This window comes from Lepisosteus platostomus, chromosome 2, assembly GCF_059453375.1.
Source record: "Lepisosteus platostomus isolate fLepPlt1 chromosome 2, fLepPlt1.hap1, whole genome shotgun sequence".
NCBI classification, from domain to species: domain Eukaryota; kingdom Metazoa; phylum Chordata; class Actinopteri; order Semionotiformes; family Lepisosteidae; genus Lepisosteus; species Lepisosteus platostomus.
Window position 1 is genome coordinate 78,535,362 of NC_142612.1, and position 112,523 is coordinate 78,647,884.

A 112,523-nucleotide genomic window follows, 5' to 3' on the forward strand; every position below is an offset into this window, starting at 1 on the left:
AAAATTACAACTTAAATTTTAATTGAGGATGAATGTCAGCAGACAGACTGATCCACAATTCCAGATGTTTACAAAGTGCATCTCCCACCCAGTGTCTCTGGTCTTGGTAAGGGATTGAAGTCTGGGCTGTGTCACGAAGCTGTGCATCAGGAGCATCTCACAGAGGTCTGCGGATCTGTGAGGACTGCCTCATGCAATAAGCCTTGAGTGGGTGAAACTTACAGCCCTTGTCCTCCGCGGCTGGACTGCAGCGTCCTCTACAAACACTGCTGGACGCTATGGGGGGAAATCAGCTGGGCACAGATGCAGTGGAAATTCCAGCACCGACCTTTGGAGTTAAATCGTTTTATACCTAATCTTAGTGGAGGGGGCTGTCTCTCTCTCTCTCTCTCTCTCTCTCTCTCTCTCTCTCTCTCTCTCTCTCTCTCTCTCTCTCTCTCTGTTGTTTGAAAAGCAGAGCCAAGAGTTCAGCTTGTCGGGTCAGTGATCCGAAGCCAGGTTTCCCAATCCTGGTGCTGGATCTAACGCCTCTGTATCTTCTCCTTCCTGGCCCCGAATTCCAGCGTCTTCCTCTCTTCCTGCCAGTCAAGCCCTCTGTTGACTCAAGCCTTTAACTGAGCTACTAATTCATTCTTCGTCTCCTTTATTTGCCTAGATCTCAGGTGGGCAAGCCCTGTCTTCTGGACTTCCCAGCCCTGTGTTCTGGCAACACCTCCTCCTGTGAATTACTGGAAGCTCTTCTGGCTTTCATCACTGGTCATGCATCATCACTGGCTTGCTTTGTATTCTCATTCTTGTGCAATATTTACAGGATGGCATTTTCCGTAATGTTGAGCCCAGTCTCGGCACAATCAGTTCTGATGTTCTCGGCACAATCAGTTCTGATGTGTTAAAGTCCGGTGTGAGTAACAATTCTCAGACCCCTCACAGTAGGGTGCTTTTGAGCAGGTTTTATTTGTGACTGGCCTGACGTAGGTAGGTAACAAGTGACGGTTTCAGCAAAAAGTAGATTTTTCAAATTTTTCCAGAGATAATCTTGCTTTGGATCTTTTAAAGAAGCACCTTTGGTAAGCGTAAAAATGTGTTAACTTCCAAAGGTTTTTAGAACTTTCAGCTGATTTTATTCAGCAATAAGTGAAGACACTTTCCTCCACAAAGTCTTTGGAAGTGATCTAAATACTGGCTAATTCATTCAGGGTTTTTAAAACATTCTGTTCTTATTCCATACAGCAATTTTCTAACTGCTTCTTGCAATTCAGGGTTGCAGGGGAGCCAGAGTCTATCCCAGCAAGAAACAGACACAAGGCAGGGTACATACACCCTGGACAGGTCACCAGTCCATCACAGAACACACACACACACTCACACAACCTGGACAGGTCACCAGTCCATCACAGGACACACACACACACACTCACACACCCTGGACAGGTCACCAGTCCATCACAGGACACACACACACACTCACACACCCTGGACAGGTCACCAGTCCATCACAGGACACACACACACACACTCACACACCCTGGACAGGTCACCAGTCCATCACAGGACACACACACACACACTCACACACCCTGGACAGGTCACCAGTCCATCACAGGACACACACACACACACTCACACACCCTGGACAGGTCACCAGTCCATCACAGGACACACACACACACTCACACACCCTGGACAGGTCACCAGTCCATCACAGGACACACACACACACTCACACAACCTGGACAGGTCACCAGTCCATCACAGGACACACACACACACTCACACAACCTGGACAGGTCACCAGTCCATCACAGGACACACACACTCACACACCCTGGACAGGACACCAGTCCATCACAGGACACACACACACACACTCACACATCCTGGACAGGTCACCAGTCCATCACAGGACACACACACACACACACACTCACACACCCTGGACAGGTCACCAGTCCATCACAGGACACACACACACACTCACACAACCTGGACAGGTCACCAGTCCATCACAGGACACACACACTCACACACCCTGGACAGGACACCAGTCCATCACAGGACACACACACACTCACACACCCTGGACAGGTCACCAGTCCATCACAGGACACACACACACTCACACACCCTGGACAGGTCACCAGTCAATCACAGGACACACGCACACACTCACATATCCTGGGCGGGACGCCAGTCCATTACAAGAGACACACACACACACACACACACACACACACACACACACACACACACACACCCTGGGCAGGTCACCAGTCCATCACAGAACACACACTCACACCAGAAACTAGCCTACCAGTATGTTTTTGGACTGTAGGAGAAAATGGGAGCACCTGGAGGAAACTCCCGCCAACACAGGGAGAGCATACAAACTCCATACAGATAGTACCCAAGGTCCAGAATTGAACCCAGCAGTGGGGAGACAGCAGGGCTAGCCACTGAGCCCCCATGCCACACTCGTTTGTTATTGTTCGTTTCAATTTTTGGTCACCAGGATATCACCAAACTTTCACAGGAATAAACTTCCGGGAGGAAACTTCCTCACTCTGCTCCTGCGTGTGGCAATAAGGAGCATAAAGTGGTTGTGCCAACTTTTTCTAAATTTACAGGGGGTGACCTGGAGGTGAAGACTCCTGCCTCACATCTCCAAGATCATGGGTTCGATCCCAAATTGGGGCAGATGTCTGTGTGGAGTTTGCATGTTCTCCCCAGATTCATGTTGTGCTCTAGGTTCCCACCTGGCTCCCAAAGACCTTATTTGCTGCTCTAAATTCTCCTGTACTTAGATACAGATAGAGAGAATCAATGAGCCCAATGGGGTGAATGGATTTCTTCGTCTGGCCCTTCTGATTACATTTTACACTGTGTTTCCTCTCCACACTTCTCCTTTCTAAAAGCAGGCTAAAGAGCATTCCAGCTGTGGCTCTCCAAGAGGTCACAAAAGAGCTTGGTCAGGGAAAGTAATAACAAAACGCAAATGAAGGAGATAGCGTGCACAATCACTCCAAGGTCGGTCACAATGGTCTCCTACCAGGCTGTCTCCTGTTGCTAATTTCCCATCGATTAGATCATTTTGGAAATGACCACAGTCCTCAGCCTGCTGACATTTGGCCAGGTTAGTAATCTCAGCGGTTTCGTCTCCTAAAAAGCTGAGTCTGCAAGAACTCTCACACACAGAAACTTTCCAAATCAGTTCAGCGCTCGCTGAATGGAGCGTTCTGTTTGCCGAGTCCTGGCCAGCTCCTGGGCTCTGATTGGATGAAGCACACAGTGGTCACTGGCTGACCTGATAAATGCCTTGTGGGAGCTGCACCTCGGATGCCACCCCAGGCTTGTTCCTTCACTCAGCAGAATGACCTACTTGGGGAATGTTCTGTCCCTGCTGCTCTGCTTAACCGGAGCGGTGTGTGGAGTTCAGAGGGAGTACTTTATAGGCATCAAGGAGGTACAGTGGGATTATGCACCAAGTAAAATGAATTTGATTCTCAACCAGTCTTTGAACGAGGATGAGTAAGTATGCATGTCGTATTTATAAAAAAAAAATCTCTTTAACATGGTTTCCTGGTCTCTCTTACAATAAACTTCAGAGGCATTATTAGACAATTGATTTAAAGGTCATTACTTATTAAATACTGTAAATGGCATACGTGTTTGGTTGTTTCCTTCAGTGTGTACATATAAAAGTGGGAGAATTTATTTTAATCCGAGAAGTGACAGTAGCCATAGTCACCGTATTCTCATTTTACGACAGATGTCAGAGGTTCTAGTACAATAAAAATCACCAGAGCTCTAAAGTAAAACGGTATGTTGTGCCGTGCCATATTACAATGAGCACCCTTGATCCTTTCTGGTGTGGTCGTGCCTGGGGTCTGTACAGCTCTGCCTTTTACCTCATTCGTAAGGGCAAAACTTCCAGCTACAGGTTTCAGCTCTGCTTTGAGCTTGTGACACACACACACTGCCTCAGAGCTGCTTCTCCGACATAGCCAGGACAAACTCCCCTTAAACAAGGTACTGTGATGACTCCTCCAGTCTCGGAGCCTGTTATCACGTTGTATAGAAATTGTCGTCGCTGCGTACAGTAGCTTCGATATAGGACGTAATAGTGTAGAAATGAGCCCCGTTGTGTGAGGAAACAATAATTAAGATGCAAACTTCATCGGGCGCCAGCCTGACACCGTTTTAAACCAGCCAGCGGGGCAGGGGTTAATAAAGCATGTTAGCACAACGCACCAGGCTAAAGGAAACGCGACGCGTCGGACAATCGTATTATTGCGCGGCTTTGAGCAACAGCGAAGCGACCTCGGTTGTTTGCGCAGACCTTTCGCCTGGCAAAGACTGGCCTCTGAGTAACCCCTGTGTCGGACTGGGGGGGCATTTGTAGGGGCAACATTTCTTCGGGGAATCTTGGGATGGTGTAAATGAGTGTGGAGATATTTTATCCGAAAAGTTACAAACGGGGCGTTCCCTACATAGACCTATATAGAGTCGACTCCTCAAGTTTGTAGTTTTTAAATTTGTAGCTCTCTTTCAATCAAAAATTATAAGAGATAACAAAAAGTATTTTGGGAAGAATGTTGTTCTACGGCTTGCACAACAGATCTTTCGCCGGTGTTTTGCCTTGTGGTGAGTGTTGTTGAAACCGGAGTGAAAAATACGTTTATTGTGGAAGGAAAAACATTTTCTTAAAAACGGGCTTCTTGTTCGCTATATTTTGCAATGTAGAGTTTGTTTCTTTTGGAATATGAATTAAAAAAAATTAAAGCGCCACTTGCGATCGTAAATACAAAGCGATTATTGAAGATGTCTGAGAGGAATTAGAAAAGTAAAAAAACAGAAAGTTGCAAATAGAATAATAATGATAAAGAACTTGTGTGTATAATACTAAACTGATCTAAAAAGACCCTGCGGGACATTATCCTGCCTGTTTCAGTTAAAGTAAATTAAATTAAGATGCACTACGGCCTGTTCATGTGAGAGAGTGACTCATGGTCAGGTTTGTAATGTTAAGAAATTCAAGTTTTTAATTATGCACAGGTACGGAGCTGGAGGTAAAAATAGAAAATCAGTGGTTTGTATTACTGCACGGCTGCCTTCATTTGAGCTTGAAGCAGCAGGTGGCCCGGCATGAAATGATAAAACCGACCAATGAATCAGTCAACCAGTCGGTCGGTCAATCTGTCGATCAATAATAATAATAATAATAATAATAATAATAATAATAATTGCTTACACTTATATAGCGCTTTTCTGGACACTCCACTCAAAGCGCTTTACAGGTCATGGGGATCCTCTCCACCACCACCAGTGTGCAGCCCCACCTGGATGATGCGACGGCAGCCATAGTGCGCCAGAACACTCCCCACACATCAGCTCTCAGTGGGGAGGAGAGCAGAGTAATGAAGCCAGTTCATGTTTCGGTGGTGTGTCTCAGGCACGTCGCCACGTTTCTGCGGAGTGGGGAGGACCGCATCGGCAGCGTGTACAAGAAAGCCGTTTACCTGCAGTACACCAGCGCCACCTACAGGGAGGAGGTGGAGAAGCCGCAGTGGCTGGGCTTCCTGGGGCCCCTCATCGCGGCGGAGGAGGGGGACACCGTGGTCATCCATCTGAAGAACTTCGCCTCGAGGGCCTACACCCTCCACTCCCACGGCATGAAGTACACCAAGGACAACGAAGGTACGGGCCGCAGGCCGAGCCCGGGCCCCGCTCTCCCCAGCGTGGCCCTGGACGGGGCGCGGGGCAGGTGTGGGTTCACATCCCAGCGGAGAGGCTGCAGTAGTGCCCTCGCACGAGATGGTGCTTCCTCACCGTGAGATGAGAAGTCTGTCTTTTCTGTTTGTCCTCGGTCTTTGAAAGCATCTTTTCCGTTCCTGCTTACCTGTCTTCTTTCATTTCTCCTGCTCCGAGGGCACCTCGCATGCTTTGATAAAGTCATGGAGCTGTTCCGACAGCTGGCCTTATTAACAGTTTTCTTCCCCACGACATGAGCCAGTTCATAGTTCAGAAAGTCCTAGAAAGCCTCCAGGAGCTCAGGCTTTGAGGTCTGGAGTTTTATAAAGCCCAGACTGAAATGAAAGATTGAAACTCCTTCATTGCTCTTGCTCCTGCGGCTCCTGCTTAGGTGCGTTTTACCCTGACCACACCAGCAGCGGGGACAAAAGGGACGACCACATTCAGCCTGGAGCGAACTACACGTACGTGTGGGAGATGACCGCGCCCCACGCGCCCGCCAAGGACGACACCAACTGCCTCACCCGAATCTACCACTCGCACATCGACGCCCCCAGGGACGTGTCCTCCGGCCTCATCGGACCCCTCATCATCTGCAGAAAAGGTAACAGCGGTGAAACTCGGAATTACAGCTCCGAAAGGTGGAACGTGACGTTCTTAGTGTCTGAGAGAGTTCTCCTTCAGTGGTCCCCTCTAAGAAAAAGACCTTTTCCTGCAGATTTCTCATACCGTCTTCAATGCAAATGGAAAAAGGTGTTTCATTAAATACCCCTCTGTCTCTGTCTTTCTGCCTTTCCGATTTTCCGATTTGTTCCCGAGTTGCAGCTCCTGGGGCGTCCCTGCTCTTCTCTGCACATAACCCTAACCCTTACCCTCCCACACCCCCTGGCCTTACCACATGCCCCACACTGAGTGGTCTGCGGTCCGCTCAGTCCACTGTGTGGACGTTCCCAGAGGGTTTTTAAGCAGATCGGTCAGCTGTCACAGTCCCTCTGGCTCTGCTCTTCCCTTCAGGCACGCTGGACGTGTTCGGCGACAGAGCGGCCACATACCTCTACGCGCTGTTGTTCACGGTGTCCGACGAAAACCTCAGCTGGTACCTGGATGACAACATCCAGACGTACTGCTCTGCTCCCGACAAAGTGGACAAAGAAGACGAAGACTTTCAGGAGAGCAACAAGATGCACTGTGGGTACCTGACACACCTTTCCAGCTGCTGACGTTGTCCCATTTCAGGGAAACACTGTCCCGGCAATGGCCTTTTTAACCAGTCTGCAGCGCAGGGCACTGGATTGAAAGTGAAGTAATATTGGGATGCATCTAATAAAACTGTCATCGTTTGGATGATACAACATGTTACTTTTGGCTCAATGGCCTTTAGCACATTAAAAACGCATAGAGACTTGGAGTGTTTTTGAACATCGGAAGACCAACAAAAGAAAAACACAGTTTGCTATTTACAACACCAACTAGCACTTTATATACCAACCATTCTTAATCATACCCATGTGAGAACGGCCCTGTAAACCAATAATTCCATTAATTCACAATAATCACCCAGTGTGTCTATTTACAGTGATTCTAGAGTCCTTTAGTGGCCTCTAGTGGCAGGTTGAAGTAACATCTCTCTCTCCCGACCCTGCTGGCCCCTGCATTGTTGTCATTTCCTTTCTTCCAGCCATCAATGGCTACGTGTATGGGAACCTGCCGGGCCTGACGATGTGCGTGGGGGACAAGATCCACTGGCACCTGTTCGGGATGGGCAACGAGGTGGACGTCCACTCCGCCTTTTTCCACGGGCAGATCCTGACGGAGAGGAAACACCACGTCGACACCGTCAGCCTCTTCCCGGCGACGTTCGTCAATGCCGAGATGGTGCCTGCGAACCCGGGGAAGTGGCTGCTCAGCTGCCAGGTCAACGATCATGTGGAAGGTAAAGTGGACGGACCTCCCCGGCGCGCCTCTGTCCTCTTACACCGCGTCTCCCCGCGCTGGGCCGCTGCTGGGCCAGGAAGGGGTTCCTGCTAGAAGGGGCACTATTACTGCACGGTCTGTTCAGTACATCCTTGTTTGGCTCATGGCTTGCCTGGCATTTGAGAGTGTAACATGAGGGCTGAGGTGTCAGTAGGCTAGAGCTGACCGGCAGCACACAGCAGGTCAGCGCGCGGGAGGAGAAAACGCCAGTCGCCATCCTCGCGGCCAGCGAGACCTGGCCAACAGGCAGTGCAGCGGCGGCAGTGTGACCGTTGTGCGTCACGTGCGGCCAGAGTCTGTTTAACACCAGTTGTTTGATGAATCATTCCGGACTGAAATGAAGGGGTGACGCTTAAAAAAAAGCATTTCTTTTTCGATCGCAGGTGGGATGCAGGCGTTTTTTGAAGTCAAGAACTGTTTCCCCAAAGTCCACCCTGGCAAACCCCGAGGAACAGTCCGGCAGTACTACATCGCGGCCGAAGAGGTCATCTGGGATTATGGGCCCAGCCAGATTAACCAGTTCACAGGAAACCCCTTAAAATCCGACAGGTGCGCCGAACAAACCACAACTTCCGTTCTTCAGTTTTAAATCTGAAATTTCCAAAACAGCAACCTAAAAATCGTTTGGCTCTGACATCTGGGCAGTTCAGGCCTCAGAGGAGGCCTGGCGTTTGGGCTGTGGAGCCTTCTTTACATGCCTGAAGGTGCCTTCACACCTGAAGAAGCTCCACAGCCAGAATGTTTTCTTTTCCTTTCAGCATTGGAACAAACCAGTACTTGTTTGTTGGCAGCCCCCGCATGCTGCTGCAGCTCCCTGCCTGAACCTCTCAGAGGAGAGGAGACTGCTGGCAGTCAGGATGCAGCACTTTGCTCTGCAGCACTTCATAGTCCCAGACCTGGGCATGTTCGACTTTCAGAGCCACTTGTGTGTTTATCCATGTTTCCATCCACTTACTGTGTGGATAAACGGGTCTGCTAATCACACAAATCGTGTAACGCGAACGATTTCAGCCTTAGTTTGCTGTACTTCTGCGGGATCGTTTTTTTTTTGTTCAGAGTAAAACCAGTGCTGACCAAAGCTCTGTCTCACCAGAGATTCGGAGCCCTTCTTTGAAACTGGGAGCGACAGGATTGGAGGAAAATACAAGAAGGCAGTCTACGTGGAGTACACAGACCACAGCTTCACAAAGCGCAAGGAGAGGACCCCCGAGGAAGAGCACTTGGGAATTCTGGGTACTGACCCACACGCTTCTCTCTTTTAGAGGAAGACCGCATGTCAGACACAAATGGCACAGATGTTTGACACAGACCGCATGTGCCCAGTACAGTAATGCACATAAATATCACATGTAGACATTTATGTTTTTGCAAATAGTTTTGCGGGTTTTGTAATTAAAGAGCGATGGACTCTTAAAACAGGGAAGCAGCGTGATCTTTTGTGACTATAGAGAGGGAGAAAAGCACTTTACTTTGGAAGTGTGACAAGAACAACAAAAGGAGCAAACATATTTTCTGATTCTGTATCTCAGTCGATAACTGTTTGCCCGTTATGCCTTCCAGCAGGGGCAGTAACATCCTGTTGCGGTTTCCGTAACATCAGGTTTTTACGGCTCAGGGTTGTTAGCCTTGAATTTAAGAAGAGAATGTTTTCCGTTAGATATTTGATTTACTTAATTGGTCCAATCATTCTTTGTTGTTGAGTCAGGGAGAAGCCTCCTTCTTATTATAGACTTTTTAATTGCAGATAAACTAACCGGCATTCTATTGCTGGTACCACTTCCCTGCTTAAGCAAAAAAGGTGTTTTTTAGCAATGCCCTCAGAGGCTGGAACAGGAGGTTGTATAGTTGTATGCTTACACGTCTCTCATGCCTCCTGAAATGTCCACTTTCCCCAGGAAGGACGCAACTGGAAGCTTGCATCTCTTTCCTTTTTCAGGAGTACTACCGTATTAAAACCATGGAAGTCTTTTGTGATACAGTGTAGGTCACGTGCTGGTAAACCTTCATTAAGAATGAACTCTGAACTCTGGTCCCTTTCGCAGGTCCCGTCATAAGGTCTGAAGTTGGGGACACCATCCGGGTGACTTTCCGGAACAAGGCCAACCGTCCTTACAGCATCCAGCCACACGGGGTGCTGTACACTAAAGACAACGAGGGGACTTTGTACAACTCCATTCCTGGAGGTAAACAAGCAGGAAGAGCATTGATCTGTGAACACTCTGAAGGCTTGAGTAAACACTGAGCCTCTGTTGGCTGACTAACACCACCTGACAGTTGTTCAGACACCAGCTGTAAGAAATAAGCAGTGCTTAATGTAGCGTCAATGCTTTGTTTTAGCAAATGGTTACAGAAAAGCAGCATAAATAAGGAAACTTACATTCATTTTCTATTTCAGCATGCAGCCTGTGTTTTGCTCACACTTGACCGAGAATGAAATTGTAGTGCACTGGGGCGTGTTTTAAGCAGAAGGGTGCAAACCTACGCAGACAGCACTTGGGTATGCTGTCTGCCTGGAGTGTGACCTGCAGCCTGTAAATAATGACATATTTTAAAAATATATAAAGGTATCCACTAGAAACTGTGGAAATCCGGTAGTTCTGCCGTGTGAATGCCTTGGGCCAGTCGCAAATGTGTTCGTGCAGCGTTGAAGGTGTTGTGAGGAATGAGTCTCACTCCCAGGTCACGTGACGCCTTCCTTCGCCGCCCACGTGCTTCCTGGCTCCAACGTGACCTACGAGTGGACAGTTCCTCTGGACAGCGGGCCGGCCGCCGATGACCCCGACTGCATCAACTGGCTCTACTTCTCTGCAGTGGACACCGTGAAAGACCCCAGCTCCGGGCTGGTGGGACCGCTCCTGGTCTGCAAGCGCAACACCCTGAAGTCAGGCAAACAGGTAGGGATCCAGACCCCCAGGTCCACACAGGCCCAGAGCTCAGACCTGGTCCCGCCAGCGAGAAGGTTTAAGCACCCAGCGCATAGCTCAGCTCCCTCTTGTCCACGTGCAGTAAGCGCGCGCGTGCTTTCAGAGCTCTCAAGTGTGCTCAGCACCTTCGCTGCTTTGAAATCCCAGAATTTAAGGGAAATGACATCAAATGTTACTGATCTGTGTTTTTACACCGATATGTTTAATTACAACTCGCGTGTGCGTACGTGCTGTTTTTTAAGGGAGCAATTTACAAGTTGTTTGCTGTTGAGATATGGAACGCAGCTGTCCGAAACGAACCCCACCTTTCCCTCACACTCAGGTATTTGCCAAACGCGGTGGTTTTCAGGAAAGTAACCCCTGGAAGTTGGCGAAAGGAGCTTGACACTCGACTAACATACTGTAGTCGACCCCCTGTGCAGCCACAACGATGCCTGTATATTTACAGCTTCTCTTGAATCTTTCAGAAAAACATCGACAAAGAATTCCATCTCCTCGCCACCGTGTTTGACGAGAACCTGAGCTGGTATTTGGATGAGAACATTAAGATGTTTGCCGGAGCTCCTGACACAGTGCAGAAGGAGGACGCGGACTTTGATGAGTCCAACAAGATGCACTGTGAGTTTGGATCAGACTGACCACTGACCAGACAGCTGAGTCCTCGCGCACTGAGGTGTAGCCGTGTCCAGTAAACACTTGTATGCATTCACCGCAACGCACATATCCAGGCATACCCAGGAAGAGACGTTTTTTAAAACAAGCATTAAGTTGCCCGATTCCTGTCGAGTAATCACAGCCAGGTTCGCGTTCGGACAGTTGTACTAAAAGTATATAATGCATTGGTGCAACTGCATGTATAAGATTTTAAAAAGATTGCAACTCAAACATTTTTACATGGAACAGAAAGAAAACAGTTTTGAAGGATACGTTGTTTGGTATTGACACATGAGAGAAGTTTAATCTTCTTAGTCTGGAGCAAATACGTCTTGAGAGGGAGATTTGAAGCACAGTTAGAAAAGGGAGAGACAATGCCAGCTCACATGGTCAGTTCAGATCCTACAGACCAGAGACACAGGGGAGAGGAGAAAATGAAGTTCAGTCATTCAGTCACTTTTGTCACACAGAAGGTTATAGTGAGGTGGAATGACCTGCAGAGACATGCCGTGGCTGTTGGGTTACTAGGAGGTTTCAAGGTGAGTCTTCACAGGTTCAGTAATCTCTACACATCCAGAAGAACAGGACAGGCCACAGAAGATCCTCTGTTGTTTAACCTTTCTTGTTGAAAGTATTGTTTAATTACACAAAGTGTAGTATGGATGACTCCCAATGTCTCTGATAAACTTTTTGCTTTTTTTTAATTCAGCAATCAATGGATATATGTATGGCAACCTGAAAGGACTGAAAATGTGTTTAGGAGACAAGGTGTCCTGGCACCTCTATGGCCTGGGGTCAGAGGTCGACATGCACGGTATATTTTTCAACGGCAACACCTTCATTACCAAGGGGACCAGGAGAGACGTCGTTAATCTCTTTCCACACATTTCTCAGACTCTCATCATGCAGCCTGATGCCATAGGTAATGTTTCTCCCTTTCCGTTCTGAATATGGACGTGCTGTGTTTTCAACATTGTGCACATTCTCGGACTTCACCTTGTACAGCTCACGCACAGCAGCAGCTGTCAGAGAGAGCAGAGGTTGTGCACACCGTCGAGGAGCTAAATGAAACTACAGAAGCTCTTTGAAGCCTTGCTCTGATCACATTCACCCACAGCAGAGGAAAAATTCCACACTTGCATATTATTTTATTTAAACAGGAAAACATTGCATTGAAATAGGACTAGTCTGTTTGTTGAAGGCTTGAATTACAACATTACAACCAGGTAATATTCTGTTAGGACAGCGTGCAAACGCCAGGTCGTGGAGTTGAATTACTGTATGTTCTTTTAATACATGACCAAACAAATGCAAAGCCGTCGCGGGCGTGCAGTACGAGTCCGTGTCTCGGCTGACCGTCCGTTGTGCGCTGTGCGCAGGGGAGTTCGGCGTGGTCTGCAGGACCACGGACCACTACAGAGGCGGGATGAAGGAGAAATACACAGTGGAGAAATGCAGCTGGTGGAACAGCGGCAAAGACCTCACGTTCTTCTACGACAAAACGTACTACATCGCGGCCGTGGAGACGGAATGGGACTATTCTCCGAACCGCACGTGGGAGGAGGAGAGGCACATGTTTCACGACGAGAGGTACCGTTTGGGCCGGGCCCCCCCCAGCCCGGGCTGCGAGCGAGCCCGGAAGTCCTTGGTTCGGCGTGCAACAGCGCCTCCCTGTGGCTGCGAGCTTGCAGCGCAGCTGGTGAAAGCTGAGCACCCCTGTCCCTGCAGTGCTCAGAGTGCAGAGTGCAGCTCTGTAAAGTCCTGACCCTGGTGTCTCCTGCGCTCCCAGCGACGATCCCTGCGGGGCTTCCTCAGCTGAAGAGCGATAACAAACGTAGGAAGACTTGCAGTCGAGCCTGCATAATTCCAGGAAAGCTCTAGAGGTCAAGAAATGACCCAGTATCAATTAAATGGTATAGAACATGGAATATGAATCTTCCGTTTTATTATAACAAAAAATCCCTACTGCACAGGTTATCGCTAAGAGAAAATTGCTCTCGGACGAGCATTGTTTCAGTCTACAATTTGCTGTTTTGTTGTCCTCAGCCCTGGAAATACCTTCATTAACAAGGAGGACAAGTTCATAGGCTCCAAGTACAAGAAGGTGTTGTACAGGGAATTCACTGACCGCACCTTCACCACACCCAAGACGAGGGGAGAGGACGAGACGCACCTCGCGATCCTAGGTGTGTGCTGGAAAGGTTGCTTTTATGTCGGTGTGTCCGGCTGATGTGAAATGTTAACGCATGGAGTGTAATGCAGTTGAGATCTTCAGTACAGACAGGAAGGTCTGCAATGACTAATGATGAAGAATATAGTCCAGCATCAATTTCTTATGGGTCCGTGGTGGACAACACAGTAACTTAGCAGCTTTGAAGCTTAACTCCTAGGCTGAAAACCTCTGGAAATAACCGAGCGTTCAGCTGGGCTGTATGAGAATGCTGATGTGTGTCTGAATGCGTCTTGAGTGGTGTGGATACAGAGATTGTAACGTCGCTCAGAGCGCGGGCAGGAGGTGGAGACCCAGTGCAGCTGCTTTGGCCTTGTACCTTGCTCTCACTGGGTCTCACGGCTTCAACAGTGAAGCAACAATGAAAAAAATTTTTGTTTTTCCCAAGGTCCTATCATCCACGCTGAGGTTGGCAACAAGATAAAAATTGTGTTCAAAAACATGGCTGGGAGGAATTTTTCCATCCACGCGCACGGAGTGAAGACCGAGAGTCCCAGGATTAAAGAAACTGCACCGGGTAAGGCAGCGTGTCTAGACCAGCCATCGCGCCCTGCGTGGTCTGGATCTGACTGGAGCAGGCCCAGGGCCAGCTCCCGGTCGGGAGACTGCCGGGCTCGTCCACTGCACCTTGGACAGGGGTCTGCGAGGGGGGAGAAAGCCGCCCTGAGACTCGCACAGCCCTGTCCTGCGCGGAGGTGTTTCACTGGGTTACAGGGTTTCCTGTAAAGCTAAAGCAGACCTGTCTCGTCTCAGGTGAGATCCAGGAGTACACCTGGATCATCCCGAAGAAAGGCGGGCCCGCGCCGGGAGAGGCAGAGTGCAGCGTCGCAGCCTACTTCTCCACAGCGGACCTCATCAAGGTAACCCAAGCAGCAGCACGGTGACGGCACCGCGGGAATCGCTGCCTTGCAGACAACCATGCCCTGAACTAGGAGGTACTTTACAAAACCACTTCTCCTAGCCAGCTGTTATATCACCCTGCAGCTCAGCAGTGTGAGCCTGGCCAGTACCTGGATGAGTGACCTCCTGGGAAAAACTAAGGCTGCTGCTGGAAGAGGTGTTAGTGGGGCCAGCAGGGGGCGCTCACCCTGCAGTATGTGTGGGTCCTAATGCCTCAGGATAGTGACGGGGACACCATACTGTAAAAAGGCACTGATCCCGAGGTCTCGACTCTCTGGGGCCATTAACAATCCCAGGCTGTTTCTCTGCAAGTGGTCTTACCCCGGTGTCCTGGCCAAATTCCCCCCTGGCCTTTACCAGTCATGGCCTCCTAATGATCCCCATCTCTGAACTGGCTTCATCACTCTGTTCTCCTCCACACTGAGAGGTAGTGTGCGGGGAGCATACTGGCTCATCCAATGATCACCCGGGTGGGGTTGTGCACTGGCGCTGGTGGATGGGAGTTACTGGCAAAGCACTCTGCGTGGGGTGTCCAGAAAAGCACAGTCTGTTGACCGCTGGGCGGTCACTCCCTTCCAGGACATGTACAGCGGCCTGATCGGCCCCATCGTCGTGTGCCGGAAGGACTTCCTGAGGAAGGTGGGGCTGAAGAAGCAGATCGAGGAGTTCGTCCTGCTCTTCCTGGTGTTCGACGAGAACGAGTCGTGGTACCTGGATGAGAACATCAAGACCTACGTGAAGGAGCCAGCGAAGGCGCGCAAAGACGACGAGGAGTTCATCGAAAGCAACAAGATGCACGGTACATCTGCGGAGCAGCTCCGTGTGCCTGATCGATCTAGAAATAGGATCATTTCCCATTGCTTTCAGGTCCTGAACTGAAGAGAGCTCGCTTTCCAGCTGTCAGATTTCTTAATTTAAAATCTCTTGGCTTAGTGTAGAACAGGTCCGAATCAAGCAGCTTGTTATTTTAATGAAACTGTTAATGAACTGAGCAGGTGTGTGTCATCAAGACCAGGGCTCTAATTAACATGCACACTACTGCTCAGTCCAATCCTGGTCTGTTAGGATTTGTTGCAGCTGAGTTCTCAATCACAGGCTGATCGATTTCAGTTTGCTAGTTGGGACAATTGATTAAATCAGCTTTCAGCTCCCGAAGGGTCCAGTGGGATTCGTAATTTTGAGTTTTTCCTGACGCGTCCCTGTATCTTGCAGCAATGAATGGCAGGATATATGGAAACGTGGAGGGCCTGACGATGCACGCGGGAGACCACGTGTACTGGCACCTGATGGGAATGGGCAACGAAGTGGACATGCACACGGTTCACTTCCACGGGCACAGCTTTGACTACAAGGTAACTGCGCTGCCACAGGCTGGCCTGGCAGAGCACTGGTACCATCTCAACACCGGCCCCCGTCCAGCACAGATCCCACCACAACACCGGCCCCAGCCCAGCACAGATCCCACCCATCACTGGCCCCAGTACTGGTCCTATCACAACATCACAGCACCAGCCCCTTCAAAAGAAGTATTGTATTATCTTCCAATTAATCAAATAATCAGAAGAATGTGCTAAACTCCTACTCTGCACAGAAAGCCCCGTGCCCATGACCGAGTCTCACTGTGGGACTCTTAATCCTTAATTAAAATCTGCCTTCTGACTTGTGCCAGTCGTCCGTCTCGTCTGGGAAACGTGGCGTTTGACTCTCGCTCTGTCCCCCTGGGTCTAGCTGAGCGGCACCCACCGCACGGACGTCTTCGACCTGTTTCCCGCCACCTTCCAGACGGTGGAGATGAGGCCCGAGTACCTGGGCACCTGGCTGATCCACTGTCACGTGACCGATCACATCCACGCGGGCATGGAGGCCACCTACACCGTGCTGGAGAAGGGGGGTGAGAGAGGAAGCAGGGATGGGGGGGACTCTCCTTGGGCTTTAGTTTGGGAGTGTGGGTGTGGTAGAAACGTTCATCAGGCTCTGCAGTGGTTTCACAGGGTTCTATTCGTGCATTAGTGCTAAAATCACATTACCTCCCCCACTGGCTCAACTGGTAAAGGTGCCGGGGCGCAGGTTGAACTGCCTGACTGTGGGTTCAAGCCTGGGTAATGTCAATAGCCGACTGTAACTGAGATTCCCCAAGTGGTGCCGCACAGTTGGCTGAGTACAATCTGTGATACAGCGATACAGCGCCCCCTGTGGACTCCAGGGCACTTGCAGGCTTGGGGTGCGGTCAGTGAGGGACCCGGTTCTCCTCCAGTCAGCGCTGACGCCGCAGGATGGGAGACTCGGGTGCAGAAGAGTTCTGCTGTGTTTCCTAAGCTCCCCATGTGCGGTTGTGGGGTTGTAGCTGCAAGCCAAGATCAGAAAAACAACTTGCTGCTCCACTCCGCGTGGGGTGGCCATGAAAAAAACAAAACTAGCGATTCTGAAATGTAAAAAAAAATCATACAGTATACGTCATCACATCGCCTTATCAATCTGTGTTTAATGGACAGTTGTGCTTTTTTATGCTGTAATTATTGTACGCTCCAGCTTCACAGAGGATTAATAACACTCTTTTTGATTTGCAGAGCCCCGCGGTCCCCTGCAAGGCATGAAGGACTTGCTAAAGAAACATTTAGGATTCAAATCCCCATTGTAAATCCCCGATGTTGCTGTGGTCACTGTATTAAAATTTATTACTTTTAACATTTCTGGACTACTGAAGTGCACTTTCGTGTTACGGTGAGCAGTATCTTATTCCTACCCAGAAAGGCCTCCGTTATGAAAGTACTTTGTAACGCCGCTGCAGAAGCTGATTGGCACTCGTGTTTAAAGTGGGCACTCTTCCTGGTGGGCAGCAGGCATGGGCACAGGCTGGCAGAGGACAGGGTGGCTCAGGAGGAACCAGATGCTGGAAAGTGGCGCGCTGGACGGGTCTCTGTTCCTGCCCCGGAGGCTCTACAGCTGCAGCTTGTGTGCTGGCCACTCAGGTCTTAAACCAGCAGTCTCACTCAAGCGGTGGAAGGCCAGCTGTCCCTGTCTGGGTCTTTGTTCTAACACGAGCAGTCGATTAAACAATTAACCTAATTACTGGATTTTCTTAAGATATAAATAGTATTTTCTACTGGTGATTACTCAAATCTTTCACTTAACTGCATCCAGGTTAGAAGCGTTACAGTTATGCTGCTAATTACTGTGAACAATTAAAGCTCCCCCAGGAATTGTGTGTAAGACTTCTGTTTTAAAAACAGATACGATTTCTCTTCACATTAAGATCTTTGTACAAAGCCTATCACACGTTAATGTAAATCTCATATGATCTAGTAAGTAACTGTACTCAGAATGCACACATCATGTATTCTCAACACCTGCTCTTGGACTGCAGTGCCTGGATAAAGACTCACGGATTCCCTACCTTAACGCACCCATCAGGTTTAAAAAAAAAACCCATAGCTGCACAAATAGAAAACAATCTCTCAGATATATTTGTTACTGATTCCTTCTATGAGTTAGGTGCTCCTGGGGAAATCAACATTCATCCGTTATGGGTAACTCCTGCCTCTTTAAACAAGACGCTGGCTGGATTACCTTGTTCAGATAACCTTGTCTAGATTCCACAAGCCAGCTGCCACTTCCCTGCACTGCCCTCTGGTGGCTCAAATACAAACTGTTCAGCCCACTCCAGGTACTGTACGTCGAGTTACAGGACAGGCCTGTATGGACCCACTGAAGGAAAGGCGCAGGACACCGTGCTTTCAAGCCCCGAAGAAGAAGCTGGAACGTCACTCGGCAAGGAGGAGAAAAAAGAAAAACCCGCGGCTCGTAACGGCATAGGAGTTCAAAGCCAGCCACATTTCACAGTCATAATCCAGGGCCCGTTTTCAGTGGGTCTGCGGAGAGTTCACCACGTCAACACTGAAGGCGAAGCCCAGTGAGGATTGAGAAGATGGCGTGCCCTCTGCCCTCTCCTCCAGCCCTAGGATAGTGCCAGCCTCACGCCGCCGAGCCCCTCTGGCTGCACTCAAGCAGGTAGGGCAGGAAGAACTCCGCTGAGCCGTCGCTGGGCAGCACCTGAAGGAACTCCAGTGGGCCCAGCTCCCTGGACACCACCTGCAGCGTCTCTGTTCAAGACAAGGAGGAGCTGAAATGAGATTCCCCTGTTGCGGAGGGACACGTGTTCAGCGCAGCGCAGCGTACCGCAGGCAGGTGTAAATGTCACGCCTGCTCGTGCAGAAACGGAGCCAGCCTGACCTCTCAGCGCAGACAGCAACACCGCGCCTGCAGCCCCACAGGACCTGCTTCTCCGGCACAGCTCGGGCAGGAGCTTCTGCCACCAGAGCACCTACAAGAGGGGAGCACAATTCAGGACTGTCCAGCGTGGAACTCTGTTACCTTCACCCATCAATGAGCAGAGCTCTAGCAAGAATGTGAATTCCTCCTACTGTATGTAACTCACTTAACTGAAGGATTCAATTAAGTTGATTTGGTGGCTGGGTGCATCAAATATAATTTTTTTTTTTCTCCCTGTGCGAAGACTACCACCTCCACAGTGCTATAAATGAATTATACAGATCCTCTTCCCAGCACTCAGCCTCCAGGGAATACAGAGAGTATGTTTGCCTCATTTCCAAGATAACACTCCAGCAAGCATGAGAATTTCTCCCACTTAATTGACTTAACTGAAGAATGCAATTAAACCGTTAATGTGCATCAAACAGAACTGAGAACGCAACTTTCTTTTTTTTCCCCTGTGTGAACAGATTACTGCCACCGGACTGCTGTAAATGAATTATACAGACCCTCTTCCTTGCACTGGGCCTACATGGGATACAGGGCAAATCTTTTCCTTATTTCCAGATAACACTCCAGTCGTTTGGGTGCAGCCAGCCTCAGTAAGGTACTGGAACTCTGGGCGAGAACGTTCCTGCTGGCCCTGCGCGCCGTGATCAATACGAACCGTTTTCTCGCTCTGCAGTTCCTGGTGGGCGTAGGCCACGATGGCCTCTGGGCAGCTGTCCAGGAGCTTGTCGATGCAGCTCTCGTGCTGGCCCAGCTTGGTGGCGCATAGCAGGTGCACGCTGAGCCCGGCGCCCTCGCCGTCGGAGAGCTGCTCCAGCAGGGGCAACACAGAGGAGCCGCCCAGGGAGGGGCCGCACAGCAGAGACTGCAGGGGCCAGTCGAGAGGGGAAAGGTTTCAGAGAGGAGCTCAAAGCACAAGATCGAGACCACGCCGGGCACAAACAGGCCGCAGCGACACCCGTCCTCAAGACTCGCCTGTAACTTCTGCAGATCTTCCTGGTAGTCGTGGGCGATGTCGAACCGGGCCGGTGCGACGATGCTCACCCATGGGAAAAGCAAGCCGTAGTGGGGACAGGAACTGATCTGCAGGAATGAAAAGGGGAGGGGAGGAGGGGCATAAAACGGGGTTTCGTTTTTTCGTGACGCACGCAACGCAACGGCGCGCGGCCCTGCAGCTGCTCACCAGGTCCTCGGCGGTCTTCAGGGGCTTGGTGCTGCACCTCTCCCTCCTGGCGACGCGGTCGATGTACACCGAGGCCAGCCTGAACAGGAGGTCCTGAATCACTGCTTCCTGGGCTGACGCCACCACCAGGGCTTCCCAGAAGTCCACCAGGAGCTGCGGCCCGCTCTCCTCGTTCCTGCTCTCCTTGCACAGCTCCTTAACGGCCACCAGGAGAGACGGACCCAGCGGTCAGCCACCTGAAACTGTCCTCCCCTGAGCCACGGCCCCTTACTGCCCCAGTCCTCGACGATCCGACATCCAACCTCACATTTGACCATTTCTCAAGTTCAACAGATACACCAATTACCCCTTCACATCTACTGTAGGCCATCCTCGCACCAGCACACCATACACTCAGGACGTTTGCAATCTCCCACACGTGTGTGGCAAGCCCCAACAGGCACTGAAAGCACATGAAGACTGAAAGCGAAGGAAACGGCGGAAACATTCACTGCGCTGTTAACCAGGGCTGGGAACCCTTCAGCCTCACGGCTCCAGGGCACTGGGCGAGAGCCCAGTTTAAGGTGACTATCTGTGGGGAGTCTGCGTGTTCTCAGGTGGGCCTCCATACGCATGAACAGCAGTACAGGGGCCTGCTGGCGCTACGCTGCCATCACCACCCTGTACCGGAGTGGCACTAGCCCTGCCGGGCGCCGCCGGGAAGCAGGACGGGGGGGGACGCACCTGGAAGAACGCGTCGGCCTCCTCCAGCTTCACCTTGCCGTTCTCGTGCAGCGCCACGGCGGCCGCCACCAGCAGCCCCTCCTGCGTGTCCCTCAGCCAGAGCGCCAGCTCGGTCGGCGCCACGGCCCCCCCGGCGCGCCGCAGCAGCAGCAGCCTCGGCTCCTCCAGGAATCCGTACACCTGCAGCATCTAGCGGGAGACGAGCCGTACTCCAGTGGGGGGCTCCGCTGGGCCCGGGCCACAGACCGGCTGCCCTTCACTACCGCACTGAAGCCTCCTGCGCCTAACGAGGTGCTGCACGGTTTTCAGCTCTTAAAACATGCTGGGGGGAAGTGCCAGTGAACCATTGCATTTGAAAAGGAACAGAAAATTCCAAGATTTTGAGCAGAAACTGATCAAAATTAGTTTGACTCTTAAGCCAGTTAAGGGTTCAGTAGTGTAACTGAGGGCTTGGCTGAACCCAGAACAGAACCCAGCAGATGTGGGGTCCTCCTGCACCAGGGCCGGGAACCCTCTTGCCTCACGAGTCTGGGGCCCTGGGTTACAGCTCAGCTCCGCTAAGGGTGACTTTCTGCATTGGTGGAGTCTGCATGTTCTCCCCGTGTTCAGATAGGCCCTCGCCAGGTACTCCCCCACCTCCCAGGGCCATGCAGGGTAGGTCTAACTAGCTGTGCTAGACCTGCCCTTTCTCAGCTGGTGTTTAAACTTGGCGGCTCGCTCCCAGTACACCCGTACACCGGCTACAGGGCGACAGACGATGCAAACCCAATCGAGGACGACCCTTGGACAGGCTGGGTACCATGCTGTGTGCATTCTGACGAGACCCCTCCCCCTGTCCCAGCCTGCCCGCCCTTGCCCCGCCCTCGCCCCGCCCCCGCCCGCCCCCTACCTCTGCATGGCGGTCCATGTGCTGCTTGTACTGCTGCAGGCTGCCCATCCGCAGCGCCACAGCCGCCTTGGAGAGGGACACGGCCACGGAGGGCACGGCCGCCTCCAGCCGGTCCAGCAGGGCGAAGGCGCCGGCGGCGCTGGCGTTCCTCATGGCCGGGCTGCACACTGCGTGGGGCAGCTGGGAGGGCTCGGCCGCGCCGAGGACCTCCAGCACCTTGTCGGCAGTCTCCTGCCGGGAAGCAGAGGCTTGGATTGGGAAGCAGCCCTTCTGTCAGGGACAGGCACAGGCTGGCGCGCCAGGGAGAAAAGGGGGCGTTGCTGCTTAAGCAGAGCACAGAAGAACAACAATAAATAATAATTCCTTGCAATTAAATAGCTCTCTTCTGGACACTCCACTCAAAGAGCTAGGGAAAGACCTAGCAATCCAGGTAATCACCTGGACGATGCGACGGCAGCCACAGTGCACCAGCGCTCTCCCCACACACCAGCTCTCAGTGGGGAGGAGAGCAGAGTGATGTTCAGAGATGGGGATTATTAGGAGGCCATGATTGGTAAAGGCCAGGGGAAAATTTGACCAGGACTCCAGGGTAACACCCCTACTCTTTTCGAGAAACTCCCTGGGATTGTTAATGACCACAGAGAGTCAGGATTTCGGTTTTACGTCTCATCCGAAGGACGGCACCTTTTTTTACAGTATAGTGTCCCCGTCACTATACTGGGGCATGAGGACCCACATAGACCACAATTCCTTGAAGAAATATTTTATTTCAGATCTATAATAGGGAAGTGGAGCATCGCGGGTATCAAGTACTTAGTAGTTACTACTATGTAGTAGGTAGTGATTAGCAGGAAATCACTAGAGGAAGTTTTAGCTTTGAACAGCACTATACTGTGGACTGTGAACCCTGGTCTTGCTCAATGTCTGTACTGTAAACCACCCTCCTAATTAGTCATTTTTCATTTTCAGACCTTCTGTTACACTGCCGCAGCTGAATTGTGCTTTTCAGACAGGTGATGCTTGGAAAGCACCTGAGCTACGTTTCACAGTGCGACAGAAGTTTTGAAATTTGCTCAGGGAAAATCAGAGATGCACGAGGATGGTTCTGTGAAACTGCTGGTATCCCCTGTGTGTCTGACTTAGTGTAGCACTAAACACAGTCGCGTTTCTCGCTTACTGTGCTCAGCTCCTCTGTCGTCTCCTCGTCGAGCGCGTGCTTCAGAAAGAACAGGAAGCCTTTTCCAAAGCTTTCGCTGCTGCGTGGAAACTCCAGGTTTCTGTTGATGATCTCGGTCATGGACAGGCCAGACATCTTGTAGTAGGGCAGGGCGAGATGAGAGTCCCTCTTGTGAAACCTCGAAGACAAGAGACACTGTTAACTCGGCTTGCTCGTGTGGCACCCAGAACGGGGAACCCAAATATCCATGTGTGGTACTATCCACCCCCTCTCCATCATCTACACACCCTCACAAGAACAGGCCTGAAAATGCAGAAGAGCTAGAAGGATCCCCACCTGCTGCAACCATCTCCCAGCAGCACACAGCTCTGCTGGTGTCCCACCTGTGTAACTGTCTCTTAGCAACACAGAGCTCTGTTGGTGCCCCACCTGCTGCAAGAGTCTGCCAGCAGCACACAGCTCTGCTGGTGCTCCACCTGCTGTAACAGTCTCCTAGCAGCACAGAGCTTTGCTGGTGCCCCACCTGCTGTAACAGTCTCTTAGCAACACACAGCTCTGCTGGTGCCCCACCTGCTGTAACAGTCTCCTAGCAGGGCGCAGCTCTCCTGGAAAGCAGCCTGCAGCTCCTCTTTGTCCACAGGCCCAGACGCAGTGGGGTCCAGCAGTGCCGCCCGGAGCAACAGGTGGGCCTCGCTCAGCAGGTGCAGAGAGCTCTGGGAATGCAGGTTGGCCGACTCGTGCTTCTTACTGTACTCCACCTGGACAAGAGCACACTAGGTCACCGCTCGGCTGCCACGCTCCCACGCCAGAGCACACCAGATTCTCACTGTAGGGCATCCCATAATTCACTTCCTTCACCTTCACCTTTCCTGGAGGTCCTACTGACATTAAAATCTTACGCCCAGGGAGATGCGGTGACGCAGGGCCGTGGTAGCATTCAGGGTCTACTCCAGTTAAGTTAGACTGGACCTTTAACTTGTCCAGAGCTTATGCAGTCTTTCCAGATTTGGCTCAGAATGCGTGATCAAACTCTCCTGCGACTACAAGAAGTGTACCCAGATTCCTAACTTCCCTGTTCCCATCCCTGCATCTTGCCAAATTTCTGGGCTTTTCACATCCGTGTTGTTCATCCTGGTAGACTGATGATAAAGCCTGGCTCTGGAGTGAGATGCGCTGTTGGTGTAGCTCTTCGTGTGCTCAGTAAGCTGTGTATCCCTACCATCTCTCTGTACAGCTGCACAGCGGGAACAGTGCTGATCAAGTACAGGTTCCAGCCGTGGCTGGTCTCCTCCGGTTCCTTCGGCCTGGGGGCTGCCAGCTTTTTTGACCTGCAGGGCAGTGAAGCACAGAGCACGGTCAGCAGGGGAGAGAGTGACCTGCTCTGGGGTCAGGCTGTGTTTCACCACCCCACTGGGCAGAGCACCACCCTGGCTGCACTTTCGAGACACGCCAGTCTGCCTGCATCGCCTCCTCCCTCCACCCGGGGGAGCCCCTGAGCCACGCAGACACAAGCCAGGTGCCCTTCCCTGCTGTGGCCCTTTCCACAGGCTCCAGCTGGGGACCGGCCCCGTCTCCACTGTTCTCCAGCAGTATGACACTCAGTGTTTCTGTGCAGAGAGAAAGGCACTTATTCCTTGGCAGGATCACAGCACGGCTACACCCCTGGAAGGGACCTCCACCTGTCACAGCTGGGGGGTCTCTAGCTCGGTTAAAAGTGCCTGGATTTCCCAGCTTCCAGAGGCTCAGAGAGGCAACCCCTTTCCACCGCCTTCTAACACTGCGTCTCCAGAGAACAAGAGACAGGAATCACAAAGCAGCCTGGGTCTATTTCATTATGAAATAGACTGAAACCACAGACTAGTTGCAAATGACAAACCCTAATTGCTCAACTGGCTGTTCTTAACTGGTTGCTGAAAAGCTAAAACTGATGATGCCTTGGAAGAACTATTCAGCACAATCCAGAAGCCAAGTGGAATCCAAGATCTGCCCAGTCCCATTCTGTTAGCCCTGGAGGGAGTTACTGTTCAGCTAGGATTGTCTGCAAAGCAGACAAGTAAAATCACCCTTGTAATCTAACCCAGTGGGGTAGCCAAACAGATGTGCCCAACTCTCCCAGCAGCAGTGTTAATGATGTCGAACACAGTATATCAGCTGTTAAATCGCACAGGGCTGAGGAAGGTTGCCGACGCTCACGAAAATGAAATATTCGATTTGATCTTACACATCCCGATGGTTAGAAAGGTTAGTGTGGATTCTGGGGAAAAAAATTGGATTGTTTTAGTATCTCAGTGACAACGAATCTCACCCAGGAGCTGCGCAGTCAGTCCATCCTGCAACACTTAGTGCGAACCGCTGATCAGGGAAGAGATTTCCGAAAACGTGCTTCTCAACCAGCACACAACTGGACACTCTTTTAAAAGAGCGAACACTGCTCTGTGTTGTAAGATGGATCAAGAGCATCACTGGGGGTTTGCTTTTATTTTTTGTTATGCTTTTATCGGTTGAATTTAGTTTAAATTTGTATCTACTGAGCTACACCTTCTACACACTCCCCCCCCATGATCAAGGCTGGAAAATTAGGTCCCCAATAAAGGAGAGCCAACTGGTGTGGAATGCAAGCATCGCAGTGGCGCCTCCAGGCTGCTGTCTAACAAGCCACTGAAATCAATTTACCGTACATCTGTTAAGCATTGGCGCCGTTTGATTGACAGGCCACAGTCCACACAAGATAGCAGGAGAAAAGAATCAGACGGACGTTCAGGTTTAGTTGAGTGACAGCACAGAGCCTAGTCTGGAAAAGCTGACCCACAGAAGAAAAGCAAATACAAAAATCACAGACTATTAAAGCCAGGTGAGGCAGTAACTTACAAATACGCTTTTGACAGCAGGCTCTCTAATCCTGGTGAAGACGACGGCTCTATGCCTACAGCTAGGAAAATCCCTGAAAGGATTTTTTGATCTTTTGATTCACTACAACAAAGTTACAAAATGTTTATATCGCAGGTGCACAAATCAGTAAAGTTACACAAAAATGCATTCAAAAAGCAAACTATAACACTGTAAATAATTCATTCCCAGTCACGATTCACTGAGTCTTGTCCCAATGGCAGACTGTCCTTGAGAGAAAAACTGACAACTGCAGTTAACAGAGTAGGCCACCGGGGGGAGCTCTTTACAAGACAAACCATTACTTGGAAACCTCATTAAAGTCATTGGGCATTACTGCTGGCTTAACACAGCACCTGGGGTGGTATCCTGGGGGGGGGTGCATGCTTTTAAGATCAAGATAAAAGGCGAGGCTGTGCGTCTACCTTAAATCAATCCACGGAGACTGATTAGTTATTTAAAACTACGTTTCGGGCCTTTCTGATCAGATTTCCTTTCATCTCTGCATTTTAACAATGAGAGAGCGACTTGCGGCTTCTCTGCATTTCCTTCCCTGCTGATGCAGACCGAAGGGGTTCCGTCTGCCCTTCCTCTGCAGGCCGGGGGGATACTGGACCCACTGCGGCCTGGAGTTTCAGCCCAGGAACCTGAGAGTAAATACGTCCGAGCAGAACCTTGCTTCCTGAACGCAGCCACATGGACCAAACGTCTCAGAACGCCAGTCTTTCCAGCCCCGAGCCCCACAGTGCACCCCGAGCCCCACAGCGCACCCCGGGCCCCACAGTGCACCCCGGGCCTCACACCCCGAGCCCCACAGCGCACCCCGAGCCCCACAGCGCACCCCGAGCCCCACAGTGCACCCCGGGCCTCACACCCCGAGCCCCACAGCGCACCCCGGGCCCCACAGCGCACCCCGGGCCTCACACCCCGAGCCTCACAGCGCACCCCGAGCCCCACAGCGCACCCCGAGCCCCACAGCGCACCCCGAGCCTCACAGCGCACCCCGAGCCCCACAGCGCACCCCGAGCCTCACAGCGCACCCCGAGCCCGGACACGTACTGCGCCCTGCGGGAGGCCCTGGCCGCCTCCTCCTCCGCGCTGTCCATGTCGGCCGCCGTCAGCAGGAAGACGTGGCCCTGGGCCTGGCACAGCGCCCGCAGCCCGATGAAGAGCTGGATCCGCAGAGCGCTCACGTCCATGGTGGGGGGGGGGCAGGCCTGCGGGGAGAGAGGTCAGCCGAGCTTCACCGGGACAGCCAATCATAACGTCACATCACTTTATCACCCCTATACCATTTCTTGCATTTGGAATTTGTCTTTTCGCAGACCCCAGCTTGCTCTCCATGAGACGCACAGACAGGGAGAGAAGCTGGGGGTCAGAGCGCAGGGTCAGCCATTTATACGGCGCCCTTGGAGTAGTTGGGGTGAAGGGCCTTGCTCAGGGGCCCAACAGAGTAGGATTCCTCTGCCAGCTGCAGGATACAAACCGGCAGCCTTCCAGTCACAGGCGCAGATCCAGAGCCACCGCTCCGCCCCAAAAAAGCCGCGATTGAAGCCGCCCGTCACAACCGCCCTGGCGGATGAGCCCGTGTCGGACCGCTCAATCGCATCGGGCAACCTAGTGGTGGAACCTATTCCCACAACAGAAAATGGGGGATCTCCTCTCTTCCGCCACTCGGGATGCATCCACACAATCGCAGGCCTTTTTCAATACGTTCTTTTTCCGCGTCAAGAATCGCCGACTGTTTTCTGGAAACCAGCGCAAGCCGCAGATGAAGGAGTGGGAACGAGCACAGGGGCTTGAGCCCACAGCACCGGGGCCCCACGTTCCCTCTCATTTTTAATGGCCTGTGTGCGCAAACATTTCAAGTCCTGTGAATTTTTCCCCCCCAGTGACAAAAACTGGTGCGCACTAAAGTGAGTGTGTAAACCTGAAATTATATTTTGTTAATATAGTCATCCTCATAGAAGCATAGAGATCCGAAAGACCGGAACAGCGACTCAGCGAGCCCAGTCCTGGAGACTGAGTGTGGAGCGAGCAGGAGCAGGGAGGTACGAGACCACGAGAGCAGAGATATCGATGATCGAGCAGCAGTGATAACGCACACAGCCAGGCTGGGCCTCTCGCAGACAGTCTCCCGTGGTCAAGCTAGCATTTCTCAACTGACGACCGTGTTTGTTTTATTATAACTTTTTTTCATTTCATTTTTCGTGCGCAGTTCAATTTCCTATGTGTGCTGATTTCACAACCTGGGCGGTGCTCAGTCCTGGTCCTGCTGGTGTTCTCTCAGTTCCACAATCAAACCCTTCATTCACCTATTATAATAGTAAGAAGAAGAACGTGAACTATTTGCTATCAGCTCTTACACATGCTGGAGGTTTAACTCTTATATTTTGTCAGTGAACTAAAATCCCAAACTAGAAACAAAATGCACATGTTGAACTGGAGCAGCTCCTTGCTGATCCAGTAAGGCCTCAGTTATCTGCTGGAGGTGGGAGGGTGTGGGGCTCGCCAGGACCAGCACTGGGAACCCCTGCTTTATGGACAGGAGTAAGAAAACGGCCATTTAAAAAAAACACACGAGCTGGAGGGAGACAACCTAACGGACTAGTTGGAAGCGACGGCAGGCACGTCGCCACGAGAGCGGCGCGATCTCGCGGTCTTGCAAACCCCCGGCTCCGCGTCGGCGGCTCAGGAGATGGGGCGCAGGGGTCGCACCTTCAGCATCGTGTCAATGTAGGGGTCCAGGCAGCGCGCCGCCACCGCGCCGCAGCGCACGCTGAAGCACATCAGCGCATTCCTGCGGGGAGACAAGAGAGGCCGTTCTGTCTCCTTCTGCACGCCGATAAATACGAAACAGCCCGGGCTCTAGCGCCAACGTTCATCCCCACGATGCACAGCGGCAGCACATTCTTAAAAAACCACCACAGCCCTGGAGTTTCTCCTGCCCTCCTAGTGTCCTACCCTTTAGAAAGAGCCTTCTGGAAACGAGCACCCCTGCTGTAGAGACAGCCAGATGCCCAAAGAGCAGATCAGACGGGCAGCAGTGTTGGTCACAGGTCTCCGGCAGGGCCTGACACTGAAGTACTGGGGCCTCACCTGGTGATGACGTGCAGGAAGAGGCCAGTCAGGGACGCCTGCTGGGCCTTCTCAGGGTACAGGTAGGTGGAGACCAGCTCCACGCTGCTCTCAATGCTGTACAGGTAGCCGGTGTTGGGCAGGGAGAAGAAACAGAACACCGAGATGGGCTCTCTGTGCTTCACCCCATCAGCTACGTCCTGATCGCCTGTGGACAGAGACACAAGGCAGGAGCACTGACTGACGACCCCAAACAACCACCTGCACTAGAGCGAGCACGCTGGCCTGTGAGCATCCATGCTGTCCACATTTCCCATCTGGACAGTCAAACCCAAGGCCAGCTGGGCCGGAACTGGGCGACAAAGACCAAGTGTCCCTCATACTGTCTCCCCTGTCCCTGCGTCCCCCTTTCTCTACTGTCCCCACTATCTCCCCTGTCTCCTCTGTCCCCCCATCTCTGCTGTTTCCCCTGTCCCCGTTGTCCCACATTCTACCCCGTCCCCACTGTCTCCCCTGTCCCCTATATCTCTGCTGTCTCCCCTGTTCCCCCTGTCCCAGTCAGCCCACTCATACTCACTGGGCCCAGCGAAGATGGGGAGCAGCTGCAGGGAGTGCAGACGGGTGTCCTCGACGCTGCAGCCTTCACTGAAATCAGGAGCAAAGCGCCTGTTCCAAGAAAAAAGCAACAACAGAAGGTGAAGTCGCTACCCTGACATCTCTCAGAACATAAAAACCTGACTTTGCTTGAACACAACGTTGCATTCCGAGCTTCAAACACCATCTTCCGGGTTTACTTCCATCAACACAGCTGAACCACTGCGACATTACATGACCTCTCTAGGTCACAGTCAGGAGGCACCTCAGTGCAGCATTTGTGCCAGTTCCTGCTTTCAACACGCCCTGCGTTAACTACTAGCTCTCTCTCTGGCAGTGAGAACGGTGGAGAGCACTCTCTCTGGCAGTGAGAACGGTGGAGAGCACTCTCTCTGGCAGAGCAGTGGCACTGTGGCTAAGGATCTGCGCTCTGACCCCAAGCTTTTCTCTCCCTGTCTGTGCATCTCATGGAGAGCAAGCTGGGGTCTGCAAAAAGACAAATTCCTAATGCAAGAAATTGTAAATGGCCAATTAAGTGATCTTATCTTACCTCCTCACTGACGCACTGCGTTGGCACTGTGTAAGACACGCTGGGCCAGCTCTTACCCTGTCAGCTCAGCGCATGACCCTTGTACGGGAAAGGAACAGCAGGTTTCCTCTAGCACAGATATCGCAAATCGTCTGCCCAACACAGCTCTGCTCAGGTTCCCAAACTTGCACTCTGAACGGCTGAGGCCAGACCAAAGCCCGACAGACGACAGCCGCGGGGACACACCTTCTAACGGAAGGAGTTCGTATTTCTTGCACGGCGTATCTAAAACCGTACACTGGCTCGTGTCTCGGGCTGTTTCCGCACCTGTAGAGCACGTAGGTCACCCCCAGCTCGGCCCGGGACTCCTGCTCCAGGCTGGTGCTCTCCAGGGTGACCGAGACCCCGCAATCGCGCGCCTCCTCCCCCAGCAGCTCCTGGTTTCTCGGACACAAGTAGAAGTCCTCCGGATCCGGGAGAGATCCCCCCGTGGGACCGCCTTCTGCCCCCAGATCTAGGCGACAACACGGGGCCTCCTCAATATTTCGGGTTACAGAGCAGGTGCAAAGCCAGTCTCAAGCAGTGAGACTGGCGAACACATTTAGCCATCCCCCTCGGACCACACCTACACCATCACCATCTACCTCATTGTAATTTATTTATTGTACGTCTCCAGTCATTGTTTACACGTCTGTATTGTTTACATTCAAACTGTCTGCATGTTTACTTGCACATTGTCTATTGTTTGTTTGTACATTGTCTTGATGCACTGTTTGCACTTTGTTTTGTTTTTTACACTTGTTTTACAATCGAGAGACTTTCTGTAAGTAAGAATTCCATTGTACCAGTACCGGTTACATATGGCAATAAAGTTCAAGTTCAAGTTCAATAAAGTTCAAGTTCAAGTTCACTGCGAGCAGCACTCACAGTGCCGCACTTCCCACTGGCTAACAGGGCTGAAGCTGATTGCCGCTGTGGGGTCAGGTACACAACAGTAACTCACAATAACATCACCGAGCGGCACAGGGGAAATGTCAAGACAACGGCCAAACCTAAGACAGGGAGGATTCTGGGAATCCGGAAGCTTCAGAGAACGGACAAGCCATGGGTGGCATTCTGGGAGCAGCAGCACATGAAAGGTGCAATTTAAAAGAGGTGCCAGCCCACCTGCCCCGCCTCCCGCGGCGGTATCCGCGGGCACCAGGGTGCGGTCCGGGCGGGGCCGGAGCCGCCGCAGCCTGACCACCAGCACGTCCAGGTCCCGCTGCAGGGCCACGTGGTCCCCACAGAGCGCGGCCCGGGAGGCGGTCCAGCCCGGCGTGTGCAGGACCAGGACGCGCTCGAAGTCCAGCACGGCGCGCTGCTCGCCCAGCGCCTGCCCGCGCAGGCCGAAGACCACCGCGCTGTCGGCGCAGCCCACCAGCAGGCCGCCCGTGGCCCCGCAGCACGCCACGCAGGCCGGGGGCTCCCGCAGCGGGATCTCGATGATCTCCATCTGCTCCCGGGGGGCCGCCCGGACGGAGGGGCCCCGCAGGAAGTGGCCCAGGAGCCGCACCCCGACCCGCGTCCTCTCGGCCGCCTGGTGGCGCCAGTTGGTGTACGCCCGCAGGTAGGTGGCCTGGTTCTTCTCCTCGATGGTGACGAGGTAGTCCCCTGGGGGAGCGAGCAGACAGGGCAGGCTGCTGAGCTCTCGAAAACGCATCACAAAGACCAACAACAATACTGGTGGGCAGCTGCGTCAGCATGCACGGGCTGCAAAGGAACAAGTGGAAGGTTTACTCCCTGCTGGAAGGAGAAGACAGAAAACACAACGTTTCGGGCCTTGGAGCCTTCTTCAGGTGTGTGAAGAAGGCTGAAGAAGGCTCACACCTGAAGAAGGCCCCACGGCCGAAACGTTGTGTTTTCTGTCTTCTCTTTTCAGCAGGGAGTAAACCCATTACTTGTTCCTAGTAATAATACTGCCTCACACTTATATAGTGGTTTTCCGGATTCTCCACTTTACAGGTAACGGGGACTCCCCTCCGCGCTCACCAGTGTCGTCCCCACCTGGATGATGCACACGACACACCAGCTCAGACACTCTGACGACACGAGGAAATGTATCGCCCGTGTTAACAGAACAAGCGCAAAACTAACAGCGACGCATCAGTAACTTCGCTGTCAACGTACTGATGCGGAAGATCTGTAAGCCGTTTTCAGTCAGTAAGCGTCCTGCCTCCCCCTCCCCCGATAAAACATCATTAAACTTGCCTCAGCTGACTCCAGAAAGCGCACAAACTGACCAGTGACCCCGCCCGTACCTGTCTCGCAGTAGGCGATGGTCTGCACCTTCCCCATGGCGGAGAACCTGCAGATCAGCGTGCAGCCCTCCTCCCGCACCTGAAACGCCTCGATCTTGCACCCGCCGCCGGACACCACGAACAGCGCGTCCCCGCCGCAGCAAACCAGCCCCGGTTCCTGCTCCGTGGGGACGATTTGCTGGGACGCGAACGGGTGGCAGTTGTAGACGTGCACCATTTTCTCTGCAACAGCCTTTCCCTACTTTTCTTTTTTCTTCTTTTGCTGGGGAGGCGGGCGAGGTCGCAGGAGCTGGGGGTGACACCCGCCTGGGGCCAGCTGGATGATCCCCGTCACATGCCGGGCCGCCTCGGGACGGACAGCGGCGCCGATGCGTCTGCCGGAGACCGCCGCTGAGTCCCGCTGCCCCCCGCTCCCCAAAACGCCCTTTTCCCAAAACACTCGGTGAGTGCGCGTGTAATAGGCCGGCAGGAACACAGAAAATTAATAACTCGTGACGACCAACCCGCAAAAGCGGACCCCTGTTTACCAAGATGTCAAAAATGAGAGGAAGCCCCGCCCGACCTCCCTCTCATTGGCTCAAACAAGACAGGAATTCGGCTGCGACTTTGTCTGCACTTTTCATTGGTGTGTGGGGCTGTCAGTTGAAAGGCACGCCCTCGTCGTGAAATAACGTGCTCCCCTATTGGCTATCTACGATAAACCCGCCCCCCTACCGCAGCGTTCACGTGTTCCCGAGTGAGAAGGGTTGTTGAGAGCTGAGCTCGTTCTCGTCTGACGGTCTTCAGGTCTGGTCCTTTCGTGGAAGGGAGGGTGACGAACCAGCACCATGTAAATGGTCGAGGAAAGTTTGGGTCTCTTTTTTTATCAGTAATTATTTCAATCACTTATTTTATCAGTAATTATTTGAATCACTTCTCTGTCACAAATCACAAATCATGTACGAAATCAAGCCTTTCTGGTGGAACTGATATCTGATAATGCTCTTGATAATGCGCTGCTGAACTTTGGAGCAAACACTCTCGACATGAGTAGTCCAGCACAGGTTACTGTCTATGTGTACACCTAAGTACTTATATGGATCAACCTGAGTGATAAGTTCATTCTGGATTACTACATGTAAGTGATCACCAACTGCTCTGGGATCAAAAACTATTTCTTTTGTTTTTTTTAACATTCAGAATGAGGCTATTGTTGTCACACCATTGCACAAACCTTTGGATTTCTGACATCTATAGTTGAGCTGCTACCTCTTTGCATTAAGCCAAGAACAGCTGTATCATCGGAGAATTTGAAGTTTGAAGTTGCTTTGACTACTGCTTGTACAATCGCTTGTATAAAGTGTGAACAGAACTGGAGAGCTCACACAGCCCTGAGGGGCACCTGTGCCAATAGATCGTGACTCAGAAAGAGTTTTGTTGACCCTGACATACTGTGTACGATTTGTTACAAATGAATGGTATCATCTTATAATGTTATGGTTAACGGACATTTGCTTCAACTTGCTTATCAATAGATGGGGCTTCAGCGTATTAAGTCCACAAACAGCATCCGAGCGTAGGCACTGGGGTCCTCTAGGTGTTTAAGAACCAGATGCATAATGCTGTTGATTGCATCATCGGTGCCCCACCGGTGTTTATATGCAAACTGATATGGATCCAGTACAGTGTTCACTTCTGAGCACAGCATGGATACCATAATCCTCTCGAAAAGCATTTAATCACAACAGATGTCAGTGCTACCGGCCTGTAGTCATTGTCATAATATTCCCCCTCTCTGAACGGGCTCCATCACTCTGCTCTCCTCCCCACTGAGGGCACATCGTCCAGGTGGGGCTACGGACTATATTAATTTTATTGTTATCATTGTTGTTATTAAAGAAAATGTCAGAAGATGCCCTGCTAGCGTGCCATTCACTACTCTTGACTCGGATACCAGTGCGAAATGCTTTATTAAACCAAGATCTGGAGAGCCAGATGGAGACCAGTCTGTTCAGAGGTTTCTCATCTGTTTCAAAACAAGGAAATTAATCACATTGTTTAAAAAACAAGGTAGCAGCTTTTCAAAGAAATACATTGGTCTTTCAGGTCTACCCTTTCACTCGATCCCTTGGGAGATAATACTGGAAATAGTTCTGCGCTATTAAAATGATTTCCTCGCGTAGTTTTGTACTACCTTGCGCCTGATTTCTGACACAATCTTGTGCACCTCAATAGGGGCAAAGTCACTTCATGCTCGCCCAGAAACGTCGCCGTGCAGGGACGTTTCACACAAACACGTGCTTCTTTTTTCCCGGACACTGGTTGGCGGCGGTGTGGTGGTCCGCGGGCAGGTGGAAGTCTCTGGGCTGGCTCTCGTCCGGGGGCAGCTCCTGCACGGTGCCCAGCGGCCCCGGGTGCGGCTGGGTGCCCGTGTCGCTGGCGTTGTGATGGTGGTGCTCGTGGGCGTGCAGGTGCTGGTGCTCGTGCAGGTGCTGCTCGTGGCTCTCGTGCTGCTCCCCGGGGGCGTGGCCGTGCACCCCGTGTCCCTGCGGCGCTGCTTCCTTGTGCCGCTGCTCCTCCTTCCGCGAGGCCTGAGCAACGCACACGCAACACACACGCGCATACGTGCAAAGCACATGCGCACGTGCACAACACAAGCAACACACACACGGACGCCCAACGCACGTGCACACACAAGCAACGCACACGCAATGCACAAGCACACACAAGCAACACACACGCAGACGCCCAACGCACACGCAATGCACATGCACACACAAGCAACACACACGCAGACGCCCAACGCACGCGCAATGCACATGCACACACAAGCAACGCACACGCAATGCACAAGCACACACAAGCAACACACACGCAGATGCCCAACGCACACGCAATGCACATGCACACACAAGCAACACACACGCAGACGCCCAACGCACGCGCAATGCACATGCACACACAAGCAACACACACGCAATGCACATGCACACACAAGCAACACACACGCACACGCAACAAACACACGCACACACATTAGTGGACAATCAAACCAGTCATTAAGCGATGGTGTGAGTGTTTTTCATTACCGATTCAAATCTGCCATGCGCACGGGCCTTCAGGCTAACTGTGAGTTTTTGGTGTCTGAAACCCCCCTTTGCACCAACAGTTCTCCCTGTGTGCCCAGTTGGATATGACCTTGAGAAAATGTTACAAACGAGAGGAGGCCGATGGGTCCGCCTAGTCCATGTGGTTCATGGATAATTGATTAAAGAATCTTATGCAGCCATTTCTCGAAAAAAAGCATGGGATTTGGCTTCAACAGCATGGCTGGGCAGCTTGTTCCAGACCCCACAACCCTCAGGGTACAGTAGTGCCTCCTCATATTTAAAGGTTTCCCTGTTGTTTGTGTTTCACTGTATATTCTGAAGAAATGCACATGCTGGAATTTGTCAATTCCTTCATAATTAGATAATTAGATTGAGAAAATTATTAGGGCTTCGCAAACAATCTTGAGTTAAAAAAATAAACATTTTTGATCATGTGCTGAAAAGGACAAGATTATATATTTCTTTTAACTTCACTCATCCATTACTAGAAAGATGCTTAATCCTGTTTAGAATCAGTTTAAACCAGAGCCCTTCCTAGAAGCACAGGGCACAGGGTGGGAACCCCACCCTATATGGGACACACGCAGGGACAGTCCAGGGTAGGAGGACACAGTGGAACTGGGAAATGGAACTGGGAAGAACATGCAGACTCCACAGAGAAGGTGTCATAGTCTGAAATCAATCCCAGGACCCCAAAGTTGTGAAGCGGCCGTTCTAGTCACTAGGAGGTGGTGCCTCTCCTTTTACATTAACATGTAATGTTTTTGTGAAAGGTTTTGTTTTCTTTTAACAGTTTCTGTAAAAGCAGTATAACCTAGAAATGTTTCACTAATTCTAATTAGAAGTAATCAGCAAATTCTACAAGCCAGATATAGTGGTTCTAAAAACCGCTTGATGTCGTGCGCTTTTCTCAGTGCTGTATGTCTGTTTCACGGTTTCTTCTTGAGATAGCGAGTGTGAGAGTTTCTTACCTCTGGTTCAAAGATTTCACAGGTGGCAGTGATGTGATCGTCACCGGTGAGCAGTTGGGGAGAGGGTTCGTAGTAGCTCCCCTTGCAAAAACCCGTGTGCTGTATTTTTGAAAGAAAAACATTTTCACTCTCTCACACAGCTGATAGGACTTTGTTTCATTAACAAAATCCAGTGGATTAAACACAAAGCACTGATTAATTTCCATGAATAATAATAATGATAATGTTGCTTTATTGGCCCTATACAATTTCTTGCATTAGGAATTCATCTTTTCGCAGACCCCAGCCTGCTCTCCATGAGACACACAGACAGGGAGAGAAGCTGGGGGTCAGAGCGCAGGGTCAGCCATTGTACGGCGCCCCTGGAGCAGTTGGGGTTGAGGGCCTTGCTCAGGGGCCCAATGGAACCAGCAACCTTCCAGTCACAGGCACAGATCCTGAGCCCCAGAGCCACTGCTCCACCAATTTCAGGGAAGTTTCCATGGTTTGTTGAGACATGTGGGACATATACATAAACATCCAGAACTGTTCCAACTGTTCTGGTGGTTTTGCTGAGGATTAAGATCAGGGAATTATTCGAGCCAGGGATGAGATGGAAGTTTGTCCCACATTTCTCGACAAACCATGGAAGCTCTGCCCTGAAACTCTGATGGGGGGATTCTGAGTATTTGTATTATTAATGACAATTAACGGATTTTGATCTACAGCGAGAGCTGGACTCAAGGAGCCTTGTTTGTTACTTACAGCAAACTCACAGTCCATCAGTTTGCATTTGGAAAGATCTACGTCAGCGGTGTCCTTGGTGCACTCTGTCTCCTGGATGATGTACTCCACACTGTAGTGGAACCCCCGGAACCACTGCAAAAAATAACCCCTTAAACTTTCACAATGCGTTTAAATACAGAGCCTTTAATAACCTTTTAATTGAAGGGGGCCAGTCTCACGTGTTAAGTGTTGAGCTGTGGAAATGTCTGCCCCCTGTTTTGTCTGATGCACTCACAGAACACGTGACAACAATACAGGACCTTTCATTACAATCACGCAGAGACAAGACCAAGATCTCCAGTCTCATCGAGGCTGGGAGAATGCAGCTCACCGTCGAGCGCGCTCTTGTGACGTTGCGGAGGGCGAAGTACTTTGTTTGTCCGCTGCCGTTGTTGTACTTGGCCAGGGAATTCTCTACAGCCAGTAACACAGCAGGAGTGTCGAGCCGCACTAACGTTGCGCAGTCGGGACAAACGCTGACTACCCTGGAGGCGGACACTGAAAATCAAGATGGCAAGATAAAATATGACAGCAATCTACGCCCGGCAGGGAAACTTTAACAACCCGACGGTTCTGACCCAGGGGTACGCCTGCAGAGAATGAGGTAAGACGCACCTGGCCGGAGAGTGCAGTTGTAGGAGCGCAGATCGACGATCCGGCGAACTTTGTTTATGTATATTGAGGTCTCACATTTCCCGTAGGACTGTGGGAAGAAACGGAGAGCTGTTTACACTGCAGCTTTCTGCGAGAATTGTCCCAGATTGGCAACGCAATTCGCACGCTCTCCGATAAGAGCGCCAATGACACACATTTACAGTAATTAATGTAAATTAATAAAGTAATTTCTACGGAGGCAGAGGCAGTGCAATACAGCATTTAAAGGTGAAAATGTGTGACTGATTGTTGCAATGACACTTTTTCAGTCATTGTGTTCTGGTTCAGTAAAAACACACATTTACATTACAGAGCTGTGTGTCATATGGGAGAACTGCAGTGGCTCTATCAGGGCCTTTTGCACTTCTGGGCAAGCGTACAAGACTGTAGTAAACTCTATAAATAATAAAAATAAGATTTTAGATCTATAAGTTTAGCAACAAAAAAAACACTTCAAAGATACTGAGTTTCTATTACAAATCATTAAAAGTAGTAAATCAACTGGGTGCACACCTCTGCTCCACACTTTCAACAAAGGATATACAAATATAAGGTCTGGCTTGCTTTAGCCACAGGTGAGCCAGTATTGTTACTTTCAAGCACATCTGGTGAGCAGTAGGTTTAGATTTGATTTAAAAAAAAGGACCAGTCCTGACTACAGTGGAGCTTTTGCAGTCGTCCGGAGCTTACTGGAGCATCGTGCATCTCTTTGACCTCACAAGACTTCCAGTCTCTCTTGCTGAGCACGTGGCAGGAAGTATCCAGGATGTCCAGAGTCAGCAGGTAGACAACCCCTGTGTCCTCCTGTTGGCAAGAAAAGGGCTTGGTTACGTCCGCAAGAGGACAGGCCTGCTTTCCTGGGGCCTTCATCTCCCCCTCGAGGCCCTGACCATGCCTTCCCATCAACCCCACTCTGCGTTGGCGTTGACGCCCCCAGAGCCAGGGTCAGGGGCCGGACTTTGGTGTTCGTAGGCCCCAGGCACTTTCTCTTCGAAATGTGCCAAAAGAGGTGTGAACGCCTATTGAATTACGACGATTGACGGAGTGAGTCGAGTGACCATCACTTGGATCCTTCTAGTCTCTAGAACAGCCACCGGGGAGCGCAGGATTATTGATCTGGAGCACCTCCGGTCGATCGCAAGCCTGTTGTTTCAGCTCGTTCCTCGTTAGTCGCTCGTGTTTCCTTCCTTCGTGGCCCCTAAACAATTCCGTAGGCCTGCTGACAGAGCCTCAGAGGGAATCCGGCACCGGCCAGAGTGGGAAAGCAATCCACTCCTTCTGCGGAGCCGAGCCAAAGCGAGTCGCGGGCCGCACTCACCTCCTGCCTCTGCTGGACGTCGTGGACGCGGTTCAGGCTGTAAACGTAGCCTTCCCGGCGGTCGGCGTTTATTTTGCCCAGGGCCAGTCCGGCTGCAGCCAGCACAGCTGGGTCTTCGCAGGAGCCCGGCTGCAGAGGGGCCTGGGCCTCCCCGCGCGCCCCCTCACACAGCAGCAGGGCGCTCAGCAGCAGCAGCAGCAGCACAGGGGGCTTCATCTCTCTCCGGCTCTCTGCACGGGGCCCAGTCTGAGCGGACTGAGGCCAGGCAGGCACCGGCCCCCTTTATACCCTGGGTTATCAGGGGGCTCCAGGAATGCGGGACTTTGCCCAGTCCTGATGAGCCTGTGCAAACACAGCCTTGAGGAGAGCGTGGGGGTGGTATTGACCAAACAGCTAACAGAATGACCACCTACTGGTCTTTGCCAGCAAGCCGACACCTCCACTGGTCAGGCAAGGGGACGTCAGAGGGCCCTCATCTGCATGATTTACGAGCGTCTACTGTACATAAAACAATCAGACTGTCGCGCAATGTGTGGCTGGATGTGTTGTCAACACGGGGTGAAGCGGTTTTATTAAGTAGGAGCATCAGCGGGACTATAATCCCGGCACTTCTGTGGGAGCAGGACAGGAGCATTAAAATTGGGGTCTTCCCAATATTCCCATCCATTTTCTTACGGCTTTATCTAGTACAGGGGTCGCGGGGGGAGCCGGAGCCTCTCCCTGCGAGCAAAGGGCATGAGGCAGGGTACGCCCTGGGAGAGACACCAGTCCATCACAGGATACAGCAGATATGAACACGGACACACAGGCCAGTTCTCCCAGAAACAACAGTAACCAGCTCTCTTAAGTGCCATAGGAATAGGGGAGCTGTTGGGATGGTATTTAACTGGAGGATTTTGCTCAGGTCTGGTCCTTTGTGCTTTGACAGACTCATGTACATACATGCTCCCCAACTTCACTGCATCTTGGATCTTCCCCTCTTTTCACGGCTCTGGATGTAAAACCCACGACACTGTTGGATACGTAGATAGGGAAGCAGCACTCTTCGAAAGCAAGGCTTTCATTGCACGGTTGCGTAATTCTTATTACAGAATTCTTAAAACAGAATTTGTATTACTTCTGGTAACACCTTGAACTTTTGCACGCCTATATTTCATTTGAACCTCTAGAAACTGTTTTGCCCGTACAGCTAAAACAGGGATGACAAAGAGCTCTACACAGGCAGCTGAATCTTGCAAACGCTTTATTTCTGGCAAAGCAGCAGCTCGTGCTGTTTCCCTGCATGCTAACGGTCATGGTTCGATCGACGGCGCAGAGAGACGCCGGGGCTTCTGGAAAGCTTGTTTGCTCACTCCAGCAGGCGGAGAGGAGATCACCCTGCGATATCGACAGGGTGGTAGAAGAGAGGATCCTCTTGAAAGAGCTCCTGTAACAGAGCGTCTCCATGCCTGGGCTCTCCAGGACACTCTGTGGCACGGACCCCAGGGAAGGGGCTGGGGACCGGCAACCTCTCCCGGGGTGGCTGCTGCTGCTGCCCACTCTCGGAGACGCCTGGGAGTTCGTCGGAAGCGATAGTCCCGTCAGGAGAAGGAGGGAAGGCCATCGGCCGGTCCAAGGCTGGGAGGTACTGCACAGTACCCAGCAGCCCCTTGGAAGGGGCGGGGCTGGCTGCTGCTGCCGCGTCGCCGTGGAGATGGAGGTGCTGGTGTTGGTGCTGGTGCCCCAGCCCATGGTCAAGACTGTGGCTGCCTTCCCCACCCAGCAGGTGGTGTCCTTTCTCAGTCTCCGAGCCCTTCAGGCAAATAAGGCAATTTAGTTTGCATATCACGTGACCTCTGCATTTGCTAGAAGCAAGTAAGTATCCAGTCATGAGTGCCGCCCAAAGCGTTTATTTGACTCCCTGTACTGTGGCTGACAGTCAGAACTGGTATATAATGCCAGGACCTCTGGTAGTGACATGCATTTTGACATACTGAGGTTTCACTAAAACCCTGGTCATCTAAGTCCTGGATTAAATCACACCCTCGATCCCAAAATCCAGGACTTGACAGCCAGAGCCCACTGGAAGAAGCAAGAAGCTTCTGGGGGGAAAAAAGCAACCATCAGGTTTCATTGTAATCCATCTCAAAGGGCTGGTCACCCTTTGAGAGACTACAGATTCTTGCTTTAAGCAATATTCATCACAGTACTTTTTCTGAACCGGCTGGCACTTTTATCCTTCATTGCAACTTTTCTATAAGCCCTATGAAGAGTTTCTTAAATCCTCTCTACTCATTTTCTTTAGAATCAGTCCTATGGAAGAGAAGTAAGATTGCTCATCCTAAGATATTATTCCAGTATTTGCTTTCAACTAAATTAAATGCAAAGACGAGCATTTCATTTCCTACCGCTGGTTCAAAGATTTCGCAGGAGACGGAGGCATTGTCTTGACCCAGTAACTGTGAGTGTGATCCTCTGCAGTGGCCCTTGTGCTAGGAAGACAAATGAGAATGATCTGGGTATTGCTCAGCTAACACCTTTAGGGCACGAAGCTCAAGAACACAGGTCAGGCCTTGCCAGCCATGTAGCACCTGTAGCAAACGGAGCAGCCTTTCTAGTGATGTGCAGGGCACATACACACACACTCACACACTACACACACACTCACACACTACACCCACATACACTCACACACAACACCCACATACACGCACACTCACACACTACACCCACATACACGCACAATCACACACAACACCCACATACACGCACAATCACACACTACACCCACATACACACACACTCACACACTACACCCACATACACACACAACACCCACATACACACACACTCCACCCACATACACACACAACACCCACATACACACACACTCACACACTCCACCCACATACACACACACTCACACACTACACCCACATACACACACCGTGAGTTTTCCTACAGCCGATTCATCTGCCAGCATGTCTTTGGACTGGCTTTCTGTTTTCACGTACAGCAGACTTGGAGTCCATCAGCGCACATCTGGAAACATCTGCGACGTCTGAGCTGTTGCTGCACACAGTCTCCTGGATGGTGAATTCCACCAAATAGAACAGGCCCAATCCTCCCTCCGGACCACCCAGGAAAAACAGGAAAGAAATTTGAGTGCAACTAGGTAATACAGTTTAAAAACTGTATATTCCTATTCAATCTATCTTTAAACTGTGCACAGCATGTGTTCCGGTGAAGACTCTGCTCACCAGTGAGGAAGCCCTGGACACAGCCAGGAGAGAGAAGTAATTGGGCATCCCGCTTTCTCGGTTGTATTTCTGCAGGGTCTCGTTCACGGCCCTCAGGATGTTATCGTCGGACACGGACAGTGGGCGGGGGCAGTCAGGGCACGACAGAAAGATTTTGGAGCGAGGGGCTACCGAAGCAATAGACACGTTATCCTTGAACAGTGTGACAGTAGAACTTCACCTCCCAGTACAGTTCTCCAATACCTATATTATAGGAGCTTTTACTGACTAATTAAAATCAAGGAATAGTACAATTCAGATTTTAATATTAAAAAAAGCAATTACAGAGGTCTGAAAGTATTTTGCAGACACAGACTCCTTTCCTTCAAGAGGAGGGAATGGTATCATTTCAGTATGTTTCCACAGCAATTTATCTGTTAAGTACGTGTTAAAAACATCATGAGCTGCATGTTCTTCATCGAACCTTTTAACTGAGGGAATAACTCTCTTGAAGAGAAACCCTTCAGTGTTCCCAGCTCTTATTAAGTTGAAAATGTGAGGTTACTGACGATTTCTCCACAGAACATGAAGTCTCCTAAAATTTAAGAATAAAAGATAATTGAAATGGCCTGATTAGCTAGTTATTCTATTTTGTTCCTGTCCAGGTAAGTAAAAGAAAGTCCTGCTACACAGAGACAGCGGCATGCAGGAGTTCAGGACTGCCTGTGTCAAGGGGACACACACTCACAGTTGAACATTTCTCTCCGGTGTCTGAACAAAACCAAACTTAGAAAATAATGGAGCTGTGGAAGCGGTTTGGCTGTTGCCGTTAACGTGTGGTTGTGACTGATGCTTCTCCCCCCCGTCTCGTGTGGGCCCTGAGATCGGATCGGAACCGGAACTGCCCCGACTCGGTTCTGCGGGGGTCTGGTTTGGCTTCTAAGGGCTGGCTGGGATCCCTGCTCCCTCTCTGCCACACTTTTCCGTGATGCGGTTCTGGACCGTCGGCGTCGAGGTGAATCGGGCCGGACCGCTCGAGGAGACACGGGTCCGGCAGTGCTCGGGCAAGGTGCCGTACGGTACCGTACCTGGCCTGAGGGTACAGTTATAGCTGGAGACCCGCACGACTCTCTGGACTCCGCTGGTGTAGGCTGTGGCCTTACACTGGCCATAGACCTGTGAAGGAATGGAGAAGAAATAGTGCCAGTGAGCTGAGACGCTATACAGTACACCTACGTGTTTTCCCACACTAACAAATAACTCACAGTTCAGTGAGAGGTTGAGCTCTTGCCCTGTGTGGTTTTGTGAGAGAGTTTTTGTAAGGTCCTGGGGACCCCACCCCTGTCAACTTTGGTTCCACCTGGACACCCTAATGAAATAACCGAACCCTCAACGGCCCTAATAAGAGGTTTAATTTGCACGCTTCAATTGCTTTCAGATCCTAAATGAAGCAGCCTTCCCAGCAGCCTGTGGGCTCAGATAAGGACTCACGTCAGCCAAGAGCTCAGCTGCTATGAGTGGCCGCTTGCAGCGTGAGGCGCCCCAGGCCGGGGTGGGGAACCCCTGCTGTAAACTATGTGGATGAGAATTGCTCCCTCGGATGCTCCCCGGAGGGAAGTGTTCCGGGTTCGAAATTTGTGCAGATTGTGCAGATTGTGCGATGTCCCGAGCCGGGCGGAGACCTACGGGCGTGTCTTGTCTCCGGCGGACGCCGCAGCCCCTCCAGTCCCTCCCGCTGAGCGCGTGGCACGTGGTCTCCAGCACGTCCAAGGTCAGGTGGAACACCGCTCTGTCCGGGCCCTGCGAGCAAGGGGCAGCCGTGGCGGTCAGGACCCTCCGAGCGCAAGCCCCTCCTTCGCTCGTCGGGGCCCCACTGGAACAGCCGCCACAAGGCTCTCCTGGGGCGGGTTGGTCAGACAACAGCCCATCTCGTCCGAGACCGCGCAGCGGGAGAGCTTGGCACCCAGCCAGGCAGCAGTCTCCTTCACTATACGAGTATAAAGCCCTGAGTACCCACCGTCTGGAGGGGAAGTGAGAACAGCAGCCTCATGGCGTCGTACAGTGGCCCTTGTTTCTTTGACATTTTGACACAGGACAGTGCTCAAATAAACCAGCTCAGTAATTGAATGTCAATTCTGAGAAGCGGCCTGCTGTACTCCGCAAGCCAAGCCCAGTCAATACTGCGAATGCTCAGGTCCAGCTCTGATAACAGGGTTCGCCTGGAGACACGGGGGTGTTGACACAGCGTGTTTTTGAAACAGACCCGCGTAGGAAAACAAGATCCTTTCGCGCAGAGACGCGAGTGCAGGAGCCTCATTTTCCCGGCCTCGGAGCAGGACAGGCTCGTTCTGACGAACACGCGATGAAACGGAAGGATCTCGTGGATCACCCTGCTCGCGTTCCCCGGAGCTCTCGCGCGGGCGGCTGCTACTCACGCGCTCCAGGCGGGCGCTGTGGAGGCGGTGCAGGCTGAGGACGTGTCCCTCTCCCCGGTCGGCGTTGACGCGGCTGAGGGCCAGCTCGGCGACCGCCGCCGTGCCGGGGTCCGCGCAGGAGCCCTGCTCCGCTGGGCGGCGGTGGGGGGGCCCCGTGGGGGCCGCACCGCAGCACAGCAGCAGCGACAGCACGCACAGCTTCATCTCCGATGTGCAGGAATGGCCCTGCTGCCGGCCGTTCGGGATCACCCCATCGTCAGCGCGGCCCCTGCGGCCTTGACCCCGGCCGCTGACCAACCGGGTGAAGCCGGACCCTTATCTCTCTGAGTGTTGCAGACCGCAACAGAGCGTTCAGGTCTTGCTTGCTGTTGTCCCTAGTGGACCCTCTGCACTCCATGGCTGAACCTGGTAGTATGTGGCTAATCATCTATCTAGATGTTCATTCTAACTGCTTACCTCACAGGACGCTCCTCAGCGTTAGTGTGAGGTCAGTAGTGGGGAGGGGGGTTGGGCCACAGAATTTCCCAGCTCCTCAATAAGACTCTCACATTTCCTCTTGAGTTTCCCAGCAGCAGGGACTTCAGTGGGCTCCCATAGGAAGCTGTAATTGTCTCCTGCCCCATCCTGAAGCAGCAGAGATCCGTGCTGCTTGCTCCACGCACATTATTTGAAGGTGTTCTTCATTTCCTCTCAGTCGCCTTTGTTTTATTCACTCTTCTGTTCCGAAAACGGCCCCTTTTCCACAAATAAAAAAGGTTTTTCTGTGCTGGACTTGTTGCACAAAGTAACATTATTATTATTATTAATATTATTCATTTTTTAACTGCTTAATCCAATTCAGGGTCCGAAGCCTTACCTGGCGAGCAACGGGCACAAGGTGGGGTACACGCTGAACAGGGAAACATGAGCACCCACTCTCTCAGCAGGGCCGGTTTTCCCAGAAGCAACAGTGACCAGCTCTCTGAAGGGCCAGAAGAACAGGGAAGCTGCAGGAAGTGGTGTTTAACTGGAGGAGTTCTGCTCCGTCCTGCTCCTTTGTGTTTTGACAACTTCCTCCTCAAGTCCACTGTGTCTGGGTGCTTCCCCTCTTTTCACCCCACTGGATCACACAATCATGCTCCGCCAGGCTTCAGCACACAGTACCTTTCTATCGGTGTGCCGAGCCCTGCTGGGTACGTAGACGGGGCAGCAGCAGGGTGTATCCAGCTCTCCAGCCAACCTGTACTGGGTAAAGTGGTGAAAACTGGATGGATTACTGTACAATGTCATTATTAAAACTATCTTTTCTTTCATTCTGACAACAGACATTCTCTCCAATAAAATGGGGATCCTTGCTCGGCTCAGGGTTGAAGCTGAAGGAAAGCTGGGTTTGCGGAGGCTAAACAAGCTGAGCGAATGATTAACCTGAGTGCCATGTGCCGAGGGTCACTGACTGAAGATGAGCTTTTTGAATCAATGGGTTAATGTACAACGGATCCGAATTATCTGTGTGCTCCCAGATAAATCCAGATAAACAATCTTCCTCTCCATGCAGAGCACAGGCTGCTCCTTTCAATGAGTTTGGAAGCAGTTGGGAAGATGTTAATCATTACTGATCAGATGAGGAGCCTAATTAAGTCAAAACTGAAACCCAGCAGATGTCTGAATTTCCGAATGAAGCCTGACTCCTTCCTCTTCCCCTGTATAAATGTCCCTTGTGCGGTCGGCACTTTATAGCCTCCACACTTCCCCATGCACGTCTTCTGGGCTGTGCCACTGTTCTGCACGATCCTCTGTGTGCCCTTCGGATCTGCCCAGTCCATCACTGGGGGTTGCTCTCCCATCCATCCAGGACATTTCTGACAGACGGTGCTTGAGGAAAGACAGTGCCTTCTCTCTTTATCAAAACTCAAACACATTGAAATCTACCTCCACCTCACATGTTAAGAAGTTCACTCCTCCTACTTTTCTACCCTTTATTTTATTCTGTTGATGTATGATTTTGCACAACTGATGTTGTTTTGCACACTGCCTGTTGTCTCTGTCTTTCTTTTCTTATACAATTGTATTGTTGTTTTTTTCTTCTACTGCTTACCGTCTCAGAGCTAGCTAAATAGCATTTCGTTATACCATACAGCTGTGTATGAGCACAGTGACAATAGACTTGAACTTGATTGTTTTGCTGACTGACCCACAGGGCTGTGGGACTGTGCTTTGTTAAGAACGGCTACCTCTTGTGCCGCGATGGGGCCCTGTGTGTGCACTCCTTCCTCCTGGCCGTCTGGCACAGCAGCTGGCACTCAAGGGCATAGCAGTCCGATCCTGGGAAGCTCTGTCGGGCTGGGCCTGGTCAGTGCTGAGGCCGGAGACCTCGAAGGAAGAAGCCGCAGGTTGCAGCTGCAGGTGTCGTTGGGGTACCAGTAGGGGGCGCTCTTCCTTCGGAAGAGACATTAAACCGAGTTCCTAATTGCTAGGGCATAAAGATCCCATGGCAAAAGAGCAGAGGTCTGCTAGCTGAACTTCACTTCGATGGAGGAATCCTACTCCGTTGGGCCCCTGAGCAAGGCCCTTCACCCCAGCTGCTCCAGGGGCGCCGTATAAATGGCTGACCCTGCGCTCTGACCCCCAGCTTCTCTCCTTGTCTGTGTGTCTCGTGGAGAGCAACCCGGGGTCTGCGAAAAGACAAACTCCTAATGCAAGAACTTGTATAGGGCCAATAAAGTGATCGTGTCTTAACAGAACTCCTTTATTGCAGATGAGGTAGTTGGACTTACTCGTGATAGAGCCACCCCTCCCCACTCAGACACCAAGAAAGGAGACTTGAGACCCCAAAGAAGAATCAAAACGTTAATGTTAAATTGTTTTTATTCCTCTGTATTGTAAGCACCACAGGTAATGCTAATCAAGGTGTATACAGTGTAGCTTAAGCAACTTTAGTTTCAGATTCTGAGTGAACGATCCAGCAGAAGGATATACAGTAGCACCATATCAATTTAGTGGAATTACAGTTTTTTTTTCCCCCTCTTTATTCCTTCGTCCTTGGCTCCAAGCCGGGACTTCCCTGTGCCCACGTGCGGGGCGTGACACCTCCGAGGCCGGTCCGGGCCGGCAGGCGTGCAGGTCGGGGGCGTCGGCACGCCCGGGCGGTCCCACCTAGAAGTGCCTGACCCGCCCGGGGCACACGGCCGGCAGGGGCACGGCGGCCTGACCCGGGGCGGCGGGCACCGGCGGGGCGGCCGCCACCTCTCTCTTGACCACCTGCGCGGGCGCGGGCGCGGCCTCGGCCGACTCGGAGGAGAAGAGGCCGGGGGTCACGTCCCCGTGGACGGCGGTCAGCTGGTGGTGCTTGAAGCCGTGGGAGTGCGGCCCTTGCCCGGCGTGCTCGTGGTGGTGGACAACGGGGGGTCCGGCGGGGGGGCCGGCGGGGACGGCCTGGCTGTCGTTGGACACGATCAGGATCTCCGGGCCCTGCAGCAGCGCGGGAGGGAGGGAGAGAGAGAGAGAGCTTGATTCAGGAGCCCCAGGGCCAGAGACCCAGCGCTCTCGAGACGGGACTAGAGCCCGTGCTTCTGCAGGTCACTGGGCCTCTCCCTCAGGCAGCCAGAGGGTCTCCGCCCTCGGATTCGTTACGAGAAGAAAAGCTTTCTGTACGGGCCGGGCCCTGCAACCGCCCAGACTGGAGAAAACGCAGATCCCCCTGACGGTCCTTTTCCTAGCCTCCACGGGGGAACACTGTGTAGTTTTGGTTTCATTTCGAAGAAGGTATAAGTAAACACTAATACAATCTAATGCAGATATGGCTGGGCTTTAAAACAAAGGTCTAGAAATAGTCTTTCAGTGCTTTCTTCCTGAGAATGTATGATAGGGGGTACATCTTGCCGATTAGTACATTTTATAGCAAGAGCACTTTTTTACCCAAAGGGTTGTTGGAGTATGGAACAAGCTGCCCAGTCGTGAGAATCGGCTGGGATCAAATAAATAGCAGCTACCAACTGGGCTAGATGTACCAAATGGATTCTCTTCGTGTATAACTTTTCTTCTGTTGTTATTCCAAATCCTGCTGTGTTGACCAATGGTCTGGCACCACCTAGTGTTCGACTAATGACACTACCGCTGGCGATTTTCACCGGTCTAACTTGACCGCAGAGGAGGTTTCGGAGTTGTTGTTTATGGGTTACATGCTTAGCGCAGTGCCTTCTCCCGCATTTTTAAAGACAGAAAGTACTGAAAGGTTACCGCAGCGCCAAAGATATCGCAGTCCACCGTTACGACGGGCTCCGAGGGAACTCCAGGAAGGACGCTACCGGTGCAGAAACCGTGACGCTGAAAAGAAAGGGGACAGTCAGAGCACTTTCCTAACAGGGGGGAACCGTTCTAGAGTTAAAATAAAATGTGCTTGTAAAGACAAACACGGGAGGACGTTCGACTGAGGTGCCGGGCTGTTCAATCAGTTTTAGACAAGGGAGGCGTCAGATTATAAACATTCAGGTGGGGAGCTGCGTCAGCATGCGTAGGCTGCAAAGGAACAAGTATAATAGGTTTATTCCCTGCTGAAAAAAAGAAGAGAAGATTCTCTTTATAAACATTGCCTGGGTGATAATTCTCTTAACGGTAAACCAGTGTAACTCGGGTGCTGGATGGACTGGAAAGGAACAGGTCGTCGGTATCACCTGTAGAAAGTACGTTATGAGTGAGTTCGCTTTTTTTTTTCTTTCGCACAGATTTTCAGGATATCCATCTTGCCGTTGCTTCTCTTTCGCTTTAGCACGGACAATCCCTCATTTAGCGAGGAATTCACGATCTTTCGTGATGCAACAAACGGGAAAACGCCGTTTTCCAACAACCCCCCAAACCGTAACGCATCGAAACCTGCACGTTTTCACTTGCATTAGAAAATGCAAACTGAAACGAGAGTTTGCAAGGGCTTTTTTTTTTTAAGGATATCTCAATTTTCCAACGAAAAAAATATCTCAATCCAAGCAGGGAGCTGTGTCAGTACGCGTAGGCTTGCAAAGGAACAAGTAAAGGTTTATTCTCTGCAGATACCGATATCTGAATCGTCTATTTTTGTCAGCGTGGAATAAACCTTTACCTGTGCCTTTGCAAAACTTTTGAATGGGGCGTTGCCACTATTCGCAGTCACTATAACCGGTTTTGTGTCCGATTGTTTATCTTTTAAAAATGCGGCGGCTCTTTTTAGCCAAATTAAGCCACGTCCAAGCTCCTTCGCAAGGCGTGTCCACCCTCTGATCTGTCGGGGCTCCTGTTCCAGCCCAACGGCGACACCTAGCGGCGTGAAGCGCGTACGACCCGCCCCGGCGCCGGTACTCACGGCCAGGCTCTCGCTGAGGGGGACGCAGACCGCCTGTGGGTCGGCCGCCTCGAGGTCGGTGCAGTTGGTCTCCACGATGGCGAACTCGGTGATGTACATTGCTCCTCCCCCCACCACCTGCACGGAAGAACCGGGGTCACTCAGTGCGGCTGCGAGCTTTCCGAGCGGTGCCCGCCCGGCGCCCGCCCCAGTGCCCGGCACGCTTGCCCGTTAGGAGGCGGGCCTACCCACCTGCGTCGCCAGTCTCCCGACCTCCATCAGCTCGAAGTGAGCCGTCTCGTTGGGCCCAGCGTTGAACGTGGTCAGCGAGTTGGTGACGGCCTGCAGCGCCAGCGTGTCGTTCAGCGGCAGGAGGGAGGGGCAGCCGACACACATGCGGGACACGTCTTCCGCCGAATCTGCGGCCGGGAGAGGCAGCGGCGTGAGCCGAGTCCGCGTTTCATTATCCGCTGGTGGAAGGGACTGCGCCGCCCAGCTGGGCAGAGCAGCCAGGGCACGCAGACTCATCACCAGCAAAGAAGACGGTGCAACAGTGTCGCAGGAAATGAGGGATGTTACTGCACCTCGCTGGGGAGCGTGTCTGCACTCACTGGTCGTCTGAGTCTCTCAGTTTCACACCTTTCTTCTTAGCCCAACCCAAGTACGCGGTGTTAATCGTCTTATTGATTAACGTCTTTCAAATATGTGTGGTGCACATTCGGTATTGCTGAACTCAAAATCCCATTCTCAGTCTTTCCAAAAGCTCGGTGCTCTGAAACATCATATCATTTATTTTTCCCAAAATATATAAAAAACATCAATTTAAGTATTAATAGCAGTAGTGGCGGCCGTAGTGATGTGACAAAGCATCGTCCGGAACTAGTTCATTCTGTAATCATTCACATCTTTAAAAAATAATGAAACTGACCTGGTTTGCTTTTACATTTGTAAGCGGTCACAGTGAAGGCCCCATCAACTTTGGACAAGATCACATCACAGTCTCCCTCGACTTTCTAGAAGAAGAGAAAACACGTATCTCATCACGCCTTTAGCTGTGGGCCAGAGGCCTGTTTTTAATCTTCGGGATGCTGTAACTTGCCCGGCCCAACCACTCTCCCCAGACACAGCCCTTCAATCGCTTGCTAATTGAAAGGTTCAGAGGTTCTGCAGATTTTGCACAGTGCCATCTCGATTACCGGCATGCCTGCTGGTTTTATTAAGGCAGGTTTAAAGGTTATAGTCATCACTGGGTTTAAAACGCTAAACGTCGTGGAATCGAAACAGCAGAACGGCGCGGTCTGTAAACACAGCGAGCCCGTGCGCGCTTTGACAGGGATCAGAAGAGGGCTGAAGACCACGCAGTGACTCCCACGCAGAAAAAGGAGCTCTTGTGAGACAGATTTGTCAGCCCCCAAGTCCAAGAGATAAGAGATGGGGAAAACGTTTTCGGGAGAACGATCTGATTCTGCATTGTCGAGCCCAGATGTTTAAGAAAGCCTCTCTGAACTCACTCTGACAGGCTCGTCCCTCGGCTACAGTAACACCTGACTCTCAGCTGCTGGCGCTGCACAGGCAGGACTCATCCTTCTAGAGCAGACCCAATCAGGTTAGTTAAACTTTCTTTTAAAAAATTGTGTATCTCCTGATATATTCTTTATTCAAACCTGTCATGTTCATGGGCCAGATATGCAGATTTGTATTTGCCATGAACCCCGAGGCTCCTCCAAAACGGATTTATCGTTCTAACTCTATTTTTAATAAATGTCAGAAGCCTTGTGAGGTTCCTAAACTGCAGACCCTTTCCGTCTGTTCCGATCCCAAACCTGTAACGCGTTGTTTCCGAACGGAAGATCCTCACCGTTTCAACGAGTGGCCTCACTGGACAGCCCTGAGCTGGAGTGGGGCTCACGACGTGGCACTTGGTCTCCAGCAGGTCCAGCTCCATGATGTAGGTCTCTCCAGCGGGCAGCTGGGGCGGAGGAGGAGGCAGGTTAGTCCCTGGACCCTGTTACCCACACAGGGACAGGCCATGCCCGTCCCCTTCCTCACATGCTCATTTGCTAACGACAGCCTCTCCGCCCATAACTCCTGTCCCGTCTACACTGCACTGGCTGCCTGTGAGATATGACTTCCACTGTGAGTCGATCATGAGGCCCTGCTGCAAGGCCTAGCTCCGTGCTTCCTTGAGCCTCGCCTGAGTATGGAGCGATCTATGATTCAGCCTAGTTCCAGAGCTGCGTCAGCGTGCGCAGGCTGCAGAGGAACAAGTTAAAGGTTTATTCCCCGGTGAAAAGAGAAGAGACACCTCTTGGCTGCGGACCCTTCGTCAGGTGTGTGAAGGCTCCTGAGCCGAAGTGCTGTGTTTCTTCTTTTCTCTTTGCAGCGGGGAATAAACCTTTAACCTGTTCCTCTGCGGTACAACCTGGCCTCCCGTCTCAGAACGCAGCTTGCTGGTGCCCTTCTACTGAAGCATCCTGAGCACGACCCCCAGGCCCGTTCCCAACCGGGCCCCGCGCCAGGGTGCGCCAGGACACTCGCGCCTCGAGCAGGAGGAGCAGGGTCGCCACTCACCCTGGGCAGCACCCTGACTTCCTCAATCCTGTTCAGGGTGTGCTTGTATCCGTGGTGATGCTGCGCGTTGATGAAGTCGACGGCCGCCAGGGCGGCCGCCTCGGCCTCCGCGGAGTCGCAGGGCGGGAAGCGGGCGCCCTGCAGGGTGGCGGCGGGCGGCAGGCCCGCGGCCCAGGCCGCGGCCAGCAGGGACAGGAAGGCCAGGGCGCCGGCGGTTTCCATGGCAGCGGCTGGGGCTCACGAGAGAGGCAGGCAGGAGCGGAGAGGGAGCGGGCTCCGAGTGGGACAGAGCGTGGCTCGCCGCCTGCCGTTTATACCGCGCCTGCCCGCCCGCCCGCCCGCCTGCCCGCCCGCCCGCTCTGACGCAAGCGCCGCGGCCCTGAACCCCCGGAGGTCTTGCGCAAGAGAACGGCGGGGCGCGCCTGCCAATGTCAACACAGGTCCGCGGAGACGGGACGGCTCCCAGAAAAAACAAACACATTTCCAGGAGCAGCTCGCATCGACCCTGGGGGCGCACGGCAGGAAGCGGAGGAGGGAGACCATGAGGACCCCCGGCTCTACAACACCCCCAGCGGCCTGTGCGCCCGCACTGCAAACACAGCGCCCCCCTCTGACCAGAGGAAACCCCTCGGCAGATCTCTGCCACACATCGTGACTCCGTCCGTCCTACAGGAAGTCCTCAGCACCAACAGGAAACACAGGCAGGACACGCTGGGCGCCCTGCCACTGCTGCGGGGGGCTGTCTGTGATGTGGCCGAGCTGGGGAAGCGGAGATGGATCAGCTAGGAGGATTTGTCCAGCTGCAGGGCGCCGGCTTGGACATCTGTCTGTGTGGAGTCTGCACGGTGGCGTCCGTTCACTACGGGCCGGGCGGGGTCTGGTGGTGCAATGAGGAGCGACGTGGAACGTCTGGGAGCCGTGGCCGAGACAGCGGAGAGAACGGAGACGAGGGATTAGGGGGCCGCGGTTGGCAGGGGGGTGATTCCCGGGAGGGGCGGCTGTGGCGCCGGTCTCCGGCCACGTCTGCGCTGGGTAACCGTGCCGCTAGCCGCCGGGTGTTTTAGTGAGAGGCGTGATGTTTTACAACCCAAGAAATGAAGATCACATACCCTGGAGTTTTCCAGTTCAGAGCCATTTATTTGATTTATTTCAAGCGTTTAATGGTACACATCTGCAAGACGACGTCATTCCAGGTGGGAATGCAGCGGGACACCGCGGAGGAGCCCGTCGCGGTCCGAGCCGACTGGGCCGGGGGCTCTACAGCACCTCGTGTCTCGGGGCGCCGGGGCAGGCGGGGGAGGGGGAGTCGGGGAACGCGGTCAGGAACACGGGCAGGGGGGCAGGCCCAGGCGTCGCGGCGTTCCGGCGTTTCAGCCGCCGCGGGGCCCCGGGCCACTTGAACTTCCCAGGCGGCATGACCCCGCGTTCCTCGGAGGACTCCGATTCGGAGGAGAGGCGGAACCGCCTGGGCTCCGGGGCGGCAGGGAGTTTGGGGTACGGGTAGGCGGGCGGCGTGGGCTTGGGTCTCCTGCGCGGGCCCTCCCGGGGCGGCGGGGCAGGCGTCACTTGCGCGCCCTGCGGCTCCCTGTTGGCGTCCGAGCCAGCTGGAACGGTCCCCGGTGCCTGATCCATAGTCACGGCCCCCTGGAACAGAGCAGAGCGGGAATTTCACTGGCCTCGAGTTTAATTAGAGTCCCTGCAGCGATTGCCAAAGCCCTGGCCTGGCGGAGCTTTTGGCCTGTTAGGGTAAATCACTCGCCAAAAGCAATATTGAGTCCTCTTTCACCAAGGCAGGTCGCTGTGCCTTTGCCTACGTTTCTCTGTTTCACTCTGTGTGGGGCCATCCCTGCAAGAGACTTTGGAATCTGCTGTATTTTTTTTTATAATTTTGCTGCAGAAGGATGAACAAAACAAGCTCGCAGTACCGTAACGTAGATCTCGCAGGAGACTTCCACTGTCGGCTCACCGATTCCTCGGGGGAAAACAGCAGCGACACAGAAACCGGCCTGTTGGAGCACAAAAGCCGTGTGCTTTAGGGATTCTTACCTGTGACATTTTTTGGAAGGTTTAGGAGTTCATTGCTTTACACCAGGTATGAATTAAAGGAGAAAAGTATTCCTGATGACTTCTAAAGAGCACTGTTTTTTAGTCATTACACAGAAAGAAATGCTTCATTATTTCAGCAAGGTAAGATTACTGTAACATCTTACTTTCTAGGGTGTCTGTTAAGGTGCTAAGTAGGCTACGTATGTCCACAGGTTTGCAGCTCCTTTGCTAACAGCAACATCTCTGCCTTAGCACATCACTATTACTCCTGTCCTGTGTACACTGCGCTGGCTGCCTGTGAAATATTACTTTAATTCATATAAGTTAATCATAAGGTCCTCCTACTGTAAGACATTGACCAGTCTCACTCCATGTTTCCCTCAGCCTTGCCTGAGTATAATCCAAGTTGCAATCAGATCTCTGCTGACACTACGGCTAAACACAGGGGGTGAGTCTTCTCATGAGCAGCACCACAAATCCATTAGAGACTCTGTGACTGTGAATACTTTCAAATCTTTTACTATTACGTCTAATGCAGAGTTTCTGGTTGTTGTTTTTTTACCCAGTTCAGCTACTGTGGGATCTGTTGTGTGTAAGTGTGTATCTATGTGCACAGCGCTTTGAGGTTTTGAAAAGGGCTTCTAAATGAATCATTATTATTCATAATTAGTCATCCTTGGGTAAACAAGCAAAGAAAACTGAGTTGTTCAAGAACTCGTCTTCTGATGATCAGTGCTTACAGCTGTATCGGAGGCTTTGGGAATGCAGGGATGACCGTCAGTATCTCCGTGTTGCTTGGAGCAGCCTGTGTCTTGAATCGTATACTCAACAAAGCTGACATGCTCGGGGTTTGTCTGTGACATACAGAACAGTAGGCACATGCATTAAGGAGTTTACTTCATTGAAAGAAAAGATTTCTACATCATAAAGATACTAGTGCACACCCCTCCCAATTAAGTCTCTGTTATTACTTCTGCCCCGGTTTCCTTGATTAATGTCACGTCCTGCATTATTCCTTGTCCTGAAGCTGAAGTTTGAAAGGGTTACTTCCACACCGACTGAACTTCGACTCCAAGTCCAATAACAACTCCGGTCCCGTGTTAGGAGCAATGTTTGGAGAGAGGACCCTTTTGCAGGACTGAAAGTCGTTCGAAGCCCCAGCTCGAAAACGTAAGTAAACAAATTACGCTGGCACCCGAAAACGAAAAGGCTACGCTGAAAGCACAGGTTCTGAAACACGACACTCTGAACGCCCGGAAACAAACTGAGGGGTGCTCGTCTTTGTACAGGGTGCCACTCCCGCGAAGCAGCCTGCTTCTAAAAGAAAAACATCTTTTTTTTTCTCTTTTCCGACGTAAGAAGACGGGGGTTATTTAGCCGAATGCGCTGTCAAAATGTTGGAGCCGCGGCGGCCACCTGAGAAGACGCCCGGGTGACGTTGAGCACCGAGAAGGCGGCAGGAGCGGCTCTGGCTGTGTTGTACTGGTCCAGGGAGACCTGCGCAGCCTGGAGCGCCTCAGGACTGTCCACCGGCAGCAGCAGGGGGCAGTGGGGGCAAATGCTCTGGACTTTCTCCGGCTGATCTGCAGGGCAAAAGAAAAGGAAAAGAAATCGTTCACAACCGGAACCTGCTTGAGCGAATGAATGCATATAAAACCAAGCGCTTTGAAGTAATGCTGCCACTTTTAAATAAACTGGGAGTCCTATAGTACTTCACTGCTCACTTTCAATGGCCACTTTGTACTGTGTAGTCAGTTATACAGCTCATCTGGCAGGGAAGACCTACCTGGTATAAAGCTCAGATCCCCAAAACAAGGTGCGCTGTGTCTGATTAGTGTGTTCAGGTACTGTTAAAAGGACACGATAATGTCTAATAATAGCAGATATAGAATTTAAGTTTTGCGCAGGTCTTTTGCTGGGATGTTGAGAACTGGTATTTAAACATGTACCTTTCCAACAGAATCTTTTTGGCATACATATTTTTTTGCAGGCTACACTGCATATTAACATATTTGTCCATTCAATCATTTTCACTGTGGACTCGTGATCAAAAAGCTAGTAGATTGTTTGAAAATCAGTTTTGCTTTTTGCATATTTTATAAAAAGCAGAAAAACAGACTATAAACTATAAATAATCAAAATTATTCTGTTCTGCAGTTTTAGTACATTCTACTGCTAAAACATCCTTATCCGTCACTGCAAGGCCTCGGAAGAAGCTCAGTGGGTTGTCACAGTGACAGCACTTCAGTACCACCCTGGTGATTCTGCCTTACATGTTTACAGTCTGTAAGGTTTTTAAAATGTGAGAGAGAAGATAGATTTTGAGACCCACATCCCCTGAAACGTGCCATACACGTGTACTGTGTGAAGAATGGGGAAGTTTATGAAAGATGCGCTGTTCAGCACAGTCGAATAGCTGGCCAACAGTGACCACAGGTGTTAGAGAGGACTGCTCAATACTGCCTTGGAAAAGCCATCAGAATGGGTCATCTTCTGAAATAACTTTGAGTTATTCTTCAAAGCAGAAGCCTGCACAATGGACCTATCACAGACGGACACAGGGGGCACTTAAAATAAAATACTGCTCCTGTTATTGAACTATTTCTGAACCTCATCTTTTTTCCCAATAGTTCTAAATAGTAAATACCTGATAATTAATCCATTCATTATGTTTCTGACATCAGACTTCATCTCAGGACAAGGACTGCAGCACCAAGATTAGTGGCACTGCCTGGCTTCACAGTCCAGTTCAGTTTTGTGTGCGAACAGCAGAGCTGGTCGGATTCTGTCAAAGGCAAAAACCTCGCTCTTCTCAATTCAGGCCATTGCACTAACTTTTAAGCCATGACTTAGTTCTTACATCACTCAATTGGCCGTCAAGTAGTTGTGCCTGCTTTTGAAAGTCACCTAAAAAATGTAGACGATGAGTCAGATGGATGAGACTCAATATCATCTCCATCTCTAACACGTTCTCTGTAGGGAGGGATTATAAGATTGTTTTCCAAGACAAAGACACAAAGTACCTGGAATCAGATTGCAGTCATAGCTGTAGAGGTAGGTGGGTCCTTGAGGTGTGCTGAGAAGAACGGTCTTGCAGTTCCCAGAGCTTTTCTAAAGAAGCAGAACACAGCATATTTAGTATGAATCATCTTCACTTTCCTTTTGTCTGGAAGCGCTGGCCTTAGTGACCTGGCCTTCCACGTCCTCATCAGAGACACAGAAGACTGCTAATTCAGACTGCACTGCCATTGTGTGTCATCTCTACTCATCCCATTGCCATAGAAAGTGACTCATATTTTGTCTCTTTCTAGGTAGGTCCCTTTTCAGGCCATCCAGGCCCAGGGGGAATGGGGGGCAATTTTTTCCCTGAAAGAGTTCAAACAAGCTCTACAGCAGTCACAGGTAGCTCACGGCACTCCTGACACTTGCTGTGTTTTACCGAAGGACGTGAAATCATGGAAGTCAGTGAAAGCTGCCAGAAACTCTCGCCACAAGCCCCACTGCCTGCTGGGTTGGACCACACAACGGCTCGCAGCTGTCCTGCTGTCTTGCACGTTTGTGCGTTGCTTGTCACAGGAAGCTTACTGCTTAATTGTGCCAGAACAGCCCGCCATTCAAATCCGCGGCTAATGAGTGTAATGTGCCTCCTGGAAGAACTAATCTGAGAAAGTCTGGGGAAAACCCATATTGTGAGGGAAACGAGAAAATGTAGAGGAAATTGGATAAGCAGATATTATCTTTAATTACTGCCGATTCAGTGTTATATTCAGTAGAAGATATACCGAGAGGCATTGAAAATACAATAAAAGTTATTAGTTCCAGATTTCAGGGCTCTTGGTATGTTTGGTGCAGCATGGAGTGGGACTGAGTGCTGCTGCCTCACAGCTCTGGGGTCCTTGCCCTGTTCCAGAATGGGACACCTTCTGTGTGGGTTTTGCATGTTCTTTTCTGCCCCTGTGGGTTTTCTCTGTATGCTCTGGCTTGCTCACACCTTAAGACAGACACATGTATTAGTTCAGCCTGTGTCTCTAAATCGCCCCCTGTTTGTTTGTAGCCTGGATGTACTTCTGCTTTGTGTCCCATGTCTCCTGGTACGGTTCTGGGGTTCCGTCATCCCTACATATAATAAATGGATTTTTAAATATTTAAAATGTTACTGTGAGATGTTACTTTCTCTGTAAAAATGGCGCCTTTGAGGTTCCAGTATTAGGAAAAATGTTCTCTGTTCTGTAGTGGTGGGTCTTATGTGTCACAGAGCCCTGCCTTAAGCAGATGAGTAAGCAGGATATTTGATCACTGGAATGTGTGCTTCAGAGCACATACATTTCACACATACTTTTGCAAGGAAGACCGTGCCTCTGTATTCTTCACGGCTGATCACCAGGTAGCCTGGCCTGTTTTTTCAGTGTCCAGCGGGGTGTGGATTGCCTGTGCTTTAATATTCCTCACCCGAGAGCCTGTCAGCTTTTGAGCACTCCAGCACAATGTGCTCCTTTGTAAAGCGTTCCAACACCAATTGGGAAGGAGGGCATGAGGGCTGAGCAAGGGCACCTCTGAGGAATGAATCAGGCTGCACTAAAGTGAGTCACCCCTGGAGAACAGCAGCAGTCCCACCTCGCCGGCCACACGTCTGCTTGAACCCTCTGCCTTACTGTTTCTGCAAACGGCCTGATCTCGCAGTCCTCCCAGGCTCTGGGGCTCTTCACATAGCACTTGGTCTCCAGCACATCCAGGTCCAGGTAGAAGACCGTTCCGGCGGGGCCCTGCGAATCACACACATCAGCCTCCGTGAGGGAACACAGTAGCAAGGATCTGCTTTTACGAAAGAAAAAAAAAACGTTTGCAGAAACACATGGCTCTCCCGCATTTGTGTGCCCAGCCACATGTTGCAAGCTTCTGTAACCTCTGTTTCTGGATTTCTGCGTTTTTTTTTTTTGGCTCGGGAACATCTGCTTCCTGTTTCTCTTGCTCTCAAGATAAAAAGAACCCAGAGAAAATGAGGGGGTCGTGGAGGTCAGGAGGTAAAGCACAGCTGTCAAACATCACGAGCCCAGGCTGAAGTGGCAGATCATTCCCCTGCAGTCGCAAACATGTCAAGGCCAGCCAGAGACCACTCTGGGGTCCACCATTCCCTTCGGCTTATTCATTTCCTCCCCAGAACTCCTGCAGTCTGTCTTCTGTATTAGTGGAGATGCCTCTCCTGCTGCAGCAGCTTTGATGAAGACTGCGCTTATTGGAAAAGACTCCTGCACCCAGGCCCTGATGTATCTTAATCATAACTCTTTGCAATATGTGCTTAAACAGTTCAGTGCCTGTGATGCCTTTTGGAATGTATTCTACCACATATGCATGCGCTATGAACTGTATATTATTAGATAGTATATACTGTAAGAGCATAGCTGGCTCCGATAGGAGAGTAGCCCTGACTGAACCAGCTGTGCTCTTACAATACATTGGATATTAGAACACAAGACAGGTTACAGAGAAGAGGAGGACATTCGGCTCATCCAGCTTGTTTGATAGTAGCTAATTGTCACAAGGAGCTCATCCAGCAGTTTCTTGAAAGAAGCCAGGGTCTGGGGAGTTTGTTCCACACTCCTACAGCCCTTCATGGGAGTTAAATAGCTGCTCCCTGGTCCCGGCATTAATTATTTCATATTATCGAAATATAGAGCAAGAGAGAGTTTATAACTTATTTTATATCAGCCTAAAAAAAAGTCTAAAAAAAGTTCCAGCCTCATTCGTGCTCCCCAGATCAGCAAGGACAGACCCTGCCACACAGCACAGGGACACTGGGCAGTTCTGCACATTTAAATACGGCAGAGCTCTGCAGCTGGGTTCCAAGTTTAGTATGCACTGGAAATATTTTTTTTTAATGGAAGAGGGGCTTGTGATGCACTGGACAGCAGTTGTGTTTTTTAGGGACAGGGGTGTGCTTTTGGAGTTATGAGAGTCTAATGAAGGCTTGGTTTTCCTCTGCAGTCAACATTTCTTTATGCATTCCGTGCCCTGAATTTACAAGAACTGAAATTGAAATAAATAAAACAAAACGTGTCCCAGTCTAAAAACAAAGGAACAAATCACATATTGAGATAGAATACAGCATAGTGCACTGCAAACCTTAAATAGTTTTGTCTACAAATGTAAGCATCTTTGTGGTGCTAATGTGTACAGGTTTAATCATTTACTATTTATCAATATGAATATAGTGTAAATAAAATTGCACTGTAATGCAAACTGATGAGCATTTTGCAGATTCAATTATAACAACACTTGCAGACCTTGTGTCATTGAAAAAGGGTCTCTGCTGAGCCTTAGCAATTGGTTACAACCACAAAAGAAGGCAGATTCTTGGGCAATTAGAAAAACATCATGCAACTGGAACTTTGTCAGGACAAATAGGAAACCCAGCCAGCACTGAAGTCAGTAAACACAGGATTTTTTTGTTGTTTTAAAAGGAAATCGGTCTTCTCTGTAACTGATCTGCTGTGTTATCAGGTTCCTCCCTTCCTCAGGTGCTGAAAAAGACAGTTTCATGCCAACAGAGTCTTAAGTTGGTCTGGTTAAACCTTCCCCAGCAAATTCAGTGTTTATATTTTGGTTTTCAAATCAGGGGGTTAATTAATTCAGATGGACTGCCCCAATATCTATTGCACAACATCTTTAAAAGGTTTTCTTCCTCTGTGGAACTGAATGTGTTGCCTTTTATAATTGCCCCAAACACAAAATGCAGAACGCATTTTTCAAAAATCAATAACAGTAATAGCTCTGCTCTGTAGCTTTTCACTTGGCTGGTGTGCTTGATGTCCCCGGACACCTACTGACAAAACCCCTCAGTATTAACTACCTTCCAATTTCCCAACCCACACTTCTGCAAATGCCTTTTCTTTCCCCATCAAGCTGCACTGAAGGACCAGATGAGCTAACGCTGCAGTTTGTTTCCTCCGCCGAAGCCCGTCTACCGACCTGCTCGTGCAGATGGACGTTATTGACTCTGTTCAGGCTGAACTTGTAGCCTTCTGTCCGGTCCTCGTTGATGTAGGAGAGGGCCAGCTGAGCCCTGTGCGCCACGGTCCTGTCGCTGCAGGGAGCGGGGAAGATGTCCACCGGGTGGCCCCAGGATGCCGCCAGCTGAGCGCTCAAAAGAAGAAGAAACGGGAGATTCCTCATCTCAGGTTTATTTCTTTATAACTTGTCTTCTTCTACTACTTCTTCTCCTACAGTGGTCCCTGTTGCTATTCTTTTTAAAAAAAGACGTTTAAAAAAGTTTGCGGGTCATACGAGGTTGTTCAAACACTCGGAGATAAGCACTTTTTTTTTTGCTGATGCAAAATGTCAAACTTCTGTGTACTTTTGCTCTGGAAATCGGAATTAAAAGACAAATAAAAGGTGAATGATTTCTAAGTGGTGGCGGGGAATGATGGAGATGATAAAATAGGATGTTATGTAAAGTCGGGGAGCTCAGAAACCGGAACAGGAAACTTCTCTTCACCTTCATGTGCTTCGCATTCGGTATCCTTGTGAGTCTCCATCTGCTTTTGAAAGTTTCTCACTCACTGCTCTGAACCAGGGGCCAGTCTGGGTCCTGCAGGGCCGGTGTGACTGCTGGGTTTTATTCAGGTCAGCATTTATTACTGGAGAATTCTCTCCTCTTGATTGCCCCGGTCAACATTTTCATTCTTTGAGGGACACTGTGTCTCGATGTTAAGACCGAATCGTTTAGTTTGTTTCTGATTGAGGTCCTTCAAAGACATTAAAAGTGGTTCAAAGCCTCTGCTTCCCCTCATATCCCCATCTCCCAGAAAACAACAGCTCAGAACCTTCAGAACTGCCAGATCGACAGATTTTTAATCCTGAATAAGCGAGAGAGGAAAAAAAAAAACCGAAGCCCATAAAGACAAATAAGATCAAAGTCCTCCCAAGTGACTTATGAAAGAGCACACTTTCAAAAAGACTGGTTCACGGACGGATTTCGAGGTTAGAGCTAACTGTGCACTAGGTGACAAACACGAGGCAGGTTAGGCTTTAACTTCACCTCAGGCACCTGTCAGACGTGTCAGGGGTGATCACGCGGGGTCGCGATGAGACCGGACACAGCCTGTACTGGACGGACTGGACCGGCCTGTACTGGACACCAGGCCGCCGCGGGGCACGCGGTTTCTCCTCCTGCTCATGTCCGCGCCGCAGACTGTGGGAGAGCCACGGGTTTCAGTTCTGGATTATTTGTGAAGGTGATATTTACAGTCAGATGTTTTTTTCCCCACTCAAAACGGATCCCGTTTGCAAAGCCCCCCATTTGTTCATGCGATGAGCATGATCATATCTAAGCAGGGAGCGGCGTCGGCGTGGGTAGGCTGCGTAGACACGGGTAAAGGTGTATTCCCTGCTAAAAAAGAGAATAAAGAAACACAACGTTTCGGCTGTGGAGCCTTCTCCAGTTGCGGAGAAGAAGGCTCCGCACCTGAAGAACACTCCACGGCCGAAACGTCGTGTTTCTTTTCTTCTCTTTTCACTTCGATCATTTCTAGCGCGTTCCTCGCATCTGTTTTTCTTCCCTGCGCTGACTGGCATCTCTACACGTTTTATAAAAAAAAAGTGCGGCGGATTAAGAGAAAATTATGAAGAAAAAAAGGTTTGAAGATATATACCAATTATTCTACAGAGAGAAATGGTATTATGGAAGATCATTCTTTCTTTTCCCCTTTAGCGCAGAACCGTTTGCAATGCTGTAGTAAGTCATATTGTCCGGGAGAGGGGGTACTCGGACAATGTGACGTGCTCAATATGTTTACAGTTTATGTAAATATTTTATAATATCTCTTTGTTGTAAATGTCTGTAATATGTCTGTAGATTTTTTTTCTCGTTTTTTCTTTTACTTTAATTTTTTGTTTTGTTTCATGTGAATTGCATTATTTTTATTTTCTTTGGCAACGCCGATTGTACCCATCGGTCATGCTAATAAAGCACCTTGAATTCAATTGAATTGAGTCCTACAGTAGGTCTTTTTACTGTTCAAATAAGCTGCTTGTCTGTTTGTTCGGGGTTAAAACTAAATATGAGACGGCTGAGGCGAGTTTTCCAATAGCAAAGCTATATAATATATATTAATATATATATATATGATATATAATCATTCCTGCAAAACTGAGATTCGCACCAGAAGAGCCGTGTCGATACCAGAGTCCGACCCGTCTTCTCTCTTTCTGCCTTGGATGTTTGTTTGCTTTGATTTTGTACCACTGGTGGTCATCTTCCTGACGCAGGCGCGGCTCTGCAGGAGTGCCAACCTGCTATCTGGCACTGTTGGTGAGAGCAGTGTAAAACCCACCCAGCGCTTGCTCAGTCGGATCTCCATTCAACTGGTCAAGCCACGTCGCCTGACCTGCTGTACTGTGGGGGGGCTGCTCTTCAGCGGCTGATGAATGAAACGGGTCCCCCCACCGTATGTAAAGCGCTTTGAGATCTTTTGGGGGTGAAAATGGCGCTATGGAAATGTGATTCAATTTTCAATTTGTTATTACGTGTTCAGCGTTGGAGTAAAGCGAGCAGAGAGGTTCCTATTACAATATGTTCTTGAAGGGGCGATTTTTGCTCAATAGCAAGTTGTTTTTTTTTTTTTTCCGTGTGGCATTCCTCCGAAGGTAATCTTAACTCTCGCGGAACAGCTGCCCAGTCGCACTGTCAAAGCGCTGCGTGTCCAGTATTAGACGCTGGTTTCGGTTACACGATTTGTGGTTACAGTTGGTGAAACATTTGGAAACATATTTATGAAGAATCTGCGTTCCATGACACAAGATACCGTAACAAAGCAGAACGGCCTCTTGTCTCTCGCAGTCAGAGCCGAGCCCCCCGTCGGTCTGGAGAGCGCTGCGAGACTCTCCAGTTCCCAAGTCCCTCTGAAATACCATCGTTTCGGCCTTCTTTTGTCAATAAAACTACGGAAAACACACCCAGAAGATTTTGGGAACTCAGAGAAGGCCGAGTCGAGATGTCCTTGACTCAGATGTTGGATGTTTTCAGTGTCCCATGTGCCATAAAGCATTTTGTGATCAGACGTCCCATTAGCTCTCTGTTCGCAATGATCGTCATGAAGAAGGGCAGTATTTCTGAAACTTTCCCCGGCTACTACTACTACTACTACTACTACTACTACTACTACTACTACTAATAATAATAATAATAATAATAATAATAATAATAATAATAATAATAATAATAATAATAATAACGTACAATACTCTAATTGCACATTACTCTCCTATTTTGCCCTCGAATGTTCTCCTTCGTATTTCAATTTTATACACGTGTGAATCGGGAAAAGTACATATCTCGAAACAATAAGGATGATTTTACCTGAAGCAAAACCAAACAAAAACAAAACGGACAGGCCACCAACTAGAATTATTTTAGGCCTGGAACACCCCCTGTTAAATCCAAAAGGTTTTGTTTTGTTGTTCTGTTTGAACATGGGAGAGGGGTTCACATTCGGGTTTAATAAAAGCCCGGGCCTGACGGTTCGGAGGCTCCAGCGGTTATACCAGCAGGGATTGTGTGTGCAAACCAGCGCGGACTGCGAACAGCCCGGACTCCGCCGGAGGTCTCCGACAATGCAAAGCACATTTTTTTTGTGCCCGAAAGGGGCGGACGGGGGGTGGGGGGGGGGTGGACTGCGATCGCGGCGCTGGCACCCCTTGTAAAGAAAACGTTCCTTATTCAATTAGGGTCTTGATCGGCTTCACCGGGTTGTGTTTCCAGCTTCCTTGCTCTCGCCCCGGGCGCTGCCGCTCTGACTCGCCGTGTGAGCCAGGGGTTTAGCGATCAGCGCCGAGACCGCCAGGCGTCCTTTGAAACTGGGCGTGTGAACCGCGGCATCACCGCGGTGTGCAGGGGAGAGGGAGAGGGGCGGTCTCTCCACCTGGAGAATCATCGGAGAGGCCCAAGACAGCTATCTGAACCTGCATATGGGTACTGTTAGAATTCCCAGTTCCTCTCGAGTCATTTCTGTCCGAACCAGGTGTTTCTTACATGAGACCCCCAGAGCTTTGTAACACTTAACCAAGGACGGACCAGAAAACCCCTCTTGTCTCAGCCACATCCTCCTAAGGTTGCTAAAAGCTAAAAGAACAGCAGCAATAATGCAAATAATGTTTGTTTTTCTCGACCCACTTAGTTTTTTTTACGTTTGAAAGTCGATAGCTGTCTTCTATGGGGTATACATTTACCCCTTTCTAATCTCAAAACCTTTGGTTTCACTCTGTCCTGTACATCGGTGGCTTGAACGGCGATGCTTTCCAAGTGTTAATATTTTTTGTGGGGGGGTGGAGTGAAAATGCAGTGACCCGGATTCTCACCCCTGTATCCGTCTTTGCTAATATAGCGATATTTGGTTGCTAATAAACGTCAATTTCCTTAAAAAAACGCGTGTCGGTTAAAGAGATCCGGGAAACCGCGGTACGTATAAATCCCGATGAAGTTCTCTCGCTTAAAAAAACATAGTTATTTCCCATCTAATACCGGCGTTTCTGAGGACAAGCCTTCATCAAGTTTAGAATGGCAGAAATGCATTGTGATTGTGTGCTGCCAATTTCTAATTCCTAATTCTTTTGTGGGGGGGTGGCGGATTGTGAGAGGTGTCACAATTGTCATCGATTTATCTAATGGTTTCCTTTGCATGTGTTATTTTACGACTGGGGGGGGGGGGGTCAACCGTACTTGACCTGTAAAGAGAGGCTCTTTATTCACGCGTGCTGACAAGGGGGAGTGTCCGCCGTGGAGCCCCGCCGTGGAATAGCGCTTCCCAGCCTCGCCGCGCCAACCTGAGACCCGCAGCCAAATCCGCGGGCGGACTCGCAAGGCGCAGCAGCGGGACGCGCAGACAGGACGAGAGCGAAGCAGCCAGCCCCGACCCCATCCGCAGTCCAGGATGCTGATGTGCCGGGTGACCCTGCTTTTCTGCGTGCTGGGGGGCTCCCTGGCCCGCAGGGCGGGTGCTGAGGACGGCGAGGCGCCGGACGGGGTCCACAGCGCCCGCTGCACCTCGCGCTGCCTGACCCTCCACATCACGCAGCTCGCCGCTTCTTTCAGGAACCTGCAGGTAGGCTCGGGGAGGGACCCACCGTGATGCGAGGGAGTGCTGGTTAACCGCGATCGCGAAATGCGCGTAGCTGACTCCTCGGGAAGTTGCAGGCATTCATCTGCTACACCGTGCTAGAAACCAGGCGTGAAAACCGGGACACCGACGCGCGGAGTTAATGCCGAGTCTCACTTCTTTCTTGAGCAGCACCCGGAGCGATCGGGCAATATCTCAGCTTTCACTGACCTGTTCCTGTCCGTATTGACCTTCCCCGGGTGTTCAGGTAATTGGTCTGCCGCTCTCTTGTATCAGTAAGAAGTGGACTGGTGTGAAGCTCACGAAGAGGCTACTGTACGCGGTCTGTGAAACATCTTTTTCTGATCTGTTTTGTGAGAGACTCGCAGGAGCACTGCAGAGGGGTAGCTGCTCTTGACGCGCCCGACCTGCTCTCCCTGAAGCAGACTCCCTCAAGACCGTTCTCGGAGTTATCTCGTTCCTGTCCATCGACAGACTTTTGAAACGGGCTGTCCCTGGCGCCAGCGTTTGAATATGTGAACACAAATACAGATACAGACCCACAAAGTCGGGATGTTTTGCAGCAGCGAACTCGCCGGGGTGGGAGAGCCCACACCTGGGGCTTGACCTTGAAACGCGTGTTTCACGGGGCGGGCGCGCGCTCCCGGGGCATCCTTCGGAGTGTTTTTATTTTGGAGCTTCCGCGGCGTGCGTGTCCGGTATTGCGGGTGGGACAGTCATGAAACTACTCGCGGGACTGTAGGAGTCGGGGGTTGACCGTGGCGGTTTTTCTCGGTCTGGTTCTCATGGCTCTGCTCCACTGACCGGCCTCTCCGCATCCCACCTGGGCAGCGGACCTTTAATGAGGGTCTTTAATGAGGGTGGGCTCCCACGGATTGGAAGTGGAGCTCAGACCCACTGATGTGTGAGGTAGTCAGATGGTCACAGGTCGCCCGGCGGTAGAAAGCGCCTGGTCTCTGTCAACAGATGTGTTTAAAGCGTATTAATGGCATAAAGGCACAGACTGAAGCAGGTCATTCGCAGAGCGACACGTGTTACTGGCGGTGTCACAGTTGAGGTTCCGGAGTCCGGGTTCTCAAGATTAACCTACATCGATTCGTTTTTTTCTCTTTTATTCCGAAAGAGAGGTCTGCCACAATCTCCTTGTAGTCTATGGCTCCTTTGAAGCGCCCTTTTTAAGATTATTCCGCCAGCACGATTCCTCACTTTCCTTGACGAATTAAGCTTCGAGGAGCCTGTAATTCGGTTTCCGCCGGTGTCTCAGGAGTGGAACCGCTTTTCACACACAGGCCGTCTGTGTCTGCGGCCTCCAGCTTCTGGTTTGCTGAGGCGCCGCGGTTGAGCTCCGTGCCGTCCGGTGGTCCATCCGCCGCCCGGGACCCCCGTGTGCTCCCGCGCTGAGGCAGGCGGCTGTCAGGCCGTTCTCCAGAAGATCAGCTCAGAGGTCGAGGCCACGGGGAGTCAGAGCTCTTGAGAGCTGAAGGCAATAAATTTTCCCTGATCTAATTTTCTCCTCGGTTTCCAACGTGTCTGCGGGGGCACTGATTTAAGCTCCTGATGGAAATTGCTGACCCCATGCCGATAAGAGGACAGGGGCCTCGCAGGTTGCAGTGATAAATCCTCGTACAGCTCCAAACAGGTGTGAAATGATGTATACAGGGCAAAGAAACACAATACAACTGGTCACATTCTGTGCAGCGATAAACGCCTTGTGTGTCGAAGAATCTAGCTCTTGCATTATCCCGACTGTGAATACAAGAGATGAAGGTACGCGTAAATGATATTTTCACATTTGCACAGCAGCGAACCATTATTTGTAGTCTTTTTAAAGACATACGAGTTTTTTTTTCTTCTGGTTTTCTGAATCTGCTCAACGCAGTACACAGAGGAAAATGCAAAGTGTCTTCCCTCTTCAGGCTGCATAGGTGAAAACACACTTCACCTTGGCATAACGACCCCCCCCCCCCCCCCTGGGTGTTTAAAAGAGATTGCAGCTTGACGACGAGGTTATTGTTTTCACTCCTTGGGTAGCCCGCGCAGCTGGTTTCGGGTTTCGCTCATCGAAAGACGTGTGTGCGGCGCTGTTTTAGGAGAACCTACAGGGGAGCAAAGAAAAAAAAAACCCGAACTCGGCTTAAAGCCGTCAAGAGAGCTTGATTTATCTGCCGCTGTGTAAACAGAGACTTTCCTAACCAGCCGTAATGTAATCAAGGGATCCAGGTTTACTAATATAAGCAACGCAGTGTTGTGCTCATCTTCCGTCATTCGTCATCATGCCTGAATAAGCACAACTGTTGCAGACACCTGGTCTGGTTACAGATGCACAGCAACATCCCGACCGCGGCTGTGGGTGAGCCGAGCACCGCCTAGCCAGGCTGTGAGACACGGGACACAGGAGACTGCTTTCGCTCGCCCTGAAGAAAGGCAAAGCGAATAATCCCAGGGACTAGGGCTGGAAGGAGGGAACAGAAAGAGAACACGCTGAAGTGGTTTAGCTGTTTGAAATTAATGAAAAGATCGAATTAAAAAAATCCCACCCCTAACCTCCTCTGCAGTGACTTTCCACCCACCTGGGTTTGAAGGAAAAAGAAAAAAGCCCTGTCCTTGCTAGTGTGTCAGTCTCGCTAAGCAGAATGAAGTGATTGTTCCTCCCCTCATAAGACACATCATAAGCTTTGGAGTGTTCTTCAAAGATATAGCAGGCTCCACGGACAGGCTGTAACAATGCCAAAGTTGCCCCTTCTTCCCGAGCTCACTGAGATTCGATACATCATAAAAGTGGAGGCTGTGGAGCTTTGAGGTGCCAGCAAGGTCAGGAGAGCGCAGGAGCCGAAAGAGCGCGGCTCTCGGTGTCGACAGGGAGGTCCCGCCTCCCTCATCTCTCCGTGTGTCCAGTGAGAGAAACTCCCCGCTCTCTCGCCTCGGAAAAAGAGGAGGGTGACAAGAGCGGCACGTCTGGCCCGGCCGTCGGTCCGCTTCCACGAGGACGGGGTTCTGTCAGGCCGCAGTTCCTCTCACCCGGGACCGGGCAAGAGCACACGAAGCACTCCGAGGAGAGCGTGCTCCCCAGAAGAGAATTCCCCCTGCCTTCCCTGATAACATGATACACTGAGGAAGTGTGCAGAGAACCATTAGCCAGCCAGTTCCACAGCGGTGACTTCATATACTAACAAAGGGCCCATTAAGAACCTGTCAGCTCCAGTCCCCCCACACCTGCGGACCGGCAGGTTGTGTCAGAGAGTGAGGAATTGGGGTCGCACTGGGAAAGCGCTTTCATCTAATAAAAGATTTTACTTACAGACAGATGGAAGAGCTTAACTTTGAGCCACTGTGTGTCAGGGAACGTGATGAATCTGATATTGCACAAAAAGGCTCGCTCCTTCCCTGGTACGGAAGGACACTGCTCAGCTCCCTGCATTTTTGCGTTTGGCTGTTGTTCTGGACTCATCCCTGTAAAAGTCATTTTCTCTTTTTAAAACAAAAACATATACTAAACCAAGCCCCATTTACTGATAGAAACTTAGTCTGTTCGAACGTATTGCAGTTTGTTCCAGTTACTGTACACCAGATCAAAGGGTGTGAGTCACATTGCAAAAATGTATAGTTTTGTTGGCTTTTTCTGTAAAGTTTTCCAAATGATCAAAAGGACAAAGTGACGTTTTAAGACATGAAACATTTTCATCTGCCATTGTTCAGATACCATACAGTAGAATTAAATAAAAATGTGACCGTACTAGACAGTGGAACAATACCATCCCTGGAGCAATTAAAATCGCACTAATTGTGTGTTGTCTGAATGCATAACCATTAAAAATTTCATCTGTAAGAGCTTCAACAGGAGAAAAAGCACTTAAGTCAAAATACAGAGAAAATCTAAAGAGGGTGACTGACATTAGGCCGCAGTCAAACAGTGCTATGCATTAAACAGCCCAGGGTACTAAACCCGCAAGGGAACACATTAAGAGCTAAAAACTAATTAGCTCTTAATAAGCACAAGCGGTTGCACAGTCAGAACCCTGGAGAACTTTAAAGGCTTTTTTTCCTGTCCCAATAAATGTTTTAGTTGCTGACACAGACAGAAGTCATAAAAACCCGCAAGAGACTATTATGTAGCAATGAATGTTTACTGGAAGAGAAAGGCCACAAACAATGTGGAGCTGTTATTTCTGTGTTTTGTAGCACTGTAAATTAACGAGTATAGGCCAGAGCTTAAACAGGAAAATTCAAACAGGAATCAGCAGCAGCTTGGCCCGGAGCTTTTATGCTGGTGATAGAGTTCCGTCTCACAGAAACAGGCAGAAGGGGGCTAGAGAAACAGTCTGACACCTCGGGCTGCAGAGACCGGCTCCTGAAATACTGTAGATTCCCTTCAGAGGTGAAGGAGATGAAGAAAGTTTTTAAGTACGGGAACACTTTTCTAGTGACAAATGATCTTTTCATATATAAATATATCTATATAAATAATCTTGCCATTCCATAAGATTGCTATGGTGACTTTATCACCTTCTCCTTACTTTTGCTATGGTTTCCTATGAGTTCGAATGACCCTCTCCAGGCTTTACTGACCTGCAGCACAGCTACACCACGGCGCAAGAGATTCAGCATCTCTCAGGAGGTCTTCCCTGATTGATCTCCCCTGTGCTGCCCGTGAGTGTGTGAGTCCTACAGAAACCGTTCCCCCGTCATTTAAGTGCACACGGAAAGCAAACGTTTCCTCCTGCTCCTCCTCCGAGGGGTTTAGGGAAGACTGGCAGGCTGTGTCCCGGGTCGCCCTGGAGTCACCTGAAGGAGTAGTTATATGAAACCCGCTTCCCCCGCTGACGGGCGGTCACTGTGTGCAGGAGCTACAGGTGTTCGTTCATGCGGGTCTGTTACTGCAGGCTCTGTCTCGCTGCCCCTGAAGAACGGCTCTCCGGTGTCTTTGCAAGCAGAGCTTCTCGGCAAAACGGAAGTCTCTCTTCCCTTCTTGCCCTCTGATTCTGTGGAAAACCAAGCCCTGGAAATCGCTTTCCCTTGATACAACCCCTCCTGGAGTCAGGGACGAGTAAGGTGCTAGCCACGTCTCGTCTGTTTTCTCCTGCCTGTCCGAATGTATACATGAATAAATATTGTAGTAGATGGAATAGGAAGGTGTGTTCTATACAGCATTTTCATCTGGAAGGATCCCCATTCATTTATTTTGCGTTCTGGAGGGGATCGTATCTCGGACTCCCCTGGGTGACGTGGGACAGGTCAGGAGGACAGCGGAGGTGCGAGCAGCGGGGCTAGTCTGCACACGTCTGGGGTACAACTGAGGCAGGAATCCAGGGTGAACACCCCCACTGTCACGACCAGCGACAGGGGTCCTTCGGTGGTCACGTGTTCAGGGCGAGTTTAACATCTGGTCAACAGAACGGCCCCTCCGGCAGCTCAGCGTACCTGGCCGCCACTCTGTTGGAGAGAGGGTCCCCGTTATACATCACCTGTGGCAAACAGCGTACGTTCATTATAAGTCGCAGAGGTCCGCTTTTCCAACACAAGCCAGCAACGCAGACCGTGGGCCGTGACGTCATACCACAATCCTTTGCGGGCTCCTCCTTACGGTCAGTTTTGAAACGAACGCATCGCGACCGCACCTACTTTGTTTTAACATATAGCTGTATACTCCTGTCGCCACAACTGGGGAATCAAGTGCTGGGGCAACGTGCTATTCGCAAGAGGTGGTGTGAATGGGTCCCGCTGTAAAAAAGACGTGATAAACGCATCGGAAATGGTGAACGGAACGGGCGTATGGGCGTCAAGCAGATGGTATTGCCACCATCGAGTACGTCAGGGAATTCTTGTCTTATTGATTTATATTTATTGGTTTGAATGGAATGCTCTGTGGGTACATTATAAGTATATACTTGTGTCTGAACCGTTTGAGTCAGAAACGTATTACGAGTTTATTACAATATTCCTTAAGTAAATCAATTCCCCGTTATAAGCCGTTTCGCTACAGGGTGCATTAAGAACGTCACCTGGATTAAAAACGGGGCAGTCAACATACTGGGGCATTGGTTTGGAAATCTGGTCAAGAGGAAAGAGCGCCCCCTGATGCCCCACCAACACCATTTGCAGCAGCAACCTGCATAAAGAATCCCATTAGAAAAGCATCACCCCCAAAACACAGTGTCCGCAGCCGACTTTATCATCTCATACTGGGTGACATCCCTGTACTTGACGAGGCCCGACCTCGCTGGCCTTCTGAGATCTAACAAGAACCGCTCTGAGTATCACGAATTCGAGCGGGGAGCTGCAGAGGAACAAGTCATAGGTGTATTCCCTGCTGAAAAGAGAAGAGAACAAACAGGACGTTTCGGCCGTGCAGCCTTCTTTAGGTGTGCCTGAAGGTGTGTCAGGTGTCACACACCTGAAGGAGACTCCACGGCCGAAAAGTTTTCTTCTCTTCTCTTTTCACCGGGGAAAACACCTTGATTCACGAATTCGCCATGTGCGATCTTTGCAAATGAAGCAGGACTATACCTCAGTTTTGGAGGGGAAGCATCATAATTTAGCAGATCTCTGTGCACTTTACGCAGCTCAGAGCTGCTACTGTAGCTATTTAGCAGCCGGAAGTCATTCGGAATTCAGAAATGGCTGGTACTCGACCCTTCTCTTATTTCCCTTGCTAATTAATCCAGTTCGTTTCTGCTATCACTTCACGCCTCGCTTTGTTTTTTAGTCGTTAAACTCGCCTATAGAGGCAGCGCTGGGAAACTAGGAGAAAGTAGGCGACAATCCAGATTGACACAACTAAATCCGACACCGGGACCTCTCTGTGAAAAACAAATACTGTCCAGCGAACACGAGGCATACTTGCATAAGAACAAAGAATTGAGCGTGTTACGCGATAAAGCCTGTGTCTATATCGTAGTCTTTATTTTTTAGAAGTAAATACGAGCCCCGAGTATAGAAGATCTTATAAAATATAATTTTCAAGCCCTAAACCGCCGTATTTCTGTTTAGTGGGCATTTTGAATATTTTTCCTCATGTTTTTTTTTATTTTAACCCTGAACCTCGGGAGTTATAAAGTATCGAGTTTGTTGCCATGCATTAATGTTACCCTATTTGCTTGTTCAGAATTCGCGCTGGGACAGGATTTTCATTTCCCGTATCCGCATGTGAAAAGTAAACCACATAGCGCAGTCTAGTGATGCACAGGAATCCTTACTTCAGACACGCCACCTCCGGGATAAACGTTTATTCCGAAGAATCAACTGCCGCTGTTATTCCCGAAGAGAAAGGGTTGAATATCGTTTTAATGAAAAACGATGTCTTTATTACGGGTATCTTTATTTTTATTTATTTTTTGGCGATTTAAAATGGTAGGCTCGGGTTATCTCTCTCTGTAGATCGCGTGTATGTGCCGGTGGGGAGCCCGTTTCCAGAATTTCATGCCTTCACATCTGACATGTAATTGGGCAATTAAATCTGGTATGCATGCAGGGCACACTCGCTCGCCCTTGATCTGTATTGGCGCTCGCTGCACACACACCCACGGAGAATGCAAACAGCAATAAATTAGCGCGCCCATCAGCGAGGCAGATCAGATGGGACGATTTGTAGCGGGAAGATTGATGTCCGCCTGGAAGTTAGAAACTGCCACCCGCCGGCGCTTCAGAGACCCAGGCAAAAACCATTACAATCAACTTATCCCATTTACTGATCAAGATAATGGTGGAATTAGAAAAATAAAGACTGTTAAGCCCGCTCCCTGGAGACCAGTCTTTTGTATCCCCCAGCGCAGATACCGCCCTCACATCTCCGGGGGGGAGAGAGAGACCGTACTATTTAATGCGATATTTTTGCTGTCAAGTGCCATAAAGCGTGTTTAGATACATGGGAATTTAATTTGCCGGCGAAAACAAGTTTTCTTTGTATGAAACATTTTTGCCTAAGTGTCTGCACATGTTAGCGAGGCGGAACAAAGCGGCCTCGGTGCGGAGACCGTCTGACTGACAGGAGCAGTTTTCAGCCTCCGCCTGAGACATAAACACCACCTTGTGATTGCTGATGCAGTTTAGCAGAGAAGACCCGGTCCCTTCTCCCCAGCGTCTCTTCAGCTGTTCTGCTCCCCCAGATCCTATCTCTTTGATGAAAACTGTCAGGATTTCCTGTGTATATGGTTCACATAGTAGAGGAGAAATTCCCATGAATTATATTCGGAGTGTGTGTGTGTGTTTTAACAGAACGGAACGCACACGCACGCAGCAACGAAAGCAGTTTGACATTTTGTCGTGAAACAGATTGCTTTTATTCATGATTGTTTTTTCTGCCTTGTTTTGTCTACCGCGCTTTTTAATTCAAGCAAGATCCAGAGAACCAACTCTGGATCTTAGTAGCTGATCAAACCCAGAAAATCGCATCGTGTCGGTTCCCGAGGGCCTCTAGTATAAAAACGCCCGTGTGGACTGTTCGCTCAAGACCCCCGCTCCACTCTGTCTGAAGGGGTACTTTTTTCTGTATTCTGTCACCGAGCTTGGAGCAATTTCTTGGAAATGTCGAAACTCTGTGCGGTCACTCTTTAAATTAGCAACCTGGAAGATGTGCGTGACACTTTACAACTATGTGCGGCTGATCAGTGTCTTCTAAATACGGCCCATGTCAGTCCAGCACCGCACTTCAAGCGTGAGGAATCCCAACCGAAGCTGTAGTGTTAGTGCACGGAGCGTCACAGCTCAGCTCAGCGGAAGCTGCCTCCTTGCCCGTAATCATTATGTAACTGTATATCGGAAGACAACAAGAAGAAAGAAAATTTCCAGGTTTTATTAGCTCCGCCTGTCACTGAGGAGGCGAGAGGCTCTTTCGTTGACGTGGGCGACCCTGTCACTCAAAATCCTAACCTGCAGGAGGACGACGAGAAAGAGCCCTTAAGTTTTGACACAATGCGTCTCTTCATCAAAGTTAAGTCAGTAACAATACACTCCAGTTCATGCCTCTCGCTCAAAGGCCGTACACAGACCCGGACTATTCAATCTGCCTTTTAAAAGTCGAAAAGTATTTCCCCCCTGGCTGTGGATTTAGGATAGCTTTTGTCAAGCACGGCTTTTCTCTAATTACACCCAAACCCCAGCGAGCAGGGCTGGACTGCGTGGTGCGCTGTGTATCCCGAGCTGTCTCAACTCTCTTTCTCCCGGCAGCAGAGTGACAAAGATTCCCGCAAAGCTGATGTAATCTGCTGGCGTGGTGTTACCCTTCTCATTCCGCTGAAGATCAGGCCTGACACCAGGAGACAAGCGCAATCCCCTCTTCCCGCCACTGCACTGTAATTAACTGCTCGAAAAAGCGATAAACCTTTAAGACGCTGGGAGATCCGACCAATTTGCTTTGGCGAAACGCTGCTGGTTTAAAAAAAAGGGTGTGTTTGCGGAATGTTACTGCGGCTTAAGGTAAAAAAAAAAACCGCCCAGGCACCATTATTCTTGAGATGATTTCCTTCAGCGTTGGAATTATACTGTAGGCGGAGGCAGTCCTTGAAAAGGTCCGTGATGTTGCCGAGAGAGGAATGCTCTTTGACTCGCAGTGGTTGGGATTTGTGTGTTTCATTACAGGCACATGGGACAGTGTTCAGATTGGATCTGGCCCCAAGTTTGAATGCATGTACTGTACAATGAAGAGAAGAGAGAAAACACAACGTTTCGGCTGTGAAGCCCTCTTCAGGTGTGGACACGGGAGGAGCTGGAGGACAGCCAGACTGCGCAGGACAGGGCTTGACTGTAGCCAGATCAGTGGCTTTGCCACCCTTGTGTCCGGTGTTGTTGAATACCATCTCGTCCTCCAAAAGCTCCTACCGTAAAGCGTCCCCCGTTGCTATACTGGGGCAGGGGTTTGGAAATTCTGGTCCAGAAGGAACAGCGCCTCCTACAGGTCTACCAGCACAACTTACAGCAGCAGCCTGGTTTGTCTTAGAGGCCTCCCACCCCAGTCCACTTAAGCAACTCACTCCCGACGCGTAGTGTCCACATAGTGATTAACTTTATAATCCCTTATTGAGTGTCTGTTTTTTTACAGGGAGTTTATTCGTGATTAAAGGGCTTCAGAATTCGATCCTCAGAAATGTGGAATCATAAATGTGGCTCATAACTGACTTTTTTTTTCTCTTCTGGTTCCTTTCAGAACAATGAAATTTTGGGCTGGTGTGAAAGCCACAGAAGGTGTGCGCAGGTGAGTAAGATCTCCTATGGGTGTGCAGCTTCGATGCAGGGAAGGTTTCATGCTGGTCTGAAAGGGCACAAGTCATCTCGCGTGACATTGCATCGTACCCTGTGGGCTGGCAGGATGAGTTTCCCTTGCTAGAAGAAGCCTGTGGTGGCGTGTTCTGTAAACGCAGTCTGAGTGCTCGGCTGTAGCTATGGGTGTACTGGACAGAATCCTGAAGACAGGCGGGTCACCTCTCGGTCCAAGAGAGACGACGTCTCTGAGACTCCAGGGATTGAATTAGAGAGGGAGGGGTAACGCGGAATGTCATTCATTTAATCCCCCCTCCCCCCCCCCACCGCCTCCTGAAAGGACAAAACCGGCAAGGTAAACTGGAATCCAGAAACTTCTGAACTCCCCTGTAAAGCTCATCAAAGGCTGTGCTTTGTGTATCGATGTGGACACAAGCCTTGTATTCAAAATTAAAAAATAAGCTCTGTAAAATTGCTAAAACTGGTAGCAAAATTTCAGGTGCAGTTTTGTTGTTGGCAGTACTGTATTTCCACTAAACAAAACTCCTAAATTTAGCATTCCTGATTTTATCTGACACTTCATGTACTATATCATCAATGGGGGTATACTGTGGTCACTCATTTACATTAACATGACTGAGGAGGAAGAAAGGTCAGACCTTTTTTATTCCAATAAATTGTGTTCCAGATTCTTTAAAACGAATCTTAGAAATCAAGACTTCCTAAGAATTTGCTCCAGCGTGACGGTGGTGTCTTTGCAGAGTTTAGTAGAATGCAGCTGTGTGTGTCTTGGCACGCTGAAGCTGTTTTGAAACTGTGTTGTTATTTAAGACACCTGTGTTGCAGTGTTGTCTGCTTGTTAGTTCCTTGTCTGCTCCTATCAAAATAAAGCAATGCATGATAATCTGTGCTCCCCACCTCACTAGCAAGGAGACCCCCACATGGAAAGACAAAATATTTCATCCCAACTCTGCCCCTGTATTATCTATTTGACAGCCCACGTCCTGATGACTGATGAAATCGCTCCTACAGGTAGTTCTGCGCTTTTTATTGCAGTTCAGGAAGGAAGCTGTTATTGTTTCCCTTATTAAACACGGACGTTTGGTCATTTAGATTTCGCCCAGCAGTTACTGGCCAGAAGACAATCTCCTACTCAGAAATGCTTACACTTCAGTGTCATGGAAAAGATATCAACAACAATCACGATACAGTATGTGTCCATGAGGTCTGTTATATAAATTGAGCGCATTCCCTTTCAGACTTCAGTTCCACTGGTGGTGGACAGCTCAGGGCCAATATATCGTACCTTATGACATTTTTATGTGGTATGTGAAAATAAGCAGGTTGCCTTTTCATAATTGGTAGTCTTAGACGGTAATAAAGGGAGGAGGTCACCCATCGAGCAGTCTAGAAAATAGCATAAACACAACAGCCCTCTGTCCTGCTGGCCGTTAGATGCTGAGGGAAAAGTAATTCTGGCACTTTCCACTTCAGTGAGATGGAAGCTGAGTGTGTGATCTGCCAGCGTGTTCAGGAAGATTGGGCTTTGTGCTTCCACCCTCAGCGCTTTCCGTTTCTGCAAACCGGAGACATTCCTCGCCCCTCCGCGTGAAACCAGCAGCCTGCGGCTGGAGATGGGAAACCCTGACCAGGACAGGGACCTGCCTGGTGCCAGCTAGGCCCTGCAGTCTCCCCAGGAGATGTTATATCAGAACAAAAGGCTTGGCAGTGCTATTTGCTCTTTTGGTGGCACTAATGAGCTGATAAAAATTATTAGCCCATTTAAAGTAATTGCTGAAACCAGACTTTTGCTCCCCCCCGCCCCCCCCCCCCCACCCCGTGCCTGCAGGGGCTGAGGTTAAAAGTGTCAAGCCGAAGAAGGTGGAGTCTTCGCTGTGTGCAGGCCATAACTCTCACACCCAGCCCCGAGCTGCTCTGATTGCTTTCAGATGGGGGTGAGCCTCCCACACTCCCTGGAAGAGTGGGGAAAGTAAATGTTGTGTTTCTAGTAAAAATAACAACAGGCATTTTACATCCTTTTGCGTCTGACTTTTTTCTTTTTTGTGTGACCAAAAAAAAAAACCCCCCCGAGCTGCTGTTCAGGAGCCCGCCGCGGTCCAGAGGCAGACGTCTGCGCTGCTGTTTTAGACGACAGAAACCCCACGCGTTTTTCCCCCCTCCTTTAGATTCGTTCAGGCGGTTTCTCAGACTGCGCTTTGAAGGGGGGCAGGCCACCGCTTTCTCCCTCCTCCTCGCGCCCGTGCGGGGAGATGCCCTCGCGGGCACCTCAGCGGGAGGTGTCGGGGCCGCGGCGGCGGCGGGGAGTCGGCGTGCTGACCCGCGTCAGTCGCGCCAGTGACCTCGGGCGCGCTCGGGAGCAGGGAGGCTGAAAGCCGATGTCCGATGTTCTTTTCAGCTGTAGATCAGTGCCAGCCACCTGTGGCGAAGGGTCAAGGTCAGCGCCCTTTCTCCTCTCTGCGGCCCGCGGGCTGGCCAGTCGCCCCGCGGCCTGCCCGCTCCGTTAGTGGCTGGGCAGCCGGAGCCCTGGCTGGCGCTGTCCACACTCTGTCTGTGCCCTGACCTCCCTCCCCCTCTTGCCAGAAGCCCCTCCGCTCCCGGACAGGGGGCAAGCTGGCCGCAGTGCTGTGGCACCAGAGCGCCAGGCTCCTTGTGTGGTCACTCCGCCTGACCTCCCGGCGCTCTGGTCTTGGTGAAGGGTCAGGCTCATGGCGCGCTTGTGAGAAGTTCATGGCTGCTCTGAAAAAGACTCACGTTTTTTACTGCTTGTGTCTTTAATGAGATCATTTACGGCCAGAGCCACACTGGCGTGAACTCTAAATTAGTGCTGCAAATTAGAATATCAATCATTTACACACAGTTCACTGGCAGCCGAATTGCTATTTACAAGCTGGAACAATAACACTGAAACACACTGAAAATATCAAGTAAACCACGCAAGCTAGCTTTATTTCTACGCCTTAAAAGTATGCCAGAAATACAACTCTCTCTGGAACATGATTGTCATTTCTTTATGTGCGCACATTTCCATCGTTGTGGAAGGAGAATGCAAGTCGTGACTTTGGCCATTCTGTGGAAAATATGTCCATCCTCTGTGTCAAAGTCAAACTGTCTTAGACACTCTGCAAAGACTAGTTTTGAATAAAAATATTTCTATCCCAGACAAATTTCTTGTTATTTATGGCATCAGGGTTGAGGTTATTCAGACCACTACTAAAAGTGAGAACAGTTTAGTTAAAACACATCAGCTGTTTAGTTAAAACACACATGTCTAAAATCGGGATACATTTTTTCAGCTCTGTTTCTTTTCGTAAGATTCACGTATGGTCTTAAAGTACACATTGTAGTCCCCCTGAAATAAATCATGGTTGGTTACCTTTTACATATTTAAAACATGGCCAGTTACCTTTTACAGCTTGTAAAATTGTTTATGGTGATGGATTCATTCAAACCATATGAAACAGTACAAGCTCTGAGAACCATGCAGTAATATAATCTCCCTGGAGCGAGTTCTAAGTTATTTCTTTCTTTGTTCTGTACAATGGATTAATATTTATTGCAGTTCTGAAAGACTCTGTCTGTTTTATCTCTGTGCTAAGATCCTTTGCAGCCATTGTTCCCTGCTTTGTGGTTTCTGCTCAGGCTGAGGCTCTGAATGGAAGACTAGCCCCCGAGGAAGCCCTGCAGTAGAATAGTCATTAATTTCACGTCAGAGTTTATAAAGACAGAGATAAGTGCCAGCAGTTTGAGAGTCACTGACCAACTGAATCGAGCCCAGCTCTCCACTTGCTAACTCATATCTACAATACGCTTGCAGTTTGAATGTAAGCAGTACTGCAACATTCTCTTAGACAATCTCATTACTCTTCTGAAATGCAAGCAGTACTTTCATCAAAGAAAGCAAGAGGCCCTTCTGTTACAGAGCACGAGATTTTACAGAAGCCAGCAAAACAAATCCACTTGCTGTTGCACAGCAGTTGGATCCCTTCCTGGTCTTACAAAATACAGGCTGGTGAAACACATTTGTGTTTTCTTTGGTGGTTTAGGAAGTCTTTTCCATGCAGTTTGCACAAAATGGAGAAGCTTGAAGCATTCAGCACCAAAATGCTGTTTAAGTTAAGAGCACCCCAACTTAAACCCTGAAACGGATCAGACTGCTGTGCAATGAGAGCCTTGTTTAGTTCGTCTTGTGCTCAGCTGCAGTTGGGAGTGAAGTATATTGCCTGTATGACTCCAAACAAGCAGAATCCATTCATCTGAGCTGCAGCGCAGGGATGTGCAGTAGATTGAAATGACCCTCTTCTGTGTGCGGAGTATGGGAGCCGTGGAGCTGCAGGAATGTGTGACCCTTAAATTCACTCGATACTAATGGAATTTCACAATGCTGTTCTCGAATGAAGGCTGTGGCCTCGCATATGGTTTCTTTCAGGGGGCAAAGTTTCAGCCCATGAAAATTTGCATGACAGTGCACTAAATCAGCAGGCTGGACCTTTGCTTTGATTCGTCCACTCCGCCTGAAACAAAAACGTTTCAAGCGCTAGACCCCCTGCGCACGTACTTCGACTTCGTTAGGCCCTTTAATCAGCCCCCCCCCACCTCCGATAATTTATGTGTTTCGAAAACAATTTTATGGACATGAGTTAACTTCCAACATATTGAAAAGCCCAAGTGTGGTACTGATTAAAGCAAAATAAACTTCCTTACACTTCCCAACTGAAGTAGAAACAATTTTGCTTCTGTTGCGCTAATGCGCTGCAGGTGTGTGTAGCTGGCCTGGTAAGGGCTGATTTGCTGGCTCTGAAGCAGAGGGAAGAGAGTTGCTTTGCATCCCTCTCGGGCCTCAAAGTGAAGGTCTCTCTCTCTCTCTCCTTTTTTCCTGTTTTGTTAGCAGCCAACCTGACACCCCTTTCATGAGTATACTAGATCTCGTCCGGATTTTCAAAGCCATTACAAATTTGCTCTGACATGTTTCACCAAACCTTTGAAATTCCCCCTTTTACAACCCCAGTCATGGCTGCTTCTTCTTTCCCAGGTTAAGCTACGCGAGTGAAGCTTATTAGTGAAACAGTGGCTGACAATGCTTCCTCCTGTCAAATAAAACTTTGAAGAGACTTCAAAGTGTGCCAAGCATGTTGCAGCTGGTGCTTAACAAAATGGAGCAAGAGGGATGATGAAAGAGACAACTGCAGAAAATCTTTAGACTTTGCACTTCAAGGGCTCGGCAAAGGTTGCTGATATCTTAGCATTGGCTTGTTTTACTTCTGAAGCTTTCAGCTCCCATGTATGTTAGGAAAGGTTACAAACGAGAGGAGGCCAGACGAACCATCTAGCCTACTTGGCAGTGAGTAGCTAAATAATCCAAAGATCTCATCCAGCCATTTCCTGTAAGAATCAAGGGTAATCGGCTTCAACAACATGACTGGGCAACTTGTTCCACACTCCCACCCGCCTGTGTGTAAAGAAGTGCCTCTTTAGAAATGCCTCTTGGTTTAAAATGCCCTTTCTCATGGTTTCCACCTGTGGCCTCTGATTCATGCTTCAGCCTTCACTCTGAAGAGCAGTTTTTGACTGATGTAAGTCCTTCCTGGCCTGTTGGCCTGTCCACTCAGCTCACGTCCGCACAGCAGAGCTCCAGCTGCAGGAGGAGAATCTTGCTTTGAGAGAGAAAGGGCTGACAACAATCCAGTCCTGGTAGATCCCAAGGCCTGGATTATCTTGCATCGCCCCGTGGGGCAGCTCAAAACTATGTGAAGGCTTTCAAATCGATGAGGCCAATTTGCTTCTCTGAAGAGGCCCCTCCAGGATAATTACAGCCTCGCCCAGCAGCGAGAGGGGATACCTGACACCCATCCCTGATCCCTGCCCCAGCTCCAGGCCAGTGACAGCGTGAGTCCTTCACAGCAGCTGAGTCAAACAGCTTTGTGTACAGATCAGGCGCCGCTTGAGGAGGCTGAATCCTGGGAGTCCTTGGGACAGATTGTCAGGTGGGTCTGTTTGCACAAGGTCCCGGGTTTTAGTGGTTGGCAGGACCTGCTGTTGTCAACTTGTGTGTTTTCCACTGCAACAGAGATCTGTTTAAAAAAGGAAAGCAGATGTTTCTTCTTTCCTGAATAAACAAGCCCGCAGTGGACACATAACGTCTTCAACACCAGCTGTTTGTTTGCTAAGACGTCCCGGTCTGGCTCTACTGTTAAAAAGGAACAGGAAGCCCCTGACATTTTCGGTTGGATTTGATGGCTCCATTCAGAACCGGGGAGAGAGACTGTGGCAGTCAAGCTCTGTTGTGGTGTGTCTGCAGGCAGAGAATAGTCTGTTCGCCAAAAAAATAACCAAGCGGAATCACACGTAACTCAGGAAGAAGAGCAGATACTGAAATAAAATAAATGAAGGTCACTTGCTTTAATTAGAGGGCTACTAATTTTATAAGCCTGTTGCATTTCACTTAAACAAAGAGTTTACCCAATCCTTTCTCACTGGAATGTCGAGGTTTTCTAGCTTTCGTTACCAAACGAGCTCTCGATGAACCCCGGTTTGAACTAAGTGAATTGAATTGGCGCAGGCAGGCCTGTTAGTATCTGCCGCTCAGCTCTTGAGTTGGAAGTGCCAGTCTTAACCCAGCGAGTTGTGGGGGTCTTGGAACAACTTCCCCATCCATGCTTTTGAAGATGACAACCTGGCTTTTCTCAGGACGAGGCCACCTGGATGAGATCCTTAGATCACTTCGACAGCCTGCCTCTTGTTTGGGAACTTAGAACTTCTTAACCTGTTTTTTTATATTCTTCTTTAACAAATTGAGATCTGCTGCATTTTGGCAGCTAAAAAGCAAGACACTCTTTTTCTGCAATTTTTAGTCCACTTAAGTTTTCAGTGTGGTCTGAATTCATCCTTTTCAGAACTCAGGAGACCCCAGGGTGCTGAGGATCAGATCTGGCAGTCTTTGTTTTAGATGAAGGATTAGACACAGCTAAATAAGATGAAAATAATACACAGGTGTATCTGTACCATTGAGGTAACGAGTGAAGCCTGCAGATCACAGTATCAGCTGTGTAAAAAAATTCCAAGCAGTTGTACATAGAGGCACAGTTTTAGTAAATAATACCAAATTTGTTCAGGTGTTTGTTATGTGAAAGACTGTTATCATAACAGTGGCAAAAGTGCAATGAAGTGGATACACTTGCTGACAGACGTTCTGAGTAATATTATTTGTTTGATTAAAAATGACGGGGACAGAATCCATATTTTCACACGACTTGTGGGCTCAAGTTTTCATCACCCTGAAAAAGGACAAGGCATGACCTACATCTGAGCAGAGAAGCCTGTGTGCTCTCTGCTGTTTTTCTCTTGGTAAATGCTGATTCCCTTTTTCAGCTTTCCAGATCACTGAGGGATTAATTTCAGAGGCCAAGAGAGCCAAGCACACTGAGGCATTCTTTCCAAAGCGGATAGTTAATTCTTCTTGGAAGAATTCTCATTATCTCCTTGGAATGTGCATCCTGAATCTGGTCAATTACTGATGAGAATCCTCTCTTCTGTCTTATACCAAAGCCACAGAACCGAGGGGAAGACTGCCCAGTCTTCTCTATGACTAGGCCCACACAATTACTACCTAAACATGAAAGTAGCGCATTGTTAAAGAAAAAGACAGCTTTGAAAATGTAGGTTCACTTAAGCTGAGACACAGCTGCTCCGACTTGGGAAGCCCTAACCTTCTCGGATGAGAACTCCCACTCATTTCTCTCTCAGCCTTGGAAGTGGCGCAGTATTATTCAGAAAGGTGTTTCACAACCCAGCAAAGAAATCCAGCATGAGTATTTACTTTTGTACCAAATGCGCACATAATCAAAGCTTTTGTTTCAAGGCAATGCATACATTTATTTTCCTGTGAATACTGTTAGGCATGACCCTGCACTTATTAAAAAATCTAAAATTAGGAACAATTGAACTGATCCTTATAGAGAAAGAAAAAAGGAGAGAGAGATGTGAAACCCACTAAAGCATGATCAGAGGAACCCTACCGAGAAATGGCATTTACTGTGACGAAGTAATAATTTACTGCCTGCAAAGCAAAGGTATAGTTGTACTCCTTGTAAAAAAGTTCTGCTCTGTACGCACTGAGATCAGTGCACATGTACAACATCTGAATGAAATTACCACCAAAGAATCCGTCCATTTATAAGGCATGATTAATGTGCCTTCCTCACCCCAGGTACAGGCCTGACAAAGAGAAGAGAGACCTGAGCACTCTGTCTAGGATGTCAGCGTTACTGTCTGCAGAAGAGCTAACTTATCATAAACTGGGCTCAGCCAGCACATTGGAATCAGGCACGCAGGAGACAGATGTATTACACGGTTGGAATGGAACTGCCCTGCTCCTTCGGCTCAGTCTGTCTGCACTTGGTTTTTATATTACAGAAAGAAGCTTTTATCTTTTTGAAGTGTGCTCCCCGTTTCCCCCTCTCCCTGCCCTTTTATTTTCACTGAGCCAGGTGGTGACACCCCTTCGTTCCAGTATAACCTGTGAACCAGCAGGGGTGTTGAAAAGGATGGTCTTTCTGCCTGCCAATTGATAAATATCTAAATCCTGGACGGCAGCTTCTTAAATGATCATTTATCATCTGTGTGCTGCTCTGTCTCAGGGCTCTTTAATGGAGACAGAATTCCCGTCATGATCTAAAACACAACCGCACAGAAATGTCCGTATCCCAGAATTCTTGAGCCTGCCCAGACTCTACAGTGTAGTCTAAACCTCATGCAGTTTGTTAAAAAAAAATCAACATCAAGTGAAATCAAGTTTACAATTCCCCATCTGTGATGTTCTTTGGTAGAAATATATATTTTTTCTTTTTTTGCAGATATCAAACTGCAATACATTTATAGAGAACACAGCAAGGCCATGCACCAGTGAAGTTTAAATTACACAACCGAGAATCAGATTTATTAGTTCTCCAGAGAATGACATTCGCTGGCCTTGTGTCGGGCCGGGGTCCCATTCAGGGTGCGGTGCTGTCTTGTGCCCTGTGTCTCCAGGACGGGACCTGGATTCACACCAGGCTCATGGAGCAAGCTGCTCACCGATGGATGTCATGCGTCTTTTCCTTTGAATCCCATAAATCCGTGTCTGCAACCTCATCGGAAGCGGCGTCTTCGTTAAAAAAACAAACACATTGAGCTTGTCACTATGTTCAGGTGCTGTTGCTTTGCATTCATCTTCAGTCTCTACCTGAGTTGTTATAAAAATAACACTTCAACTGGTTCATTTCACACCGCTGAAAGGAACGTTTTTCCCTGGATTCTCCGGCCTGATTTATAGGGCAGAGAGTGGCAGGAATTCTAGCTCCGAAGAAGATTTTGTGCTGCGGGCAGCAGCCGCAGCAGATCAAAGTTTAGCCGAGCATTTCCTCTGGGTCCTATTGGTCAAACGCCTGCGCAGACTGGGAAGGAGGAGAGGCCCCTGGGATTCTCCCTGCGCTGTCGTCCATCTTTCCACCCATCTGTCATATGGAGAGAGATTTGGGTTTCGTCAAGACGAATATGATATCACCGACTGAAACACGGCCTGGCTGGCTGGTAACACGTTCTCCAAAACCCGTCACAGTGTTCCGCCCAGCGAACAGGGCCAGACGGAGGATGATACATTAAGGGAAGCAAATTAAGACTTTTTTTTTCTGGAATTCTCACCAAGCAGCTTCCTCTTACAATATTCTCATTGTGACGAATTCGAGTCCTTGGCAAGAGGTTGAATGGCCTTCAGTGTTTATAACATGACGGCCTCCAGAGAATTAGTATTTAAGGGGGAAGTTTGAGAGACACAAGGATTTTGTAGCCCAGATTTTGCTCGGTTTTGACTCTTGATGATGAATTAGGTACACCGGCACTGCCCTGTCTCTCCAGTGCAGAGTTTGGTCAGGAATACTTCCCGTAATGATCACTTTAGGAAATAACCCTCAGTCACATCATAAGATCTCACTTTATTAAAAATCTAAAAAAGGGCTCCAGGAGTGTTGAAGACTGAAGTGGTCCTTTTCAGTTTGTTTAGGTCCTGAATGAAGTGATTGAATTTCCCCACGATAATGTGGTTTATGCAGCCTACTGTTAACACAAGGGTCATGAACTCCGTGCTCCACAGCAACACCAAAAACATTTGAATCTGAAAATCCTTTTTATTAGGAAAACATTTTAAGGGATTAATTTAGCTAGCCCCATAAAGTGTCTAGACGGGTCAAATTAAATTACTAAATATTTTGATCAGTAGATGGGCCGTGTGTAGGGATGGACAGGAAGAGGAGCTGTCGAAAGCAGCCAGCTTTGGAACTTTGGAACTTTGGCTGGACCGCATCTTTATGGGTCTGGCTGTGTCTGTGGAGCTGTTTGTCTGACTCGCTGCGGAATTCATGCAGCACTCTGGCTCTGAGCGGAGCTTCTGGGCTCCGGGAGTCTTGAACAGCTCATCTAACGCTAAAGCTGACCAAAAGAATGTGGTAGCTTGGGAGATGTGGTTCGGAAACCGGTGGTGAGGTTTACACTCACTTTACAAGGCCTCTAAAAATAAAGCCTGCTTTCTCAGCTGTGGCATACAAGCTGATACAGGAGTGTGAAAATACATGCTGCATTTACGGTAAAGAATGACGCTTTTAACAACAGGCTGCGTTTAAATAGTTAGTTTTCAGCATCCTAGGTAAAGGAAGAGTTTTCAAAAAGGAGTTTCCAGAAATACCGAAGGTTAAGAATATAACAAAAGATATCTCATTCAGCCTCTTCTTGAAACCAGTCTGCTTCAGTCACTTGGCTGTGCAGCTTGTTCCATCCTCCCACAACCCTTTGTGTAAAATACTGCCTGCTGCTTTTACAGTTTTAAATGTGCTTCCACGTAGTTCCCACTCTCCACTGTCCCCTGGATCGCGTCTCACTTTTGATTCTGAACCTGTCCGCAGGGCCGATCCGAATACTTGGACCCTCGAAGTCTTCTCTGCTTTAGACTGAAGAGGTTCATTTCCTCAGCCAAAGCCTTTCCCTACACATTTTTAAGGCCTGCAAGTTGAAAGTTCAATTATTTAGCTTTTTCAAGATTCAGCTGAATCTGAGTTCGTTCCTCTTTTCCTTTTCCGGCCCCTCTGGTGAATGTTGTGGCACTAGGTGGGCTGAGCCAGTATGCAGAATGGTGTAAAGTGGTACTTGGTAGACTGGAGCGGGCTGAGCCCTCTGCTGTGTGAAACGTGCTCAAGAGGATCTCGATAAAGCCAGGCTACCTGACCTTATAACCTTACAGTGACCCCGCTGTGACCTCCAGGACCACTGGCACTGTGTCACGACTATAGTCCCCCCCTCCTTAAGGGTGCTCCAGCCCTTTCACTAAAGACTTCATTCCATGCACCTGCGCCCTATTCCCTGCCCACCTTATAAGCCAGGCGCTGACGCTCTTCCGGGCTCTGCATCTGATTTCCGTATCGTGCGAGTCCGGGACCAGGAAGCGCCTGGTCCCGTTAAGGTTTTAACCTCGGTTCCCGTTCCTGTTCCCCGTCCGCCGGTTCCGACCCGGCCTTCGTGGTTTTTAATTCTTGTTCTGATGGATCTCCTGGTTTTGGACTTACTCGTGTGTTTTGGATTTTCCCTAAGGATTACTCTCGGATTGTTCGCCTCGGCCACACCTCCCCCGTGCACCAGCGCACCTTGGACACGCCCCCCTGTCTTCAGCCCCGTTTTCCTGCATGACGTTTCCCCAGTGTTTCCCCACTCCGTCGGACTGTGTCGTCCGCATAGGGTCCGGAAAGAACTGTTCGTTACACACTGTTAGTTCCTTGTTGTGACATAACATCATAATAAATACAAAAACAGTGATGCTTATAAAAAAATTATCAAATATTTCTGCAAAACATTTAGGGGTCTGAGGAATGTCCAATACGACAGGCATCTTCAAAGGTGCTAGTTCCAGTCATCAGTTTAAATTCTATATAGTGTTTCCTAATCCTGTGCCAGAACACTGTTCTGCGCTGATTCAATCCCGATTTGAAGCAGGGACTGTGTGTTGTTTACAAAGCCTTCATGATATTTGTTCACAGACAATATGGTGGTCTGGCGCTTTACCTTCTCTTGCCTTATCTGGAGTGTGTGTGTCAGCTGTCAGTTACAATAAAACAGATCCTGCCCATTGCACGTTATCACACATCAGGCCTGCATATCTAGAAATTAGTCACGGATAACCCTTGTCAAAGGAGCGAAGAGGAATATTCCTATCACCTCATTCCAAAGATATGGCTAGTTTTGTTGTACACTTGGGCATGGTGATAGGTGCTCTGGTCAGGCCTGGAGAGGAAGAGATATAGATTTATGTCAGCAGTCTTATTTCTCTGTGTCTGCAGATCTCCTGAGCTTGTGCAAGAATGTGTTGTCACATTGATGGCTCCCAGACATGTAGTAGCTTTTTTTGCACTTTTGGAAGTGAGGTTATAAAGGTGGCTTAAGAAATCTGTCAGCGCTGATGAGAGAGAGGCTGTGTGCACTGAGCTGGGCTGGGCCTGATTCCATCACAGACGCCAGCGCAGGGGGACACTGTGCCCATGTGGCCCGTCAGCGGGCTGATGTCACATGACATCATTCTTTCCCAGGAAGGCCGGTTCTGACCACTTGCACGAAACCTTTATACTTTGGTTAAACTGATGTTTTGGTCTGGGTGCTCCAGTTTCCTCCCACAGTCCCAAAGCGCGCTGGTGGGTTAATTGGCTTCTGGGAAAGTTAGCCCTGGTGTGAGGGTGTGTGTCTGAGTCTGCCCTGTGATGGACTGGCATGGTATCCCGCCTTGCTCCTGTTGCTTGCTGGATTAGGCTCTGGCTCCTCCACACCCCTGTATTGGAAGAAGCAGTTAAAAAATGAATGCATGGATATAAGAAAGCAAATATTTTCTATGGCAGCGTTTCTCAAGGCCTGCATATTCAGTAACATTAATTCATTATCTGTTAGTCTTGTGGGAATTACAACCTTATGATAGGTTTTGCACAGGCAGCTTGTTTGGAATTGATACTCAAAGTGGTTAATTGAAAATTCTTTATCTTCAAATCATCCACTGAAAGCTACTTTACATTATAAAAACTCACTTGCACACTGTTACTTAAATTACATATCAAATGTGATTTTTTTCCATGTTTTTTTCCAAACATTTATAGATGAAAAACTTTACTGGTAACTGAGTGAGTGACAGTGCTCTAATTTCGGTAGAATAACAGATATTTCGTTTTATATTAAAAGGTTTTATGAAGTCACCAACTCTGGAGTTCTGTTATTACTGTTAATGTACTCTTGACTTGTAGACATAACACCCATGCATATGTTTTTTTTTTAATCAAGATTGTGGTTTTAAATCCTTAATTAGCAAGGTATGCCACGTTTCCTGATTAATATAGTGGCTGACAAAAGCATTGCACCTCAATTCTGAAACATCAATTTTAGTCTAATAAGATTATTAAAATGTACACATTCACCATTGATTCTTTCCAAGTTTAAGGCCACACGTCATCCACCAGTGAGGCCCAGCAACACCAGGGTGCCACACGACAATCTTCTGCCCCAGCAGCCTCACTGCACAGCAGATCAGGGGAGAAGTGAGAAACTGCTTCAGCAGCTGAATTAAGAGGGAGCTTTAGGGAGGTCAGATCATCCAGGGTCAGAGTGGAATTTAGCCAGGACACTGGGATTATACCTTACTCCTACCCACAGTGCCAACAGGGGCCTTTAATGACCCAGTAGTCAGGACACTACCTTAGCATCAGATCCAAAGGGCAGCACCTTCCACATCACAGTGTTCCTGGATATTGTTTTGACTTTTCGATTTTGGAAATTCAGGTCGAGGATGTAAAAGCAATACTTACTGGTCCACCAGTGAGCAGAAACCTGGTTTTGCTTGGAGGTCTCCCATCCCAGAACTGACAGGCCTGCAAGGTGGTAATACTGGTGTATTGACTCCATCTCTCTAGCAGTTGTAAAAGCAGGATTAGGATGAATTAGATACTTACATTATGTCCGAGCATGATCGGTACTTTGGTCAGTGACTGGATGTGTATGTGCACTCATGAGCTGTCAAATGCATCCCAGGATAAAAGAGAATGTTTCATTTCACTTATTGATTTTAAAATCGCGCACAAACTGCTCCCTGTCTGGCTTGTCAAAGTTATTTTTAGAAAGGAGAGCCCGGCCTTAAAGAGTGCAGCACCGGTCCTTTTGCGGTGGAAAACAGGCAGTGGCAGATGTCTGCATGATCATTTCGGTAACACACAACAGATGTCTTCATATTCTCAGACGCATTTAAAAGAAATGTACAAATGTTCGTGCGCTGATGGGGGTACAAAGCCACGCTGTGAGGAGACACATTTGATGAATTAGCCTGAAGTCAAGTGGGAGAGGAGAATGACACGTAGAGAGGAGAAGCAGGAGTACAGTCTGATCGCAGGCACAGAGGGAGCAGGAGGGATCGGGGATGATTATTCATGTCCTGCACTCTTTCTTAAGTGAAACTAAATCATGATTCATTACTTCCTCTTCACCCACTTTAATCTCCTTGTCACATTTCTTTAATACGAAATTACCACAGTGTTTGTCTATATCAGCGTGAGGCACTTCTGTTGAGCAGCTACAAGATGTGACAACTTGGCAAGGCAGTTTTCCAAGGATTGCCTGCATCGGGGGGGGGAACCACCCAAAAAAGTAATCCTGCTGAATGAATAGAACTACAGTACAGTAAAACACAAAAACAGCTTTTCACGGTTCAGTTGTGCAGAGTCCTGAGATGTCAAACAGAGATCGGCATGAGAACGTGACGGAAAGCGATGTATCACCACCATCGTCATCACTGTCCTGCAGATAAGATGTTAAACCCAACTACTTGGTTATTAAGGAGCCAGAGGCACTGTTGGTGGGAGTAGTGGTGCTAACCTGTGTGTTTTGCTCAGCAGAGTCTTTCAAGGTCAGTTACTGATGGTAGGTTCAAGATGTTTATTGGACAACCAAAAATGTAGTTCTTTTAAAGATGTTATGACCAGTCTTAGCCCTAAACTGTTGTGAATATGTCTTTCACCTCTTTCCCTTCCACTCTGGTCTGGCACAACCTGGCCTCCCTAAAGCTCTCCTTTAATTCAGCGGCTGCAGTACTTTCTCACTCCTGCCCTGATCTGGGGCTGCTGTGTTGACCAGGTGGGGCTGCAGTTCTGCCAGGGGTGAAATGGGTCCCTCCCAGAACTTTGGTATCATCAAGTGAAAACCACAATACAACTGCAAGGAATTTGCATTGATCATCTTGTTGTTATTGTTATTGACCAGATGGGAGGTCTTCTTTCTGTTCACTTGCTAGCTGTTGATCATTCATTTAAGGTGTTGTTCTGTACTGTCCACCTCCATGTAAATTAAGATTTCTCTTACAGAACAAAGTGTGGCAACATTGGTTGTTAGAATGAATGTCATGGCCTGTTCCATCTGACAGGTGGGACAGGGGTAGCCAGTAATGGTATTAAATTGTCTCCCCCTCCCTGGTTGCCACTGTGGTTCCAGCCATGTTCCACCTCCACTTGCCAGTGACTGGGGCCGCAGCCTCTGTGCAGGGGCTGGGTGACCAAGCCTTAATGCAGACGCTGGTGAAATCTGATCCATCCCAGCCTGACACTTTCACAAGCTAGGCCTCAACAAACTCGGAAATGACCTGCCCGTCTCCTGGCGGGATGTCTCTGTGGAGAGAGGTCAGGGCACAGCAACAGGGAGAAGAAGCCGCATCCCCATGGAATAAAAAACACTCCCACCAAGCTACCCTTACTGCCTTCAGCCCTTTCACTGTCACAACAATTCCCAAATATGCCCTCTTCCTATGTTGTTAAAGAAGACAGACAAAGCCGCCAGGTAGGACATAACACATCCCCTGAGCAGCTGGTTTAGCGTAAGCTGATACATCCCGAGAGTGCGCAGCAGGGCGCAGGTCTCCTGAGAGAGTCTGGGGCCCCAGCACACTGTTCGACCTGCCTGTACCGTTCGCAAACTGCGCCCAACAGAACTCTTTCGAAAAGGCGTCACAGAGAAAGACGAGGACTCCTGCTACTGCTACTACGGAACGTTTTTCCCGGTTCCGTTGACGGAGAGCCGTGAAAGGTTCTGGCTGCTGTGATATGGCCCTGTGTTGAGCTCCGCACACTGGTCTCCACATGCTTCAAGCCCGCTTCAAGTTTGCTCTCTGATTCCGTTGTCTTCTCCGGAGACCTAGTTGACATGCCTGTCCTCTGTGTCTACAGTGCTTACAGCCATGCAAGGAACTGTGGGAGTCCCGAAGAGATGTGTCCCACAAGCCCTGTGAGGTGAGTTCTGGAAGGCTCTCCGTCGGAGCGGGAGGCAGTGTCTTCTGCAGTTGAGAAATGGAATGATTGTGCTACACGTCTGCCAGCCATTAAAATCCCCCTGGTAGAGAGGAAAGCATGTCTACGAGAACAGATGCATTAAAGAAAGTGTTTTTTTTGTAGCTGCCCGTTAAAGGTCCTAAAAAGAAAGAGAAAAAAGAGCTCATGTCCAAACCCTTCGATTCGGAATTCCTTGACTCAGAGTTAGTGAGGTTCTAAATTATTGTACTCAAATTAGAGCTAAAGACAAACCATTAGTGAGGTCCTGAATTATTATACTTAAATAAAAGATCATGGCATTTCAGGAGCAATAATTCGACTCTTTTATCTTCTTGTTTGCAATATGTTTTTGTGTAAGTAGAAGAAAAAACCTCCTCCAGCTCCCTGATTGAAACCATTCCCCTGGTGCAGAGAATCCATTACCCTGACAAAACCGCTCAGGAACAGCGAGAATTTAATCCTTCTCGATTTACGCACAGTTTCCACTTTGCGACTGCAGCTTAACACAAGCAGAAACCGTAAGGAGCCTAGTTCAGCGATGACAAGAAAACGTTATCCTTCCCTTTACAAATGCCAGTGTACATTTAGACAGATCAAGCTCACCGTCTTTAATGAAACGAGGTCTTTTTTTTATCATTATAGTCTCGGCAGGATTGTACCTCCCTGATTGGAGGGAACAGAAGTATCGTTTCCTTGTTTTGCAGCAGTTAAGTTGTTGTCCTGATGCGTGTGAAATTATTGGCACTCATATCAATCACGAGACAGGCGATGATTTGTGCAGGTTTTGCTGGAGCACTGCTGGGAGGCCTGGGAATAAATGTCGTATTGACAGGCCCCTCGTGAAACGCTCGCCACCCCCTCTTCGGAAGCGAAACGGAGCCGATGGGAAGGGACGGGGGGGCGCGGAGGGGCGGGTTCGGGCAGAGGCAGGGCCCTGACGCTGTCCGCGCTGCGCTCTCCCCTGCAGAAGCACCACGAGTGTGTGACCAGCTCCGAGTTCCTCAGCTCCATCCGGGCGCGGAAGCAGGGGGACTGCCCCGCTCCCCAGAAGGCCTCGGGCTTCGCGGCGGCCTGCGTGGAGAGCTGCGCCGCGGACCGCGACTGCGCTGGGACCAGGAAGTGCTGTCCCAACGGCTGCGGGCACACCTGCCAGACTCCGGCCAACCTCTTTAAAGGCGAGGGGCATGTCCTCCGTCTGCCCTGGGTGGGAAGCTAACAGCCTTGGCTTGGGATTCCCAGCTCCAGTGCTGGATCCTTTTAGAACCCTAAGAATGTAGTGTTGCATTTGCTTGGGTTTTTTTCTTAACTTCCGGTTAGCGGCCTTTTCAATCCCAGCAGTTACAGATCTGCTTGGTGTGTCTATTTGTTTCAGGGTTCCTTCTTAGAAGGTCCTGGCAGGTTCGGTTTTTTTCCAAGTGGAGCTTCTTTCCTCTTGAACCCCCACGCAACGGGGCAGCTTCCAGAGGAAGGAGAGGTGCACTCGCCCTCCCAGGTGTCTCGGAATTTCCCCATTCAGAAATAACAGCATGTCTTTGCCGTTTGGCCAAACCCCTGTCCCACTCCGTCTTCCCTGGACCCTCCCGGGAGACCCCGCTGCTGAGAGTGACCCAAAGACAAGCCCCCACACCCCCCAGAAACTGCAGTCTCATCACTAGAACCCTGGTCCCCAGTCTGGGGTGTCCTTGTCCCCTCTGGTTCCCTGTCTCCGTATCCCATGACTTGGATACTTTCTTTCTTTTGTTTTTTCAAAGCTCAGTTTGAATCCTTTGGCCATAACGTGTACAGATGCCTCCCTTGACGTGCTTCTGCGTCATTCTGTGACGCAGACAGACCTGGGGTTCAAATATGTTGCTGTTCTTTACACGCATGAACCATTCGGGAATGTGTTTTGTTTGGGGTTTTTTTGGCGTTTTTGGTAAATTCGTGTTTTTTTGTTGTTGTTTTGTTTTGTGAAGGCGTCCCTTTGAAACCCAGGAAAGACATGTCGTTCTTGGAGGACGGAGCCGGGCTGGTGGAGGTCTCCTGGAAATCCCGATTCAATGTTTCTGTGGAGCCCGTGCTGCACATCCTGCAGAGACGGTGGAATTATGGGATACACCCCAGCGAAGATGAAGCCACGCCGTGGCAGACAGTCCTCATGGTAAAATCAAACAACAGTCGTTATGACTTGTGGTGGGTGGATAAAATCCGGCAATATTATTTGTAGAGGCCAATTTAGCAAACTGAGCAAATGCAAATTGAGCAGGTTTCGTTCATGTAAAGGTTTCCAAACACCAGTCCTCTTACAGTTGCAAGGTTCTCTGGTTTAATTACAAACCTAATATTCAATTACTTAATTGAGTCAATTACAATTACAAGTAAGTTACAGTACAAATAAGGCCAGAGTGGACATTTAGCCAGTGACTGAAGAAGACACACAGAAGCAACAAAAATCAGAGTCTTTGCAGGACCAGGTCTGGAAAGCCAGGTTCTGAATTAAGCGAGTGGAAATGTACTGTACGTTGCTAATAGAGTAAGAGAGGTGCTTTGGCTTGGTAAAGAAACTGTCTGTAAAAAACACAATATAAACGGACCAGTTTTCTCAAAAATGACATCGCAGGCCTGGGCTGACCTCGCAGGTTTCTGATCTCCGTAAGGCACCGATTTGCTCTTTACAGACAAAGCAAGCTGGACCCCTGCCTGGGCTCTGGAAACAGTCACAGACAGGCCTGTGTAATTGTAGCCGTCCGAGGCTTCACAGTCAATTACCTCAGCAACACAAGCACAGTAACCCGGCGTCCTGTCAGAGCATCCAGGAAGGAGGGCATCCCCCTCCCTTCAGAACCCAGGATCTGAGAATCTTCTTGCCAGTTCTGTTTCCAGATTCCAGTTAGGAAAAGAACAACCACTAAAGCTGCTGTCTAAAACAATAGAGGTGCTCAAAAACCTGACCCCGTACGGATCAGAGCACTCGGGACCATTCAGCTGCATGAAAGTGGGGATTCCTCCCTGGCTGCTGTCGCCCCCAGCGGAATTTATTCCATCCGTCTTCGGGGATGCAATCGTCCCGGATTTCATTAACCTGAAAGACGGGCTCTTCGGATGCTCTGCACATCGCGGACTGAGGGAGGTGTTCCTGGGGTTTCCGCACTGGGGTCTGCTCTTGCTCGGCAGCAGCGCCTCATCAGCCGGGCGGGAGAGGGCGTTTGCAGGCTGCGGTGGGTAACGGGCGATCGCTCTCTAACCTGCCTCCTCCTGTCCTTACCCCCCCCCCGACACCAGACCGTGGAGGACCGTGCGCTGCTCAGGGACCTGAGGCCGCACCGGTGGTACCAGTTCAGGGTGAGCGCGGTCAACGCCCACGGGACCCGCGGCTTCACCACGCCCAGCAAGCACTTCCTCTCCTCCCGAGGTGAGAGGGCGGGGCGGGGCGGGGCGGGCGTCTCACTGCGCATGCGGCTTCCCGGCTGGCGGTTTGATCCGATGGTGTTTTCTGGAATTATGTTGGAGAGCAGCGCTGGGGGATGCAGGCTTCCTCTGTGCCAGATCAGTATTCGATTTCCAACCTAAACCGTAAACCAGGAGGTCTGCAACCTTTCTGTCTGCAAACGTCTTGCAACACCTTAAGGCTGGTCCTTTATTGAATTTTGCGCACAAAAAATTAATTTATACAGACATCACGTATTCTCTTTTGCAGATTAATTTTACTTGAAACTGACTGAAATCTAAAAGCATGAATGAGCAGTGTTTTTCTGGGGGGTGGGGCGGTTGGGAGATAGTATTTGTACAGTATTTTCCAATAGAACCTTATGCCCGATCAGCAGATTTGTAGTGTAAAATACTGTGATACTCGCCCTAATCTGTAATTCCAATCTTCGTGTGATAACAAAAAATTAAAATATCCACATATTTTGCAATGTATGTTGCTTTTCTCACACTGTTTTAACAAGAACGGACAGTTTAGCACATGAAAGTCATCAGTAAGAGTACAGAATTAGTAAATGACCCGTTGACAGTTGTTCAGTACGTACAGTCAGCTAGAGTGGCTTAATTTCACATGCTCAACAAAAATGAAAGCAGCAAAGCAAGAGGGAGGTGGAATAAATTTAATGAATACATTTAATTTAATTTAAATCTAGCACTCTAATTAATACTAAAATACTAGTCATTAATACTAAAACACACTTACGACAAGCTTTCATTCTAAAGACGAGATGTCTGCCAAATCATTTCTGAAGAATTACCCACAACAACATTGCGAGACAAACTAAATCTCTATAAAAGTCTGCAGCAGAACCCAGAGAATTCTAGCGTTTCATCAAACTGCTGTGTTTAAGCACTGCTGGCACCAGTAATCGCCACATCTGCACAACCTCTGGAGCTTGAAGAGAAATTGTCCTTAACCTTTAATCAGATGTTAAACATATTTTGAGTGCCATGAAAGATTACAAACAAATACTTTCCATGTCTGTCCTCCATCTTCAGTAAAATAAAAATATTTGATTCTTGTTCGCTAGGCAGCTTTCTGCATTTTTGAAATGTGCTCATTTTTCTCATTACTGTAATAGCGCTGGGGGTTTTCTGTTGTACAGTGCGAACTAAATTGCCAACCTTTGCACAAGTATTCGTCCCCTTCCAGCGATGTCCCAATTGTGATGCTCCGGTTTGATTTAAATCTTGAATGCTCAAACTAAACACTTTCAGGGGTGAAAGACATTAGATTGGGGAAAACTATAGATAAAAAATAAAAACTAAAATATGCCGAGTGCATAAATATCCCTCCCCTTTTGCTATGACAATCCTGGTGATTCTATAATATTTCAGATTCTGATGTCATATAGGCGCCACGATGCAATGCTATCTAACTCAAACAGATCTCTCACAGGACTAACAAAGCTTTTTGCCGCCGAACTCTTCCCCCAATTTGCTACTGTGGAGTCAAAAACACTCACATCGATGCCAATTAGACTCAAGACCAAGCAATGCCCAAGTGCAGTGCAGCACAGGAAGTGAGGACAGAGGCCCAGATTGTGCTCCACCAGCCAGTGATCTTGGAGAAAAACCCTGGCCCAGGCCAAATACGAACTATAGAAAAATCACCCAGCGCTTCATTTTCTGTACTCCTCTCAGTGCTGTGTAATATGTTGTATTACAGAAAATCTGCTTTCAAAAACTCAAGCAGCGTGCCGGGCTTGTCTGCTGTTGACTCCGTGTGTAGTGTAGCTACAGAAATACCCGCAACACACAGCAGGCCCAGTGTCCTGTCTGGATGAAGTAAGCCGATTTTCTGTTTCAGTTGTGAGAAGAAAACATCAGCTTCGTGTGCGTCTGAAATTTCCTGCTTCTTGAGAGCATCTTTTTTAGAAAAGCAAAAAGTAGCAGCTTTGTCTGGGAGATAAGTGTACGTGTCAGCAGGTCCGCAGACAGGGAATGAGATTGTTTTAGGCAGGAAGAAGAAGGCAGAGATTAACTGCTTTTGCGATACGGCTCATATTTCTTTCCTAAGATTCTGCATTATCGACTCCAGGTTCAGAGTCGAATTCTCCCCAGCCTTTTCCCTCGCGTTACCCAGCGTTAGCGTCATGCTTGTCCGAGCGGCAGTGCCATCGTACGTGCTGGCTCACTTCTGTGACGCCGCAGGCGCAGGGCATACTGGAAGATGAACAGGAACAGCCGCGCGCGGTATCTGGAGTCAGGAGGGGGAGGACAGGAGCGATGGCGATGGGCATTAAAGCGCTGGTGAAAGAATTTTTCTCCATTAGTTTTGTGTGTCACTGAAACATCTTCGAATAATTAGATGTATTTATCAAACGGCGAAGTATTTTGGTGGATGAGGAATGCCGGGGTCAGGGTTCGCTTGGGGAAAGCCGCAGATGAAAGCGAACGGTGTGCTGATAAGGCAGGGAAGGAAAATCTAAGTGACAGCTGTCCCCCCCCCGTAACCGAAAGAAGCAAAACTCGATTTTTATTAAGCTCCCCTTGGATGAAACAGAAGCTTTGTTTTGGGGCTCTCCCATCTTGCGGTGGTGCTGTCTCTGTCGCGCTGTCGGTCATAAGAGAGCTGGGAGGCCGAAACACAACTCCTGTGGAAACAGCCTAGAGGCAAACTCCTGTTTCAGTTTCCCAATGGCTGCAAGCCTGTCTCTTCCAGCTGCAGTGTGCGGTGTGGGCAGCACTTCAGGAAAGCAATCTTCTCTTTCCTCTGATTGACGTGCTCTGGAGAGGGTGAATTTACTTGTCTCCTATCACCTAAGGTTATTTTCACCCCTCTCTCACCTAACTTCATAAGCTGGTGAAAAGCCTGTGCTGTTCAATATCAGTGAGGACCAGATGCTGAGTTGATAACTCATTATGAGGCTTTTGTGGGCTGGAGACCTGACAGTTTTGTAGTCTCAGCGTCTTGGCCTGTCTTTATAGACGTTTATTTTTATTACACATATTAAACACAAGACTCCTGCTCAATTTCAGTTTAAGCCCCTGGGGAATTTTGTGTCACATTTAAAAGCCACTCTAAAGCTCTTAAATGAACTTTCTTCTGTGCAATGACTCCGATAAGTTTTTTTTGCTTTTTTGTCACCATGAAATGTCACTTTTCCCTCTCTGGATCCTCACTCCCACAAGCACTGGGGATCAATTAGTGACTGTGAAAAAGGCTTCCAGCCCTCCAGGGTCACAGGGGTCTCCTGGTTTTCTTTTTACCTGACCTCTTAATTATTTAATTGCCTTAATAATGTTCTTAATTGGGGCAATTCATCACATTTCTCAGGTCTGAAGGAGGTCATTATTCAGGGAGACCTGGCAAAAATGCCAGAATGTGGCTCTTTGAGTCCTAGAGTGGAGCATCAGTGGTCCAAATAGCGGAGTGTGTCTGAGCCACGGAGGCCAGCCAAAGCTGACCCTTCAGTGGACACTCAGTGTCAGCCGCTGCTGTGTGCCTTAGGGATTCACAGATTTCACTGTGAGAGTCCAGTTGCAGGGAGAGGAGAGCTGATCAGAGATGCAGGAACCGTGTGCTGGCCCTGCTCCATGGCCGGTCATCTGGACTCTAACCTTTAATAAGCAACAAGTCAGACAAATAGGAGCCACACTCTTACACCCTGCCAATGCCTGACCGGACTATGATGGATGACAGAAACATCCATCCTTTTGCAGTGGGAGATTCAGGCAGCATTGCTCACATCACGGATCTGTCATTGCCTGTAGGAGTACCAGAGGCAGCTTAGCCCTAATGCCTTTCGCATGCTGGCTGTTCCAAATAAATCCTTCTTTACACAGTAAGTTGGGTAGAAAGTTGAAAGCTGTGAAGTTTAAATGAAGGATCTGAAGAGCAGACGTGCAGCTGAGAAATGAAGGGGAGCAGGAGGGCTGCTAGAAACAGTTTTTTTCTCTGTCCCCCTCTCTTATGCCTCAGGGCAATTTAAAATCAGCCCTTCTGAACCCCCACTCCTGCTCCTTCTTCACTGCAGCCTGTTCCCACTCACATTCCTGCTCTCCTTCGATGCTTTTCCATGGGTTATGGTCTCCGGGATTCTCCAGAACTGGTCATGGTTTCCACTGTACAAAACCGGAATAATCAGATAAAACTGAGATGATAAGGAACAAGTAAAGGTTTATTCCAGCTGAAAAGAGAAGGAAAAAAAACACAAGGCTTCGGCCGTGGAGCCTTCAGGTGTAAGCTCCAAAGAAGGGACGAAACGTTGTGTTTTCTTTCTTCTCTCTACAGCTGAAATAAACCTTTACTTGTTCCTTTGCAGCCTACGCATGCTGACACAGCCACACACCTGAACTGAGATAATGTATACTATAGTCTACCATACTATAACACCTAAAGTGCTTGTCAGTAAAATAAAAATCTCTCCTGCTTAGTTCTTCTGTCTGTCTGTGAATCCATCTCTCTTTCTGCGTCTCTAAAGTTGACTAAGAATTTCTCCCCTGCAGATGCCGGGCATTGACAGCTGTCGCGAGCTGTCGCCCTGCTGCGGAAATGTCTCTGAATCCAGGATTCAGACTGCAGTGCCATCTTTCCTTGGCAGAAAGGCGGTGCTGTGAGGAATCAAAGTGTGTTCAGTAGCTGTTGTCCTAGAAAACCACTTCTAAGGCAGGCGTCAGGCAGTTCATCAGCTGGATCTTCAGGCTGGATTGAACTGAGCTCATGACTGGTTGGAATTTGAACACGGTCTGCAGGCCCACTGATGTGCAGCCGTAGAGGTCGCCCCACGCCCGCAGTTAACTATCTGACACGGTGCCTTGCAGATCCCATCCCTCCTGAGCCTCCGAGGAATATCAGGAGCGGGAATGTCACGGCGAGAGCCGACGGGCGGGTGAATGTGGTTCTGCGCTGGGACGCCCCGAGAGAGGAGGACCTGGCCATCCGTCACTACAGGGTTTCTTGGGGTCCCCAGGAGCCCAGCACGGCGGGGCAGGAAGACAAGATGGAGAGCTCGAGAGTCACCGAAGGGGTACGCTCCCCCTGCCCCTACTCGATAGCTCATGTTACACAGCGGGCACCGGCCTTGTGTCCTGCAAGCACTTGGAAAGTGAAGAGATAGCACCCTTGTGTGGTCCTACCATAAGCGTCATGCTGGGGTCCACCTTTCCAATGCCCAGCCCCTGAAAATGCTTTAAAAAATCCAGTTTTGGACGCAAAATAAACTCGTGTCCAGAGACCGCTGGGGGTTGGCCTTTGTGAGGGTCAGCTGAGCGGCTTTTGCTGTCAGGGGAGAAACCGACTCAAGCGTGTCACACGGCAATGAAACTGCTGGCCAGACAGCCACCGCCCTGCTAGGTGCTCTCTGTCCTGTATCGTACCCGTGGAAGATGCTTCTCTGTGAGATGCATCTTAATCTGATACGCGTTCCTCTCCGCTGGATGATACACGCTGGGCGAGAGCACAGGAGGCAGCGAGATCAGGACACCGTCAGGGGTCTGCAGTGTGTCATGGTAGCTATGAACGGCCAGTCTGTGACTTGTTTAAAGTCCCATCAACTTTAGTGTAACTGTAGTGCGAGGTCAGGGTCTCAGGTGTTATTAATGGAGAAGCGGGCAGTGGCTGTACCTTGTTATAATCTCTTAACCTTTCTTCCCTTTGATTGAGGTGGCAGTCGAGTCTTCCGCTCTAGCGCGGGGAAGAATTTTTACGAGAGTTCCCACCCCTTCGCACACATGTGGCCCTCGGGCAGCTGTGGAGCTCGTTGAGCTCAGCGTGGGCCCGTGTCAGCGCAAATAAAACACACCGTCACAGATGAAACAACGCCTTGACATCTAAATCCTGGTCAGGGCTCGCATTGACATCGCGCTGTTTTGTCTACGCTGTATCGGCGTGCTTTTCAAAGCATGGCGAGACGAGAAAGGGGAAACACGCTGTACGTTGATGCAGAAGGGCAGGAGCCGGCAAAGGGACTGTGATCCGTTTGCACACGCGTGTACTCGGGAATGAAGTATTTTGGCTAGCTGTGCTTTGAGGGTAATCCTGATTTACAATAACCAGAAATGATAGCTGACATCCCTTCTTCTAACAGATGAAATGCAAGTAGACGGGAAGGTTACATGCCTTTATTTAAAGAGCATACCAGACGTATGGTCTGAAACCTTCGTGAACTGAACGACTGATGTAGACTGTGTTCTGAAAAACAGAGGAAAATGCAGATTGTTCCTGCACATTATTTTGTTAACCCTCTCCTCCTGTAATAACATATTTCATCACGATTTCTCAAAAGTTAAAAACAATGGATTTGCTTAAACAGAATCAGGTGATACATTTCACATTACTGTCCATTTATGAAATGGCAGCTAAATTGTTTTTTTTTTCTTTAAAGAGGACCTACTCATTTAAAATCTGAATAAGGTCCGTTATTCTCTGTGTTACAGGACTGAGATGAATATGTTGATCACATTTGGTTCCAATAAAAGAACTTCGTGCAGCCCATGTGAGCACTCTTTTTATGGCTCGGCACCTGGCTATAAATCCTCTTCGGTGTCTTATGTGTGTGTTTAACAGCTGAGATTACTGATGTGTTTGTCTCATGGGTTTCATTGCAGGTCACTCCAGAAATTGAACTTGAAGGGCTACAGCCAAGCACTTCATACCTGGTGCAGGTGCAAGCCATAGCCTACTGGGTACAGAAGCGCCTGAAGAGTGTCAGGTCCCAGTTTGTCTTCACCACACCTGCTGCAGGTACAGTACCCCTCTCTCTGAGACACAGCCCGAGGGTCTCCCCACACCCGCACCCCTCTCTCTGAGACACAGCCCGAGGGTCTCCCCACACCCGCACCCCTCTCTCTGAGACGCAGCCCGAGGGTCTCCCCACACCCGCACCCCTCTCTCTGAGACGCAGCCCGAGGGTCTCCCCACACCCGCACCCCTCTCTCTGAGACGCAGCCCGAGGGTCTCCCCACACCCGCACCCCTCTCTCTGAGACGCAGCCCGAGGGTCTCCCCACACCCGCACCCCTCTCTCTGAGACGCAGCCCGAGGGTCTCCCCACACCCGCACCCCTCTCTCTGAGACGCAGCCCGAGGGTCTCCCCACACCCGCACCCCTCTCTCTGAGACGCAGCCCGAGGGTCTCCCCACACCCGCACCCCTCTCTCTGAGACGCAGCCCGAGGGTCTCCCCACACCCGCACCCCTCTCTCTGAGACGCAGCCCGAGGGTCTCCCCACACCCGCACCCCTCTCTCTGAGACGCAGCCCGAGGGTCTCCCCACACCCGCACCCCTCTCTCTGAGACGCAGCCCGAGGGTCTCCCCACACCCGCACCCCTCTCTCTGAGACGCAGCCCGAGGGTCTCCCCACACCCGCACCCCTCTCTCTGAGACGCAGCCCGAGGGTCTCCCCACACCCGCACCCCTCTCTCTGAGACGCAGCCCGAGGGTCTCCCCACACCCGCACCCCTCTCTCTGAGACGCAGCCCGAGGGTCTCCCCACACCCGCACCCCTCTCTCTGAGACGCAGCCCGAGGGTCTCCCCACACCCGCACCCCTCTCTCTGAGACGCAGCCCGAGGGTCTCCCCACACCCGCACCCCTCTCTCTGAGACGCAGCCCGAGGGTCTCCCCACACCCGCACCCCTCTCTCTGAGACGCAGCCCGAGGGTCTCCCCACACCCGCACCCCTCTCTCTGAGACGCAGCCCGAGGGTCTCCCCACACCCGCACCCCTCTCTCTGAGACGCAGCCCGAGGGTCTCCCCACACCTGCACCCCTCTCTCTGAGACGCAGCCCGAGGGTCTCCCCACACCTGCACCCCTCTCTCTGAGACACAGCCTGAGGGTCTCCCCACACCTGCCGCAGGTACAGTAGTTTGGCAAGCCCGATCCGCCCTTGTCATTTACTACATGGGTGACAGATAGTCCAGGCAAGACTCCGAAAGGAAATTTCATTCAGCTTCCCTCAAGTGTGCAGACTCAGCAGCTGTGATTGCTTGTCAATTCCTGAATGATGGTAGCATTTTAATCTGCTTAGAAACGCTTGCACTGCCTTCCTTGGGTTTCTTCCAGGCGAGGGGTTTTCATCTTCTCTGTCTGCATCAGAGAGCGGTAAATATTATTCTGTTGTAGATTCCACAGAATCTGCTATTATGCTCCCAAGGTGTGTCTGGGAGAGACTGGCACATCTGTCCAAGTGGTACGTGATACAGATGTTCATGCAGGAAGGTGATGGTCATGCAACACAGCCATGGCAGTACAGTAAGAAAGCCAGCACGTCAGAGGGAGGTACCGTATACAGCCCATCCTGCTCTTTTGTTGTATTGATCATCAGAGCATCAGCTTTTACAGTATGACTGGGCTGTTTGTTCCATGTGCTCACAACCCTCTGTGTAAAGAAGTTCCTTCCACTTTTGACTCCTCCGTGCACACACCCTTAGTTTGTGAAAATCTCCTGCACATATATGTTTCTTTAAACTTCTAAGAAGTTTTTATAAGCAATCTTTTCTTCGAAGAGCTCTGTATATTGCTAGATTTTGCCCCACCTCAGGACTGGACACCTCCAGAGCCAGGGCATTTCCATTGTACATCTGAAAGGAATCGGCCTGTTTTCGGGAGCGAGTGCCTGTGTTGTATCTGCGCCTCGGATCAGTCTGATCTCCATGAGGTTTAAACGCAGGTCGCAGAGGGGGACCTCAGGGGACGTCCCATTACTTTCTCCTCTGCGTTTGTAGTTAACCTTTCGTCTGTAATTTGCCCTGAGCTGAGCCTGGAATATCATTCACGGGGCTAAAGAGAGAAGTGATTTCTTTCTTTTTTTGTTGTTGTTGTTGTTGTTTTTGTTTCTGGTTTTAATTAGAGTGCAAATCCCCAGCTAATTTAGCCAAACCGATTCCAGACACACAGCCCAGCACGATGGGGGCTGCACAGCTAGTCTCACTCACTTGAGTAATTATCAACGCGACAAACTTTTCCCCTTTTTCTATTTCTAATGAACACGTTCTTTTTTTAAATAAAATTGCAAGCCAGCAGATTTTATATCTGATTTTTTTAAATCTCTGTTTTCCTCTTTATTAGTACTTTTTTTTTTTCCTAAAGACCATTTCCAAACATTGTAAGCCCTGGCAGTATTGGAACTGTTCGTAAACATGTTGTTTTTTAAAGTGTTATCTGAAAAAAATAATTCCACTGCTAAAACATAGGACCCAAGAGGCACAGCCTCAGGTGAAGGATTGTGAAATTGCTTAATTGTATTATGGGGAAAACGTAGTGAGGGAGAACTGTGCAGCCCAAAGTGGAATTTAGCCACCCCTGCTCTTATAAACAGCCTTGGGATCTTTAATGACCCAGTAGTCAGAACCTCTGTTCACTGCCTCACCTGAAGGACAGCTCTCCCATTGCATGGTGGTCCTAGGCATTCCTCTGACCCAGAGGAAAGAGCACCACCTGCTGGTCTACCAACACCACCTACAGTAGCGACCTGCTTGGTGGTCCCCAGCCCTGGGTCTGGGGGAACGCTGCCTCTTGTGGTTATTCAAATTGGTCGAGCTCGGTTTTCCATCTGCTGCTTATTTTTGAATCTGCTTTCAATGCCTAAAACGTTGAATGGGATTTGTAATGGCTATCGACCCGGTACCAACTGGCAAGATCCAGAGCTCTGGTAGGCAGCGATTTTCAGCCCAGCCAGCGTGACAAACCAGCAGACACTGTGGTTCCCCAGGAGGGAGGTTTGGACTCACTGCCCTAGAGGTCAGCCATCCCAGTACTGGTCCAGCATAGCCCTGCGTAGCTTCCAGCTACAACAGGGGTCTCAAACACCAGTCCTGCAAGGTCAGGTGTCTCCTGGAGGCTGTTCTCAGTTTATCATCTAATCACTTAATTTGCAGCGTAATTTGAAATACTTCTAATCAGACTCAGGGGTGATTTATAAGTAACTTGATCTTTAATGAAGTGACCGTCTTGTGTAATCAACTGTAGACCTTGGAAAAATCCTATACATGTCTAACTTAGAAAATAATTGGAATAATTAGGCCCCTTGTTTAATTGACTGTGCAGGTTAAACCAAAAGCTACAGGGCCCACCAGGTGAGGAGCTTGAGACGTCTGGATGACAAAGTGGCAGGATTGCTGCTGAAACACAAAAACACACTTATTCCTGCGATTCTGAGTGACAGTTTACAGCACAGGGTTTTTTTTCTTTTTGTTGCAAGTATCTTTAAAAAAAAAACATTTCATTCATAAGGCACTCCTTTCTTTTTTAGGAAATGGAAAAAAGGTACTGTAGCTACAGCATTAGTGTTGCCAATTTAAAAATAACCTCAGCTTTAGCCTGCTGAGCTCCTGAGTGGAACGCAAATATCAGGACCTCTGCCACCGGCGCGTATTTTAAGCTTCAGTTAAAACTAGACAGAAGAAGGTCAAAGCCACGATTCCATTCTGTGTCTAATATTTGAAAAATATATGAACAGCTGTGCTAAATTTAAAACATGAGCACTGTAGGTGAGCTTTCCTTGTTTTGTTTTTTTAATAGTGAATGAAAGGCATTATTAAATGCTTCTGCTCCACAGAAGAAGAAATAGGATTTTAGGAAATACAGCAGGGTTGGTGTTCTCTGGCATCCAGTGCTGGGTCTCAGTGCACACTGTGGTAACAATGATCTCGGTTTCCTCTCTGTGTCAGCCATTTAATTATTCCAGTTACTCTAACTTTCCAGAAGTCGGCACACTATTAATTGTTGCCTATAAAACAGCTCTTTTCTCTGGGTTTGTCCAGCAGCAGACACCGCTGGCAGTCCAGCCCAGGGTGGGCCAGCGGTGGAAGTCTCCAACGAGCTGCCCAGCTCTCACACCGTGCCAGGCGTCCTGAGGCTAGAGACGGCCGCCCCACACTACCACAACAACCAGCTGCAGGTCAAGGTCTTCTGGAAGACGTCCCACGAAGGCAAGAGACGTCCCTTGCTCAGCCAACACATTCAGTGACACAACACTCCAAGAAGACGGCATTGTGTTCAAAATGTGCATAATTATCGGGATGCATGCTAACTCATTTTCTCAGACATACTTTTGCCTTGTTACACAAAGGCTTTGCACATTGCCTTGACCGTTTGCCTGTTCAAAACAGAGGCTTTAATTACTGGCACAAGAGCAGTGCTGAACCAGACATTTTTAGATAATTCAGCACGTGTTTGTAAAATAAAAAAGCCAGATTTGCAATTTCCAAAAAAACTGCTTTGGAGACACCATGGCAGCAGAGAAAAAGTGTATTCCAGAAACCACAGAACACCATAAATAAAGAGCACTGATTTACTGTTATCTCTCTCAGAAAAAAAACTAGGAGGACAGATTTAATAATATCAGCATGGCCCATAAATTAAAAGCAGATGTTTCTGAAAGGGATCTGTATAGCTTAGACAACCTGGAACTCAGTAGGAGATGTATTTTGTGAAAGATGTAATGTTAGTTGGATACAGAATAAGGGAGGGAAAAGCACTCCAGCCTTTTTTACAACTGTGTTTTGGTGCCGACAATACTGGGGAGATGTTTTGGGAAAGTTTCTCTGTTAAATATGTCAACAAAATAAACAGAGGTGTGAACATCACAGCCCTGCGCCTGCAGCCCCCCTCCGGAGCTGCTGTCCAGGCTGCGGAGAGAAAAGGCAGATGATTGTGTCATGTTTCTCAGACCACTAACTTTGATTCTGGTTGATTTTCCAGTCATGGGAGGGGAAGCGTGTGACAAACGCATTGCTCAATCCCGGGCCTGTGGTATTTTCTTCACCCGCCTCCTGTGCTGTAGTAACTTTAAGATTTTCTTTCCCTTCTCTTTATGAAGAAAGTCTGAAAGATTCCGGTACATATCTCCTGACGTGGTACCCGGAGCTGTGTGCTAAAAACATGACGAAGACCGCGAGGAGGGCCACCGTGCAGGTTGGTGGCCGTCTGCGCTGGTCTCTGCCGCGCAGCTCGCTGTTGCAGCTTTTAAACGTGCCCCCCTTCACGAAAGCCTTCCGGCAGTGGGCCCTTCAGGGTTTCATCAGGCCCAGACAGGGCTCAGCCACAGAAGCACAGAGCTCATTTCTTATGACACCTGAAGAAGGCTCCACGGCCGAAACGTTGTGTTCTCTTTCTTCTTTTTTTCAGCATGGAATAAACCTATTGCTTGCTCATTTCTTATGTTTACCATACAGTGCAGTTTTACATACCAAACTCGGGTAATAAGAATGCAACATTAAATATGTCCCTTGCTCCCTTTGATCTTAAGTAAAAAGACTTTAATATCACTGTTCTGCAATATCTAAGGAAAGAGTTTTCCTGCACTGGGTAAGGCAGGGAGTTTGATTTAAAAGAGCCTAGTGGTGCAATGATTACTTGTAACACTTTTTAAAAACCTGTCAGGGGAAAAAAAAAAAGCTCTGAACTAAGTGAGATTTCTGATTAATAATCTGCTGCATGCTGACTTGATCTAAAATGAGATCATTGCAATTGAAATTGTCGGAAGACTCCTGGATTTTTTTTAAATAGATTTAAAACGTCACTTAAGAGTTGCAGAAGGGCACTATTCGGAGCAAAGCTGGTCTGGAGATTCATTTGATTAACACAGAACTGTAAACGAGCTAATGAAGATGTGAGGGAGAACGTACCGACTGTCAAGACTGAGTGAAGGTGTTTCACACGACGGCAAGTTCAAGCTCTTTTTCTCTGGCCCTACTGCAGGGAACACACTTCGTTATCACCGGCCTGATGTTTGCCTGCAAGTACAGGGTGGCTGTGAAGTCCGTGTCCGCAGCAGGCCAGGGGTCAGAGGTCACGACCTCTGTCGCTACCCCGCAGTGCTCTCCGGTGAGAGGGAAGGGGCCGAAAGCTCTGCCCTGTGCGAGGGGAGGTAAGAAAACTTACGCTGGAAAAACAGAGGAGTGTGAAAAGTGAACTCTTCCAGCTGCGCCGCAGTTCTCGCCTTTCAATGTTTTGCCCTTTTGAAATGTGTCGGTTTTTGTAGCTCTGCTTTAGCTCGTGTTAAGCGGATAGGTGATGATTTAGCAAAGGTTAAAGTTCCCGGGACAACTCCTTTAAATAAACCAGAACTCCCCAGACTGCAGTGCGACAGCGCTGTTGACAACATCCTTTCTGTCAGAACAATTTCATCTCAGGCAGGGAATTCATTTTCTTGAAAGCAGACGTGTGTGTGTGTGTGTGTGTTTTTTGTTCCTGCTCACATGTCGTTGAAAGCTGCCGGCGAGCAGGAGTTGTACTAACTTCACGCGGAGAAGTCATTGCCAGCGCTCAAGAAGGCGTCTCTGCGTATCCCCGTCTTTCTAGCGAGGCCGGAGCGCCCCCCGCTGGCCAGGAAAGTCGCGGTGAGGCCGGAGAAGCTGACGGCCGCCTTCCGGTCGGTGAATGGCTCGGTGCTGGCCGAGTTTCGCTGGCGGGTCGCCCCTGCTGCTCCAGCGCCGGGCTCGCTGGCTGGGTTTCAGCTGTCCTGGGTGCAGATCTCCAGCAACAGCAGCAGCGTGAGCGCCGACACAGCCGTCTACCAGAGCCGGCTCCTTTCCCCGGTCAGTCCCACCAACCTCTGCGTTTTTTTTTTCAATTTATTTATTTATGCATAACAGAATAACAAAAATTACAATACAAACAAGAGTACATATAACAGTTCAAGACAAAAAAAAGATCGTCAGGGGTACATATTACTACAAAAACTCAAGTTATTAAAAAAGATTAAACAAATTAAATAAAAATAATGTCCGCACCGCTTTCATGTTTTTGCACTTCGAAATAGTCTGCAAACACCCCCTTACATCCATTTTAAAAAGCTCAAACAAACCACCAACCTCTGGTGGCTGCGGGCGCGGTTGTGCCGGATCGCGCGTCGGCCGGCAGGCGGCGTGATTCCCCTCTGCTGGACGATGCCGACAGCTGCCTGTTCCCGTTGTGCTCCCTGCAGGACCAGCCCTCCCTGACCGTGGGCGATCTCCAGCCGGCCAGCCTGTACGAGGTGCGGGTCCGTGCTTTGAGCCCCTCGGGCAGGGGCCCGGCCACAGTGAAGACTTTCCACACTCCGCCGGCCAGCGGGGCGCTATGAGGTGAGTCGGTCTCTCCCGTGTGAACTGTATGTCTTCAAGTTTGCTTTTTTTTATTTCACCGACAGCTTCTTGATTTTAATTAACAACAATAATCATCCTTACACTTAACAGAGAGCTTTTCTGGACACTCCTCTCCAAGCGCTTAACCGGCAGTGGTGACTCAGATGTTGCTTTACAGTTAACGCCTGCTTAACTGGATTGGTTGACCTATGAAAAAAAGACTAGGTCCACGACGCTTCGACTGAATAACTGATAATATGAGAGCTGTCCTACAGTACAGGGATTGTGTTCAAGCCATCTGTGATTATTAAATACCACTCCGCCAGGAGGGGGCAGTATCGGCTCTGCACGATGGAGGCAAGGTACGGCTACATTGTGACTCTGGCCTTGCACGGAGAAAACTGAAGACGGGATGGTCCCACAGTGACCCCTAGCGGCCTCGCCGTGGAAGTGTTCAGCACTGCAGACCTAAAACGAGCTTAACATTTCATTTTGTTTTCTAAACTTTAGGCACAATTTACAAGCATCTCCGTCTTTGGCCTGCTTTTCAACCACTGTGTGTCGAAGTGCTGCCTACAGCTTCCAAGAAGACAGACGAACAAAATATTAAACTTCTATTTCAGTCTGGACAGTAACCTGCTATCGATTTTATAAGCGTCAACAGTGCATTTTGTTGTTATATAAATTATAACGGTACTTGGAATCTTTGTTGTTTTTTTGGAATGTGCTCATAGAAATTTTAGTTTTTAATAAAGCATTGAATAAAAAGTCTTTACAATTTATAAAACCATGTATATGTACAGTATATAATTTGTATTAGCACTGATTTTGATAATGATCTTAAATATTGTTACATTGTATTTTACTTTTGCTTGTATTTCAATACTTTGTCTCTTTCAAATGTTCAGATATGTGTTTGTGAGATTCTGAAGAACAAGAAATGTTTCTATACAGATACAACTGTTTCTTTTTGAATATAGTCCTCTATATATATCTTAGCAGATGAAGAAGCTGTTTTTGCCATAACTTATTTTAAAATTCCAAACAGTATTGTGAACTTTTATATTTAACATCTGAAATACAGAATATATAAAATTGCTTTTGAAGAAAAGTCTTTCCAAGTTTATTTATTCATTTATTTTTTTAGAAAATTCATATAGAGTACATTTGTCTCAGAGCACGAAAGTAATACAGAAATTGCTGTTATTCTGTATGAGTGCATTTCTAGTCATGCTAGCCTTGTGTTATCACACAGTTGAAAAACTCACCAGAGAAAGTAATTGAACAGGAGTGATTGCAATGTGCTGCTGGCTGCCTTCAAACTGCTTATGTCCTTCCTCACTGACATACAAGAATTATACTACATTCCAGCAGGCAGACCTTTGTGAAGAGCCAGCATTTATTTCACTGTAGAAACCTTCCAAACTACAAACATGGATGCACCTCACTGGAGCAGAAAAGCAGATTTGTTTCATCTTTTTTCTCAGAGAGACTTGTTTGTTTGATTGTCTCTTGTTATTCTACCAAGTCAGCAAAAGTATTTCTTTTTATTTGCGGTGCTCCTGGGTTAGTGTGTTTATATTATATTTGCCTTTTGTAAATATTGTACCTGTTGTCATGTATAGAACTGTACATCAATACCAGAAATACAAAATAAAATAAACAAATCTATTCATTGTGTCCTCAAGCACCTGAGCTGGTTACAAACCATGCATACACCTTGTGAAATAAGACATAAACAAGAACAAGGTTGATAAACTGCGATTTAATTTCTTTTTCTCTTGCTTAGTGTAAAATCTTGCACCTTTATTGAGTTTTGTGAAGCCACACAAGCATAAAAAAATCTACACCCAGGGGCTGAGCAGACCTTTCCAGGAACTCCTAAATGTTTAATATGTTTAAATTATTTAATTAAACATTTGCACAAGCAATATTCTGTGCAT

At 49.4% G+C, this 112,523-nt stretch overlaps 6 protein-coding genes across 8 annotated transcripts; 2 read left to right on the forward strand and 4 right to left on the reverse strand.

The window, feature by feature from the left end:
* The first annotated feature begins 3,321 nt into the window (after nt 1–3,321).
* On the forward strand, nt 3,322–17,119 carry cp (ceruloplasmin). Its single transcript, XM_088621308.1, has 19 exons — nt 3,322–3,525; nt 5,450–5,694; nt 6,140–6,352; nt 6,763–6,936; nt 7,427–7,681; nt 8,106–8,271; nt 8,816–8,955; nt 9,765–9,905; nt 10,402–10,616; nt 11,114–11,264; nt 12,010–12,222; nt 12,680–12,890; nt 13,347–13,486; nt 13,919–14,047; nt 14,284–14,390; nt 15,010–15,229; nt 15,643–15,782; nt 16,159–16,321; nt 16,998–17,119. Exons 1-19 carry the CDS (start codon nt 3,368–3,370, stop codon nt 17,066–17,068), a joined length of 3,252 nt encoding a protein of 1,083 aa, XP_088477434.1. The 5' UTR covers nt 3,322–3,367; the 3' UTR covers nt 17,069–17,119.
* Nucleotides 16,893–32,622, reverse strand: hps3 (HPS3 biogenesis of lysosomal organelles complex 2 subunit 1). 2 transcript variants are annotated; one of them, XM_088621320.1, is made up of 18 exons: nt 32,068–32,622; nt 30,935–31,420; nt 30,095–30,281; nt 29,222–29,310; nt 28,666–28,852; nt 28,285–28,366; nt 26,626–26,783; nt 25,549–25,650; nt 23,900–24,008; nt 23,251–23,438; nt 22,681–22,858; nt 21,504–21,734; nt 20,615–20,803; nt 19,892–20,086; nt 19,684–19,791; nt 19,367–19,573; nt 18,661–18,751; nt 16,893–18,530 (listed from the first exon to the last, which is right to left on the reverse strand). In XM_088621320.1, the coding sequence occupies exons 1-18, from the start codon at nt 32,282–32,284 to the stop codon at nt 18,403–18,405; spliced, it is 3,132 nt and encodes a 1,043-aa protein (XP_088477446.1). In that variant the 5' UTR covers nt 32,285–32,622; the 3' UTR covers nt 16,893–18,402. The 2 variants fall into 2 exon arrangements, with proteins under 2 accessions (XP_088477446.1, XP_088477454.1); XM_088621328.1 differs by lacking the exon at nt 25,549–25,650 and having other exon boundaries at nt 32,068–32,620.
* Nucleotides 32,623–33,999: 1,377 nt separating this feature from the next.
* On the reverse strand, nt 34,000–39,130 carry fetub (fetuin B). Its single transcript, XM_088621372.1, has 7 exons — nt 38,865–39,130; nt 38,237–38,350; nt 37,508–37,595; nt 37,224–37,390; nt 36,872–36,985; nt 36,128–36,226; nt 34,000–34,637 (listed from the first exon to the last, which is right to left on the reverse strand). Exons 1-7 carry the CDS (start codon nt 39,078–39,080, stop codon nt 34,332–34,334), a joined length of 1,104 nt encoding a protein of 367 aa, XP_088477498.1. The 5' UTR covers nt 39,081–39,130; the 3' UTR covers nt 34,000–34,331.
* A 960-nt stretch (nt 39,131–40,090) lies between these two features.
* LOC148677348 (uncharacterized) lies at nt 40,091–61,804 on the reverse strand. Its single transcript, XM_088623348.1, has 17 exons — nt 61,391–61,804; nt 59,077–59,187; nt 57,448–57,535; nt 55,841–56,007; nt 55,165–55,278; nt 54,304–54,384; nt 53,639–54,022; nt 53,049–53,137; nt 52,620–52,800; nt 47,568–47,649; nt 44,518–44,831; nt 43,769–43,882; nt 43,171–43,258; nt 42,104–42,270; nt 41,858–41,971; nt 41,252–41,335; nt 40,091–40,656 (listed from the first exon to the last, which is right to left on the reverse strand). The coding sequence occupies exons 1-17, from the start codon at nt 61,592–61,594 to the stop codon at nt 40,237–40,239; spliced, it is 2,802 nt and encodes a 933-aa protein (XP_088479474.1). The 5' UTR covers nt 61,595–61,804; the 3' UTR covers nt 40,091–40,236.
* On the reverse strand, nt 47,344–52,675 carry LOC148677349 (alpha-2-HS-glycoprotein-like). The gene is made up of 7 exons (XM_088621369.1): nt 52,379–52,675; nt 51,666–51,776; nt 50,736–50,820; nt 50,060–50,226; nt 49,829–49,945; nt 48,733–48,819; nt 47,344–47,964 (listed from the first exon to the last, which is right to left on the reverse strand). The coding sequence occupies exons 1-7, from the start codon at nt 52,598–52,600 to the stop codon at nt 47,650–47,652; spliced, it is 1,104 nt and encodes a 367-aa protein (XP_088477495.1). The 5' UTR covers nt 52,601–52,675; the 3' UTR covers nt 47,344–47,649.
* Nucleotides 61,805–66,182: 4,378 nt separating the features above from the next.
* anos1b (anosmin 1b) lies at nt 66,183–112,251 on the forward strand. 2 transcript variants are annotated; one of them, XM_088620944.1, is made up of 14 exons: nt 66,183–66,519; nt 76,673–76,720; nt 93,003–93,065; nt 94,072–94,279; nt 95,060–95,244; nt 96,366–96,495; nt 101,337–101,542; nt 103,122–103,257; nt 107,275–107,442; nt 108,333–108,427; nt 109,214–109,382; nt 109,817–110,052; nt 110,442–110,580; nt 111,091–112,251. In XM_088620944.1, exons 1-13 carry the CDS (start codon nt 66,349–66,351, stop codon nt 110,577–110,579), a joined length of 1,953 nt encoding a protein of 650 aa, XP_088477070.1. In that variant the 5' UTR covers nt 66,183–66,348; the 3' UTR covers nt 110,580; nt 111,091–112,251. The 2 variants fall into 2 exon arrangements, with proteins under 2 accessions (XP_088477070.1, XP_088477079.1); XM_088620953.1 differs by having other exon boundaries at nt 107,278–107,442.
* Nucleotides 112,252–112,523: the final 272 nt, after the last annotated feature.

Coding starts and splice junctions, on each gene's coding strand:
- fetub (XM_088621372.1), bottom strand. CDS start 39,080: ATGAAGCCCCCTGTGCTGCTGCTGCTGCTGCTGAGCGCCCTGCTGCTG. Junction 37,596..38,236: donor AAGAGATGCACGATGCTCCA/GTAAGCTCCGGA, acceptor TTCTTCCCACAG/TCCTACGGGAAATGTGAGAC. Junction 36,227..36,871: donor TGATGGACTGTGAGTTTGCT/GTAAGTAACAAA, acceptor TCAAAAATACAG/CACACGGGTTTTTGCAAGGG.
- cp (XM_088621308.1), top strand. CDS start 3,368: ATGACCTACTTGGGGAATGTTCTGTCCCTGCTGCTCTGCTTAACCGGA. Junction 7,682..8,105: donor GGTCAACGATCATGTGGAAG/GTAAAGTGGACG, acceptor TTTCGATCGCAG/GTGGGATGCAGGCGTTTTTT. Junction 13,487..13,918: donor GACGCACCTCGCGATCCTAG/GTGTGTGCTGGA, acceptor GTTTTTCCCAAG/GTCCTATCATCCACGCTGAG.
- LOC148677349 (XM_088621369.1), bottom strand. CDS start 52,600: ATGGAAACCGCCGGCGCCCTGGCCTTCCTGTCCCTGCTGGCCGCGGCC. Junction 51,777..52,378: donor AAGTCAGGGTGCTGCCCAGG/GTGAGTGGCGAC, acceptor CCTCCGCCCCAG/CTGCCCGCTGGAGAGACCTA. Junction 48,820..49,828: donor CCCTCAGCGAGAGCCTGGCC/GTGAGTACCGGC, acceptor CTTTCTTTTCAG/CGTCACGGTTTCTGCACCGG.
- anos1b (XM_088620944.1), top strand. CDS start 66,349: ATGCTGATGTGCCGGGTGACCCTGCTTTTCTGCGTGCTGGGGGGCTCC. Junction 76,721..93,002: donor GCCACAGAAGGTGTGCGCAG/GTGAGTAAGATC, acceptor CTGTGTCTACAG/TGCTTACAGCCATGCAAGGA. Junction 94,280..95,059: donor TCCGGCCAACCTCTTTAAAG/GCGAGGGGCATG, acceptor TGTTTTGTGAAG/GCGTCCCTTTGAAACCCAGG.
- LOC148677348 (XM_088623348.1), bottom strand. CDS start 61,594: ATGAGGAATCTCCCGTTTCTTCTTCTTTTGAGCGCTCAGCTGGCGGCA. Junction 55,279..55,840: donor TCACCCGGGCGTCTTCTCAG/GTGGCCGCCGCG, acceptor TGTATGTCACAG/ACAAACCCCGAGCATGTCAG. Junction 47,650..52,619: donor CGCTCCTGCCTGCCTCTCTC/GTGAGCCCCAGC, acceptor AGGCACTTCTAG/GTGGGACCGCCCGGGCGTGC.
- hps3 (XM_088621320.1), bottom strand. CDS start 32,284: ATGGTGCACGTCTACAACTGCCACCCGTTCGCGTCCCAGCAAATCGTC. Junction 31,421..32,067: donor CATCGCCTACTGCGAGACAG/GTACGGGCGGGG, acceptor TCGCTCCCCCAG/GGGACTACCTCGTCACCATC. Junction 20,804..21,503: donor ACATGGACCGCCATGCAGAG/GTAGGGGGCGGG, acceptor GTCTCCCGCTAG/ATGCTGCAGGTGTACGGATT.